Source organism: Callospermophilus lateralis, chromosome 3 (assembly GCF_048772815.1).
Source record: "Callospermophilus lateralis isolate mCalLat2 chromosome 3, mCalLat2.hap1, whole genome shotgun sequence".
Classification (NCBI taxonomy): domain Eukaryota; kingdom Metazoa; phylum Chordata; class Mammalia; order Rodentia; family Sciuridae; genus Callospermophilus; species Callospermophilus lateralis.
The window spans coordinates 66,165,650-66,280,799 of NC_135307.1; the positions used below are offsets into that span (position 1 = coordinate 66,165,650).

Genomic DNA, 115,150 nt, shown 5'->3' on the forward strand with positions numbered 1-115,150 from the left:
AAAAGTCAAAGTAAAACCAGTCGCGCCAAGGAGAGACAGCGTTATTTAGGGAGCCGGCTTCTCCCCAAGAGCCTCCACCCAGTCCCCTGGGCCCAGCGCCCAGAACTCAGACGGCGGCCGGCTCCAGGAGCCCAGCTCCCTCCACGTGTCCTGTCTTCCCGGCAGCCTCTCTGCTGCCTCGGGAGGAAAACCTCCTGACAACTCGCGGTCTGCGGACTACGTCTCCCAGCAGGCACCGCGCCATTTCCCTCCGCCCCCTCCTGGACGCGCAGGCGCTCTGGGCTTCGTCAACAAGCCGGGCAGGCGGTGACTGGGTGCGGTCCCTTATGGGACTTGTAGTTTTTCTGGCGCTCACCGGGCCGCCAGTCAGAGGGACGAGGACTACAAGTCTCGGCTGCCCAGGCGCGGCGAGCTCGGTCACGTGGCGGGGGGCAGATCGGGCGTGCGTGCCGCCGTTGATCCGGTGCTGCAGTGAGGAGGTGGTTCTCGCCCGTGTTGTGTGTGTGTGTGTGTGTGTGTGTGAGTGAGAGAGCGAGTGAGTGAGTGAGTGAGAGTGTGTGTGGGGGCATTCGGCTTGTTGTTGTCGGTGACTTCCCCCTCCCCTCCGCCCCTCCCCCTCCCCATCGCCGCTGCAGTGGCCGCTCCCTGGGCCGTAGGAAATGAGCGATAACGATGACATCGAGGTGGAGAGCGACGTGAGTCCCGGGGCTTCTTCCTTCCCGTGCGGGTTGTCAGGCGGGGACAGCGGCCGGGGCTCCCAGCGGGGCGACGGCGGGAGGGGGCCGGGCTGCCGCCGCCTTCTTCCCCTTCCCTGGGGGCTGGGATCGCCTGCGTCGCGCTCCCGGCTCGCTCCCCTCCGGGCTCCCGGCCGGAGCGGCCTCCTGGGACTGGAGGTGGGGAGCAGACACGCGGCCTCCGGGACCCCCACCTCCTTCCGTGGAGAAGGGTTTTGCGGCCTCCCCCACTACCCCACCCCGCTCAGGATCCGGGGACAGGGATGCGGTGTGCCCGGGATCCCATTGTCCGGATCCTGGAGAAGGGGACGGCATTCAGGACCTGCCCCTTGGGTCCGCGACCCCCTCCTACCGTGACCCGCGGATTCTGGGGGTGAGGGCGGACGGTGAAGGGTGGGGAGTGCTCAGATGCCCGAGCTGGGTCCGAGGGAGGAGGCAGTCTTCCGACCCCTCTGGCCCTGGTCGGATCCCTGAAGGAGGGGCTGCGCTCGGGACCCTCCTACCCTGCTACCGGATCCCGCTGGGGGGTTGGGGTGAGGGGGAAGAGAGGGAGGGAGGGGTGTCGGGCTGACTCCCCACCAGCCGCTTCCTCCGCCGCCGGCATTTTCTTTCTTATTATTGAATGCGAAGTGTAAAAATAACTTCTATATTTTCTATTTTTTTTCTCTCTTATTCCAGGAAGAGCAACCGAGGTTTCAATCTGCGGTACGTCTCCTACTCTCCATTTCATTTTCATTTCCGTGCAATTTTAATCCTTTTTGGGGTCAGAGAAAAAAAGGGGTTGTTTTATTACTTTTCATGTTGTAGTAAACTCTCCTGTTAGCTGCTAAGGTGAGGTGGGGCCTTCTGGGGTTGGGGAAAGGGGTTTGCAAATTCCATGATTCTAGATTCTCAGGTGGTAAATTCTAGTGAGTTGGGTGAGTGAGAGGAGCTGCGTGCAAAGAAATGAATTGTTCTGTAGTTTTCAGGTGAGAGATCCAGCTACCACTATATAAGCAAGAAATGAAAAAATAAAGCATTCTGAAGAGAATGGTAGCATTGTTTCACGGCAAAGTGTCCAGAAGATTCATTTAAGAACAAGTAGGTTTTTAAACTCTGTTTGCATAGTTGTGTGAAGCTGAAGCCACATGCAGTAATCTCCTTTAACCAAAAGTCATGTGACTGCTCTAGACCCAAGGAATTTAGCACAGCATGGTATTCTTATGCAAAAATTGTAAATGTAGAGGAGTCTAAGGTCGAATCCTGAAAGGTCCTGTACAGACAGCTTCTTGTGGTCTGACTCTATATTTGAGTTGAAGGAGAAATATAAAGAAAAACAAATGTTGAAATGGGGCATTGCAGAGACACCTTTGCAGAAGTGTGATGGATATAACCATAGAGTGCTAAAATAATTTCTTAGGGTTTTGATATTAATGTTCTCAGTCGATGGGTTTTGTGGATTTGTATAGATACTTATCTCATGTCTTTGGAGTCTGAGACAGTAATGTGGATATAGATAGGAGGAAAAATAGACCCAGTAAAAAGAGAAAAAGGAGAAACAAGTATATCATAGTGTCTAATACTTGGAGTTGGGACCAGTAAGAGTTGGGGGGAGGTCAAGAATTCATCTGCCTGTGTGGACCAGGCAATGAGATTGTCAAGAATTAGATAGGAGGAGTGAGGACTGGGGTACTGGAAAGCATATGTCACTTCTAAAAAGGCAGCCACTACTCAAATCCAATGGGTTGGTAAGTGGGAGTGAGGACTCACTGTTGCCAAGATCTTTCTATTCTATTTTTAAAAGAAAAACTAGAAATCCAGATTTTGTTATTTTTCTGATTTTTATTCCTTTTTTTTTTTTTTTTTTTGCACCATGCTGTGGATTGAACCCAGAGCCCTGTTCAAGCTAGACAAGCACTGTACTGGAATTATATTCTCAGTCCCCATTTTTCTTATGTTTAAAATGGTGTACGAAACAGCAGTTTCTCCAAACTGTTAAAGAGTTTGCAGGATGCCACTTTCATAATATCTGATGGAAAAATTTAATAATCTCAGGGTAAAGGCAAGTTCTCTTAGTTGTACCTATTCTTCTTTAGAGCGACCAAAAGGATTATGTAGGTTGTCAAAGAAGATAGGCATGAAGACAAATTTCATTTGTTCAGAGCTGATATTTCCATAAAAATCTGGTGAAGCAGTTGTTATGAGGATAATAGTTAACTAAAAATAATTTGTTTTATTTTTTGTTGAAATATTGTCACATCCTTAAATTTATAAATATATTTGAGTATATTTTAACATTGAATTGCCTTTTTTTTTTTTTTTTACAGTTACTATTATTTTATCCTTAATAATGTGTACTTGGAGTTTTGTGTTTGGGACTCACTCGTTTAAAAAAAAAATTTTTTTTTTGTCTTCAGTTGTAAAATCTGCCCCAGGGTTTGATCAGGGTTGGAGGGTAGGATTGGTAAGGCTTCCTTTGCAGAATCATTCATTGAATTGGGATTATATTGGCTTTCAAATGAGAAAAAAGTTTTCTTTGTGAAATTTTGGCTCACAGTTCTTGAAAGCTTTCTGCTTTTCAAAATATTCTTCCACATGAGTATTGATATAAATTCGTTTACTGAATAATTAAAAAGTTTCCACTCTTCTAGAATTCTAATCTCCTTGTTTTGTATAGATGTTTTTAGTTTGCTGTGATGTGCCTAGGATTTTTTTTTCCTTTGACTTTGAGAGATAGACAAGAGAAGTAGGTTTGACCCTTTGCTTTGTTTTGTTTTTTGGTGATAGGAATTGAGCCCAGTGGCTCAAGACCCTTTGTTTTTAATTTGACACACCTGCTTGTTGACTTAAGTATTGTCTGGCACAAGGTAATCAAAATAGGATGGGAAAAAAAGCAGATGAGTTTTAGACAGTTTCACAGTATATCAAAGTGTTGTGAATGGGTAGATTAAAAAAGGATTCCATTTTCCCCCTGATTAGATCTGTTTACTGTTTTGAAATTTAGTATAGATCATAAACATATGTTTTTTTAATTTTGGAGAAAACTTAAGTTTTGCCTTGGGAAAAAAACGTTCAGAAAAAGATGTAGACTATGAACAATCACTTAGGACAATAGTTGATCTTTTTAAAAGTTACTTGGAAAATGTTTTATTGGCCTGATAGAAAAAGAGACATTCATATTTTAAAATGTCACTACAATTTGTAGGCCTTACTATGGGAAATATGCAGGATACTCAGCACGAACAGAATTAGGAAATGAGGCTAACTGTAACAGAAAGTGAAACTGATTTGACGAATGTTTTTGTTGCCTTAGTATAAACGCAAAATAGCTTCTCCAGTTACCAGTAAGCTTTTGTTAAAGGAAGTTACCCAGGACAATATTACTAAATTCAGTACATCACAGAATCCCACTGATGTTATGTTATTTTTATTATTTTTTTGAAGGGAAACTTTTACACTTAAAGATAAATTTTTGGAACAGTATATTATACAAGAGGTTCCCTTTGCTTTATTTGGGAAATTTCTGTGGGAAAAGGTGGAAGCATATAAGAAATGTAGCATTAGTCTGTTGATCAGGAAACGAAGGCCTTTTCCAATGTATTGTAACTGAACATGTTGCATTTACAGTGTATCTGTTAGGGGTTTAAAAACAGATCTCTGCAATTCTACTTCTGGACCTTTCTGGTGTGAAGTATTTTTAATAGCTCAGTGCTCTTTGTTTCTTGAGGAATTGTAGTATATTCAGAAGGGAATGAGTTTGGTCATTCCTCTGAGATCTCAGGAAGGTATTGTCTTCTCATAAGAAAGATGTTCTTATGTTTGAGTCTTTTTTCTTCTTCCTTGAGATGCCAATAGTGGTATAAGAGTTGACCAGTGAATCCAATTTGGTTTTCAATTAAAATTGTCTCACCAATTGTCTCCTTTTAAGTGGCTCTAATATAATGTTATCTTTGGATAATAGTGTTCCCCAGTTCTTTGAGGCACATTTGTTTTCACCAAACCTTGAAAACAAATATATTCATTAGATGACCGAAATATATAACTAGGTAGTCAACTTCAAGCAGGAGAGGTGTTGGGAAATTGCAATTAATGTCTTCATGTTAGGGACCTTAGTGAGTTCATATCATCCCAGTTGCCCATTATTTCATGTTGCAATTTTCATGTTGATTCAAATATATATTTTAAGTTGCTTTGAAATTCAGTTTTATTTATTCTGTTTCTTATCAGAAATAAAGAATAGATTTTTTTCCAGATGAGAATTTGGGACCTTTTCCTTTTTCAGTGTCCTAATTATTAAATAAGAATAGCTTGATAATAGTCATAAGCAGTGCTATCTTCCCTCTAAAATGAACTGAGATTCATATATATGTGTCTATGTATGCATATAAACACACATGTATGTATACATACTGAGCCTGAACCCAAGGGTTTTACCAGTCTTTTTAATTTTTATTTTAAGTTGTTGAGGGTCTCACTAAGTTGCTGAGGCTGGCCTTGAACTTATGATCCCCCTGCCTCAGTCTTCCAAGAGTCACTGGGATTACAGGTGTGCACCACAACTCTGGCTATATTCTTAAATTCCTTAAATGCAGTTAATGCTTACTGGGCAACACAGGTTCCCTATATTGCTGAGAATTTTCTATATTGGAATCTATATTTTCCATATTGGAATCCTTGTAAAAAGGACTAGGTGTAAGGTAACTTGCAAGAAATGGCAGTATTCTTAGAACCTTGTTCATACTTGAATAATGAAGCATTTATGTCCCCATGCTGTTTGCCTAGAATTGCGGACTGATGTCATGCCTCTAAAGAAGATGCATTCTCTGTGCAATAAGTTGAAAATTATTATTTCAATTTTGAAAGATTTCCCTCAATTCTGAACAGAACTCCTTGGCTTTGATAAACCTCCTGCCAGTTTTAACAATTCATTGGCCAATAAAATAATGTCTTTATTTAACACTTAAAATACATCTGCTTGTTAGTATCAGGGATGGACACATTGTAGGTGAAGATTTTTATTCTGGCTACCAGTACAGAAGTTTAGTTTAGTGGAAATAAAAACTGAGAGACTAAGTAAAATTTTGGCAGAGATGCCAAAGCTGGAAGCAATTTGGTGCTGTAGTTCCTGTTGAGCATCTGCAGGCCACTCTTTGGTATTGCTTAGCCCCTTAGTATTTGTTAGGCTGCCCTGAAGGAAAGGCTTTCTGGCAGAAACTAGCAGTCCATTGTGCTTGAAGAGCCAGCAGCATCCAGCCATTGCTCCTGGAGAATGTATTGGGGTGATATTTGGGGGCCTGCTGAATAACCCAAGAAGTCTTCTGTTACCTAACTCAAGTCGTACCTAATTAATTGGCAAGGGTACTTTCAGTACCACAGTTTTCAATGTCATGACATCTTTCTTAGGACAGCAGGCGAGAAAGCTTGCTCATCTGAGCTGAGTCTAACTTGTTCAAGACACAATTGTTTGGTCTTTAAAAAAAAAGAAAAATGCTTTTGAGTTTGTGGGAGGATCTCTGATGCCATACACTGAGAGTCTTCACCCATTTTCCTTCTCAACTCTGAAATCTTGTCCCTTTGGGAAGGGATTGCCAGTGAGGAAGGTGGTTAACAAGCCAGTGATAAACTCAGGTTTGGGCCCTCTGGATGTGGGGGTGGAATGGGGTAATCAGGCTGGATGGATTTGTAGTTTGGAAATATTTCCCGAAGAGAATTTTCAACCTCATGTTAGGTTTTCAGTTTTACATGTGCTCTTTTAAGCCACTGGTGATATAATTCAGAGTTGCCTGGAATTAGGCATGTTAGTTTTGCATGTTTTTTAACTTGCTTGTGCAAATGAGGCTTGAAGAAGAGAAAAAAATATATACTTGCCATTGTGTCAAGAGCTTTAAAATTGATTTTGGTTAGGCCTAGCTGCTCAGGGATGGACATGGCAGCAGGGATTGGTCTAAGGTTCCACTCATCTGCTAGTTAAATTGGGCTTGGAACCACCACAGAAATTCCATCCCCTACTTTGAGAACAACAGTCCCCAGCCCAGGCTCTCTACCAGGCAGTGGACTGCTGCCTTTTCCTTGTTGAGCCAACTTCTCAAACTTGGCTGGCGCCCCAGATGAGAAGCCAAGATTTCTGCTGATGGTCCACAGCCAAGTTCACTTACAGTCCTCTAACCAAAAGACTTGTCCATTTGAGTCCTTTCAGGGCTCAGTGAATGGGAGGAGAGTAGTGCATTGTGGGGATGATTCAATGTTAGGTTTTACCTCTCTCCATGCCTCTAGTGCAGGCTCAGTAAAACCAAGTCCAACTTGATTCTAGCTGTTTGTGATTTACAGTGCTCTCCCAGAAAGAAAACAGATGATTAGAATTTTATTTGTATCAACAGGAGGGATTGTGGGTAATTCTGCTGTCACTGCTTCTGTGCACAGCTCTTAAGCTGGGAGGAGGGCCAGGACTCAGGGTGATTTAGTAGACTGAGTATCTTGGGCTGCTGCTAGAGACCAAAGCTGGGCGATTAATTTGCATGTAAATAGACCCTCTTGGAGAGTACACAGCAAACACTGAAGAGGCAGATACTTGCCAAATGTCAGCCCTTCTAAGCACCTCAGGTATAGGCCCAGCCCAGTTTACCTTTGTATAGATGACTAGAGGGAACAAAAAATTGGACAAAGACTGAGTACTTAAATATGTTTAATTCCTTCAAGGTATTTCATACTGCTGTTAGAAAATATCTATAATTTTCTCGCTTTAATGTTGTGTCATGATGCAGAGTACCTATCTCTGGACTGGGGATGTGGTTCAGTGGTAGAGCACTTGCCTAGCATGTGTAAGGCCTTGGATTCGATACCCAGCACCAAAATTAAAAAAAAAAAAAAAATTACCAGAGCACCTCTGATTGAAGTCCTCTAGCAACAGGTCATCTGGTGTTCTGAGTTTGATAATCCTCTTAGATTCCCCATACTATTCTATACATCTCTGTGGTCCAGGAGGTACTCTCACTTTATAGTGAATTCTGACTTAAGATGGGACAGCTTTAGAAGTGCTTCTAGCTTCTGTCCTCGAAGAGTGGCATGCTCTGAAGGACCATGACCATGAAGGGAGCCACATGTCCATTCAGTAGAGCTATTGGTGAGGTGTATGCTTAAGAGACCAGGAAGTAATTAAAATGACCACAACTGCTCCTGGCCTCTCCTCTGGTTCGACTCAGATCTTTAGGATTAGATAATATGAGAATTGCAAATTCTTTCATCCTCGCAGCTCTAGTCTTTATAGTAGATTTTTGTCTATACATCTTGTCTAGTACAAAAATTCATTGGAGGCATTATTATTGTGCTAAGCCAAGTTATTTACTCTTGTTTTTTTTTTTTTTTTTTTTTTTAATTCCTTGCCCTCTCTGAGTGGATTAAAGCCACCTCATTTTCCCATATGTAGACTTGCTGTGTAGGCTAGCTCCTTGCAACCTGGCATATTCAAGGTAAATCTCAGAGCCTATTCTCCATAATTACCAGAGTGTAAGTGTGGTACAATTCTTGCTTTGGATTAAGTTCAGCACTTGTGTTCCATTTGGAGGGGATGTCCTTTTAACAGTGACCTCACAGTACTCAAGTTGAAGCTCCCTCATAGTGCTCACCAGCACTGTCTTTACTGGAATCTGTTGCTGTTCCTGATTCATTGGCTGTCTTTGCTGTCTTCTTTGTGATTTTAAGGAGGAGCAGGACAGGTTAAAGACTTTGGTTTGAGTATTTCAAAAATGCCTAATTAGCCTGACCTGCCACAGGTGTCTGAAGGAATTTATTCAGAGCTTGTGGGTGTCAGAAGGCCTGTCTTGTGAGAACTACATTTCTGGCTCAGCCGTGTGAATGGAAGCCCTTGGAGGGATAGCACCTTGGATGTGCTTTAGGAAACGGGACTCCATATGTGGTTGGCATCTCTATCAGCTCTGTTATTATGACCTTAGATTTTATGCAACTGGGTTTTTCTGGAGGTTTTAGTTTCTCTTGTATGATTTGATGAGAGGGTTAAACTAGTGCCTTTTAGCAACTGGAGAGGCGGGCAGATCCTCCAGTGGTGGGTTTCACGTGGAGAGGAGCACTGCACCAGTGACTCCACTTCTCCCTGGGGCACCCCCTCCGCCGGAATCTCTTACAATGGGGGTAATCACATCTTTTGAAGGGACCCACTGGAGATTTCCCTAGTCTCCTCCCAGCCACCATCTGGTAGCTGTTGTGTCACATAAGTAAGTTGGGACTCTGGTGTTGCAGGAGAGTCACACTTTGTCCCCATGAATAACTTTGATTTTACTTATGCATGAGCTGGATGCATCGAGCTACTTTGGATGTTCCTGTCGCAAGCCTTGCTCACCCCTTTCTCCCCCTTTAGCAGAGCCTAATTCTGGAGACTCCTAACTGCCCACTTGGACCAATCTTCCCAGTCCACTCACCAGAGACAGCGCTGACAGCATATACTTCCAGGCTGTACCCCACTCACCTTGTACCAAGCCAAAGGAGTGGTGTCCTAATGTTCTTTCTCCCATTCTTCTAGGCTGACAAACGGGCTCATCATAATGCACTGGAACGAAAACGCAGGGACCACATCAAAGACAGCTTTCACAGTTTGCGGGACTCAGTCCCGTCACTCCAAGGAGAGAAGGTGAGTTTATTGAGAAAGCCAGTTGGCCACCCCTAGCTTACAACTTGTGGAAATTAGGAGGACACTCCTGTCTGTAAAGAAATACAGTAAGAGATATTCAGATGGCATGGTTTCTTTTCTTTTTTGACTCTTTGGTATATCCTCACACACCTTACTTACTCTAGTTTATCCTTAACAACAACAAAATATATATATATATATATATATATATATATATCTCAGATAGAATGGAGCTGTTGTAGGAGTGGTTTTTCAAACTCAGTATTACATGTAATAAATTAATTCAGGAAATTATTATAACTATACATTCTAGCAAAGAGCTTAACCTATAGTTAGTTTGGGAACACTCTGAAGTTCCAAGGTATTGAGTCCCCAGACCTCTGAGAATTCTTTTGTAAGTTTCTACATCAATATCTAGTGTAAGAGAACATTTCCAGGCATGTCTGTGAATCCATCTGGGCATGGGTGACTTAGCAGCCCAGATAGCTTTTGTTTCCAAAGTGTGTAAAGAATGATTTAAGCTTTGGAACAAAAAACTTGAGTAAGGTATTCATAAGAAATAGAAGGAAAAAAATAGCCATTCTCTTTCCCCCAGCCCCACTGATGGCCTCCAGAAACTAGTATTTTTCCTAAAGGGGTAGGAACCAGCTGTTTCTGCATTCAAAAAACAGAAGCTTTGAGCAAAAGTCTTAGGGTTTAGGTCACTCCTTGGAATTTGGAGGAAACGTCTGTTTGCATAGTTAATTCCATCCTTAATGCTGGTGTAGCTGCCTGGTCTCTGCAGCCTTTCAGTGGAGTAAGTGGCAAATTGGGAAGAAGACCTATGGTTGTGCCTGCAGGGGGTAGGGGGTGTCAGTGATACAGTGTTTAAAGAAACAGCTATTTTGGGCTGGAAATGGAGCTCAGTTGTGCACCTGCTTAGCAAGTGTAAGGTCCTGGGTTTGATCCCTAGCACCACAAAAGAAAAAGAAACATCTTTTGTTATGAACAGTCTTTGCTTTTGGGTGTACTTTGAGTAGCTCTCCTGATTAGCTCTGTGTTGGGGGTCCTGGGTTTGTTTGGTTAACTAATATTAAATTGGGAACCATTGAATCATTTTATACTATGGTAACATGTGTTTTATACTTTATCTAAGGTGTGGCTTTCATGCAGCTGAAGCGTGGGGTGGGTCTGACCTTTATGAAAAACATAAAGCAGGCCATGTGAATACCTAGTATTGCAAAACCAGAATTTGCCATGGGTTAAACCTACTTAGTATGGGCTTGATTTGATGGCCCCAAACAAAGGTACTTAACCTGGAATAACAACATTCCTGGGTATAGCACTAAGTACCACAGGAAGTTTTTATGACTAGAGAGACTCACCCTTTTAGTTGAAGTACACACGTGCAAAAGTTTATCTCTTGTGCATGTCTCAGCTGTTGACAGTGCTTATTCTTTACAGTGTTACCAATTAATGTAGTTTCTGTGACCTACATGGACAAGAGCTGCCTTCTACGTCTTGCTTGAAGTAGTGGTGTGAAATCAGTGCTTCCCAAGGGGTGGGCTGTGGACCACTCACATCAAAATCACTACCAAGTCGGCTTCCTGGAGGTAGACCTGGAAGCCTGCTTTTATAACAAGCAGCCTAGTGATTCTCAGGCATTTTTAAGTTTGAAAAACACTTTGAAAGAAGCCAGAACTATACCTCTTCCTTATCCAACACTATTTTACATATCTAAAACATTCTTTCTTAAGTCCTTATAATCTCATTATCCTAAATCCTGTTTCCTTTCTTCAAGAAAGTTGAAGGTTTAGCTAGGCACAATGCTGTACACCTGTAATCCCAGCAATTTGGGAGGCTGAGGCAAGAGGATTGCACATTTGATGTCAAGCCTGGGTGACTTAGTGAGACCCTGTCTCAAAAAAGGCTGGGGATATAGCTCAGTGGTAGAGCACCCTTGGCTTCAATCCTCACTACTGGGAGCAGGGTGGCAGTTGATATTTGACTTAGGTAGCCTTAAAAACAGACTAGTTTGTCATTTGTTGTGCCCTTTGACTTATTTCTCACTCCATTCATCATATATTTACTGAGAATCAACTATATTCCAGCCACTGTTCTAGATGCTGGGAATACAGCAGTGAACAAAACAGAAGTAAGCCTTATTCGGATAAGGAAATGATAGAAAATGAACGAATAATAATTATTGACAGATCAGAGCTATGAAGGAAAATTAAACCAGGAAGGAAGTGTTGTGATTTTAATTTAGGCAAACAAGGAATGTCTCACTGGCAAGGTGGCATTTGAGTGAAGATTTGAAGGAAGTGAAGGAAAAAACTACATCCATCTAGTGATGAACCTTCCAGGCAGAGAGACGGGGCCAGCCAGTGAAGTAGCAGCCCTGAGGCAGGAACCAGGGAACGTTCCTTGGCCAACTGAGGAAACTTAGAGGCCAGGAAGGCTAAAGGATTGAGTGAAAGGATGGTCACAGGAGATCTTGTTAGCTCACACTTTTTATAAGTAAGAGAGGAGCAGTCTAGAGGAACCAGATTTGTTAATCAGCAGCACCCCAATTTGAGAATTTACTAGATGCCATTCTAACTTCAGAATCCTCTTGTCTTGTGTGCTCTTCACTTTGGCTGAACCCAGCCCATTCCGGTATGGTGAGCATGACCTTCATTGTTCTCTTAGTCTGTCAGCAGTTTCACAGGTACAGTGAGTCTAACGGAACTGGTCTCTCAGACTTGACTTCTCACTGAATGTTGTAATTTTTTTTTTTTAAATGTGGTATTTGAACCAAAGGAAATTGACTAATTTTTTATTGGGATTGCAGCAATTAAGGTTGTGACATTAATGTAAATAGTCATGAAATGATTATTTTACTCTGTGACACAGTTTTGGGGTACTTAGCTCAGTTGTTTTTGTTTTTTTGTACTCAGGTTTAAAGTTAGGTGCTCTACCACTGAGCTACATTCCCAGCCCTTTATATTTTGAGACAGGGTCCCAGTTGTTTTTGTTTGTTTATTTGTCCAGGTTGGCCTTGAGCTTGCCATCCTGCCTCAGCCTCCCAAGTTGCTGGATAACAGGGGTGTGCCACCATGCCCTCCTTAGCTCAGATTCTTGAAATTTGGAAAGCTTTGATTTGGGCTTTTCATTTTCTGGTCTCTCTTGATTTGAGCATCTCCAAATGACTTTTTAGTTACCATTTGGATTATCTATCATATACATTCTAAGCCTTTTTTTTTTTTTTTTAATAGAGAAGTTTGGATTGCATTGGATTCTAACCAAAAATAGAGGATACAAAAAGAAGGCAGATATGGTGGCAGAAACCTGTAATTCCAGCAACTCAGAAGACTGAGGCAGGAAGTTTTGAGACTTGGTGTTGGGGATGTGGCTCAAGTGGTAGCTTGCTCGCCTGGCACGTGTGAGGCACTGGGTTTGATCCTCAGTACCACATAAAAAAAAAGATGTTATGTCCACCTAAAACTAAAAAATAAATATTTTTTTAAAAAGTATTTAAAAATTTTTTTGAGACTAGCGTCAGTAACTTAGCAAATCTCTGCCTCAAAATCTTATAAAAGCACCAAGGATGTAACTTAGGGTAAAGTGTCGCTGGGTTTTTTTTCCAGTACCACACATGCACACAAAAGGAGAAAAATTTTTAAAAAAGAATGAACTTCAAATGTGAGACCCAAACTGCATTTGCTAAAATATCCTATGTTTCTGTTATAAAATGAAGATTATGAAGAACATTCACCTTTTACTTAAGTAAAAAATCAGTGAGGGGCTGGGATTATGGCTCAGAGGAAGAGCTCTCACCTAGCATGTGTGAGGCACTGGGTTTGATCCTCAGCACCTCATAAAAATAAAGGTATTGTGTCTACCTACAACTAAAAATATCAGTGAGACTGGGGATATAGCTCAGTTGGTAGAGCACTCACCTAGGCTTTCTCCCCACGATTGTGGAAAAAAATTATTAACTATCATCTGTATTGCAATGTAAAATTAAATCCACAAACAGTTCTGTGAGGTATTATACCATCACCCAACAATCACTACTCCTGCTTCTCCTGCCAATGTTGCTATCAGAGGTGAGAAAACAGCTGAAGATCCCCATTTCAATCTGTAGTTGGACAAGGACTAGAATTTGGAACTAATTTCATCTTTCTGCCACTTTGTAGGGTTACAATTTAAGGATATATTTTTAAAGATCTTGTTTAAATCTTGTCATTATTTTGGGACTTCTCTCCAGCTAGAGACATTAATTTTGGCAGTATGTCATGCCATGGCTGCTACAGAAATATTACTCTGAGGTGACATTTGTAAGATAACACTGAAATGCAGGCTTGAGAGTCATTGCAAGTTTGAATTATTTCAAAGTCCACATTATTGCACTCAGCACCACCACCCCCACCATAAATCATTACAGTTGGCAATTTATTTGGATTTTGCCATCAATTCCAGGGTTAACAAGTGGACCCTTGAGCTCTTGTTTTGAGTCATTGGGTCTCTTAAATTTTTTCAGTTGGACATGGAGCTCACCAGGAAAGATGGGATGGAATTACAGTTAGGCTGTGAGGGTTGATCTTAGACTGTGGCACCATCTTTAGAGAGATGGTACTTTTCTTGAATGGAAATTATTCTTTGTTTTAGAGTCCTTAGTTGGGTATTAGGGAATGTTATGTAGTGGTTTACTGACACTGAGCTCACCATGTTTGTGCGGAGGCAAGATCTTGGTGGACAGCCTGTCAGGTTGCCTTTACATGGGAGTATAATTCTGTCCATGAGTTAGCTCCAGAACCTGAGCCAAAATGATTCAATCATGACTCCATTGCTATTTGTAGCTCTATAGCAGTTTATAGTAGTTTCTCATTTATAAGTCTCTTACTAAATGCCTGTGTGTTGCTGTCTCAGGCAGTTGTGCTTGCATTTCTCCCTCCTGGTGAGAGCTATGAAGAAAAGAGATAACATAACCTCAAATGAAAATAAAAACATTTCTTCTAGTCAGCATTCAGTTTGGAATTTCTGGAGTTTGGTGAAACTGAGGCACCACCCATTAGCTCCCATCACAGGTTGTGGCACATAGTAAGTTCTCAGTCTATAGTTATAGAGAGAGCCGGAGAAAACAGCAGCTTGCTCAGTCCTTTAAAGAAAATAACACTAACACTGTGTCCTCAGCTGTGTGACTGAGACCCTGTGAGTGCTATAGAGGCTTAAAGGCCTAATAGAGGGTGTCTACTTTTGAGGGTCTTGCTCTCTTGCTGGGAAAGAGAATTTTACCTAACAATTACCAATGATAAACATCACTAGGAAGTTTAAAAGACTGAGTGATTCTGTTTCCTTCCTTTTAAAATCTGATTTTCTTCACAGATAGATGTTAAAACCAAATAGTCCTTGTGACAAGAATGTGATGATTCTTTTTTGGGAGGAAGGCAGGGGTGCTGAGTATTGAACCCAAGATTTTGTGCATGCTAGGAAAACACTCTACCACTTAGCTACAGATCTAGCCCTTTTTATTTTTATTGTTTGAGAATAGGATCTTGCTAAATGCCCAGGTGGCCTTGAACTTTGTGATCCTCCTGCCTTAGTCTACTGATTAGCTGGGATTACAGACAGATTCCTCCATGCCTGGTTTAAATTCTTGAGGCCAAAGACTTTCTCCCACTTAACCCAGTGTGGGATTATTTATTTGTTTGCTGTTTTATAATCCTGGTGATTGAACCTAGGGCCTCTCATGTACCAAGCAAGCATTTCACCTCTGAGCTATCTCCAGTTTTATATTTTGTTTTTTTGTATTTTGAGATAGGGTCTTGCCAAGTTGCTGGGGCTGATCTTAAGCTTGAGATCCTGCCTTAGCTTCCCAAGTAGCTGGGATTAAAAGCATGTGCTACCATGTCCAGCCTGGTGTAATTTATGTAGATTTGTGTGATTATTTGATGACTGTCTACTCACACTGCATCATAGGAAGTACGTTAAGGCAGGGAATATATCTCTTTTTGGTCATTTTCTTACTTAATGACTGGCAAAGAACAGGGAGCACAATGAGTTCTTTAAACTGGGGGGAGGAAGCTCCCTATCTATTCTGGCCACACGATTTTGGGAGATGACTCCTTCCAGTGGATGCCTTTAAGGCAGGCAGTTCATTCTGCAACACTTGTGTGTATATCATATCTAGGCTGCTAGAATGGATGTCTTTTAAATAACATGTAAACCATAATCCTACCCGTTTCACGTATTATTCATGAAGGTTGTTATCTGACCAGACTCCAAGTTAGCATCTCCTTAAATTTTCTGCTGCATAAATTGTGTCCATAGTTGCTCATAGCTTCATAAGCTCCAGGTTCAACCATTGTAACTGTATTCATTTAATCCTTTTTTCTTTTTTTGTGGTGCTGGGGATTGAACCTGGGGCCTTGTGCATATGAGGCAAGCACTCTACCAACTGAGCTATATCCCCAGCCCATTCATTTAATTCTTTTTTTTTTTTTTTTTTTTTTTAGTGAATTTTTTTTTTTTAATATTTTTTAGTTTTCGGCGGACACAACATCTTTGTATGTGGTGCTGAGGATCGAACCCGGGCCACACGCATGCCAGGCGAGCACGCTACCGCTTGAGCCACATCCCCAGCCCTTCATTTAATTCTTTAAAAATTGAATTAGTGGGGCTGGAGTTGTAGCTCAGTGGTAACATGCTTGCCTAGCATGTGTGAGGCACTGGGTTCGATTCTCAGTCCCACATACAAATAAATAAAATAAAGGTCCATCAACAACTTAAAAAAAAAAAAAAATTAAAAAAAATTGAATTTGTGTCTTGCTGCAGATCTCCAAGAGCTCTTCATTACCTGTTCAAGAGAGGACAGCATTGTCTTCTCTGAGGCACTAATTTGCCTGCCTGCTTCTCCTCCTTCCTTCCATTATTTCTCCAGTTATTGTGGACAGTATCCACCTCCTTTGTTTGCGCAGGAATGTCATTCTCTGCTTCTCTGAGGTCTTTCCTCCAAGTCCAACTCCATCTAGCCTTGTGGCCCATATGATGTCTGGGTCTCATGTTGAAGAGACTTACTCAGAGGCCTCCCTGTCCAGGCACTTTATCCTGCCAGCCTCTCCCTCCCTACTCTTAGAACTAAGGCCCTTTAACTTCAGTGGCCCTTTATGGGCCTCTTGTGTTTTCTTATTTCTGTGGTTATCTTATCACCTGACTAAATGTGATGCTCTGGAGAGCAGAAACCTCTTTAATCACTCCAGGAATCTCTGCAGAGCAAAGTGCACAGAGGTCTGACTCCCCTGAGGAGGACTAGAGAGCAAGGAGATACTACCCGCCATTTTTTGCATTTGATATTTGGAAGGATGGGGATGGATTACTAGGCCTTCTTTTTAGCATTTCTTTTCTTTTTTTCCCCGTGATGAAATTGAAAACCTTCAGAAAAATGGGAAGAAGAAAAAAAACTTTCTTCATCTACCACAAGTGCAACCTTTCCTTTGACCTAAGGAATATGACAATATGATGCTTGGTAGAAATTTCTTTCTTTCTTTCTTTCTTTCTTTCTTTTTTTTAATGGTGTTGGGGATCAAACCCAGGGCCTTGTGCATGCAAGACGAGCACTCTACCAACTGAGCTATATCCCCAGCCCCAGCTAGAAATTTACTGAGTAACAAATACTTTTTAAGTAATTTAAATGCAGTTAAACTTTCTAAAAGACATGCTAGAAAAGTGTAAGTGAAAACTTATTTTAATATATTTTATTTGACCCTAATATTTAAAAATAAGTACAACTTTAGCACGTACAATCATTAGAGATAATTTATACTATTTTATTGCACTAAGTTTTTTGTTTTGTTTTTGCTGTACTGACAATTGAATCCAGAATCTGATGCATGTTAGGCAAGTGCTCTACCACTGAGCTACATTCCCAACCCCTTATAAATTTTATTTTGAGACAGGGTCAGGTCTTGCTAAAGTTGCCTAGACTGGCCTCAAGCCTCGAACTTGTGATGTTCCTGCCTCAGTCTCCCAAGGAACTGGGGTGACAAGTGTATACCACCCCCACACCTGTCTTAAAAAATCTTGTGCATTGTGTATTTCTGGCACATCTCAATTTAGAATAGTCACATTTCAGATGTTTCTTAGCCAGGTAGCTAGTATGTATCTTTGGGTAGTGCAATTTTAAGATACATTCTTTCCAACTTCAATATAAAATTGGACACTGCCTTAAAGTGGATATCAAAGAAACATGCTTCTCCCCCCACCCCCCCAAAAAAAGACTAATTAATATTAAGTCCATGAAATTATTAATGGCAAATAAGAAGCATGGAAATGGAAATACACTATTAATTCCTGTACTCCTTTCTGGTCTCTTTATAGGCACACTTTAAAAAAAATTTTTTTTTTCCTTTAGTTGTCAGTGGACCTTTATTTATTTATATGCAGTGCTGAGAATCAAACCCAGAGCCTTACACATACTAGGCAAGCATTCTGCCACTGAGCCACCACCCCAGCCCTAATATGCCTATTTTCCATGGATTAAATTGTTAGAAAACTTTTGCTTTTAAATAATAGCATGCTTTTTCCCCCAGATGATGCAGCATTCATATTTAGTCCTTAGGCATGTGCCTAATGTTGGTTAATTTGGGATTGTGTCCAGTTTTAAAATTTTATAAATACTGTGGTGATGAGAACATTCTGGTGAATGGCCATTTTCACAGACTAGAGTCCCAGCATGGGTATGAGCATCTGGTTTTTGCTGTGTGTTGGCAAGATGGTTTCAGGAGGGTTGTTTTCATGTCTTCGTTTCTTCTTTCGTTTCTTATTTTTTCAAACAAATTCTAAAGACAGTAGTATTCTGAGACTCCCAATATCACCATCATTGAAATTTTTTTTAAGAGGATGACTAATATAGTAGTAATATAGTAATAATATAGTAGAAATATAATATTTTGTTTATTACCTGTGAGAGTAAATGCTCTTTATTTACTTTCTGTTTCCTTTTTGGGGAACTATGCTTCACAGCCAAAGTTTGATGGGAAAGTGCCACACCTTGGTTTCAAGCCATCAAAAGCATGAGAAAAAAGAATGTTTTGTGTTAACTTTTAAACAAATATCTGACTCCTGGCTTTAATTAAGCCCCATGCAGGGCATGATAGCACTGCCTTTTCCTGATGATCAACAAATAGTCCTGCAGCTGGTCCAGCAGAGGGCCTAGAAGCAGGGTGCCTTCAAGAGACCTCTCATCCAGATTGGAGTTCAAAGCCAGCCTCAGCAACTCAGTGAGACTGTCTCTAAATAACATAACAAAAAAAAGAAAAACAACAACAACGATGTCACAGCCGTTCAGCCTTCCTTGTTGGCATTGGCCAATTTTTAATTAACTAGTTTATTGGACACCCAAATATTATGCAGGTTTGTTAATTTTTATTTTCAAAAGATCAAAAAAATAAAAAGATTTTTATCTCAAAAGGTGGAAATAATATACCAGCTATCCCTAGCCCTTAATGCATGTAAAAGCTTGTATAGTTTTCACAGAATAAATGACTTTATTTTCCTTAAAATACCTAGTTCAAAATAAAGCAAGTAAGTTGGGGCATCAGACCAACTTACAGTAGTTCTTTTTATTCCTTCTGATATGGCAGTTTGCTTCTTGGGAGAAGAAGATAGCTGAAGCATCCACCCAGCGTGATATGTTTTGTTGTTGTTGTTTGTTTATTGTTTTTTAATTTTTTAACTACACGACAGCAGTGGAAAGCATTACAATTCTTATTACACATATAGGGTACAATTTTTTATATCTTTGTTATAAAGTATGTTCACGCCAATTTATGCCATGTGATCTGTTTTTGATATGAATGGGGAAAGGACCATTGTTTCTCAGGTCAGCGCTGGGACCTCGGGAGGGCAGTCCTGTTCCTAATGTTAATGATCTAGTACTACTGCTCTCTGCCTACCTGCTTTCTAGAACAACTTGGCTTTTCCCACAATCCAAGTTACTGTAATAAGATTCACAGCACCAGAAATGTGTGAAACCACTGAGAACCACTGCTTTAAAAAGGACCTTGGACCTGATCCTAAGCATCAGTGACAATGGCTTCTAGAATCAGGGTCTTATAAGGTTCTGATTAGAGCCATGGTTGTGGCTCAGTGGTAGAGCGCTTGTCTGGCATGCATAACGCACTGGGTTTGATCTCTGGTGCCACATAAAAAAAAATAAAAGTATTGTATACATCTACAACCAAAGAATTTTTTTTTTTTTAAAGAAAAGGTTCTAATTGGAATCAAACTCTTTTGGGGTCCCATCCTTTTGTGAAATATGTAAGTTAATTCTTGCCATGATTTGAGGAGTGCGTGGTATCTGTTGGAAGCAGAATTCTGTGAAAGTGGTACCTCTGGAGGGTAGGCTGACCTTCCTCTTTGTGCACATGCCGCCCAGCAGACAACTGCAGCGTGAACAGTAGAAGGGACAGAGATCTGCAGGGCCTTACTGACCCACCCAGGGTCTTCTCCTTCATCCATTTTGTTTTTACCTTCTGGGCTGCCAAGGGACAAGGAAGCCAGCAGCACTGCGGGGAGCTGACACTTCCTCCTACTGGGCCAGGTTCACTCAGTCCTCTCAGGCTATCTTGCATCTTGGGCTTTTCCTGTTTGTTTCTTTTCTCTGGGAGCCTGTTTGGTTCTTACCATCTTAAAAAGGAAAAAAAAAACAGTCTTCCTTTAGTGTTGCTATTTTTATAAGCTGCTATTTTTCACTTCTTTTTTTTTTTTTTCCCCAACCAAAATCTAAAGACAAGCTTCACTTTCAGCTCACTCCTGCACCTGGGTGGACAGTTTACAGTTGGTCTTCAACTCTCACTCCTGCTAGGAAACCACCTTCACTAGGGTTTTCATTGACATCCCTGTAGGCAAATGAGTGACTCGTTTTGAGGTCCTTTTCCTTCTCATTCTCCTGTGACAACACTGTTCCTGCAATTCTGTTGATCTTTTTTAAAGTGGATTTACAACTGCCTCTGTTTTCAAAATGTGGGTGTCCTGGAGGCCTGTGTTCAAATTCTGATTCTATTTCCTATTAGTTACACATATGAAACATTGGTTAAGTTACAACTCTGTGCCTCAGTTTCCCTTTTTATAAAGTGCTAGAAATAATATACAAAGGTTGTGTGAGGATGCCTGACACTTAATAAGTGCTTGGTAAGAGTTATCTGCTGCCATTATTATTGTCTTCATCATTACTTCTGTTGCTGAATGCAGGCGTAGATTTGGAACAAGATCTGAGTTGCCTGGCATCCTTTGTGTGGCTTCCAGTAAGAGAGAGGCCTGACTCACATTACTGTATAGGAGGCCCAGCTACCTATTGTCTAAATGGTAGACATGGCTGTGTCTACACTATTCAGGAGAGCCATTTCTGCTTAGAAAGGTAGAATCAGAAATTAGTTCCCTCTCATTGCAAAAACTAGAAGGGAAAAAAGATCATGCTGTCCTCACTAACTACCCAAAGGCATCATGTTGACTTGCCAGGTCCTGTCTGGTCAGCATACTCACGTGAATGTTGTCAGTTGACTAAAGTGACTGAGAGGCTTCTCAGGAAACAGAAACTAAAAACCCAGGGCTGTTCCATAGTCCATGCCATAAATCCCTGGGTTTCTTGGAGACTTCATGTTTACTATGTACATATTATAAACTCATAAAGGCAAGGAAGAGCCTGCTCACATCTTGGTGCTATGGCTTGTCACATGATTTTGTGTGGTTTGGAAAAGTGTGAGCGGAGGGGATTTTAGGTGAATCTAGCATTTTCTAACTTCAGCCCCCCAGATTAGATGCAAGATGGGGGACATTTTGTATTTTGTGCTTTTTATGAGACTAACATGCTGCCTGCTGCACTAAGAAGGTGCTGGCTGTTTTGTGCTTCTAAATTTTTTTGTTGGATTTCAGTTCTTTCTGAGTATCCTAGGAAAGATAAAATAAGATTAATTCTGAATTATTCTTTTAAGGGGTTAAGGGCACCCTGAATGAGACCCAGAGCACTTCTGTTTTAAGAAGTGGGTGGAAGAAGGGCTGAGTTTAAACCCAGACACTTCCAAGACACTGTGTTTTGACCACTTAGGAATTTTAATCTTCTTCACAAAACTATCCTGAGGTGGAAACTGCCATCATCATGGAGATTTTTCCTTATTCTGGCTTATTAAGCTGGGCTCACCATTCACTTTTTACTTCTTGGTACTAATTTCCTGGTTTCATGTATAAATATCTGAGGGTGCAACTGGGAATATAGAGTGCTACTCAGTAGAAGTCATCACTTATATTTGCCAGTGCGCTTTCATTTTAAAAATTATGTTTTTTTCCCCCCTGGTCCCAGATGCACATGGGTGTTAAAGAGATAATGTGGTCTTCTGGGAACTGTTAGTTGAGAAAATAGCTTTGAAATAGGCAAATTTAACCAGGCATGATGGTGCAATCCTGTCCCAGCTACTTGGAAGGTTGAAGCAAGAGAATCACAAATTTGAGTCTAGCTATAGCAATTTAGCAAGACCCTGTCTTAAAATAAAAAGAAGAAAAAGAAAAGGGCTGGAAATGTGGCTCAGTGATAGAGTGCCTGGGTTTGTTTAATTCCTCATCCTGAAAAAAAAAATTTTTTTTTTTTAATTTTTCATTTTAAGTGTCTCGCTAAGTTGCTTAGGGTCTCAGCTTCCCAAGCCTCTAGGATTATAGGCATGTACCGCCATCCCCTTCCCCCCAAGAAATTTTTGTTTTTAAGAGAGATTGGGGTATAGATATGCATAGCAATATCATTAGTGATGGAGAGGGTAGAATTTGCAGGGCCAGGTGGGATCTTGTAGGAATTCTGTTTGGATCAGGAATAGCCATAGAGAAGAATGTTTCTACAGGTACAGAGCTCAGTAGTGACAATATAGAGCTTGCCTCTGTCTCTTGAATCCTCAAACTGCCATCACTCATATACCCTCTTACTCAAGTTTTAGTTCCATCTTTAGTATCCAAAAGGCAGAGTATTTTAATTAGTGCCTCCTAATTATTGCCCTTTTCCCCCTCTATTTTTTCACCTAATAACTAGGCCCTAGTATGGCCCCTTTGCAGAAGTGTGGGATACAGTATCTGAAGTGTCTGTTGTTATGTCCTCTCATTCTTTCTATATAAGCTAACCATTCAGCTAAGGAGACAGATCTGGCTTCTCCCTTACCCCCTGCCCTTGACTGTGCTACTCTCCCTGCTTAGCACCACCTTTTCCCACAAATCCCATGTTGGTCTAACAAAGTGTAAAGTGTTCACTATTTCACCTGGGAATGTGTGTGTGAAAGAGAAATGCAGCACTGAGACAAGACCCTGGCACACAGTAGGGAATCATCCCCACCAGAAGCCACCTTTCCCCCTTTCCTATGGCCTTTGTAATCTGTACTAGTCAGGTTACACTTGTCAGCACTGCATGTGATTTGTCTGTGTGTAGATAATACCTCCTCAGCTAGATAGTAAGTAAGCTTCTGGGCAAAGAAGCCATGACTAATACATTTTGTTTCCCCGTAGTGTCTGCTTAGTACCTTGCACATAATTCACATCAGATAAAAATGATTGATTGAATCCAAATGATTTCCTCGTGAGGAAATTGCCTTAAGGACATTATAAGAGGAAAGCCTAGAAATTCTGGTACTTTCAAGGGCTGGCAAATAAATTGAGGCTTTGCATACCACTCTCGTTACCCACTTCATTGTGACGTCTATAATTTGAGATTATTAGGATTCAAAACAAGTAAATTTAGTTTGTTAGCCTGAGAGTGGAGGTTTTCTTTTCTTTTCCCCGCGGCTGTATTCTGGTTGTTTGGGACCACTGGTTTGTAATACAGACTTGTGGAGAACTGCCTTCCTGTAATAAGAAGCTTTCCTGCTGCTCAGAAGCCTCTATGGCATGAATGATATATCTCAGCTACTAGTCTACCCTGCCTTGGGCTTCTCTTGGCTTTGTTCCATTCTACCAATTTGACTGCTGGTTGCGTGGTCATAAGTAACTCTGGCCGTGTTTGCAGCTCAGAGAAAATCCCCCAGACACAGTGGACCTGACATCTATTTTATTGATTATTAGCATGTTCCTCTGATAGGGCAGTGCCATCCGTGACTCTTGTAGAGATGTGGTTGCTTCCTGAAGTGGCTCAATCTCGTGCCCTTCCTGTGTTGACATCAGGCACTAACAGTTTTCATGCAAGTCTCTTTAGCCAGGAAGGCTCAGTGACCCAACAGCGGTGTTCACTTAGAACTAGTTAACAATGGTTTGAGGATTTGACTGAGGTCTAAGACCTTGGTGCAAACCACTGTATCTACTCTTACCCCTAGCCAGCTCCAGCCAAGATCTTGCTCTTTTCATTCTGGACCACTGACCAGACCTTAGCAGAGTATGAGTGACTCAAGCTCTCATTTAAGTAGGATTTTGATGTTTTCAGACAAAGCTAAGCTGAAGACTTTAATGCAACCGTAAGAACCAGAGGGGATGGGAGGAGTGAGGGTTCAGGAGTTAGACAGCCCCAGCTCTGAGCTCAGATTCCATTGCTGTCTAACTGGTGGTTTGATAAGCCAGTGTACTCCTCTGAGCCTTGGGTTCCTAGCAGAGCTCCTTCTGAGACTGTGCTTGTGAGGTAAGCTCTGAAGCACTGGAAACTTTGGCACAAAGAAGGCCTTAAGTATCCTTCACTCTTTCCTTGGCCTTTTCCCACCTTGCCCTCCTGTTTTCAGTTTCCCATGCAGGGCCGTGGAAGGTCATGGGTCCCTCACTACCCAGACTCGGTCTTTATTTTGTCCCCTGTGCTTTTTCTCATATTGCAACAGGCATCCCGGGCCCAAATCCTAGACAAAGCCACAGAGTATATCCAGTATATGCGAAGGAAAAACCACACGCACCAGCAAGATATCGATGACCTCAAGCGGCAGAATGCTCTTCTGGAGCAGCAAGGTGAGCGGCTGAGCTTGTGGGGCATCTGGCCCTGCTATGCTCCAGCCAGGTCGGGGCTTTCACACCTGGGCCTGCAGAGTCAGCCAGTCCCAGAGCGTGCCTCAGAAGCAGTCTCGGCTTTGTAGTTGAGTGTTAGAGGAAGGACCTGAGCCGGCAGTGAGGATACAGTGGAGCTAGGGAGTTGGACATTGGAGGCTGTATCTTTTCTGGCCTGATCTCTCCCTTTCTCGGGACTCAGGTGCTCGTCTGCAATAGGGACCACACCTGGCATTAGGTGTCTGATAAGAGCTTTGAGGTCCTTGGAATGGAATGTGCTTTGTAAGTACCAGAGACTCCAGGTGTTCAGGGACAGTGAGCCCTCCCCATTGTCAATGGTAGTCCAATCAGGGCAGCCTACGGGCCAGGCCCCTGCTATTCTCAAATGCTCACACCCGCCTTTTCCTACAACCACAGGGGAAAGCCAGAGCTGATCAAGTTCTTTGTTCCTGGGGAATTCACTTCTCTTCCTCCCTCATGGAAGATGCAAGTAAAAGGAAATGCAAGTAACCACCTGGGTTAGAACACCGCAAATAAAATAAATAAAACGAATGGGTTTTATTCAAGCTGAGCTGAACCAAGGGATGGGCAGCGGGTGGCATCAGTGGGTTGGTTAAGGGGCCGAGCAACCTGCATGTAGGGGCTATCTGTCAAAAGGCCCAGGTATTTTGTGTGTATCGGTGACTTGCTTCCAAGTGTCCAGCTTGTCATTCCAAGTGGATCTTGTACATGAGAGCTAAACCAAAACTTTTCTTTGGCCAATACATCTTACATCATCTTTTCCTGCTATTGTGTGGCCTTCACACCCTTGTGGAGCCTGGCATTGCTGGGCTGGCTTCTTCTTTGTCATTGCACCGCTGAATCCCACGGGGAGCTCATGCTCTGGTCTCTAGGCTGGGCTTCCATGGCAGAACGGTGACATCACAAGCCTTCTCTTCAGGGTTGGGTGGGGTGGCAGAGTAACTGGCTATATCTGCCAGGAACCCAGGTCCAGCTGGGAAAAGAGGGAAGGGAAATGAAGTGTGTGTGTGGAACAGCCACTCGAAGGGAGTTCTTCTGTCTGAGCCACCCTGAGCCTGGGCTGGCCAGCACACAAGCCCTTAGGAAGAACAGGCTGGACCCTGAGTCTGAGACTTGGTTGCTCCCTGAGTCTGCAGAAGTTGGTAATGTGCTCCCTCGGTTGCCTTTTAGTCCGTGCACTGGAGAAGGCGAGGTCGAGTGCCCAACTGCAGACCAACTACCCCTCCTCAGACAACAGCCTCTACACCAACGCCAAGGGCAGCACCATCTCTGCCTTCGATGGGGGCTCTGACTCCAGCTCAGAGTCAGAGCCTGAAGAGCCCCAAAGCAGGAAGAAACTCCGGATGGAGGCCAGCTAAGCCACACAGGGCAGGCCAGCAATAAAAACTGTCTCCTCCGTCGTCTCATCCTCCTCTCAGTTCATCATTAGAACCCTCAGAACCATTTAAAAGACTCTTTATTTTTCTTTTTTTTAATTTTTATTTTTACGTAGAAGCTCTTGGACAACAGCTCTCGTTCTCCTTCCCTATTTCCACTATTTTTTTTTTTTTTAAATGTATTCCCTTCAGGGATTCCCTGTCCCCACCAGACGTTTTTAAACCAAAACACCCCAACTTGGCAGCTTTTTCTGTGGAGGACAGACGGCCGGCCGGACCTCTGAGCACATGGTGTCCTGCCCACCCCACCAGCTCCTCCAGCCCCTCGGGGCATATGCCTGGAGGACGCCTGCCCTGCCGGGCCTCTCCTCCCGGTCCCCCTCGCCTTTGTTTGATAGACTTTGTGAATCTGTGAACTGCTCTACTTTGAGAAGATGACCAGTTTGGAGTAATCAGAATTACCCCCTCTCCTTCGTAAGGATTTTTTTTCCTAAAAAGCTATTTATCACTCGTTGAAAGACCAGACCTTGAAGAAGTTTGTGGTATAAAAGGAAAGTGGGGACAGATTTGCAGAGTTCTTGGCACGTTTCACTCCCGCTTCTCTCAGCCAGCTGTTTAAGCCTGCAGTGCCAGCCTTAAGGAGGGCCGAGTGACACTTGTGGTATGTATGGGAGATGGCAGCAGTGAAGCGGCAGCCACCAGAGAGTGGTAGGGGGTGGTTATTTGGGGGTGGGACAGGGAGGGATCATTGGGTGGGGTAGAGGTTTTGTATTGAGGGCCAGTGATGATGTTTTGATATTTATTTCCTGCTACTGAAATTTGAATCTGAGTGAATTGTCCCTATTTCTGATGATGTCGGTTATTGCAAAGCGACAGATTCATAAAGTAATGATCAACTCTTCCTTTCTTTTCGTGTGTATTTCTAAGAAATAGAGCCAACTGATTTTGTAATATAAATTCCAAGAGCAATTTACCTGGTACTAAACCCGCACCCCAGTGCGGCCCCTTCCCCACCCTCACCCCACTTCCTCCTGTTCCGGAACTTGTCTCCATTGTGTGATCCAGCCCTGGTTCTGGCTGTGGTCAACAGATCCCAGTGAAGGGTTTTGTGTGTTTAGGCCTCATTTCTTTGTCTTTTTCCCACTCTGTTCCTGGCATTTGCTGATCTCTGGTGTATACTCTGTAGTCTCAGTCTGTGTTTGATTCCATTCCATGGAAATAAAAAGTATGTTGTACATACTGCCGATGAATTGTCTTGCAAGTTAAGGCTTCCCCCTTTACTATAAGACTATAAATAAAAACTTATTTTATCCTTTTTGGTGGTGTTGTCTTCTTGCTGCTGCAAAGGCCAAAACGGTTGCAGGAAGAATGTACTAGAAGATGTTGGGCCTGTGTGGAAGACTGAACAAGGGCCGAGGTCTCTCACTGGGACTTGCAGAACTAGGAGTGCCATAGTTAGAGCTGGTCCTCCTTTGTGCGGAGGGTTCATTGAACCTGTGAGAGTGAATAAATGGGCATTGGTAACTCTTCATCAGAAAGAGATTTAGGGTTCCCACAGAGGCAGTTATCTGTGGCAACTTTTCTAGATCCATTTCTGACTGATCTTTTTGTTAATGACCTTGGGAGATTTGGTGGCCTGGAGCTGTGGTTTGGGTTCTCTTTGATAGTGCCCAGAGGTCGCTGGTTTTCATCAGAACCGTTTAGTTTCTAGAGAATTCCAGTTATGAAGAGGAGGCAGCAGGACTGTCAAGAAGTGGAAGTTAAGGAGACTGTAATAGCATCAAGGTACCTCAGGCTGTGGACCCCATGTCAGCCTGGATTAGTTTAGTCTTAGAAGGAAACGGATTTGTGGCTAGAATACAGCTTTGGTTTTTCTGTCTGGCTGACAGGAAACTGCTATTTCTAGATTGAGAGAGAAAGTGAAGTTCAGTAAAAAGGTCTTGGATTTATAATGGTAGAATGCCGAAGCTTCAATCCATTGGATCTTAGATCCATAGTATTTCTTTTTGGTCAGTGGGAGTTGATGGATGGGTCATGTTTCTACAGGAGGCTGAATTAAAACTCACCGCCTTACCCTGATTATATTAAGCAGAGATGCTGGGTCAAATCTATCAGACATTCCTTTCCAAGACACAGCAGAGACTGGAATGAGAAAAAATGGGACTGAGAAGTTAGGTGATTTTACAGGCCTTTCATAACAGCACACTTGCTTCCTCCTTGCATGCTTGCTTGCTCAATATATCTGGCTTATTCATGGGTTGGTCAGGATGGGCATTAGAACCGCTGATGAAGCTGTGCTGGTCAGGAGGTGGCAGGCATGGGAAGCCAGGAACCCAGGAGGCAGGGAGCAAACCAGAAGGTGGTTGAGCTGGCAGAGGAATGGCGTGTCTCTAGAGCAATTCCTGGTTCCAGGGTTGGTGGGACAAGAGGTTGAGTTTAGGCTTCCCTAGAATTCCATAAACCAGTTGGAAGAAAAGGGGCACAGTTGCTAGCTGGTTTTCCTGGGAAGATCTGAGCCACCTGATTGACATGCTGAAAGGACTCTGGCAAGTGATGAAGGGAGGGCTGTACCTCTGGGAGCCATTGCCTGGACTGTGAGAGAACTCAGTCTGGAGACTGCTCAGCTGAAGGGGACACATCAAAGTCACAGCCAAGTCCCTTCTGGCATGTGTGTTCAGGAAGTGTATATAAGTATGCCCCCAGGACACCGAAGTCTGACCCTGGCTTGCTCCCTTATGGTGATGTTTATCTCTGCAGTTTGTTTTGTGATCACTCTCTGGACAGTCTCCTGCACAGACCCAGGTTACCTGTTGATTATCTTGGTCACTGCAACAGGTAGCTTCACTGAAAAAGCCACCACTTTCTCTTTTTCAGTGGTGAGCTTGGTATGTTCCTGCCTTTGCAGTTGCCCCAAGTGCAAGGATATTTTCAATGACCCCGATTTTAAAGTTGTTGATACACTAATCCCATTGTAGAAAGCTCAAACAACTTCAGTGAAGAATTAAGTTAGGCTCACAGCCGTCATCTTAGCTGGGGCAGATTTTTAAAACAAGACTGAATAGGTAATAGAAGATACAGCCCCTGAACTAGGACTAAAGAAAACAAAATGCCATTTCTACTTATTTATTTATTTTGGTCTGGGGATTGAACCCAGAGGTCCTTTGTTGCTGAGCTACATTCCCAGACCTTTTTATTTTTTGAGTCAGGGTATGGCTGAATTACTAGGACCTGGTAAGTTGCCCATGCTGACCTTGAACTTGCAGTCTTCCTACAAATTGGGATTACATATGTGTGCCTCACGTTGGATTCCATGTGTGTGTTTTATGCCTGCCTGGGTTCAAAATCCTCTTTCCCTCAGTAGCCTTGTCACTTCTCTCAGCCTCATCTATAAAATGAGGGTGATGATAGTACTAGCTTCATTAGGTGGATTAAGTGAGATAATGCTGATAAACATGGTTGACCTTAGGACTAAGTGAACACTGAAGTGCCAGCTGTTATTATCTACACAAAACACCTGACCAAGGCCCGCTGCAAGATGGAGAACTCCAGCTCCTAGATGCCTGCCCCAGAGTGAGGGTTGACTTCTTGGGTCTCCCAGGTGCTTCCAGCTCCTATCCTGTCCTTAACAAGGATAGCAAGGTGACCCAGGCCCAAACTGAGAGACTTCAAAACTGAGGAGGCCCCAGTGGGTGTGTGTCAGATTCTCTCCCCCCACCAGGCAGTGGCATCTCTGACCTTTGGACATATTAGAGGCTTGGAGAGATTGCTCAGAAACCCCAGAGTGGTGTTGCTCAAAGTGCGTGTTTTATTAAAAAGACTCATGGGCTCCAGCCCCTCTGACCTGAAGCATTTCGGCCCAACAGCTGAAGTCAGTCTAAGTTCTCCTAAGTGGTCCTCATATTACTCAGGTTTGACAACAAGAAACTAAAGAAGCCCTTGGGACAGGTGAGATACAGGTGAGCGGAACTGCTAGCATAGGTCTGAGGAAGGCTGTGCTTGGTAGAAGATGGGGGAAGTAACTCCCTGTCTGTATCACCCTCCTTCAGTGAGGTTCTAATGCTCTGCAGGAGCCAGCTTTAAATCCCCAGGCAGCACACTTGTTACCATATCAGGCTCCAGCTGGCCTCTAGTCCCAGGTAAACCAGAGCAAGGCTACCTCTCAGGCTTCTTGGACTCAGTTCTCAATAGCTTCTGGGAATGTAAAACTAGAGCCTTCTCTTTGCTCAAAACAGATTCCTAAGGTTGAGGAGGAGTCTCAGGGAGGAAGCTTGCCAGCCTTACCCTGGTACATTGTGAGTGTCAAAAGAATTTCCTTTGGTGTCTGAGATTTCCCAAGGCAAAGGCTAATAAATAACATCCCTAGATTTCCCTAAAGAAAAAGTATTTTTTAGCTAATCCCCAAAGGTAGAAAATCAAATGGATAAGCCAGGTCCAACTGCAGGTTCGACTGGAGTGAACATTGTAGACAGTGAATTGTGCTTAGGTTCTGGAGGCCCTCCTGGCCACCATCTCAATCTGCTGGGGCACACCAGTGAGGAAAGGGCCTGAGGAACTTCAGAGTTAGTGCAGGAGTGGCTGTGCCCAGAGGCCGTGAGCCTGTCTGTCTGGATTGGCCTGTTGATTACCTCTGGGGTGACATTGCCCTGGTTTCCTGAGCCATAACTTGAGGACAATTGTAGCACCAAGTGCCCTTGAGAGACTTAAAGGCATAAGTATGAAAAGCCCTTAACTCTGCCTGGAACTTAGTAAGTACTCAGTGTTGGCAATTCTTAGTCCTGTTTGCCATCATGAATCCTGGGCTGTGCAGGTTTTATTGAAATACAGAGTGAATAAATGCCATCCTGCTCTGAAGTGATAAGGTCTCAGTATGTTAAAATCTTTAAAAGAAAGGGGAGACAGATATATGTTGGGTGCCAAAGGGCAATGACAAATGTGCTGTGCTTGCTTTCTGAAGGAACTTGAGCAAAACCACAAATCTGTTACCTTTTGAAACAAATGGACTTGAGAAATGATATATACCCTGGCTGGCTGGGTCAGAGCCATTAACCATTAACACTGTGCCTTCCTGCCATCCTCAGGCTGGCTTCAGTTTTGCTTTGTGGTGCCTAGTAGTGTGGGTGCTATACCTGTCGGAGGCTGAGTTATGTAAATCACTTCAGTTCACCAGGTAGCCAAGGGTGGGGACAGTGGTAAGTCCCTGGACTTAAATCTACCTCCCTGAGAAGGTTTAGGGGATATTTATGGTAAGAAGAAGAAAATAAAAAAGGTGATCTGAGGTGTGGGGCAAGGTAATTGAAGTAAGGAAATGTGAAGTAATCCGTGTCTGCACGTACCTAAGCAAACTTGATGACGCTGCATAGATACATGTTCAGAAAATGGCGGTGTTAGCAGGACTTTAGGGTGGAGTTTCTAGCCCTCTGACCACAAAAGTTGGCCTGTAGGATAATTTTGCAGGTTCAGGTGAGAGGCTTGGTGGCTTCAACCAGTTTCAGCCAGATCAGGCTTTCTCCTAATCCCTAAAAAAGAGCAGCTTAAAACAATTGTTACCAAGGTGACCACACCTCAGAAGTGTTGTCAAGAGTAAAGCTGGTTGTGGGTTCCCCTCCGGTCTCCTCTGGGTGAGTTTCAAAAGAAAGGATGTACTCTTTTTTGGTTGAGATGGCTCAAGCCTCTTACAGAGAGGGGAAGCAAATGTTAATTTCCTTATAGGGACTTGTAATGGGGTGAGGTGGGAACAGACAAGTCTGCTGACTGGATTCAGGAGCATGTCTTCCCACTGCATCCACACACCCAGCATGACGGGTGTGTCTAACAGAACACCAAGCAGGTGGCCCTGGACAGTCCACAACCAGCCTAGCAGGTCCCCTTCTGTGCCCTGTACTAGGTAGGTGCCAGCTGCCCCAGCAGGCCTGCTGTGACTGCCAGGCCCCAATCAGGATTGTTTTCCTCTGATAGTCATCACAGGGGTGGGGCCCTTGTCCACCTACAGCCTTCTCTGGGCAAAAATATCTAGCACAGTCTCTACTATTATTTTTTTCCAGTGAATTAAAGACCAGAGAAAGAAGAAAAAAAAATCAAGAAAGCTGTGCCAGAATCTTCCATTTCATGCTGAAAGTGGGGAGAGGATAGCCTTTGCCCACATGCTGGCTCCTCGGAACCTAGGAACATGGAATGAGCCACGCAAAGTCTGGTTCAATAAATAGCCAAGTGATTGCAGCGCCTCCGTCCACACCCCTGGTCACTCCTCCGTAGCTCATGACACACTCTAGAGTCATTGTCTCTACTTACTGGTGTTATCGACAGCTTGGGGGTCATGGGGGCAGAACTAGGGCTAAAGGACAGTAGCAAGCACTCCTGGGCCAAAAGGCCACAGCAAGGCGGCCAGTTGAGAAAGGAATGTCACCTCTAGTGAACACCTGCCACAAGACTAAAGGGAGACTTTTGGGGAAGAGGGTCTCTGGTTCCAACAACTTGACTATGTTTCCCATCCAAGAAATGAGTCCAGGGTCTAGTGGTGAGCAGGCCTGTCCAGCCGGCAGCTCCCATAAGGGCCGGAGCTAGTCCGCACTTGCTGTGGTCCCCTAACCCAGGGCCTGGTCTATAGCAGTACTCCACAAATACTCTGACGTGGACTGTGTCCCAAAGGGCATGTTCATTTTTGTGCCCTTGGTGGGTCAGTTCTGCGATTGTCTCTGGGTGAGTTCAACCCAGAGATGACCCCAAACACCAAGGAGATTTAGGCAACTTATAAAGCCTGGACCCTGCCTTCAAATGCACTTTTCCAGATTCTGGGCTCTAGAGGAGTTTAGAAGGGGACCTCTGAGGTTGGGCACTGTGGCAGGGCCAGGGAAGGGCTAGCTCAGCGCTTCTTGGGCTCTTGGACTCTCTCCTTCCTCTTCCTCATGAGAGCCCAGCTTTGGGTGGGAGGCAGGATGCAGCCATCCAGAGTCTGCTGGCAGCTGTTAGTGAAGGGAAGATGGCTCACATCCTGTTCCACCATATTCATGGGCCCCCTTAGGATCAGGCATATGACAGCTTCTTCTCTAGAGAGGGAAGGGAGCACAGTGCTCTGGGCATCACCCTCATGGGGTAATGCTTGTAGGGCCCTCGCCTCCACCTTGTGTGACAGGCAGCATGCTCTGGGAGCAGTGCCCCTGCAGCCTTCCCACTCCAGAGAGCTGATCTTTGCGCTCTACTCTGGGTCTTGTAGTCTCCAGCCCACCCTTTGTCACATCAGCTCAGATCATCACAGATACAGAGGTAGCAACAAAGTATCACCAACATTCAGTATAGTGCACTTATTATTATGGAAATAATTTTTAATGTGATCAAAGGTTGAGGGACTAGCATACTGAACCCAAACGTATGTATTATTGAGTGTCAATTATCCAAGGCAGTATTTCTTGAGAGAAAAAGTAAAAATGAATTTATAATTATTATTAAAAGTTAAGAAAGTGTGTGTCAAAGGCATAGAGGAGCAAATTGAAAGGGCTCCCAATGACCAAAGCAGGAATAATTGAGCGGCAAAGTTAATGATGTAGTATTGGGATAAAAGTAAAGCTACTCAATTTGTAGTTGGTTGAATTCACATGTGCAAAATCTACAGATACAGGGGGCCAACTGAATAACTTGAAGAGCGGGGCTGGGGTTGTGGCTCGGGTAGAGCGCTCCCCTCTCATGTGCGACGTTTATTCCTTAGCACCACATAAAAATAAATAAGTGAAATAAAGGTATTGTGTCCAACTACAACTGAAAAAATAAATGTTTTTTTTTTTAAAAGAAAAAGGGAATAAACAAATCTCCGTAGAGAATTCCAAATAATTATCGACTCTGCCGTCAGGATGCAGCGCCTAACTTCCCACTCCTTAAATGTGAGCTATATGTAGTAACTTCCTTCCAGAGGTACTCTATGGAAAGGAGTGGAGTAAACTTTGGAGACACCTGACAGATGTTCAAGGTCAGCAACATTGATGATAAGCCATGTTGATCTCATATATTCTTGACTTGATGTGGTGAGAATGGCACCTTCCCTCTGGTCTACCTCTAAAACACCAAACCCCATCATGAGAAGACATCACAAATCCCAGGGTAGAGACATTCTGAAAAGTTCCTGATCCATACTCTTCAAAACTGTCAAGGCCATCAAACACAAGGAAGTCACAGCCAAGAAGAGCTTAAGGAGACAAGATCACATTTACAACATATCCTAAATGGGATCCTGGGACAGGATAATGACCTTAGGTAAAAACTAAGGGGATTTAAATGAAGTGTGGAATTCAGTTAATGTGTCTATGCTGGCTCATTTGTTGTGCAAATGCCCAGGTAAAATGAAGATGTTTACCAAGGAGAAACTGGCGGATGGGTATATGGGAACTTCTTATGCTATTTTTATGTCAGTCTAAAACTAAACTAAAAAGTTATTTGGGGGCTTGGGGGTGTAGCTCAGTGGTAGAGCTCTTGCCTAGCATGTGCGTGATCTGGCTTTGATCCCCAGTACTGCACAAAGGAAAAAAAATAGTTTATTTTTTTATGATTGCACTTTTTTTGTATATGTGGCGCTGGGGATTGAACCTAGGGCCTCATGTATGCCAGGTAAGCACGCTACCACTGAGCTATAACCCAGGAGTACTCTACCATTGAGCTCTACCTATAGGCCTTTTTTATATTTCATTTTGAGACAGGGTCTTGCTAGGTTCAAGACTGGCCTTGAACTTGTAATCCTCCTGCCTCAGCTTCCTGAGCCTCTGAGATTATAGGCATATGCCACTACACCCGGCTCCATTTTTAAAAATGCATCATTCTTATTATTTTGTAAGAGCTGTGATTCTTCAGGGGGAAGGCAAGAGCAAGGGAAAGTTTCTATTAAGCTGGGCTAGTGACTGTCCTTGCCCTGCCAGGCCATGTTCTTGGGTGTGCCAGAGAAGCAGGAGGGAGGAACATCAGGCCACCTGGCCCCACTTTTTCTGAACCTCCTGCTCTGCTGGTGAAAAGCTGCAGCAAAGCTGGTTATTGCAGGGCAGTGAAGAGGATGTCCAGGAGACAGTTCAACATGCCGGGGCCAGGTTGGAGAAGGCTGGCTGTCAAGGGGTCAGCCCCCAGGAGAGACTGACTCACTACAGCCTCACTGTGAGTCACACATCATAATCTGCATTGGGGTGCCATGCACTTGGTACAGAGAATGTCACTGTATGCCACCGACTAGACAGTATGGAACCTGTTAGAAGGGATGAAATCGGTCTACCCCTGCTCTTTGCCATCACCATTCCCATCCTGGTGAAAGATGGAGGCCAGCGCTCAGAGCCTGAGTTACCCAGCCCTGGAGGGAACCAAGCATGTTGACTCCTGCCCCAGTGCCCAACAACCCTCTTTACCCCTTTAGATGCTGGGTGGTGCAGAGCATGACTTTGGGAAAGCAGATCCGGGTACAGACACCACTTGATGGCATGGGGACCCCAGTGATTCACGGAGTTCTCCAACCTGTTTCTCCAGTTGTAAAATGTGGGTCAAACACCTGCCTCACCCACCTTCTGAGCATGAGTCAAGGATCAAATGAGTGGCAGCAGGCCAAGTGGCATTCTTAGGTGTTATTTTTGGGGAGGTGTGTTCAGGGTGCTCCACGTTTTTCAGGTAACAGGTAATGACCTTCATGGCCTTGGGGCTAATGTGAGGTGAAGATTGTATATATGAGGTGCTTTCAGTTGCAAGTACAGGTGTGCCTCAACTTATGGTAGGGTTACATCCCCATAAACCCATCGTAAGTTGAAAAATAGTAAGTGGAAGATACATTTACTACACCTGAACTTTCACATATTGCTTTTGTGTATATTGTGAAGTTGGAAAATTGTAAGTTGAGAACCAACTTTAATAGTAAATCCAACTCAAATTGTCTCACGGAACTGAACATCCAGAGGCAGGTGGGGTTGTGGGATCAGTCTCATGGACATCTGAATGGCTTCTTTTAGGTAGGAAAATGGTTTAGGAATCTCAGGCCACACATTCTAACATCCCTTCTGGAAGAGGACAGCTTTTCCCCTGTCATCAGATGTCGAGGACCTCTCTTTCTTTGAACTATTTTAGGTCACGACCTTGGCTGTGAACCAGTCACTGAGGCTAGGACAAACCGTACTGGCTGGCTCACCCCCGAGTTACTACCAAACCTGAACAAATTACTAAAGCAAAGGAACAGATGAAAATGATTGGCTTAGGGGAGGATGCCAACAATGTCAGGTTTCTGTCACAGTAATAATCCACTGTGGTAGAGAGCGATGGAGATTTGCTTCTCCAGCATCCATTTCCCCTTCAGTTACATCCCTATTGCATCTGAGGCTTCATTGCTTTCCCTTTCTTCAAACTGTGTGCTTCTAATGATGCCCCATTCCCCCTGGTGGAGAAGCTCGTGACCAAGGTGTAGGCCCATTAGTGCATTATATTCTGGTCACTGGATTGCTTCTCAGAAAGGCCCTTGGTTTCCTCTAAGCCAGGGAAACTCAGTTGTCCCCACTGGGAAGGAAGGCTGGGGATGGTCTGCTGAACTGGATGCCAGGAGGCTGTAAGGTCTAGAGCCATTGCTGCTGCTCTCTTAAACACCACAAGGAGAGAGCCCAAGGCTGGAGCTTATGTGGAGACCTCCAGGGAAGGGTGGAAACTTCCTAAGTCTCCCCGACTGCCAGCCTCACTCAAGGACCTTCAATTTCGGAGTCAACACATTTCCTCTGCTGTAAACCGGTTGGGCCTGGTTTTCTGTCAGTTCCAATGGTGACTTAAATCACATTATTCTCCTTCCTCATCCAAGGCAAGAAATGCCACTGAACAGTGCTTATGGGTGACCAGAATGTTTGGCCCAGGCTTTACCTACCAAGTACATTTGTCATTTGGCTCTAATTTTATACAGAAAGAATCCCAGTCATGCTGAGTGACTGTGGCTGAGATTTAGTCTTACAGTCCGTGGGCTCAACCTAGCCACCACCTGTTTTCATAAATGCAGTCTGACTGGAACATAGTCACACTTGTATGGCTTTGTTCAGTGGCACAGTGGCAGAGTAGAGAAGATCTAACAGATTATCATCAGAGGGGGTCTGAGGTGGTCCCAGAGAAGGGGACCTCAACTCAGGACAATGAGGTCATTGACAAACATCATAAAAAAGACTTAAGATATGTCAAAAGAACAAATAAAGATTTATTCAGGGAAGCAAGGAACATAGACTTGAAGGGAGAGAGTGTGGGCTACCTCAAGACTGAGATGCATTTGGGGGGTTTTGGGTTCTTTTAAAGGAAACTTGATGCACACCTATAATCCCAGCAACTCAGGAGACTGAGGCAAAAGATTCCCAAGTTCAAGAACAGCCTGAGCAACTTAGCAAGACCCTGACTCAGAGTAAAATTAGAAAGGGCTGGGGATGTGGCTCAGTGGTAGGGCACCCCTGGGTTTGATCCCCAGTACCACAATAAAGGAAAGAGAATCTGGTTTAAGAAGAAAAAAGGTATGAGAAACTTCAGCACAAGGCCTTCAGGCTCAAATTACAGTCTCCTTTTTCTTCCCTTTTCCCTTTACTACTTGTCTTGCTTTCATCTCAAGACCCAAAAAGCCTAAAATTGCAGTATCACCTGGCTCTTTACCAAAAATAGTTTGTCACCCCAGGGGGAGATGGTAGAAGAATAAATTATTGGCAAAGTACTCCCCCGGCCCCATCACAAATCCCTGGGTCCCCACATGGCAGCTGCACAGGCAGACAGCCTCCATCATAGGCCTGTGTGTCCCACTAACAGTAGGCCTTGCTGTCAGCTTTGGGGAAGCAAATAGTCACACAACCAAACCTACCCCAGAATGGGCTAAATGAGAGGTGGCCTTATGGGATGCGGAGAATGTGGTGCCTGTTTTTTCCTAGGCCTGTAGACATAAGCACGTCCATTTCCCACCTGGAGCCTTTACCCCTTACCTTTATATATATATATATATATATATATATATATATTTATTTATTTATTTTTTAGTTTTAGGTGGACACAATATCTTTATTTTATTTTTATGTGGTGCTGAGAATGAACCCAGTGCCTCACGCATGCTAGGCAAGCGCGCTACTACTTGAGCCACATCCCCAGCCCCTACCCCTTACTCTTTACTGGATGCTGAAGTTTCTAGTGAGCTCCTACTACCTCTCCCACAACCTAAGAAGGCGGGGCCAACATAAACATGGTAGGAGTAAAAAACAAGTCCTTCAGTTTTCATAATGGAATATCACATCATTATCTATGTCTGACATCCAAGACCAATGGATTCCAGCTCTAGCCATGACCTCATTCATTGCAGTGATGCAGATTGAACCCAGGACCTTATGCACGCTAGACAGGGCTCTATCACACTTTCACCCCAGCCACGTCCATTTTTCATTCCTGGCTATCAAGCTAATGCCATAATTGTATTACATATGGTTAATATCAGTGAAATAGCCTAAGAAGCATGTAATCACCCTCTGAAGATTTTCAAAACTTCATGGTTTTTGCTAAGTTAAATCACCATGGAAAAGCCCAGCAAGATCTAAGGCTAGCCCTTCCTGGAAGGCCTGTTGTGGCACTGTTCATTAACTGTGTGTTATGGCCTCTGCTTTTGTATGTCTTCCTAAGAAGGGGCTTCATAGGATTACTGCAAAATTGTCCACAAAACTGCTATGGAAAGGATGATCCTTGGGTTCTCAGTGTGTCCTAATTAAGAGTCTACATGATAAATATTTATGTTTTGGTCAGCTTTTTTCTCTGTTGTGACTAAAAGACCAGAACAATTATAGAGGAGGAAAGTTTATTTGAGGACTCACAGTTTCAGGGGTCTCAGTCCATAGACAGCTGGGCTTGATGAAGAGTGTGTGGAGGGAAGCAGCTTAGGTAGTGACCAGGAAACAGACACCACTTGCTAGATACAAAATATATACCCCAAAGGCTCGCTGCCAATGACCCACCTCCAGCCACACCCTACCCATCTCCAGCCAGCACTCAGTTAATCCCATCATAGGAACGATTCACTGATTGGATTAAGGTTTTGGTGGCCGGGTCGTTTCTCCTCTAACCCCTCCTGCACTGTCGCATACATGAGCTTTTGGGAGACACCTCACATCCAGACCACAACACCCTCATAGGATCTATCACTGGGAAAAAGATGGTCTCTCCCAGCAGATGGTATGTTTGCTTTTGTCGATGGCAACTCTAGTGACCTCCTCCAGTCTTATTGGCCTTAACCCCAAGGAGCTCTGGTTAAATAAAGCTCAGTTCCAAGAGTCATTTTCTCTAATCCTCTGGGTTCCTGGACCAGTGTGGCACCTTCACCTACAGTTTCTGGTCACTAACTCCCTCATGGCATGGCAATTTGGTAACTTGCCATAGGCTTTATGGCACCCCTGGTGGTAGAAGAGTTCAGAAAACAACCTGGTTATTCTGTGCTTCTAAGGACTCAAAGACAAGAATAGGCTCCATCTTAAGAAACCTAAGAGCAGCCGACTAAGGACTACTAGGAAGGAAGGTGGGATTTTGAAGTGAAAGCTACCCCAAAGAAACTTGCTTCTTGGTTAATTCCATGATTGAGGTTGGCACTTTTCTGGCTCAAGGCATCTGTAGTCCTTTCTGGAAGCAGCTTTGGGAGCCTTGCATGGCCACCAGGTTGGTGCTGGGGCTCACATTAGCCCGAAGATATTAAAAAGAAAGGAGACCCCTGACCAGTGACTCGAAACTGGGCCCAAATCTGTGCAGTTTTCCTGGGATTCCTGGGATCTGGGATGAACTAGAAAAGTCATGGGATAAAAAATCCAACTTTCAGTAGACGAGACTCACCCTGGTGATGGAGAAAGGTGGGAAGGCCCTGAGATCCCATGGGTGAAGGCAGGTCAGCTAAGTCTCCTTGTGAAAAGAAGAGCAGGGAATGAAGGATAGAACAAGGGAGAGCTGCAATCTGTCTTTCAGGTTGATTTTGTGTTGTCCCCCTTCACGGAGCTGTTGGCTAGAATCTAACCAGTGGTTGCAACTCAGAAATGTTGTGAAGAAAGAACAGTTTAGGAAAGTTGCTACCATCATTTTAACCCAGGGGAGTTAATGCTGGCTTTCTGTTTCCAAGAGGGTCTATCTAACAGGATTCTCAGCTCCTAGGGCACTCTAGGTGGGAATGAGGGGGAAGTTGGGGCCTTTGGATACAGAGACCTGTGATATTTTTGTATTTATTGATGGAGAAAATATGCATGAGGGGTAGCCCACCTTGAATGCTGTTAGTGTCCTCTACTAGAGATCCACAGGATACTCCTGAGGATTTATCTCTAGGACCTGCCCAGAAGGCCGAGTCAAGAAGCCCTTCAGAAAAGGGACTCTCAAGGAAATGTCAGTGAAGACTCCAAGAGTACTTGGCCCTCTCTTCTCTCCCTGGCTGGACTTTACCTACTCTCTGGGCCAGCTCCTTGGTATAAAGCCTGCTCAGACTGAAGCAGCCTCTTCTGTTTCTTAACAAAACCAATCATTACTATAGTTAATCTCACAATACCCTGAGGGTTCTGAGGTACAGAGTGACATGCTTGTTATAGTAATGCCTAAGGATGCATTTTAATATGTTGTTTTGGAGGCCAAACCTTTGTTAGCAGGGCTAAAGTAACACCAGGAGCAGGAATTACACCCCAGAATGCAGACCTGGGTTATGCAAGGGGCAGGCCACAGAGTATCTGCTTTCTTAAACTTGCTTGGGAGAGAATTTTCTCCAGATGAGGGAAAGGCAGGTGACCACAGGATTCCAGCCTGTTCTTGTGCCAACCCCTTTCTCTGGCCAGGACATTCACCCACCTAGGGAAAGCCAGCATAACTCCCCTGAGTTAAAAATGATGGTAGCAACTTTCCTAAACTGTCCTTTCTACCAATGCAGAATGCCCCCTCTGGGGCTCCGTAGCACAGTCCCTGCTCATAGTCAGATTAGGACAGACACAGGCAGATGTCAAAATGTGTGGAATGATGGGACCAAAGTAAACCGAACTGCCCAGAGAGCTTATAAAGCAGTCGTACTCCTTGTTGGAGCCCCTGCTTCCTCCACCAGAGGAGGTGGCATGTGAGAGCAGAACTCAGTTCCTACTCATTTTTAACTGCCGACACAAATGGTCTGGGATCTTGCTCAGGAAGAATGTGGCACTTACTTGCATGAGCAACCTTCATTACTTCCTATCGGACATTCTGAAGAAATTTTCTTGGCACAGATCACAAGTAAGAGACATCATAGAAAATGTTATTTTTATTATTTCAAGAGGATAATATGTAGCCCGATACACCAAAGCAATAGGGAAGGGAATTAGAGGCAGCAAATGGCAGTTTTTGAGAAGAGCCTCATGTTGCATTTCCACGCTCCTGTCTGCCTGCCGCCCACAATGCCCAGTGAAGGCTGAGGCTGGGACAGTGGTGCGGAGCTTGCTGTGACCATAGCAGTGGACGGATGACCAGACTTAGCGCCCCACTGACCGCAAAGGGCTTGATGCAGAAGGCAGCAGAGCACTGTGGGCCAACACCCAGAGAGCCCTACCCTGCCACTTGCCATTCATACGGCTCCTGCCTAGCAGCGGCCAGCTGTCTAGCACTTGGTTTTATCTCTGTGAGCCTCTAGTGGGCAGGACGGGAATGAATCCTGAGTCATAAATTAAGGTGAAAGACTTAGTAGTGTTAATACTCTGGGTGAGAATAGACAACACTGTCTTGGAAGAGGGTGGGCTGGGAGTCTGGTGGGAGAAAGATGGAAACATATAGAGAGGCCCCGAGCTGTGGGCACTGCCCTGGGGACCGTAGGGGGTTTTCACTGTACATGATGGGGAAGGGGCAGGGGCTGAGTACTAGGGCCTGCTTCCTCTGAGGCAGAGCTGAACTAGAGGTTCATTTTCTACTCATAATTGGTTTTCCGGGTCTAAGTCACCACACCTGGGGCCGAAGCAAGTCTTGCCTGTGCACCAAGCGCAGCCTCGGAGAGATGTATGGCAGCTCAGTTGGCCAGGGTTGAGGGGGACGGACTCTCAATTCAAGGAGACCCTTCTCCCCCTGCTCCTGGCTCCTGTCCCTTGCAAATAACCAGGGTGGGAGATGAGAGGCAGAAGCACCTCCTAGTGCAGCCTTGCCATTGTCTTTTCCAATGAACTCATTTTGGTGGGACCCAAAGCCCCACCTTGGTATGGAACAGACTGAGTCCATCATGGAAGGGTGCCCCATCTGGTGATTTGATGGTGGAGTACAGGTGGGAGGCGCAGTAATGGCTGTGGATGTGGGGACACCCATAGACACCATTCATTTTGATGTGGCCCTCCGGGCTGGCGGGCTGGTAGGGAGGGGCTGCTTCTTCCCAGCACACACTGTTCCCCAACCTCACTGCAACGGCTGCCAAATTTTTGGTTTGACAGGTGTGAAGAGAATTTTAAAAACCATGCCACTAGGTACCTCCAAACCTAGCCATTGTGTACTTCAAACCAGGAGCGGTTGGTTTTGTTTTGACAAGAAAAGACAAAGAGAACCACAGCTCCATGGTGCTCACTGCTGTGTAGCAGGGAATCGGCCATGTATCGAATGTATCAACCTCGCCTGACCAGGAGGTGGATGAGCACAGAGCGTCCGGGATCCAGATCCTCTAATCAGTTGCAGGCTCTGCTGTTGCCTCACCCTCAGGTTCCTCAAAGCCTGGAACTGGCTTCTGCAGAAAGTACGTGGTGGCCTGGATCACCTTGTCTGGTCCAATGTTGTAGACGGGGTGAGTGGGCTGCTGCAAAGAGAACAGATGCCAACTCATCACTCTGGCGGTCCTTGGAAACATACCCATCCTTTGCCCCCTGAAATGGACTACTGAGAATTTAAGGAATCATCAGAGACCACAGAAAGATCTCTCTCTAGGCCCAAAGGTTCAAAAACAGGGTGTTTACTAATAAAAACTCGTTATAGAACATGAAGACATAGGAAAATATTAAGCAGCCTTTTTTTTTTTTTTTTTTTTTTTTGCAGCACTGGGTTTGAACCAGGGCCTTCATGCTAGGTAAGCACTCTACCACTAAGCTACATTCCCAGGCCTTTTAATTTTTTGAGACAGGGTCTAACTAGGTTGCTGAGGCTGATTTCAAACTTATGATCCTCCTGCCTTGGCCTCCTGAGAAGCTGGGATTATAGATGTGTGCCACTGTGCCCAGCATATACAGCCATTGAAATACATCCTTTCAGATATTTAATGATATAGACAAATACTTACACTGGTTGAACATCTCTTATATGAATGTATGGTGCCAGAGTGTTTCATATTTTAGAGTTTTTAGATTTTGGAATAATCACATAGACTTTAGCAGTTCAGCATTGCTAACCAAAGAGCCCAAAATACAAGTTTTTCTGTTGTTGTTGTGGGGTTGGGGTGGAAACAGGACCCAAGGCCTTGCACATGCTAAGCACAGGATCTACCACTGAGCTACATCTTCAGCCCCATGCTGACATGACACTCAAAAAGTTTCAGATTTTGGGGCAGTTTGCATTTTTAGTTGCCGATGAACACAATACCTTTATTTATTTATTTTTATGTGGTGCTGAGGATCGAACCCAGGGCACATGCTAGGCAAGCGCTCTACCACTGAGCCACAGCTCCATCCCCACATTTTACATTTTGAATGTTCAGATGATTAGGGGTGCTTAATTTTAAAGATGTTTAAGTGAGAAAACCAATAGGTACACACTATCTAAAACTTCCTTTTTAAAATTTGTTTACAGATACATATGAATAGACAAAAACTGAAAATACACCAAAACGGTTTTTGCAGTACTGGGGATTGAATCCAAGGTCTTTCACATGCTAGGCAAGCACTCAACCACTAAGCTACATCCCCAGCCTTTTTGTTTTGAGACAGGGACTAAACTGCCCAGGCTGGCCTCAAACTCGCCATCTTCCTACTTCAGCCTCCCGAGTCGCTGGGATTATAGGCATGTGCCACCACTAGCTGATTGTTTTTAATTGTTTTATTTATACTTATATATTTATTCCAATAATTAAAACAATGAACATTTATAATCACTTGATTACATTTACATTTATAATCAAGGAAAAGGACCACAAATGTATTATGTAGTAAGGGGGTCAGATCATATTTAAATTGATTTACATTGTTCCACTCTATCAACAGAAATCCAAAGGAACTTCAATTTTGAGACAGAATTCTGGGCCAATATTCAGGAATGTCCCACACTGGAAGAATGAAGAAGGGGACATAAGGGCAGCAAAAATTTAAAACTTTTTAAGTTGAAAATGGACCCAATACCTTTATTTATTTATTTTTATGTTGTGCTGAGGATTGAACCCAGTACCTCACACATGCTAGGCAAGTATCTGACTACTGAGCTACAACCCCAGCCCTAAAACTTTTAAATATAATACTATGAGCAATTTCATACCAAAACATAAAAATTCAGATAAACTGATCAATTTTTTTAAATTTTTTTTTTTTTATATGACTAGGACCTTGCTAAATTTCAGAGGCTGTCCTTGAACTTGTGATTCTCCTGTCTCAGTCTCCCACTCTGCTGGGATTACAGGTGTGCACTAAATTGCTGAGGCTGGCGTTGAACTCACAATCCTCCTGCCTCAGCCTCCTGAGTTGCTGGGATTCCAGGTGTACACCTAGACCAGCAGGGCTGATTTGTTTTGAGGGAAGCAGACAAACTTTTGAATTGAACAAATAACACGGCAAACTGTGGTCAGTGCCACAAGGGAACGAAGGGGGCGCTACAGCAGCACATCTTGGGCAATGTCGTTCTTTGAATCAGAGTTGGCATCTAAGCTGAGACCTCTGAGAGAGGCAGCCACACACTGGGGGCCATGCCCTGCTGATACTACAGGTCAGTTTAGATTCACAGGCTGCATTGGTACCAAGTAACTGTGCCTTCCTAGAGAGGGCACTGATGGTAGATGGTGATCTGGATCCTCAACTCTGGAATAAAGGCACAAAAGCTGTCACAGATCAGACTACCACTGGAACCAGGGTGTACCTAGAGGTGCAATTCCTCCAAGGTCACAACCTCACTGGTGGACTACAATGTAAGGAGGGAGGAGGGGACTGCAAGCTCCCAAGCCTGTCCTCACGGGGAACAGACCCAATTCTGCAGGACATGAGGAGTTGCTCTGAAGTCCCCTGTCCTGGGGACTCTGTGGAGAAGAGTGTTAAGCATCCCATCCTGACTTACCAGCACATTTTCAGGCACACCCAGGACCACATCGTGCAACATGGCTCCGCTACCAAAGTGCTGGGCAATGGATAAGCCACTCAAGCAGTAGCAGGTATGGTAGAAGTCACGGGACCTGCAAGGACAGGCAGCACTAGTGGTCACTCCTCTGTGGAAGGTAACAACGTGAGTCCAGAGGCCCAGGACTCCATCACAAATCCCACATGTCGTGCACATGGCTGAAGAAGTGTGGCTTTTCCTCGGTGGTAAATTTAAAAGCCTCATTCCAGCCCTACCAACCATAAGACTGTAATTTTATATTATTTTGTTGCTTTGCTTTCTTTCTTTCTTTCTTTTTTTTTTTTCTTTTCTTTTTTTTTTTTTTGGTGATGCTAGGGATTGAACCTAGGGCCTCAGGCAGGCTAGGCAAGTGTTCAATCACTGAGCTGTACACCAAGCCAAGGGGGCTGTAACTTTAGGGTTGTCCTTTCTAATTGCCTCTAGAAAGGGTTCTCCAGGAGTAGTGCTAGAGGTAAGTTAATATATTTCTCTAGAAAAAATGTCTAGAAATGAGTTACATTATTCCAGATAAATTTCTGGGCCTGGATTTTTCCGGGATGCCAATAGTAGCAGGGTATGTGTGTGTGTGTCTGTGTGTGCACGCACATGCATGTGTACCCACATTTAGCTAGAATATAATGGAACATCTTAGATTTGAATTTAATCTACTCTGTAAGATTGTCTCTATAATGCTCAAGGGTTTTAAAATTCTGGGTCCCCCCCCACCGCCCGACCCCTGTGCTGAGGATTGAACGCAGGGCTTTCTGCTTACTAGGCAAGTGCTCTGCCACTAAGCTATGCCCTACCCCTACCTGTATCCTTTGTATTTAAGCCAATTTGGTTCAACCAAAAAAAAAGTGAAAGGAAAGCTACTCACCCAGCATTCACCTCTCTGGGGGAGGAGGGAGACACATGTGAGGGCAGTGGGAAGAACGGGATCAATAGCACTTATGCTCCCAACTGGGGTGCTTTTACCACTCAATGCTAGCAATAAGCAGTCAGATGGAGAGGGACACCCTGGCTCTCAAAGGCTTGAGGTGTACAATCCCCTCCCACCTTGTCCTCCCTCCCTCCCTCCCTCCCAGAGAGAAGGCACTCACTTGCCAGGTTTATCCAGAAGCCCCCCAGCAGGACACTGGCAGCACATGAGAATGTACTCCTGCAGGGCCTGCTGATGGAACATCCAGTGGCTCATGCTGAGGGCAGGATCACCTGTGGAAGGGCAAAGGGTCAGTGAGGGCCTGGCAGGGTTGGCCAAGTATCAGTGAATACTTGTAATTTTTTTCTTTCGATGTAAGCAGCAAAGAGGCATTTATTGAAAACTAGCTCGGTTCTCTGAGCGCACACAGCAACTGGTGATGCTGAGAGGCCCCGAGCCCAGGGTTTATAGCAGTTTTATACACTCTTTGGGGAAGGCAGGGACTTCACATACATCATAGCATCTCTTAACAAATCATCACACACCACGGGAAATCAAATAACAACTCTAAAACATGATTAGCGTATCAAGTGGCAGGAAAGAATCTGGAAAGGATTATTGGTTAGTTCAGAGGGTTGACACACTTAAAAATGATTGGTTTAAATCATGAGGGTGTTGCAAGGGGGGTACATACCAAGCTGCAGGGCTTCTAGTTTAGATATTGGTCACCACACGTAGGTGGGGGTCATCTGGAATTTCAGATATTTCGATATCTTGGCCTATCTTAGGCAATCACCATCTGCGGCTTTTCTGAGAACTGTTTCCACAGAGCTTTTCTGTGGTATTTTCCTGACTTTAGGACTGCAGTAGGTCAGAGGTTAAGTTTCAGAGCAAAATGAGGTCCCAAGTAGAATGAGGTTGCTTAGGTCTTTCATTCCCCCATTTCTTTTTGGGTACCTTGGAAGTCAATCATGGGTTACTCTGAGTGAGCTCATAGGATTCAGTTTTATTATCTCTGTCTAGGGGCTGATAGGGCCTGTAACACCATTAACTGGACTGTATTGATTCGTCCCTTTACAAAGGCTGCAAACTTATTTATAATACAGGGTCCTACTATTAGGGCTGAATACCTGTAATTTTTTAAAAAAATATTTATTATTAAGTTTTAAGTGGACACAATATTTTATTTTACATTTATGTGGTGCTGAGGATCGAACCCAATGCCTCATGCATGCTAGGCAAGCACTCTACCACTGAACCCCAGCCCCAGCCCTATTTGTATTTTTTTACCCAGTGGGAACAGTTAGGGTTTCCCTCCTCTTCCACCCATTCTTAGTACTCAGGCTATCTTCATGTCATGCCTCAAAGAACAGCTGTTTGAAGGGCATTTCACTTGCCTTGAAGTATTCGCCGTAAACTCAGAGGACGATCCTAAGCCACATCTCCAGCAGGAAGTGCACCAGTTGCTCAGCTTACCTTTCCAGGATGACCTATTGTTGCTCCCAAACTGTCATCACGGTTTTCTCTGGGCTCCTGAAGACATCTACTCTAACTTATCTCTGAAACTTGTTAAAAAGATTCTAAGTAGCTAGGGGAACTCTCCACAGGGTTAACAAATTCTGTTTCTTCTACTTTTCTAAGCCTGACCTTAATCTATCTTAAGGGGAAATTCTCCAACTTTTCTTCCCTTTTCTGAGACATGATCTTGCTATACTGCCGGCTGCCCTAAAATTCCTGGGTTCAAGTGATCCTCCCTCCTCAGCATAGCATGACACAGGTGCATGACACCTGTTGCCTGACATTGGAGTTGTGACAAAAGCTATTCTCCTTTAACACCCGACACAAACATTAGGCCCAATGAGACACTCACATCATGAAAGGCACACAGGGTGTCCCATGGAGGGCTCACCCTGACCTATGCTCACTGGTGCGCTCATTACTTCAATTCCCTTCCTCTTTTTCCCCAGTCATGAGCACAGCTGAGTCTTCACATACATATATGGTGGGACTTCCTGTCTTCCTTTACTCACTTCCAAGGTTGCTTCCCAGTTCTTTGTAAGTATAAGAAATGCCACACTACATATCTTTGTGAATATTCTCAATGTGTAGGATTATTTTCTTCAAATACATTGCCCTGAGCAGAACTATTAAAAGGGATAAACATTTTTAAAGCTCTTAATAAATCCCAATAAATTCCTTTAAGAACTTATATAGCTGCCAGAAAAATCTAAAATTTTACTGCACTGCCTCCATCACTGCTCACTTTAAAAAAAAAAAAAAGTTCTGGGCTAGGATTGTGGCTCAGCAGTGGAGCACTTGCCTTGCACGTGCGAGACCCTGGGTTCTATCCTCAGCACCACATAAAAACGAACGGGTAAAATGAAGGTATTGTGTCCAGCTACAACTAAAAAGTAAATATTAAAAAAAAAAAAAAAGTTCTTAGCAATTAAAATGGTAAAAAGGAATAGTATCTGATCATTTATTTGATTAGCATGCCTTGATTACTAATCAGTGTGTAATTTTCCCATAACTTTACTAGTTTCATTTCCTTTTGAGAGGGTCTATTTGTACTTTGTCTTCTAAAATCCAATATTCCATCTTATTAATCTAGCTTTTTATCAAACTTGCCCTTTGTCTATAACATATACTGTACCTCTTTCTCCCTTTTTGCTCTTTTGTTTTGGTTATGCAAGTTTAAAACACATAGTACATTGTTATACTGTTATTTTTTCTTTGTGATTTCTTCTATAAAGAAGCAAATTTAATGGGTATGGGTTTTTTGGGGGGGATGTGGAAAGTGTTCTAAAACTGCGATGATTCTACAAACATTAATAACCATTGAATTATAACCTGCCAATGGGTAAACCATACGGGATGTTTATTTCCACAAAAAACTGTTACTTTTTTGTGGGGGAGATTTTGTACTGGGGATGGAACTCAGGGGTTCTCAACCACTGGGCCACGTCCCCAGCCCTATTTTGTATTTTATTTAAAGACAGGCTCTCACTGAGTTGCTTAGGGCCTCACTAAGTTGTTGAGGCTGACTTTGAACTTTCAATCCTCCTGCCTCAGCCTCTCAAACCACTGGGACTGCAGGCATGAGCCACACACCCGGCAAAGCTTTACTTTAAAAAGCATACTCATTTTAAATATTATACTAACTTCAATAAACATTCTGTACAAAATATATCCTTATTTCATATCCTGCAACAAATTAAAAGACTATTATTATAAGGCAAGTGATAATTTATGGTTAAAATTGGAATCTAAAAAGAAAATGCTATGTTTATTATTTGTTTCAATGATTTCTACATTATTAAGTTTAAAAGCTTAAAGTTCATAGCTCCACAAGGAGCTTCCAGAGATACTGAATCTCACATAATCATGGCAAGAAGAAGGGAGATAATGATTACAAGGTGATAACTCTGCATGGAATCAGCCTTTTACATCCTTTATACCTTGTCCTTAAATTATAGATTTCCGCTATAATATCATTTTGCATTTCAGCTTCCTTTTATCTAAGAAATTGAGACTTTCCAAACCAAGACTGACAGATGCAGTCACATGTAGCTCAGTTTTGCAGGTGGACAAGAAATATCCTAGGGTACATCCCAAAGAACATACCAAGTTAGCAACCATCAATCCAGTAGAAGCTTGCAGGCTGCTGATTTCTTACTGTTCCACAAAAACAGCTCTGCATTGGTCATCATTGGATATTTTTAAGCTATTAATAATAATTCTTCTCAAATATTATTTTTGACAGATGGAAAGAAGTGATCAGTGTGGGATATTGATGGTTACTTTCTTTTTTTTTTTTAGAGAGAGAGAGAGAATTTTTTTTTTTTAATATTTATTTTTTTTAGTTCTTGGTGGACACAACATCTTTGTTTGTATGTGGTGCTGAGGATCAAACCCGGGGCCGCACGCATGCCAGGTGAGCGCTCTACCGCTTGAGCCACATCCCCAGCCCTGATGTCACTTTCTGGGTTAGGGAATGGCATAGACTTGTGCTGCACTTTAAGCCCTTTTTTTTTTTTATCATAGTATAATCATACCTAGTTTTTTGTTTGTTTTTGCAGTGCTGGGGATTGCCTAGCTTCATGCATGCTATGCTAGGTAACTATAAGGCCCTGAGTTCAATCCACAGCACTGCCTAAAAAGAAAAAAAGTATTTGTGGCTGGGGTTGTAGCTCAGTGGAAACAAGCATACACACTAAGTTTGGTCACCAGCACAAAAAATACAAGTAGCAATGCATATGGCAAAAAAAAAAAAAAAAACATCAAAATTTATATAAGTATAGTATAGAAGCATACAGAATTTACAAAGTAATCCACCTCCCACTGTTAGAATTTTGTATACGCTCCCAGGCAGAGCTGAGTATGCACCAGCCAGGTTCTTTATACTTTATGTTGCATTCTGCTGAGCTCTCCATCTCAGCCCAATGTACGGACCACTACATGTAGCTGCTATCTGGAGCAATCACAACTGTTAACCTTTTTATGGGCATTTCCAATTTGCTAGCAAAACTCTACTTCGATATATATATATATCCTTGCTAACACCTCTGCAGGTGAATTCCTGACAGACCACTTGCTGGGATCAAAGGGATAAAATGCCCCTGTAATTTAAACAAATGTCTCCAAACTTCCTCCAAAAATTAATGCAATTATTTACATCCCCACTTAAGAGCACAAATATGCCTGTCTCCCCACACTGTCCCCAACATTAAATCTCTGCCAATATGATCTGCATTTCTTTAACTGTAAATGATCTAAACAGCTTTTGGTTGAATTCATGGCCATCTGCAATGTTACAAGCCAACTGGTCTGGAATCACACAACCACGGATGATGAACCATTGTAGGTGGCAGTCAGGTTATTTTAAGCAAGTAACTTAACCTCATGTACTTTATTTTCACATCTGCAAAATGGGAATGTCAAAAGTATCTATTTCATAGGGCTGTTCTGAGGATCAAATGAGAACACATAGTGAAACAGTAAGGCTCTGGCATATGATAAGTGCTTCAGAAATCTCAGCTGCTACTAATAGAGCAGCTGTAATAGAAAAAGGGGTAATAACAGTGCCTCCTTTCCTGGGGCCTATGTGTTCTAATCCTTTAACTGATTTTCAATTGGGTTGCTCATTGATTTGTATGACATTTTTCAAATTAGCACTTGATCATTTGTCACAATTATTTTTCTCATCCTACTACTTATTTGTTTTGGGGTTTTTGTTTGTTTGGTACCAGGAGTGAACCCCGGGGCACTTAACCACTGAGCAACACCTCTAACCCTTTTTAAAATTTTACTTAAAGACAGGGTCTTGCTGAGTTGCTTAGTTCCTCTATAAGTTACTGAGGCTGACTTTGAACTCTGCAATCCTCCTGGTTCAACCTCCCAAGCTGCTGGGATTATAGGCGTGTGTCACCATGCCCGACTCCTACTTGTTTTGTTTATAGAATTTTCCTTCTTTTCTAGAATAATGTTTGTTGTTTTCATCTGTTTTTTGTTATTGTTATTGTTGCTGCAGTACCGAGGAATGAACCCAGGGCCTCATGCTATCTCCCTAGCCCTATTTTTAAAAAATCTCTATTTGAGGCAGGGTCTTGCTAAATTGCCCAAGCTGTCCTTGAACTTGCCATACTCCGGCCTCAGCCTCCTGAGGAGCTGGGATTACAGGTGTGTGCTAACCACACCTAGCAGTTTTTGTTGTTTTGCTGTGCACAAGAAATACCTATCAACTATAGAAAAAATAGGAAATGCAACCAAAAAATAAAGAAAATAAACATCATTGTAATTTCACATCCCAGAGTCTACTAATTTTTTATGAGCCAGCTCTTCACTAAGAATATGTACATAAGAATATGTACATACTGCTTGAAACCTACTATAATCACCATAGAAAAGAGTGAATGTTTCTACAAGGCATCTCCTTTTGACTCCAAAGTGTGTAATTTTGCCTACTACTCAAAACATATCACTTTATCCCAGACTTCAGTCGGTTTCAAGTCCCAGAAACTCAGTTTCTGAGGAAGAGAAGAATCATAGGCCCACCTTGAGCCTTCTCCCAGGCTATGGAACAACCTGGAAGCATTAAGATTCCCAGACAGCCTTTTCCACAGGCAAATCTTTAATGTGACTAAATCCTCCAGAACTTGAGCTTCAATGAACATAGTGCCAGCCAGAGCCCCAAGGAGGCTTCTGCAGGAGTGCCTGTTACAGCTCTGTAGATTTCCCTGGCATTACAGATTTATGACATCTTATCACTGCCAAGGATAGGTCTGTAGAAGACTGATAACTTCCCCAGGTGCTTGGACTCACCAGTTCCAAATAAAGAGATAACCAAACCCCAAGTTATTTCTATTTTGGAAACCTGGACTCGGAGGGAATTCCTGACATCCCTTCTAGTGATCAAGCCAGAGATTGTGCAAGCTCTACAGTCAAAAGGAATTATTTGCCTTAATACCCTGAGATTTAAAGCCAATGGCCCCAGGCTGGGAAGACAGGACTGGGACTTTGTTGACTTAAATTAAGTCTCAAAAGTGACCACAACTCCAATGAAATAAGAACTAAAGAATGGAGTTCAAAAAAGACAAACAAAAAGGAAAAAAAGAGAAAAAAAGCACAGGAAGGGTAAAAGAAAAGAATCTCATCTTTTACACTTGAGCAATTAATTACCCAACTGAGTCCAAAGAAAAGCTTCCCTCTGGGTGCAGGGATCTCCCTGCAGGAACAGATTAGCACCCAGTGAGGTGACCATGACTTCCCCTCTCCCTCTGGCATACTCAAGAGACACCCTGTTCTCTCAGAAAGTAAATGAGCCAGAGGAGACAGGAGGCAGCAGACTGCTTGAAGTTTCAAGAGAAAAGGACGGAATGTTCCTAGAGTTTCTGCTTTCTATCTACATTGGTTTCACATCATTTCCATTTGAGACCCTACAGAAAGGAATGCAGATTTCGCCACTCCAATGGTGTGCGTGGAACAAGCTCACATTTAGGATGGCTCAATGGATTCTAAATAAAACATTTCCCAAGGCGACAACTGAGCAGTTAGCCACACATGGCAGGTCTTTCCCCCACGGGTTCTGGATCTTACCCCTTCATCCAGCTGTCCTTCCTGTCACTGCTGTGGCCACATGCACAGTGTGAGTCTGTATGCTTTGACAGGACCAAATGCAGCTGTGTTGGAAGCTGCAGTTTCACACTCAGCTGAGGTGGCAGTCACCCTGGGGCAGGAGTGGGCTGTTTCCTGCTGATAACAGCATAGCACTGGTCCCTCACAGCAGCTCAAAGAGAGCCCATCCTGCCTCTGCCAGATGAATGATATCAAACCACTGGAATTAAATCCTATTCAGCACCCCCATGCCCCAGGGCAGGAGGTTCCCCACCAAGCACTCAAAATCCAGGAAAGTTCATTCCAACCCTCCAAATAAGCGCTCTGGCTTCCTGACTTGGTTAGTGCAAAGGAAAATACCCAGCCCCACCTATCAGCACCTGGGCTCACCTTGCGCATGCAGGGCGCGGTGGAGCAGGGGTAGGAGCCCGGCCTGCCAGAAGGAGTAGCAGCCATCCACCAGCTTGTTGCAGCGGCCCTGAAATCCACCTTCAAATCGCATCTGCCGGCTTGTCACCCATTGCTGAGAATGAGATGGATGAGAGGGGCAGCGATAAGTCAAAAGAGACACAAAATCCACCAAGACAGGATCTCCAGGGGCCAATGTGTGAGAAGAAGGGCTTCCCAGCATGTGGTTTCTTGACTCTCAAGTTTGGGGGCTCTGGCTTTCTTCCCTTCCTCCTCTCACTGCCACCACCATTTAAACCTTTCCAGGCAATCAGCACTGACCTCTGCTTAGTGCCAATAGACAACCATCTTCTCTGGATTCCAAAATGGCACTGATGCTGGGAGAATAAAGGGGCCACATTGGTTTCCAAGGAGATAGGAAATCTAAGGCAAGACCAGGAGGCCTGCTCTCATCACTTCTCTGCTTAGGGAAGTTCATTCAAAGTGGGCAATTGGAATTCTGTGTTACATATCATTAGAGGATCTCAAACTGTCCCTGCCTTTTCTTGGACCTAAGGACATTCACCCAAGTCTTTTAGCAAGTTACCATCCAGACTGGAAGCAAAAGACATCTGTCTTCATTATCAAATGATGACTGCCCAGTCTAACCTCCCGTCCTCCAACCTGGTTGGCTGATGTAAGAAAAACTTAATACTCCAATGCTGCAGATTGACACTGGATGTCACTTAATGGTAACACATGATACGGCTATCTCTCTTATCTCCAAGTTTTCTAAACACACTTGACCACTAAGATCAGGACAGCAATGGGTGTGGCTCATAGAGAATGAGAAAATCAACTGGCCGAGCAGACAGGACATTTCCTTTCCTCCCTAGCACTCAAGGTAGGTCCAGCCACCAGCTATGGGCCACGGGGTGCCTTAGTGAACTGGAAAGTCCAGAGTGGGGTTCATCCCTTTTATCTGAAGTCTTCCTAGATTTGAGTTCCTGAAAGCAGATAGGAGGGGCTCTGGAGAAGGCATAGAGCTCTTCCTCAGTACTTAGAGTTTAGATTATATCCTTGTTCATAGTAACACTTGCCTACAGAGAGCTACCATCTCAAATTTTTAAAGACAAAAAGCTGCGCTGCGGGTTCAGGTAGGGACATCCCCAGGCCATCTTAAATGATGCTTTAGGGACAATGCCATTTAATGAGAGTAGGCTAAGTGCTACTCAAGAGGAGAGAAAGCAGGCACCACGCAAGGAGTCCATTCTCCATTTTTTTTGGTACCGGGGATTGAACTCAGGGGCACTCAACCACTGAGCCACATCCCCATCCCTATTATGTATTTCATCTAGAGACAGGCTCTTACTGAGTTGCTTAGTGCCTTGTTTTTGCTAAGGCTGGCTTTGAAATTGCCATCCTACCTCAACCTCCCTAGCTGCTGGGATTACAGGCATGGGCCACCATGCCCGGCCCATTCTCCATTTTTACATACCCCACAGCTTAATTGTTTACAAACCAGACTGATTTTTTTCCAGCCCATAGGTTGACTGTATTCTACTTGGCTACATGGATTCATAAAATCTTTCAGATACCAGTCCTAGTTCTTCCAAAGCAAATAGAGGAAAGGAAGTAAGATGGATACTATCATTTATGGGGCACCTACTATGTGCCAACTGTTTACATTTGTTCTCTCCTTTAATCTTCAAAGAATAAGGATTATTATTTCTCCCTTTCAGAAGGGGAGAAAAAAAAAAGAAGCTAAATAGATTAGACAATTTGTCCAAGGTCACTTACTCAGGAAATAGTAGAGGCAGGGTTTAAATCTAGAATATTGTCATTTCAACCTGGTCATTCACTAATCATACTCCTTACTCTGCCTGGGATATGAATCTTTTATGTTTCATCCCTTATTGGTGATCAGATTTTAAAATGTGTCATAAATTCCAAGTCCTGTGCACGATGCTGGCTTTTTTAGAAAATCTTCAAGATGTCTAGAACTTTCTTTTATTTTCTTTTTTTAAAAATACCTTTATTTCATTTATTTATTTTTATGTGGTGCTGAGGATCGAACCCAGGGCCTCAATCATGCTAGGCGAGTGCTCTACCACTGAGCCACAACCCCAGCCCCATCTAGAACTTTCTAAAGAAGAGTATGTTGTGGGAGATGGGAATTCCTGAAAATGAGGGCAAAACATTGTTGATTATTTCACTACAGAATTTAACACTGATTGTATAGGAAGGTCATGATAGGTCCCACAAAGGGAGATGTCAGTTGCAGCTGGTCTGCTTTAAGGTCATGTTCAGGGGAGTGCATGTACCCAAAAAGACAAGAGGGAAAAAAAGCTCCTTGGCAGTTGTGAGTGCATGGGTATGTTAGTGCACTAGGTTTCCACTGAACACTTCACACAACCTAGAGACTCCCTGAAGCTGACTGTTTTCCAGTCTTTCTGCATATTAGTCAGGAGCCTGGAATCCAGATATATGTTCTTGGGCCTTATACTCAAGGAAATTGTCCAGCTCTGCCTAAAGAACTCATTTAAATGCAGGTATTAAATGTTTACATAGGTAATAAAAGCTTAGCTCCAAAATGTTTCAAAGCTCTTTTTGTCTTTTTTTCTCTTAGGACATTTTTTTTCTAAGGCACATGGTAATCTCTAATAAGAGGCAAAAGCTATACTTTTCTTGCAGGTTTGAGGAAGGTACTCTGGCTTATTCCACATGTCTGCAGTGCTCAGACAACCCAGAGTTGGCCTAGCACCATATATAGGAAACTGAAAGCAGAGAGAAAGGTGGGAAAAAGGGAGCCCAGACTAAGAGCAGTTACTCCCTGTCAGCTGTCTCAGATGTGCTGAGAGAGCTCCACTGAAAGCTTCACCGCAGGACCTGAAGTTGTGAGCTCAAGGCTAGAACCCTTAGTCCCTCCCATAGGCCTAGGAGCAGTCACATTGCCAGGACCTGAAGCCTGAGGAGAAGATGGCTTAACACTTACTAATAAGCTCTTCAAGTTCAAGGTGCGTTCTTTCTTGAGGATTACCAGCGCAGCCAGGCCACAGAAAGTATAGCCACCGTGGGCTTCCATCCCTGGCACCCCGCCAATGCCACCTTCCCAGTTCTGACACCTAAGGAGAGGTTGGAAAAGCAGACTGAGTGGTTAGTGGGTGGATGTGCATAAGTGTCCCCCCACCCTCCACATTCCAGATGGCAGAGAATGACACTGCTCAAACCAAGACATAAACCATAAGCTGCCACCACCATGAATGGAAAAATGCTGACTTACTAATTTTTGGAGATGCCTTTTCCAAAAACAATACCACCAACAACAAAACAACCAAGAAACCCCCCAAAACACCTGATAATTTAGAAATAGGCTGTTGTATAAGAAAAATAGTATCTCGGATTATTTCTCTTTGGGAAAAAAGGTATAAAATCCTATATGTAGCATGATAACCATAAAGTTAAAATGAAATTGAAAAATAAATGCTGATTCTGGTTATCTTAGTACAAAGGTGATAATTTTTTAAAATTTTTTCTATTTTCAAAAAATTTCTATAATTAACATACATACTTCAAAATTAAATTTTATTTATAAAAATTATAATTTCCTATATATTCATATTATCCATTTGTTATTACAGTTATTATTTGGCATTAGACTATATATTATGGGTATATTTTCTAGACATAAAAACATACATAATCTTTGGCCCAGCCATACAGGGCCATTTCTAGGATTTAATCCAACAAAATAAGTAAGAAAGTATCCAAAGACCGGACTGAAAGGTCAGTCATATTCTCATTTATAAAAAGCAATATGATGGGCACAACTTAAAAGTCCAAAAGTCATGGACTAGTTATATAAATTATGATGCATCTATAGAGCAGAAATTTAAAATGACACTACAGAATATTTTTAAATGTTCCATTTATTATATGAAAGATATTATAAAATGACAATGAAGAATAGAATTTCATTTTTAGAATTCTGGAAGAATATACACCCAAAAAAAGTAGTTATCTCTTGGTGGTGGATAACAAGTAATTCAAAGTTTCTTTTTTTTGATCTAGGGATGTGGCTTAGGGGTAGGGCACTTGCCAAGCATGCAAAAAGCCCTGGATTTGATCCCAGCACACATACACATACACCAAAAAAACTTCTTTTTGCTCACCTATAATAAACGTGTTTTATCTGTGAAGTGAAAACATTTTAAGTACATTTTCATATGACACTTTATTTATTTATTTATTTATTTATTTATTTTTAGAGAGAATTTTAATATTTATTTTTTAGTTTTTTTGGCGGACACAACATCTTTGTTTATATGTGGTGCTGAGGATCGAAGGGGGGGGGCGCACGCATGCCAGGAGAGCGCGCTACCGCTTGAGCCACATCCCCAGCCCTTCATATGACACTTTAGAACTTTATTTTCAAGAATCTCTAGGTAGAACTGGGGCTGTAGTTCAGTGGTAGAGTGATTACCTTGCATATGTAAGGCACTGGGTTCAATCCTCAGCACCACATGAAAATAAATAAAGATACTGTGTGTTCATCTACAACTAAATAAACATTTATTTAAAAAAAAAAAGAATCTCTAGGTATTTACCAAGAGTCACCCTTCCTATCGATATCACCTCACAGACTGCTGTAGCCTGGCTGCATAAGAAAGTGGGCCTTAATCCAAGAGCTGACAGAACTTCCAGGCAGGAGAAAAAGGAAGCAGTAATGCTTTCCTGTCTTCCAGGTTCCTCTCCCTAGAGGCCTGACATCTTGGAACCCACAGGCTTTCTATAGAGAGGACCCAGGCGGAGGGAGTCAGAGTAGAGTCTAAAATCCAACTCCATGCCCTGGATGGATCCCTCAGCTTCCTCTGTCCCCCGTCCTCTATTGCCATCCCAACATCCACCCCGTAAGTTTTCTTTCCATTACAGCTGGCTACTTGGAGTAGAAAAAGAGCTCAAGGTTGAAAGAATATGCAAGGGATCTCAAAATTTTTCTTTTACTTAACTAGGCTTTAACTGAAAAGGTAATACTTATTTAAAAAGCTCAAACTTTTAAAAGTATGAGAGAATAAATAATGAAAAGGTCTCCTGCCCAGTCTGGCCTCCTACTCCCTGAACCTGAGCCTTTATTTCTCCACAGAGAGACAGACAGATGGACACATACATACACACTACAAATACATGCTCCACTTTTCCTCCCTTTGTGTTTATACAGATGGAATTATAGAATATGTGCTGCTCTGCACCTTGCTTTTCTCCTTGGTACAATTCTATGGGCGTGTCTTCAAGCTAAACATATGGGTTGAATATAAGAGCTCAGTAAAATCAAAGTAAAGGAATTTAAACAGGGACAAAACACAAGGGTAAAGAGAATAGGAGGGGATATGAACGCAGGCAGGCAATAACAAAAATCTTGAAAGCTTGAACAGGAATAAGAGTAACTAACTTAGCCAAATAGAGGAAACTTCCCTAGTCAGAGTGAGGGTAGGGGTGGTGATGGGGAAGATAGAGGTAATTTTGATCACCTCTAAGAGTAAGATGTGTTTGAGCCAAGTTGGTTGGTTGCAAATTTATATTAAGAATCACTTAGATCAGGCTGGAGTTGTGGCTCAGCGGTAAAGCGCTCGACTAGCATGTGCAAGGTCCTGGATTCGATCCTCAGCACCACATAAAAATAAATAAATAAAGATATTGTATCCAACTAAAAAATAAATATTAAAAAAAAAGAATTTTAAAAAGAGAATCACTTAGATCTTGAGGTTCCTTCAAACCTAGAAGATGGGAGGTTTTAGAGTTTGTTCCAGGGGACCTGAATTCTAGGATTTCCAACAGAGATGAGAGCTGGAGGGAGGCACCATACTAACAGGGGATTAGGCGAGGGCCTAGCTCTGAGCCCCACCACTCACTTCCTTTCCCTCCAAGTAATCCACAAAGTTGACGGCCACTTTCATGTCACAAGTAGAAATCTGGAAGGTCCCTCTCTAGGGAAACTGCTAAGCTTAAGAAAAAAATACTATAGATATGTTTATATGAGAATTCCCTCAACAAATGGCTGGGGAATTAGTCTATGCTTATACATGTAGCCCCCCAGTAGTTTGTGGATACTGGATTCTTAAATACAGAGAGCTGCTGAGTACCAAACATCTATTTAGTCTCTGATATGAAAAAGAGAGAAGCCAGATGCACAGGCCTGTAATTCCGACAACTTGAGAAGCTTAGGCAGGAGGATCTAGAGTTCAAGGCCAGCCTCAGCAACTTAGCAAAGCTCTCAGTAACTTAGCAAGACCCTGTCTCAAAATAAAAAGGGCTAGGGCACTAGCTCAGCAGTAGAGCACCCCAGGGTTCAATTCCCAGTACTGGAAAAAAAAAAAAAAGTATGATATGAAGAATACTGCAAACGATAAAAAAATCCCTAAACAGAACAGGAGAACTGAGCTTTGGAAAATTAAAAAATAAGATTACAAAAATAAATAGTAAACAGAATAATGAAAGAGGAATACTAAGGGACTCTTTCAGAAAGTTCCAGAAAACAGATTAAGGAATGAAAAACAGGCAAAAAAACTTTTTTTTAAATTAGGTCAATCCTATTGATTAGATGTTATAAAAAAGGAACAAACAGAGAAAATGGAGAACAAATTATCAAAGAAATACTATAATGAAGCTTCTTGTACTGAAGTATGAATGCTTCCTAATTTACAAGGCCTGCTGAGTTCCCAGTACAATGAGTGAAAACAGATTCCCATCAAGTTTCATCACTATGAAGTCTCTAAAGAGCTAGAATAAAGACTCCCCAAAGTCTCTAGGAGGGCAGGTGGGATGGGGAAGGAGAAAAAGAGAAGAAAAATAAAAGCCCACAGCGGGCATCACAATGGCTCTGGCAGTAGCATGGCCCAGAGGTGACCACCAAGGATAAATCCACTTGATTATTTTGTATTCCAGCTTTATATAAAATTCAATATCCCACCATCTGACATATAAAGACACTATAACATGAAGAAGTTAACTAACCTGTCTAAGGCAGACAGTCAGTAATAACTGACAAAACTAGGATTCAGCCCAGTTAATCAGATTTCCACATCAAAAGAAGAGCCTGACAATCCACCCTCCTGAAGACAGCAGGACACGCCCTGCACAAAACACAAAGCACAGCTTTCCAAGGGCCCAGGTGACTGAACAGGTGTGCAGAGTTTGGTGGGGATTTGAAAGTTGGAGCAGACAATAGCAGAGCCAAGCCCTCTCTCCCACCACGATCTTTATCCTCTGGTTTGCCCTAAGGATGGCTGTAACAGTCCAGAGGTAGCAGCAGCAGGTCAGGCCACAGCTCAGGGGTGCAGCTAAAACTCTTATAGAAAGCCAACCATCTTGCTGGGTGTGGTGGCACATGCCTATAATCCCAGCAGCTTGGGAACATGAGGCAGGAGGATCAAGAGTTCAAAGCCAGCCTCAGCAATGGCAAGGTGCTAAGCAACTCAGTGAGACCCTGTCTCTAAATAAAATTCAAAATAGGGCTGGGGATGCAGCTCAGTGGTCAAGTGCCCCTGAGTCTAATCCCTAGTATCCAAAAAAAAAAAAAAAAAAAAATAGAAAAGAAAAGAAAAAAGAAAAAAAAAGCCAACCATCTTTCTGGCAGGAAGAGACAGGCTGCCAGAAAGTAAGGAAAGTTCTAGAAAGAGGAATGGAAAGCCCAGATTTCACCTTTTAACAGTTCAAGTTTCTATCCAACCCCTGAATCATACTGCATTGGACAGACTGAAAGCAGCTTTGGACAGATCTGAGCCATTAACCACCACAGGATCCTGGTTTGCAGTTTGAGTTTGACCAATTTGACTGTCTGCTAGAACAAAAACACCAATATCCTTCAGAGTGATTAACAATCAAACAGAATCCACCTACAATATAATTACCATGTTCAGGATATAATCCCAAATCTATTTAACCTAGGAAGAGTTGGGAAAATGTAATGAGCTAACTTCAAGGTATCCACGTGTTGAAATGACCAGACAAGGATTTTAACACAGTTATAATTATATATTTGCCACAGTAAAGAAAAAAATACATGAAAAAAATAATGAAAAAAAAATGGGTAATCCCCATTGATAAACAGAAAATATAAAACCCCAGAAGTGCCTATTCTCATTCTCTGAACTACAGCCAGCTTACTATAGAGTACTACAAAATCCTCAAGAAATGTTGGTTATTAAAGTTATCTGTCTTATTAATGACAGATAATTAATTAATGACAACATTGGAAGCCAGAAGATAATGGAGCAATGCTTACAAATTCAGAAGGAATACAGTTTATACCAATGCCAACTTAGATCTCTCTAACCAAATAAACTTTATCAAGGAGGTCTGAGAGTAAAATAAAGACATATGCAAGTTCTAAAAATATATCTTCCAAGTACCCATGTTTGGCATATGTGCTTCATTCAAATTGGTTAAGTAAACCAAAAAAAAAAAAAAAAAAAAAAACCCAAAAAACAAAAAAAGCCTCTGAAAGATAAGGGCTTCAACAAAGCAGAGATGTGAAGAGGATTTCATGCTGAAAGGAAGCTTCTGGATGCTCACTGTGCAGCAAGCTGAGAGCAATCTGTCCAGCCTGAAGCAGGAAGGCAGAGGGCTACAGGAGGGATGACCCAGAACACACACACACAAACACATACATGTACACACACACACAAAATAGGTTACCTGAGGTGTATGATTGTATGGAGAATAACTTTATAGCTCTGGCAGAAATTTGGAGATGAATTCATGATATACACATTCATGAGATATATATTAACTTCAGGAAAATGGAAGTTATACAAAAAAATAAATATGATCATAGTATATCATCTGATTTTACTGTAAGTTATATTTACATTATAATAACTACTATTTTGATAAACATTTAATTAAGAAAATAAGCTTAGCTATCATTCTATAACAGTACATATGTATCCATCATGCCTTTTTTAAAAATTATGAAGTATCTGAAGAATACAGAAAAGTACAGAGAATGCATAGGTATGTAATACCTAACTTAGATCTAGCCATGGACACTTTAGGCATTTATTATTTATTTATTTATTTATTTAAAAATGAACCACAGCCAATACCATTGATACTGGTGTAGATGTCCCTCTTTTCCTTTGCTAGCCTGGCAGTCACCATCCCCACCATCCTGAATCTGGTGTTTATCTTTCCCATGTGTTGGGGTTTTTTTACTTGTTGATGGATCTTTATTTTGTTTGTTTGTTTGTTTATTCATTCATTCATCCATTCATTCATTCATTCATTAGCAGTGCTTAGAATCAAACCCAGTGCCTCAGGCAAGTGCTCTACCACTGAGCTACTGCTCCAGCCTCCATGCACACTTTTGTTTTTTTTTAATATTTATTTTTTAGAAGTAGTTGGACACAATACCTTTGTTTTATTTATTTATTTTTATGCGGTGCTAAGGATCAAACCCAGGGCCTTGCACATGCTAGGTGAGCGCTTTACCATTGAGCCACAACCCCGCCCTCCACACATGTTTTTATATTATTACTACAAATGACTCTTCCCATAAATAATAGAGATTAGTTTTGCATGTTTTCAAATTTTAGGAACATATGCTGATCTGCAGGAGTTTTGTGATTTTTGTGCAGTGCTGGGGATAAAACCCAGGGCCTTGCACTTGCTAAGCAAGTGCTTTACCACTGAGCTACATCCCTACCCTTGTAGCTTTTCTTTAACATCCATTTTTTAAAAACTCAACACTGTTTTTGAGATTTATCCACACTGACACGTTACTCTGGGGTTCACTCATTTTGGTTACTATGTTATATTCCAATGTGGCTAATCCGTAACTTATTCAACTTGTGCTTAAGAACATCAAACCTGGTTCTAGCCTTTTGTTCTTATAAAACAAGACCTTATCTCTACTCTGTTTCACTCACGTGCCTGAGAGTTTCGGTGGAAGTTGAACTACTGGGTCATACGCAGGGGCATTTTGAGATATTGCTCTTCAAACTGCTTAAATCAATTTAGATTCCCACCAATACTACTTAGAAAAGGTTTTTCCTTTAGCCAATCTAAAACTATAATACATTAGTGAATGTCTGGAAAAAAGAAACAGTGTTAAGTATTTTTGAAATGCACAATCATACAAACCAATCCCTCTCTTGTAATTTTATATTCACTTCCAGGCCTTTTTTATGTTCTTCATTTTTCTGAAGTAAAGTCTTGACCTGCCCTCTAAGAGGCCAGGGAATATCCTGGCTGCTCTCACCTTGCTATCCATTCAGCAGTGCCCTCAAAGAGGTCTGGAGTGATGATGTTGGTCAGAGAGGCCACTGAGGCGGCACAGTACGCACTTCTGGAAAGACAGAAGCAGAGGGGAACATTACGTGTTAAGGAAGAGCCTAAATAAGACTAAGTGAACTTCTTGGGTGGACTGCTTGCTTCGCCTAGTAAGCTGTAATCACCTCCTGTCCTCATTCCTGGCCCACGGTCAGTCTTCCTGGGTCTCCAACTGAGAGGTGTGACATTCTATTTGGATAGAGTTGCTCACGGCATGGCTTCAGTGAAAGAACATGACATTCTATTCTCCCTACCTCCACATGGCCAAATCTACATCAGAGGAAATAACAGCCACATCAATTCATGTCCAAAGTGGACTTAGCATTTCTTTCAGAGACCTACAATGGTTCCACCCTACAATGGTATCTTTCAGTTGCTTCTGATTTGCTGCTCATTCATTCAGATGTCAGCACCATTTCAGATCTGGGATTCCTACCTGGATGTGGCACTGGTGCATGAAAGGTTAACTACACATTTTCTGTAATAGACACTCCAGAGCACGCCATCGACCTCTTAATGGCTGCTTAGACCAAACAAGAGAGACAGGAATAGGTGAGCCCCTTCAGACACATTATTTAAACTTGTAGGGGGAAGAAAAAAGGTTTGATTTCCAGCATCTCACCAGTACATACAGATACACACCCTTTGACAAGAAAGAAGGAATATGACTATTATTATTATTTTGGTGCTGGGGGTGGAGCCCAGGGCTTCATGCATGCTAGGCACATGCTCTACCACTAAGCTACACCCCAGTCCATGCATCCATATTTTTTAACATTATCCTACTTGATCTGGTATAATTCTTGCCATTCTATCCTTTTGCCTTAATTCTTCTCGGGACACATTCTATTTCAGCTTGTCCCTCTTTCATGGAACAAGGCCAAGGATTGCTTTTTCTTCCTCTCCATGGTCTTTTCAAATATCCAACATGTAAAGACAAAAACTATGTGTTCTAATTCTGCTCACAAGTCTTTTTAGGGCCCCTCAGGAACACAGAAGAGAAGAAAAAGAAGGGCTTCATTTCTGTCTCATTCAGTACAGACATGACACGAAGTCGATCATATTGCAGTATTCTGAGAAAATCATTGCAGAAGCTGCAAGCATTACTGTACTACCAGCCCAACCTGGCTCCTACTGGCTACAGCTACAGCAAAAGCTCAGCTAGAAGAGCAGACATCAGGAGCCTTCAAGAGTCATGGTGCTAATACCAAATGTTGTCATTTACCATAAGCTAACTCTGATCTAATTTCCTTCAGGCCTTGAGCTTAAAGAAGCTTGAAGTATTTACTCTTGAATCCTAATGTAACCTCAGAGCAGGACGGCCAGCCTCAGATGAAGTTTGACTCTCATCAATGGATGAGCCAAGAAATGCTGTCAAAGCCACTAGTCCTAGATCTCACATTGAGATGGGGAGGGGACAAGGTACAACTTTTCCAGATAGTTTCTTCCTCTCTCCTGGTTCAACCATCACAGCTGTCAAATGTATTTGTTCCTTTCTACCCTCATTGGTATCACCCAAATCCAAGTCATTAGCTTCTACCTGGATTGATCTCCTGTCCAGTCTGTTTCCTTCCAGCCCTGAAAGGATCGTACTTTTACTAAAACACTATAATCCATTCACTGCAACTAGAGAACTTCTAACAAAATACAAATCAGATCACATCACTCCCAACCTAAATCCTGTCAGAATAAACTACAGACTCTGTGAGAAGCGTCCAGGGCCTCCTCAGTCTGTTCCAGCCAGTCCCTCCAGCTCCGTGTCTCCCTCTGCTCTAGGGTCCTCATACTTCAGCAACACTTACCTTCTCTTCCCTTGAGCACATCCATGTTCTGTCACTTAAAACCTACAAATGCTGGGTCCCTGTCTTCTGTCTACCTCATGGAATGTTCCAGATTATATAATCTAAGGAGGTCAAGAATATATAGCATCTTCTTTCTTAACTACAATATGATATTTAACAGTATCCAGGAGCTGAAACACTTAAAAAAGCTCACCTCAGAAACTTAGGACCGGAAAGATCAAGAGACCACCTCTGTCTAATCTAGCATGGGAGCAAGCTGGTCTCTCGAAGCCAAACTGTCCCCAGTCACAGCTACTTCTCTCCAGGTCAAATTCACTCAACAAACACTCCTGACTGCTGGCTGATGCTTCCAGGCAAAGATCCATTAATAACACACCAAGTAAGAAACTGTGGAAGTGGGTCCTAGAAACCAGGCAAGGCAAGGAAACCCAATGAGGCCTACGAGGCTTTATCCACCATGCATATCTTTCGTCCGCTGTGCAAGCGAAAAGCAGGGCCTCAGATGATGGAGTGTGTCCAAAGGAGAGAGGAAGAGGAGGAACATGGCTCTGGTGCCCTTCAGTGGAACAAATCTATTTTATTAGAGAAGTTGCCCAGCATTTGTCTAGCAGATATAAAAACACAGAAAGACTGGTGCTGGAACAAATGAGTTGGAGAATAATCAAATCTGATAAAGATAGGTGATTAAAACACACAGCTTTTGCTATGGTGTGTTTGCTGTTGCCTAATCTCAATAAGTTTTTGGTTTTTTTTTTTTTTTTGTAGTTGTAGATGGACAGAATGCCTTTATTTTATTTGTTTAATTTTTTTACGTGGTGCTGAGGATCGAACCCAGTGCTTCAAGCATGCTAGGCAAGTGCTCTGCCACTGAGCTACAGCTCCAGCCCTCAATATGTTTTTGAAAGCTAAGTTTCAGGGCTGTGCATATTTAGATGTTAAATCTATAGGTCAGGGATGAAAAAACAGTGACCGTGAGGGCAGCAAAAATCTTTAAATCTTTTCCTTCAGAATTAACACAGTACTCTTTTACCTCAACAGTTACATTGACTTCACTGGCACATACAGATAACACTCATCTCATTTTTTGGTTTGAACAAACCAAAAAATCTTTTACTAATAAGAAAATCTTTTACTAAAGGCCTTTGCAGTGTGGTTACCTACTTTTATCTGCAATGTGTTTTATGCTCAACAATGGTCTTTTTTTTTTTTTAATCCCTATGCTTTCAAACAAATGGTTAAGTAAGATACTTAAGTCAGAATTGTATGTGGGTATCTTACTAAGGTATTAAATCCAGGGGTTTAATCTCAATGAGGCCAACAGCCTCAATAAATTGCTGAGGCTGGCTTTAAACTCACAATCCTCCTGTCTCAGCCTCCCAAATTGCTAGGATTACAGGCATGTACCACCATGCCTGGCTCAAGTAAGAATATTTATTAACATGTGTAGAAGCAAATCCAAGCAATAATAAGCAATAAGATGGCTTTGATATAGAAACCTCACACACACAAAATTGCATTTCTCATACTAAATAAGAAGAAAATGGTATAAAATCTCAATAAGCTCTTATGAGCCACTCACTTTAAGAAATGACTCACTCACCAAATTTTCTATACGCCTCATAAGTAATCTGCCAAGTAAGGAAACACTTGCTAGGTATAGCAGACATACTTTTTGAGTAAAATAGTAAGTATGCGCCAACAGGTACCAGTCAGTTGATATGATATCTCTGCACTGCACTCTATGGGCTTGTAAGACTCTCTGCACCTCCTGAAGTAACTCACATACCATAGGAGGATCTCAGATATTCAGCATTCTCAGCATCTGATCAAATTCAATCAGAAAGTGTTCACTGAGTCTCTACCAGGCTTATCTTTTTCTGTTTTTGGTACTGAGTATTGAACTCAGGGTCTTGTGCATGTTAGGCAAATGCTCTACCACTGAGCTACATCTCCAGTCTCTTACTGAGCTTTCTTCCAAGAGAAACGAATGATTATATTATATTGTACAGTTTTACATTATGGTGCATCATTATATATCAAGCAAATGTATTTTCAATTTTTAAAACAAAAGCATTGGTTTTGTTTCTAGCTTATGTTTTGACATTTACATAAAAGAAACAAGAGAGAACGACACCTGAGGACATCTGTATCATTTGCAATGATTGTGACACTGTGTCACTCAAATGTCATTCTGTGCATCACTTCGTGGCATGAAGCAGCAGCTTTGCCAGGCTGTTCCTTGAACATGGCATCTCTAATGACAGATAAGCTCTACAAGCTCTTGATACAGCCGCCCACTCACCTCACGTCCACCTCACCTCCAACGTGCATGAGAAAGGAGCCATCAGGTTGTTTCAGTGAGTACAAATACTGAAGAAGCTTCTCTCTGAGAAATGGCGGGGAAAGAGGCAGAAGAGGCAATCAATGATCAGTGCGGTGTAGCAGGTGGGGAGCCCTTCTGGGTCTCCGCCACTACTGGCTGTTGTACCTGTTAATAACGTCATAGGCCTCCTCAGTGCCAATGATGCACAGGGCATTGACGGCTGCATACGTGGGTGCAAGGTGTGGGTACTGACCAGGACCCCCTCCAAAGCCACCTTCTGGACTTTGACATAGCTCCAGGAACTGACACACACTAGGTACATGGACAAAGGGAAAAACAGAGTCAGAGAGCATTAATTTCAAAATGCCAAATTCCCACCAGACCCAGTGCCTTTTCAATCATTCCTCCTCCCTTAAAATGAAAAAACCCTACCACCCACCTGCTGAGTATAACTTCTGAAAGGGCTTAATTTTCTATCATCTGTTTTGTATTCCCTCTTGAGTTTTGCATTTAAGCATCGGCCTAGTCATGAGGCAAAGAAAATAAGGGCTAAGAAGAAACAACCTTTCATAGGCTTGAGGGTAAGAGTCTCATGTGTTCCCTGACCACACCTTTCCCAGCAACTTGCCATCCTGCATCTGTGGTTCCAGCCTCCTCCTGCCTTTGGGACCTCACAGCCTTGGAAGTTTGCCTAAAACACGAAGCTCAAATGCTCCTCTCCATGCTGGCTGTCCTGGTTCAGACCCATGTCCTAGGCCAACCATGAACACCTGGAAAGATTTTTCCACTCCCACTGCCACCTCCGCCCTGGTGGGCTCCTGCCTTCTGTTCCCACCAGCCGGAAAAAAACCCAAGATCCTGGTGGAGTCTGTCTTCCTGGGGTGGGAGGTCCACATGCTCACCAGCCACGGCAAACTCAAAAGGAGCACGGTTGAGTCACATCACAAGAAAGCATCACAGTCTGCGGGCTCTGGAAGAAATTGTCACACTAATCCAAAGAGGCCCCTGGCCCCCTCACTGAGGAAAACCATTTATGGAAGGTTTACCTCTGATTATGAAACCAGGCTCCCTGAAGTTCCATTCTTGCTTTAGGTGAAATCAAGAGAGCCCCTATGTGTCCAAGGTTCCTCTAAGGATCACCGGGAAGGAGTGCTCTAGAAAGGCCCTGATCATCCAGCTGCTGCCTGACTCAGCAGGCCTGCCTATCATGAAAAACCTCCATGGATGAGAACAAACAGCAAACCTGTCTCACACACACACAGCCTTCTCTTCTGGTCTTTCATTTCATGATTTCTTATCCACTGATGCAAGAGAGACCACATAGGCTGATCTCCACAAAAACAGTGTATTACTGCATTCAAACATACATCATGGGGCTGGGGATATAGCTCAGCTGTTAGAGTGCTCGCCTCTCAAGCACAAGGCCCTGGTTCGTTCCTCAGCACCACAAAAACAAAAACAAAACAACATACATCATGTTTGATTACTTTTGATTTTCGACCTTCCACTATCCTGACAAGAGCAGTAACAGAAAGTGCTGCTGACTTAAAAGATACCAATTCACTTCTATTTATACCTAAAATTTTATTGTAGGAAACACAAGGGCTGAAACTGAAGGAAGAGAGAGAAGGAAAACACTGTACATTATTTATAATAGAAATTAATTTTCATATCCAGGTGTGTATCACAGATGCTGGTAATCCCAGCATCTCGAGAGGCTGAGGCAAGTGGATTGCAAATTAGAGGCCATCCTAGACAATTTAGCAAGACCCTGTCTCAAAAATAAAACAAAATAAAAGGTCTGGGGATACAGTTTAGAAGAAGAGCATGGATTCAATTTCTGTGCCACACACACACAAAAAAAGTTTTCATTAGTTAATTGCTTGTAACATATTTTCCAAATCATCTTTAATTTTTATGCCATTTTCCAGAAACAAATAGCTAATAAGCTCAAGTCCTAACAAAGGCTGGCTGCAATAGCCTACCAAAAGCTTTCTATACCACAAAAGTAAAAGGTTTTTAGCTAATATAAAATTTAGGCTAAACCAGGCATGGAGGTGCAAAAATGTATCCTAGCAACTCAGAAAGCATTCAGAGGCAGGAGCATTGCAAGTCTGAGACCAACTTTTCAACTTAGCAAGATGCTGTCTCAAAAACAAAGGATGGGAATATAGCTCAGTGGTAGAGTGGACATGGATTTAATCCCCTGTATAGGGGGAGGCGGGTTAGGCTGAGGCTGGGAATGTAGCTCTGCAGTAGAATGCCAGGCATGTGTGAGGCCCTGGGTTTAATCCCAGAACCACAAACAACATCCCAAAGTAACAAGCAAAACTTACCAACACATTTTTAAAAATAAGAAAGAAAATGATTCACTAAGTTGTACATTTCCTTCCCCAGCTCCTAAGATAAAATCATGCCAAATACAACACTCCTGACCTGGTAGCCTAAAGTCTGGAATGAGCTAGGATCTGAATGTACCAGACACCTTGATATCCTCCCTCCATGCCAATGGCCCTCAGCTGACACTCTGCATCTGACTGTCTGGGGTTGTGCTACAGAACTGAAGGTGGGGCTTCTCTTGAGTCTCACTTCCGTATTACAGAACATTCTGATCTCAAGACTTTCCAACTTGCACCTTAAGAACTGGCAAACTGACCATGAAGATACCAGCTGTCGTTAGCAGACTTCTTAGCAATTTTGAAAACTAAGATGTTAATGATACTTCAATCTATCAAAAGGGAAAAAAAAGTTTATCTTAGAGAACAAATATTCAACAATCAATAAAATATTTCAGGCAGGAAACACTGCACAAATACCAGGCATGGCACAGTTTGTGAAAAACAAGTATTTGCAAAAGCATTTATTTAGATACACTACAGATAATGTGTGTGTATCTTAGATGGAGATCAATTTTCTTTAATGACAGCAAGACTTTTCATTCTAGCTTACGAGATAACTACCAACAGAGTAGGCAACTATCTTCTAGATGAGGGATTTTTTTTTTTTCCAGTTGTAGATGGACCTTTATTTTATTTGTTTATTTTTATGTGGTTCCGGGGATTGAACCCAGTGCTTCATGTATGCTAGGCAAGCACTCTACCATCGAGCCACAACCGGGGCCCTAGATGAGGGATTTTCAAACCCAAAATAAATATAAAAGAATCATTGAGAGCTAATAAAGAATATAAAGGCCCAAGCTAAGCACAGTGGCTCACACCTGTAATCCCAGCAACTCAGGAAGCTGAGGCAAGAGGATCACAAGTTTGAGGCCAGCTTGGGGAACTTAGTGAAACCCTGTCTCAAAGTTTAAAAAAAAAAAAGTCCTGGGAATGTAATCAACGGGAAAGAGACCCTGGGTTCAATCCTTAACACAAGGAGGGGGGGATATAATAATAATAATTGTTGTTGTTGTTGTTATTACAGAGGTTTAGACTTGCTGAGGCAGAGAAGAGCCTGGCCCTCTGCCTTGTTTCCATATTTCTAGGTGATTCAAATTACCCACCAGGTTTTAAGCACCACAAGTTTTTGCTGTGCAATTAGAGTCACTTGGGGGATATTTTTAAAATATCCAGCTCCCAGACCACACCTAATAACAATTAAAGCAGAATCATGGAAGATGGATCCAGGTGGCCATATATATATATATATATATATATATATTTTTTTTTTTTTTTTTTTTTTTTTTTTAAACTCCCTATGTGACTCCAATGTTCACCCCAAGTACTAGTGCTTCTCCAACTTGAGTGTGCACAGAAATTACCTGGGAATCTGGTTACACTGTAGCACTAGTTCAAAACTATCTGAGCTTCTGTATTTCTAACAAGCTCCCAGGTGATGGCAATGCTGCTGGTGTGGGAACCACATTTTGGATGGCACTGAGATAGATCTGCACTGTCTTGCAGGTAGCTCCTAGTCCCTTACAGGTAGCTCCTCGTCACTTAAGCTATTTAATTTATTTTTATTTTTATTTTTTGAGAATCCAGCTGTCTTTTATTAGATCAGTCATTTAAAAGATTTTCAAAATGCAAAACAATGCCATTCTTCTAATTTTTCTTTTTTTTAGAAAATAGTAATTTCCATAAATTATTTTTATTGGTTCTTTTTAGTTACACATAACAGTAGAATCTACTTTGACATAATTATACAACATGGAATGTATCTTATTCTAATTCAGACCCCAGTACCTTTTATTCTACTTCCCATTCCCTGAGGCTATTTAAATTTTTACTTGAATTAATTAAAATTTTAAAATTAGCTCACACAAGTCACATTTCAAGTGCTCAATAGCCACATTTGACTAATGGTTGCCACAGTGGAGCACACAAGAAATTTACAGGACATTCTCATGGAAAAGTCTCTGGGACACCACTGCTCTATCCTTCACCATTAAAAGAATATATAAAACCTACAAGAGGATCAAGTTCAAAGCAAGAGGATCTGCCTGATAAGGAGTTTATGGGACTTCAGGTAATGGTTAAGGTCTAATAGAAAGTGGTTGACTCTGGACTAGTCTGTCACCTATGGGGACGAAGGATTTAAAAAGTATGTACAATAAATAAGCAAATGATACAAAATGAGCAGGGAAACAAATAAGAAGCCAATAAGAATAAAAACAAATGAAACACATACAAGTAGCAAGTGATATAATCGGGAAAGGCAAGATGAGGGGTGTGCAAAGTATATAAATGCAAGCATATAAATGCAAGGATCACAGCAAGAAGCAGACCAGAGATCAGGGTCCCATGAGCTGTAAACAATAATGACAAGCAATGCTTCTTGGGGGTGGAGGTGAGGCCCTGGGTTCCGTCTCCAGTGCTCCCCCCAGATACCCTATAAACTGAAGAGTTCTAAAATATTTAAAGTCTTAGCTCTTATCAAAGTTAAAAACCTAATTTTAACAGTACAATCAATGGTCTTCCTGTGATCTTGATTTTGTTTCATTACAGAAGCTTTTAATAACAAAGCACAGGATTCTCATTAAAGGATGCTTTCTTCAGTGCTAAATCATTAAGCAAAGCAAATGTTTGATCTCAAAATATCAATTTATTTTTGCACACATACATATAAACATGCATATAAATATACATATTACCTCTTACCTCACCTATGAATAGATTATTTCTGAAACCAGCAGTAATAAAAGCCTGGCCTTGCTGGCTTTGGTCAGTAGTCACAGCAACTGACAAAAGTGATTTTGTCCACTAGAGGGAACTCAGCTTGTCATATTATTCCCTAAACAAACAAAAATACAAGAGAACAAAATAGGAAAGCGAGAGAAAGCTTTGTGTGTGTGTGTAGGGAGTGTGTGTCCAGTGCCAGCTGGGGCAGGGAAGAGGGCAGGCAACTAATAAACTCCAGAGCCCAACTCTCCATTTCTGGGTCAGCTTAATATCTGAACGAGGGGAAACAGACACTGTTTCAAAGCATTCTTTTTCCTGTGCAAAATAAATAAAAATAAATAAACAGACAATGTCTTGGGGCTGGGGTTGTAGCTCAGTGGTAGAGCACTTGCCTAGCACATGTGAGGCACTGGGTTCGATCCTCAGCATCACATACAAATAAATACATAAAAGAAAGGTATCATGTCCATCTACAACTTAAAAAAAAAAAAAAGACAATGTCTTATTGTAGGTAGTCTTAAAAACATTTTATAGAAGTCATTAAGATTAGTCTGAATCTTACTAAAAATAGTTTATTTCTTTATATGTTGGAGTTAGAATTAATTGCCTGCTAAGAACAAAACAAAATGCAATACAATTACTGGAAAGCCTATCATTCTTTAAAAGTTCAATAGCTCTAGGCTCAGAAGAACCACAATAGAGCTTTTAAGGCAGCTAAGAAGCAGGAACTCTAGGCCACTAACTACTGAGTGTTCTTGAAATTAGGATAAATCAGCTCGTTATTTTTAAAACATTCTTTTAATGACAAAACAAAGTTTCACTGTAGAAATTTTACAAAATGAAAATAAGCTTAGAAAAGAACATTTAAAAACCATCCTTAACCTTGCTATTCAGAATTAACTACTGTCACATGTGCATGCATCCTTCTGGTTTTTCTATGCATATAATCAATCATCTATGTTTTTAATCTATAAAAGTTGAATGTCTTTATCTGTTTTCACATCGAATCTCTTTATAAACATTTTATATGCAAATAAACATTTACATATATAAAACTTTGAATGGCTGTTTAATATTTCATTGTATGTATTGTACTATAATTTACTTAAGCTATGCCCTCCTCCACCCTTGTGTACATTCAGAGAATCCTCCCATTTCAGCAGAGGGCTGGGATTGAACTCAGGGCCCCCACACATGCCAGGTGAGCCTCCACCATTGAGATAAGTCCCAGACCCTTCCATTTATTTTTGCTCCTCTCATGTGCAACTTTCCCATTCTCCTAGTGTACATCCTGACTGTGTAGGTGTGGGGAAAAAGCTTTCCAAACAACCTCCAACCCCCAACTGGTATTTCAAAAACACATGGGCCTTTGACAATTAAATTCCTGTTACTGCAGAAACTGCATCCAACTCTACTTCCAGTGCTGAAAGCAAGTAGGCTTGCTGCAGCATCCTGATGATAATAACAGGACACATTTTCCCTCAGCCTCAGAAAGCACTGTACGAATCACAAGGGTTAATGGCCTAATGCTTTATTATCTTCCCCATCCACATTCATCACAAGACACCCTGCCCAGGAAAGCAAGAATGAGAGGTTATTGTTAAGAGAGAATGAATAAGACAATGTGAGTTCTGTTCTTCTGACCTGACAATGTGACTGAGGCAGGGGTACTGTGACCAGGGAGGGCTCTGGTGAGCCTCCATGAGCCCTGGCACAGATGCCACCTTGGGCACAGAAAAACAAACCTGGCGCAGGAGACTCCAATCCCAGGTTCCTCGCCCCTGAGAGCTCTGGAGGAAGCAGAGGGACACAAACCAAGAACACATGCTTGCTCTCGGTGGACCTCCAAGGTCCACTCCTGACCGCCCTTTCCTGCCCAAGTATCCCTAAGACTGGAGTAAAGATCAGGGTTTTTCTTCTTTAAGATATAAATTGTCGGGCTGGGGTTGTAGCTCAGTGGTAGAGTGCTCACCTCACATGTGGAGGGCACTGGGTTCAATCCTCAGAACCACATAAAAAAATAAAAAATAAAATAAAGGCATTGTGTCCATCTACAACTAAAAAAAAAAGAAAGAAAAAAAGATATAAATTGTCATAAGCTTCTGAGAATGAGGTGCCATTCCATGAATGCCATCTGCACAAGCAGCTTGGAGAGAATCTCAGTTGCTTAGATCTCTAGTCATCAATCAGAGGTTTGAGAAAACGGAGTTATGGCATGAGTATCCCAAGCAGTAACCATCCAGTCCCATCAAGAGCTAACCTAGGGGCTGGGACTGAAGCTCAGTGGCTGAGCACTCGCCTCACATTCGTGAGGCACTGGGTTCTTCGATCCTCAGCACCACATACAAAAATAAATAATTAAAAGAAAGATATTGTGTCCATCTACAACTTAAAATAAGAGCCTATTTAAAAAAAAAAAAAAAAAAAAAGAGCTAACCTGCCCCTCCAGGCACAGGGAAGAGGCACTTCCATGGAGGTGTTATGGAAGGCGAGGGGATTTTGCTCACAGAACTGGCACATGCTTCCAACAGCAGCTAGGCAAACAACAACTACTTTCTGATGAAATAATTTCTCCCAGAGCTAATGATGAAGACTTTTTCTCAAAGACTAGAGCCAAGAGTCAAAAGAAAAGGGCACAGAAGAAACCAGAATCCTTCTCTTGGGAGTTCAAAGTCTTGTTCTACCCACCAGCTTCTGAAGTGGAGGAGTTTCAGGAAGTTGCTGGAGGTCAAAAGAAGGGCAAGGGTTTCTTTGTAGCCTTTTTTTTCATTCACAACAAATAAAACAGAAACAGAATCAAAACAAAAAAGAACCCCCAAATTCAAGATGCAATTCCAGAGAACACCCCAGGTTCCCCAGAGCCAGACTCACTCGGTAGCCACTATCTGGGGGATGGGTTCATCTAGGAGTTCCAAGCTGTGCAGGATCCAGTAGCAGAGCCATGGGCGGCTGGCATCCAGACACTGAGAGGGACAGAGAAAAAAACACACCCCTATTCAGAATGATTCCAAGACACTGCTGACAAGGCTACATCTGTCTTACTCCCCACAGCCTGGTGACCGCGAGGAGGGCCTTGCTTGAACAATGAATGAAGATGCTCTGCTTTGTGGCCTTAGCCAGGAGCTGAAATGACCATCTGTGAGAAGAGGACAGTGGAATAAAAAAAGCTGGACTTAAACCCAGTGGGTCCCTTCCTGGCAGGCATTAAGGATGATGGGCATTCATGCTGACACATCCTTGCCATAAATAATCAAGGCAGGCATTAAGGAAGACTGAGCAGGACTTCCACATACCAGCAGGTTAAGGGCTGCTCTTTCCCCAGTATAGACCCACAGAGGTTTTCTGAATTAACCGACCCATGAATTTAACAAGTATGTGATTAAGTATGCACTCGTGCCAAGCACTGCATAGACACTGGGGGCATGATAATGAATGGAATTTGGTTTTAATTCTTGAGATGGTTGGGATAAAAATGTATGTGGTTATCTGCCAAGGAAGCGCGCATGAGACAATCACATAAGCACAGTTTACCTCATGTCTTTCTGGAACAAGATGGAATATGTGGACATACCCCCTGACAAACGCTATAATGGGCAGAACGGCCTTGAGGAAAACACTTGGCACATGAACGGCACATGGAGGAAACTACTTCTGCCTGGGAGCTGGCCAAGGTTTCCAAAAGCGACATGGAGACAGATCTTGATCCTAATGCAAGTCATACATGGCTACTGAGATTCAAGGCTTGGCAGGACAGGTAGTAACAGTGTCCCTGTTTTAGATTAACAGTATATAAGGAGGTCCAGAGAGACTACTTTTTCCCAGAGTATAAAAACAGTAAATGTCGCAGCTTAAACAAGAACCTAGGTTTTTAGGCTCTCAATTTGGTGGCCTTTCCATTGGACCAAGCTGCCCTCTTAAAATATGTGCTGATGGTCTGAGCTGTGGCTGGCCGGCCATGTGGTGGGCAGTTTGGTGGGCCACTGTAGTCACTCCTAAGGATATGGCCTATGTTTGAATCCTAGCTCTTTGTCTTATAGCTATTAACAATTTATTTTATCTTTCTATGCCTGTTTGCTTATCTGTAAAATATAAAGACCGACCTACTTCATGCTTCTCATTTAACTTCATGGTTACAAGGAATAACCACTGAGGCTTTGAGTTGAGGAATAAAAATTGAAAGCCCACAGTCCAAATCTACCCTGTGGATGTACTTTATAGGATTGTTTAACTGGAATTGGTTGTGACGTTTAACTGATGGGAAAAATCACATAATAATTTGAATTTCTGGCTTTATTTTGAGGGGGAAAAAAAAAAAAACACGATCTGGCAACCTTGGGTCTTCATTTCCCAATGGCATCAACTAGAGGAACCGGGTAGATAGAGGGGGCCTCCAGTTCATGCCTGCTTCCACTCAGGCCAAGTCTCTTACTCATGCTGCCTGCTTGGACCTGATGGGCATTCACGTTGACACATCCTTGCCATAAATAATCAAATGTATGGCTGGGATTGTGGCCCAGTGGTAGAGCACTTGCCCAGCACACATGAGGCCCTGGGTTTGACCCTCAGCACTGCATAAAAATAAATAAACAAAATAAAGGCATCATGTCCATCTACAGCTAACAATAAATAAAATAAAAAAATAATCAGGGGCTGGGGTTGTGGCTTATGGTAGAGCACTTGCCTAGCATGTGTGAGGCACTGAGTTTGATTCTCAGAACCACATACAAATAAATAAAGGTCCATCAACAACTAATAAAATATTTTAAAAATAATAATAATCAAATGTAGAACCCCCTTAAAAAAGTAGATCTGCTGGGTGTAAAGTGAGGCAGGGAGACTGGAGCCCTCCTGTTCATATTCAACTGTTGCCTGTCATTCAGCCCCACTCCCAGCCACAGCCTGAGTCTCCTCCATGAACCCAAGGCCTCTGCGAATATGCTCTAAGAGCCACTCAAAGTTTGGGCCTATGGTGTACTGGTCCTCTGGTCGATTCAGGAACTAGATCAGCTTACAGAGTAAAGGTTAGGGGTGACTAGGTAACTAACTGACTTTTAGTAGTTGCCCAGGGGATCAGGAGAAAGCATGTGAACTGCTCAGCTGTACTGAATGGTGGACAAAAGCCACATCCCGTCTAGGGTGATCTACTAGCTCTGAGAGCTGACAAGATGTTAGGAGATCTGGTTCTACCCTTTGGAAATGGGGTCTCAGCTCTATGACAGTGCCCAGGTTCCTGTCAGAACCATGTGATACTGAGTAAATCTCCAACAGGTCAAACCAGACGGCCTTTTGCATTCAAATAGTAAAAAAGGAGGGAAACTTGGTGAAGAACTTGGTACAAAGAGTTTGCAGACAATGTGTTTACCTCGTAGGCATCAGTCAGTTGTCGAAGGCCTCTTTTCAGATAATGGAAGTGCTTCTCTCTCTGCAAAATAAGCCTGGAAAGACAAAGAGCACATAAGCCTAGCTAGGAGACTAAGCTTCCAGCACACACACGCACATGCAGCTTCAGGACACGCCCCACAGTCATTCAGAAGGTGCCCAGCACTGCTGCAGCTCCAAAGGGTGACTATCCCAGAAACAGAGGCCTGCATCTCAGTGTCTCTGAAGTCCCTGAAAACCAGGCTGGCAGATGTTCTTGAGCAAGATCATCTGAAAGAAGTGACCCTGGGCTAACTGAAAAGCTGCACTGAGCCCCCACAGCCAGATAGTGACGATCCACTCAGAAGGCTCCTCAGGATCTAACTAAAAACAAGTTAACTTGTGATCCTCCATGTTTAATTCTCCCACCACCACCACCCCCCCCCCCGCCCCGGTAGTGGGGATTGAACCCAGGGGTGCTCTACCACTGATGTACATCCCCAGCCTTTTTTATTTTGGACAGGGCCTCACTAAATTGCTGAGACTGGCCTCAAACTTGTGATCCTCCTGCCTCAGTCTCCCAAGTCGCTGAAATTACAGGTTTTCTCCACTGGGCTCAGCTCTATTCAGTCATTTAAACCTGAGTCTTGCTGCTTCCCTGACTTGCTCAGCTGCTGTCATTTCTTCTGGAATCACTTCTCCAAGATGTATACTTTGTACCCGGCCTGCTCCTCGGTTATCCATCCATTATTCCCTCCCCGAAATTCCACCTCCCACATGCTGACCCACAGCCCTGGCTAGAGGAGGTGTTTGTATTCTGTAGTCAGTCACATCCTTGGCACTGACGTCAGCATTACTGGCTTTGAGAAGGAATGTGCCGCCCATGGCCACCTGCACAGGCAAAGACAGAGGCAGCACTTCTAGTTTGGTGTTGCAAAAGGGGCCTATGTGATTATGGAAGGAAGAAAAAGGAAAAGAATGTTGAGACAGTCACTGTGCTTGCTGACTGCAGAAACAAAAGGAAGGAGAGCCACAGCCCCTCTTCTAGGTAGGCAACCTATGCTATGGTTTGGACATGGTCTGTATCCTCCAAAATTCAGGTTGAAATATGATTCTTAATGGTGTTGCAGGGGGCAGACTCTATAAGCAATGATTGTCATTAAAAGGGATTAGAACCTTTTGCAGGGGAGAGGGTCTGTTCTCAAGAGCTGCTGTAAATGAGGCTGATAGTCATGTTTTGTCTCTTCCCCACGTGCCCTGCTTGCCTTTGGGCTTTCCACCCTGAGATGAAGCAGTACGAGGTCCTTCTCAGAAGCCAACTAGTTGCAGCTGCTTCATGTTCTTGTGTTTCCTGGCCTCCATAACCATTTGCCAAAATAAGCCTCGTTTCATTCTAAATTTCCCAGTCTCAGGCATTCTGTTATAGCAACAGAAAAATGGACTAAGGCAACAAGTGAGACTCAGAAGAGGGATCATGATTACATAAACAGAATGAGAATGCTTATCTGCAATCTGTGACAGGTGAAGTCATAGAAGGTGGGAGAAGAGAAAGAAAAAGACAACAGACAACAGTATGGCCGGTGGCCTTTAAGGGCATTCAGGGGAGTGGTGACAGCAAACTGCAAAGGAAGAGGCCAGACTGTTTCTCTTTTGGAAGGTCCAGTGGCCAGGCCTCAGTGAGCACCCACTCACTTCAGGCAGAGGCAGAGTGTCTGGTGCTGGGGTCCAGGCCGACTGCTCTGTAAAGCTATGGTCCAGGTGCGCACAGGCGTGTGAATGACACATCCAGAGAACAGGGATCAGGGGAGTATGGTGGGCTATGACAGCTCACAGGAAGGGAGGGAGGGTCAGAAAGACTTTCCCAAAGGGAAGAGTATTGAGGCTAAGGCTGGAAGGCCAGGAGTTAGCTAGATAAGAGGACACCACATGTGTCTGTTAGTTTAGATCCAAAGCTGGAGCAAAAGTACAATGCGGAGAGCAGACAAATCAGACTGGAGAGGAACAGAGGTGTCAAATCATGTGGACTTATAAGTACATTAAGGAATCTGATCTCAAACCTAAGAGCAGATGGCAGTCACTGTGCTTCATCATGGGTGACCTTGAAAACAAGCCAAGGAAAGACAATTGTCAAAAATACCACAGGATTCACTACGTGAAATGTCCAGAATGGGAAACCCCTAGACAGAAAGTATACCAAGGGGTTGCCCAGGGCTGAGGGAGACGGAGGAGCTGGCAGTGATACAGGATTTCTTGGGGGGTTGAGGGGGGCAGTAATGAAAATGATCTAAAATTAACTGTGGTTGATGGTTGTACATTCTGATTATATTACAAAGCCACTGAATTCTACATTTGAAACAGATGTAATTCATATGTGATATATGAATTACATCTCATTAAAGTTGTTACTAAAAAACAAAGGCAGTTAATGTCTTTTTAAAGGGAGTTACTGAAGTATTTGGGGCAGCAGGAGATGCGAGTCTGGCAATATGGAAGGATTTTACATCCTTGCAGACAAGGCGTTCAGAGTATGGAGGCAGGCAAACCTAGGTCTTTGAAGTGGGGAAGAGGAGACTCAAGAAACTCATGTGAGATAGCCTCTATTTTCTCAGGATCATGGGAGAGTTGTGGAGTGGCCGCAGTGGTGAACGTGTTAGGGAATCTACATAAGACAAATGAAAGAGTCCAAGACAGTTAGTGAAGGCATAATGGAAACTAAGTAGTATAAAATTTGGTGAAGAAGGTCAGCACTGCCAGTGATTTTTTTTTTTCTTGATAATCTTGCTGGGACTATTTAGCAAAAGGAGCTAGTGGGATGCTACAGGAAGGACTAGCAAGATTGGAAGAGCATGAAAGCTGAGGAGGGAGACACAGAAAGAGGTAAATGAACTGCTGAAACAGTTCACCGTCTGAGCTGGCTCAGGGTGAGCAGGTAAGAAACCAAGGCCAGGACAGGTCTGATGGACAAGAGGAACCAGGAAGGCCTGAGAGACATTAGCAAGGAGAGGCTAAGAAACCCAAGGCAGGTGAGGGCAAGCGCAGAATTCAGAGCTGGAGCATTCTCAGCAGATTCATAGCAGGGTTTTCTATATGTCAGTTCCTTCCTTTCTGAAAAATAGTCAAAAGAATTCAAATATTCCAGGGCTGGAGTTGTGGCTCAGTGGCAGAGTGCTCGCCTAGCACATACAAGGCCCTGGGTTCGATCCTCAGCACCACATAAAAATAAAGAAATAAAATAAAGGTATAGTCAGTGGGGAAAAATGGATGAATTGGTACTCAGGACCTTCCCATCCTATCTTGGCAACAACCTATGAATTTATAATTGTTTCAGTATAACAAAACTTAAATCTTTCATTATCCATCAACATGGTAATAAATTAACTAACTTTTGAAAATTGACTTAAAATGAAGAGATATACAAAGTACATGTATGAAGACTTGAATTGGATGTCAGCATACTTATATGAAAAATTGTGGTATATATGTGAATTAAGAATCATAATGCAAAAAAAAGTAAATGTATAAAGGCATAAATTGACGTGAACATACTTTATATACAGAGATATGAAAAATTGTGATCTATATGTATAATAAGGATCATAATACATTTCACTGTTGTCGTGTATTTAAAAAATAATAAAAATCAATAAAAAAAATAAATAAATAAATAAATAAATAAAGGTATAGTGTCCAACTATAACTAAAAAATAAATATTAAAAAAAAAGAATTCAAATATTCCAAATACCTTGAGATGCAGAGACCCAAGAAAGAGACAATAGAACACTCTATACCATAAGAGAACATCAGTGACCTCATCTAGAAATGTCAGGCAAGAGAACACTGACTTTCTTATAACAAAAAAGTCTGAGATACTAAGCATAATGCTGGGGAGAGGGATGGGGTGGGGGGTTGTATTTTACTGGAATTATACTGTAACTTCATAAGTGAAGAGAGACCATGTCTGTCTTCAGCATCTACAGCAGGCCTCAGCACCCAAGTGCAGCAGGTTCTCAGCACCCGTGTGTCATTTGAACAGGAGAAATAAAGGAATACAGTAAGGTCAGTTTCTCACTAGACACAAAAGACTGTTCTCCCTGCATCTATGTCTTTTCAATTAAAAACAAAAACAAAAACAAAAAACAAAAGACAGACCGCAAAGGAGAAGTTGGAATTCAAGCACACAAGGAGAAGGGTGGTCAGACGGAGAATACAATGTCTACTCTGGCTCAGGGCTCTGCCCTATCGCTTCTTTCAGTGTTCACATGCACCTTGAGGCAGAGGACCCCTCAGCCCAAGGTTGCCTTCCCTATTGGACTACATGGGGGTTTTTTGGCCTTTTTGTTTTGTTTTGTTTGGGTGTGTGTGTGTTGCTGTGGATCAAACCCAGGGCCTCGTGCATGCCAGACAGACACTCCACCACTGAGTCACATCTCCAGCCCTGGACTGGGTGTTTTTAGGTAGCTGAATCAAACAATTAAATGAATGCATATATTTAAAAAGAGCAGCCAGGCACGGTGGCACATGCCTGTAATTCCACTGATTCAGGAGGCTGAGGCAAGTGAATTGCAAGTTCGAGGCTAGCTCAGCAACTCAAGGAGATCTTGTCTTAATATAAAAAATAAAAAAGGCTGTTGATATAGCTCAGTGGTAGAGCCCTTGACTAGCATGAGCAAGGTCATGGATTCAACCCCCAGCATTGTCAAAAACAAGGAAGAAAATTTTAAAAACTATCAAAACAAGAAAAAAAGAAGTTAAAAGCCAGGCACACACCTATAGTATCAGCTACTCAGGAGACTGAGGCAGGAGGATCACTTGAGCCCAGGAGTTCAAGACCAGCCTGAGCAGCACAGCAAGATCTCATCTCAAAAGGAAAACAAACAGAGCTGGAGTTGTGGCTCAGTAATAGAGTGCTCATCTAGCATGAACGAGGTACTGGGTTCGATCCTCAGCATCACATAAATATAAAATAAAGATATGTGGGGCTGGCGCTGTGGCTCAGTGGTAGAGCACTTGCCTATGTGTGGGGCATTGGGTTCGATTCTCAGCACCACATAAAAAATAAATAAAGGCATTGTGTCCATCTAAAACTAATAGAAAAATTTTTTAAAAAAAGATATTGTGTCCACCTAAAACTAAAAAATAAATGTTAAAAAAAAAGGAAAACAAACAAAAAGCAAAAACTTACCAAAAAAAAAAAAAAAAAGATATTAAATGGACTCTAGGTGAAGGAATCCTCCATCATCTTTTATTTTGCCCTGGGTTGGTCCCTAGGGACAAGATGTGAGCCTGTGTAAAGATGAGCCTTCATTGAAGGTTTTCTGTGGTAAGGTTTTCTGTGGTAAGGTTCACCCTCACCTTGAACCTTACCCCAGAAAACCAGGCCCCAGGAGTCCTGCTGGGGAGGGACTGCTGAGCTCCTCCAGCTGATTTCATCCAAAGACAAACTCCAGCTACAACCAGTGGAAGAAAAATGCCTTTTAGTAACCACTTCCACAATGGAAATTCTCTTTCATTCTCTTCCATTTCATCATAAACGTAACACACACACACACACATCAATATGTTCAGGTTTATGATTCTTTTAAATTGAAGGGACATATATCCATCCAGTTTCTTTTGGTCACTCAGAAACTATACTCATAAGCTGAATTATGTTCCCCCAAAATTCATGTGGAAGCCCTAAATCCCATCTGTTTGGAAACAGCACCATTTTAGAGATGTTTAAGATTAAATGAGGTCATACAGGTGGGGCCCTAATCCAATAAGATGGGTGTCCTTATAAGAAGAGAAAAAGACACCATGGAGGTGAGGTACAGAGAAAAGGCTATCTGCAAGCCCCAAGACAGACCCCAGGAGAAACCCATCCTGCTGGCATCTAGATGTTGGACTCCTCACCTCCAGAACTCTAAGAAGATAAGTTTCTGGGTTTCAGAATACCCAATGTTGGTGTTCAGTTGTGGCAGCCCAAGCAACTAATACCCTGATCACTCCTTTATTCTCAGTTCACTCAATCCAAAATTGGAAGTTAAGGAAAAGCTGAATAATGCAGGTCCAAAGCCAATGAAAGCCAATGAGATGGAGCAGAACAAAACAGGCTCTGCAAGCATTCGTGCAGGGAGGATTCAGAGTACATCCTTGGGGAAGAGTGCAGGATGAGGACACTGGGGAGGAACCATCAAATAGGTAAATATATTGAAATGGTGGAACGAACTCATAAGACACATCCTGGGAGGTGATGTAAACGATATTTCTTACTGGGGGGAGCCCACTGAGCTTCAAGACACTGCCTCTTTTGAGCTCTGTTCTCTGCAGTCTCAGAATAGTTACAGATGCTGTTACCTGTGTGGAACAACCCTATTCAACCTACAGGTCTCAGCTTAAATATCACTTTCTCAGGGGGGCTATGCCTGACTTTCAACCTAAGTTAGATCCTGGCTGTAACTCTCAGAGCATGGTGCTGGTAATATGCATTTGTGTTCATCTGCTAATGTCCACCTCCGCCATCAGACTGAGCACCCAGCAGAGGCAGGATCAGGGCCAGCCTTGCTCATGCCTGCTTCCTAAGCCCAGCAGAGTATCTGTCCTTTGGAGACCCTCCAGATGCTATTGCAGAATGAATGAAAAAAAAAAAAGAAAGACTTCAAGTGAACCCAGCAGAACAGAATTAGAACAAAAACATTTCCTAAATCTGGATCACTCCTGGGCATTATGTAGTTAGCTGTGACAGAAGAGAGGACAAGGGATTCAGTTCATTTTTGGAGTCTGGGAACTTTGTAAACCCACTAAAAGCAGGGGCCTCTGGTTAAAAAGTAATCATTGAACACATAATAAACAACTCCAGGGAAAGTGAGCTTATTTATAAGGTCCTTGCAAGAAACAAGGACTACATCTACTAACGCCTGGGATTTGGGAAGTTCTAAAATAGCACATGCAGGAGTGGGACAAGATGTGAAGGTCAGGCAGGCACCTGTGTGAGAAGGGCTTGGAGAGCTTTCACTCAGAGCCACTGGCTTCAAAGCCACTGCAACACTTAACTTTCCAGGCCCTGTCTGCACAGGGACATTGTTGGTTTTTCTCACTTCTGAGGAGCACCAGGCCACTTGTGTCCAAGAAAAAGTAATTTTTAAAATCATATGTGTGTGTGTGTGTGTGTATCCCCAGTTTATGTATTTCAGATTTCTTATGAAAGTTAATTAAATAAATGGAAAAGGGTAAGTTCACTAGTGTACAGAAGGAAAATACAGGGAAAACAAGAGAGAGCAGGATGCTGACAAACAAAATTATTAGAAATATGATCAAAAGGTCCTTGGGACTGGGATACGGCTCAGTGGTACAGCACTCAGCTAGCAGATACAGGGTCACTGGTTCTATCCCCAGCACCATAAAATAAATAAATAAAATCCTTGAGACTGATTATCTTACTCCAGGATAGAATGCACATCTCCCAACCATACAGAGAGAGGAAAACCATTTTGGGATTGATTGTTGAATGCACCAACATTCCACTCCAACCTTGAATATCAGTCAAATCTGCTATTCAGCTTGCTTCCGGAAGGCTGGATACGCAAATGCCTGCTTCAACACCATTGTGTGCATCCTGTACCTGCATGTGACCAGTGGTCCTGGCAGTGTGTGTGATTCTGTCACATCTGATCAGCAGCATGACCTCAGAAACACAAACAAGCCACATTATCTGGATTTACTGCTAAAATGTAAACATGCAGTTTACCTAACAGTGAAGGTTTATTCCCACATTATATTGTCAGGCTTTTAAATCTTGATGACCAACATGTCAAATATTAAAATTGTGAAAATGTAAGGCTCTGATACATTTCAGATTTTTTTTTCCTCTTTCTTTTTTTGCAGTGCTGGGGATCAAACTCAGGACTTCCCACATGGTAGGCAAGAGCTCTACTAGTGAACTACACCTCCAGCCCTAGATTTATTCTTACATCTTTTTTTTTTTAAAGAGAGAGAGAGAGAATTTTAATATTTATTTTTTTTTAGTTTTCGGCAGACACAACATCTTTGTTTGTTTGTGGTGCTGAGGATCGAACACGGGCCGCACGCATGCCAGGCGAGCGCGCTACCGCTTGAGCCACATCCCCAGCCCTATTCTTACATCTTTTTAATGTAAAAAGAGCGGTGCTGGGGATTGAGCCCTAGACCTCAAGCACTCCACACAAGTACTCTACAACCAAGCTGCATTATATCTTTTTATTTTTTTTGAAATTGGTTTAATTTTTTTTGTTTTAATTAGTTATATATGTATTCTTATATCTTAAAAGTTCACTCAATGATTGTTGATATTTGGATTCAGCCTTATATTGATATGCTGATATTCAGCCAATATATGTATCTCGAATGTTAATTAGCATGCTAATTAGCATCCTATAAAACACTCATATTCATAGGCAACTATGATATATTGATAAATTGTCATATTTCCAAAACAAACTCAGAGCTCTGATATCTTCTACTTCCACAAGAATTCAAGCCCCAAAAGGAACATTTTTGTTTTCTAGCTACACTTAACCCAAAATCTATGAATCAGGGGATTTTTCTCCTTTACTGTCCTCCATCACTCCCAAAATAATAAATAATATCACTCCCAAAATAACACCTCCTTCCTCCCAGACCACTGCCGTTCAACCTCCCTGATTCCTTAGTAAGATGACAGAGTCCAAGGCCTTCTTCTGTGGGTGAGCAGAAAAAGGAATGTCAGATAGTCAAAGTTCCCTCGTGGAAAACACAGAGGCCCTGACAGGAGACAATGACTCAGAGGCCAATCAGGTGAGTCATCTGGGAGCACAACTGCTGACCACAAAGGTCCCTAGAGCAAAATTGTGCCCCTCACCATCACCAAGTCCCACCACTGCTGGGAGGCTAAGCCAGCACAGGGTTGTGCACAGGGGCAGATAAGTACTGAGGAGCCAGCATATCCCACAGCTTACTCTCTCAAGCTGCTAAAATAAATGGTGTCATTTGCTAACCTCCAGCTATGGCTCATGACAAGAGGAATAATTCATTTTACTGAGTTTTGGGTTAATGCAGAGATCTGGTCTAGCTGTCTGGGGAAAGACTCCTCTAGTTATCTAATGTTTTCCTCTGCCTTCCCCCAGGGAAGGAAGATAAAGTGAACCTTCCCACCTGTTTTTTCCCAATAAGCACCTGTCTTTTCCAGCTGTTTACTCTAGTGGCTAATAAGGAAAAAAATTAAAGAAATAGTGGCAAAAAAGACACAATGGTAACAAGGCTGGAGTCATGATTAATGTTTCAGTAAGAAGTACCCAGAGATGCAGTCAGTTAGAAGGTGTCAAGAAGTCAGGAGACATGATAATGGAGGTGAGGCTGGACTTCAGACCCTGCAGCTCCACCACCACAGTGAACCAGCCAGCACCTCGCCCCAGTGTCTGGAGAATGTCAAAGTGTTCTATCACTAAGAGAAAATGATGACCACACACAGTTTCAGACTCCTGATCACTTCTGCTGGATGGAAATATAATCCAGGAAACAATTTGTGACTGAAAGAGAAATAGTAATAAAGGGATGAAATAACTTCATGAAATTCTAGTGTGAGACATTATAAAATACTGGGAAAAAAAGAGAAAATAAAGGTTCAAATTTTTAAAATTCTTCTAATTCCCTTTTGGAATTTCTGACTCCACAAGGCATAGAAGACTTCAACTGCTAAGCTCCAAGAAAAACAAAAAGCATTGTATTTCTAGTTTGAACTTCATCCTTGGCATCTGCTGCACTGGGGCCAGAAGCTCAAACTTCTCAAAATAATAAGAAGTTAGAATAGAGCTGGGGATATAGCTCAGTGGTAGAGCATTTGCCTGGCATGTGTAAGGCCCTGGGTTCAATCCCCAGCACTGCAAAATAGTACAAAAATAATAATTTACATCAGGAGCTGGGGTCATGGCTCAGTGGTAGAGTGCTCGCCTGACATGCATGAGACACTGGATTCAATTCTCAGCACCACATAAAAATAAAATAAAGATATTGTGTCCACCTAAGACTAAAAAATAAATATTTAAGAAATAATAATAATTTACACCAAAGGAATCTATTCTGTGCCACCCACAAATTCTGTATCTGCTTCAAAGTACAATAGGAAAAGGAGAAACTTGACAGTCCTCATCTAAGCAAAGCTACAGGCCACAACTATCAAAAACCTAAACTCCACTGCCCATCTTCAGAACTCAGAGGTCATGCTTTGGGGGCATCCCTACCTAACACCTGGTGGCTCAGTCCAAGTGGAGCATCTCCTTAGCATCCTAGAAAGAGGCAGGAGTTGGGTCACAAGCACACCCAGGTAGCCATGAGGTCAAGAAATACTAGCCTAGCAGCAGATGAGGAGGAAAGACAAAGGGCACCCACATGGTGGTGCTCTCCCAGACCCTCAAACTCCTACCCACAGCTTACCTTGGTACAAGGTGGTTGAACTTGTAAGAACTGAAGACCTCTTGGATCTTTTCTTCTACTTTGGCCTGGAAAGGATGTAGGACATAAGAGAGAGAGAAAAAAAAAAAAAAAAAAAAATACAGGTGAGACTGTTACTGGAGTCCTCAGCCAAAGCCTTGACCCAGGGGTCTTAACAGACTAGCCCTGGTCACCCAATGCCTAGAGTTTAATTGACAGAGAAAGAAAGATATTGGTGAAGCAAGTAAGGAATTTATTCTCAGTTTGGCCAGAGTATTCTAGAAAACTCTCTTCCCCATTCAGACAACAGCTCTATGATTATATAGGGAAAGGGCAAAAGCAGGGAGCCAAGAGGTGTGCCTATGACTGCAGCTCTGGCCAGGCTGTGGGGTGCCAGGAACCGAGAAGCACGATGTACACACGCTGCAGTTCTGGTTCCGCAGGTCCAACTTGCACCAGAGCTTGGGGGGCAGTTTCTGCTCCCAGCATGAGATGAAGCTGGGGAGGAAAAAGCAACTGAAAGAGAGCAGGTTAGACTGGGTCTTTCCTGAAATCTCCCAATTTTAAAGACACCGCTATTATAAGACAACTATGAACTTGAGCTGTCCGCAAATGGCCGCAAATCCTATCAGCTGGAGTTGTTCATTGGTGGTTTTTGTTTTTGCCCCCCGTTGGGGTTTTGGATGGCACAGTGTTTGTAACTGGATTCAGAGGTTCTTCAGGATTGACAGGCTTAGGACAAGCAGAAAGAGAGACAGCCAATCCCCTGGGACATGCTGGCACCACATCAATTCCTCCAGTAATCTAATCCATTTTAGCCAAACTAATGGCAGTTTTGGTGTTGGCTTCCTGGCACCATTCACTCAGGAGCAGATGAAGAGAGGCACCTACCTTTTGCTTCTGCAGGAGACCAGAATATGCTACCCCAAAATATGCCTCAATGACACAAGGACTGTTTCAAACTGATTATTTTGAGGAATTGCAGATATAGAAGAACCTCTGAAAACAGTGTAGAGAATACCAATTTATATGGGAAATAAATGTCCACAAAAGAGGCCACCATTTGTAAAGGTGAGGTTTCTCCTGGGGTGCCAGAAGAGAAAAAAGAATAAAATACAAGAAACTAATCAATGCAGAAGGCAGCCTACTAAAATCTGCATGACAAATCTTCCTCTTGCTTACTTTTCCTAGCTCCCCCACACTCTTCTTTTATTTTAGTGGAAAAAGCTCTATAAACGTGGAGACCCCTTCTCTGAGTTACTCATTTATCCATGGTTTTCTACCATATATATATGACATATATGTTAGTAAACCTGTTTGTTTTCCTTTTGTTAATCCTCCCTCTGTTATAGGGAGTTCCAGCCAAGAACTCAGAAGGGTAGAGGACACGACTGTTTTCTTCCCCTACACTTCAAAAGTATGTTCTTGGTGTGCATGTGTATGTGGTACTGGGGATGAAACCCAGGGCCTTACACTCAGCTACATCCCCAACCCTCCCTGAGAAACTTAAAAATAAGTGTCATTTATTTCTGAAACATCCAGTTGAGTCAGAGCTTCCAGTCCCTTTGACAAGTGCACAAAAACTATTTGTGATGATGAGGGAAGCCGTGATGTGAATCTTCTAGAATGGCAGCCAATTTAAAATGCACTTATGTTTGGTTTTATGATATGCTTTTGGTATTTACACTTGAAGATGAATTTGAGGGATGATCTGGTTATGAATTCATAATCTCAAGAAACAGACTGAAGCCACCCTGAGAACCTGACTGGACAGGAATAGAAAGTTGTCCAAGATTATAAAGAATCTTTTTCCATTTCAGACACTCTCAGTGGACTAATATATAGCACCAGACTAAATGGAACACAGACGGTATTTGCAGGAAACTGAATGGGTCAGGAAAATATACCAGAAGCATGTCTGTAAGAACCTTATATGAAGATCTGCCTAGGATATATTGTCAAATCCAAGTGAGTTGATGAATTCTGAATGAAACAAAACCAACTGGGAGAAAATCTCACTTCCTTCACCCACACAAACCTATTCAAATCTGTATGACTTAATACTATTCAAGGGCTAATGGGCAAACCTACCTTCTCCTTAGCATTCTGACACATCCCTTGGGAAAAACCTTCCAAATCAGAATTCCTTAAAGAGAAGTCCCTCTTCAGCTTCTGTTTGGGCAACACAAGCAGCCATGCACTAGACAAGGAAAATGGGGGCTTATTTCTAAACTAATATACCTGACAAAAAAATGTGGAAATGTGTTCTACTGCAATCTGGAAAATGCTAAAAATACTCCCAATGTAGTGTCATTTCTCTTTAGACTTCTTAATCACACTTCTTCAGAATGAACAACTTGCATTCCAATGCAGTAACTGACTCATGCTGAAAATTCAAGTTATGAATTTTAATAAACACCTGTGTTGAACAGGTCAAGCTGTACATAAAAATGAACAAATATTGTCTCTTAGCACTGATGTATTTTTGACAACTTTATTGAGATATAATTAATATACCATTCAGTTCATTCATTTAAACTATATGACTCAATGACTTTTAGAAATTTTAGAACTGAGATGATGCTCAAAGAGTTTTGGATTTTGGAGCATTTCTGATTTGGGATTTTCAGATTAGGGATGCTCAACCTGGAAAATCTATGCAAATATTTCAAAACCTGAAAAACTCTAAACTCTGAAATACTTCTAGTCCTAAGCATTTCAGGTAGTGGATATTCAACTATATTATTTTGCAAGTAATATTCTGTTTTATGGATATAGCAGCATATTTTACTTATTAATTTATCAGTTGATGGACATTTGGGCTCTTTCTGTTGCTGGAGTCCTAGGCCAGAGGCCTGACTCTGGGAGTTCAAACAAATCAAGTCCTGCCACTCACCCCAAAAAACAGATGTAAAAAGTAATTATGAAAAGCAGGAAAGGAACTTTATAATCAATAGGTCATATTGGGAAGAAGAGTCAAATCAAACATCTCAACTTTGTCACTGAAGGTTCTAACATGAGCTTCAGGGTTGCACACAGGAAGTAACTGGGGCAGGAGCAAGAGGTATGCATAATTAAGTAGTCTTGGTCAAGCTAGGGTCTGAGTTATTATCTCAGTTCCAGTCCTGGGAAGTGGCTCCAGAGAAGTCTTATTGCTTGAGGGGGCAATCCTGTTCCCATTCTGAGATGATTGTTCCCACTTGGGGGACAGCCTCAGTTCCTGTCATGGGGTAATTGCTCTCACTTAAGGGTATGAGCTCATCATGCAGTGATCTGCCTGAGAGGTCCTGCTGTTCCTGGAATCCAAGATAACTGCAAGTTTAGATCAATGACTAGAGACTTCAGAGCACTGAACCAGGGGGTCTGGAACAGGATATTATAAAAGCTGGAGTTGTCTCAACAAGTCTTGAAAATACCTTAACTACTCTTATCTTGGTATCCTCATCTTGAAGGAGAATAAGGTAGATAAGGTAAACTTAGGGCAAATAAACCTTGTATTGTCATTTTTTTGTTTTGTTTTGTTGTTTTTTTGACAGATAACTCCATAAGTGATTAACTTATCTACACACAGAGGAGAGCAGGAATCTGGCCCAAAGCTTAAGGTAATAAAGGAGAAAGATACAATATAAAGGCAGATGTGTTGTGGGGGAGCATGGGAAGAATGGAGGAAATTTGGATTGGGCAAAAGGGAGGAAGGGGAGAGGAGAGGGCATGGGGGGTAGGAAAGATGGTGGTATGAGATGGTCATCATTACCCTAGGTACATGTACTACTGCATAAATGGCGCAAATCTACATCATATACAACTAGAGAAATGAAAAGTCGTGCTCCATTTGTGTACAATGAATTGAAAGGCATTCTGTTATTATAGAACTAATTAGAACAAATAAAAAAATAAGATAAATAAAGGCAGAGATGTCAATTTTTCCCGCATTTAACTATTCATTGGGCCCAACTGAAGAGTCAAGAGTCAGTGCTTGTTAGCAAAAGCAGTCCTAATTCCCTCTTACATTTCCATATTTTAGCTAATATGAAATATGCGTTATGAACTGTTGTGGCTCAGAACATGACATCCCAAAGTATGGCAATTTGGCAAGCAGAGTACTTTAAACTTTAGAACATTAGAAAGGCCTCAGAAGCAAGTTCTGTTCCACCTTCTACTGCCTTCCTATTTTGTCCTCCCTCCTTCCCCTGAAACAAGTCACAGAAACCAGAATTCCCAAAGATTGTCATAAAAATTAAAGTTCCTTTCCCCCAAAGCAAGCCATAAGAAGGTCATACTCTTTCCCTTTTCTTATCCCTTGAAGACCCTCATTTTGGAGAGATCCTAGCCCATACCTAGGAGGAAGGAATATTACAGACAGGACAAGAAGAATGTGGACGGGCTTTGCAGTCTGTCACCATCAGATTATATCCAATCACATTTCTATATGACTGCCCATTTTTTAACAATCTTAAGTATTCAGATACAGTTTTCCTGGGTCTTTGTCTGAAGGCTCCTATGTCACACAAAACTTTGATTAAAGAAATTTGTCATGCCTTTCTCTTGCTAACCTGTCTTCTGGGCCAGGAACGTGAGCTGTGGGCCTTCTGATGAGAAAGTAAAGGAATTTTATGGTTGCTACCCCTACAGAACTTTCTGGTACAAGTTTTTGGGGGACATATTTTTCATTTTTCTTGGGCATATATCTAGGAGCAGAATTGCTGGATCTTGTGGTAATTCTTCATTTAACTCCTGAGGAACTGCCAGGGTGCTTTCCAAAGTACCTACACCTTTTTTATATTCCCACCAGCAGTATATAAAGCTTCCAGTTTCTTTGCAGCCTAACCCATAGTTTTTATTATCTGTGTTTTGATTTTGGTTTTGATTTGCAGTGCCCTGATGGCTAATTATGTTAAGGATCTTTACATGGGCTTATTGAACATTTGTATATATATGCTTTAGAGAAATGTCTATTTAGATACTTTGCTCATTTTTAAAAATGGGTGCCTTGTTACTGAATTATAATAGTCTTTATATATTCTAGATACAGATCTCCTATTAGATATATAATTAGAAAAAATTTTATGCCCATTTTTTGGATTGTTTTTAGGAACTAAAATATATGATATACAATATTATGTTATACATGTGATATATATAAAATGTTGTTGCAATGCCCCTGGGGCCTCACAGATGCTAGGCTAGCATCTATCACTAAGCCACATCCCAAGACCTTAAAACTGGTATATTTTTTGATAGAAAAAGATCACCTCAGAGCACATGGTATGTTTTGAGAACACAACCTTAAAAATAATATTTAGCAGAGCTGGGGGTAGCTTAGTGGTAGAGCATATGCTTAGCAGGCATGAGGCCTTGGGTTTTTAAAAATGTACTTATCAGAGGATAAGAAAAATCAAAGCAATTCCCAAAATATGGAAATCGTTTTTGCCTCTCCTCCCCCTCATATAGCCTGCAGGTATTATATAAAATCTGAGTAAATTTGTTAGTAGTAAGATCAGGCATTTTTTGAATGTTCTAATTCTCATAGCAGAAGGAAAAGGGAAAAGGTAATTGTGTATAAAAAGAAAGAGAGTTAATGGGAAAGACCTGAGACTTCTATATTTAGAAAGTCCTGCTTGAAGGATGGACCCCAGGCTGATGTCCCGGAACCTACATTTTGAGAGGGTTCCTGCCATTCCTAGAACTGATAAGAAAGGGTTACAGTGCCTAAACCTATAAACATCACATTTATGCTAAAGAGAACTTTCCTTCTGGGAGTCTGAATGATGACTAGGCAAAGGGTGCCTATGTGACCAGCCCCCAATAAAAAGTGTAGATACTAAATCTCTAATTAGTTTCCCAAGTAGACAACATTTTGCAAGTGTTATCGCAATCAATGCTACAGGACTGAGAATACAGCTCGGAGGCAGAGTATATAAGACCCTGGATTCAATCCCCAGTACTGCAAAACAAATAAACAAACCTAGAAAATTTACACTGTCAGTTCTGGAGGAATTAAGAGCATCCTGTGTGAGTTCCAAAAGGTGCCAGATATGTTATCCCAAAATATTCCTCTTTGGTACCCAGATTATTTTGAGCTATTGGCCATTGAGAACCAGATGTAGGAAAAGCCTGATAAACAAGGCACGCGTTTCCTTTTGTAAAATTTTTACACTTATTTTACAGAAAATATCTCCTTTTTTCTTAGAGGAACAGGTAGACTCTTAACTCATCATTGGAGAAGCACTAACACAAATCTGTTTGCCAAACCTTACAAAATAACTCATTTCCATATTTTTTTCTGGCTCTTTTTATAACTTTCCTCTCCCACAGAGAAGCCCAAACTACTTTTCCTTTGTTTATTGAAAGTATTTTGTATTTAGAGGTAGGTTCTCCCTGAGTTGCTTAGGGCCTTGCTAAGTTGCTGAAGCTGGCTTTGACCTTGCAATCCTCCTGTCTCAGCCTCCCAAGCCACTGGGGTTACAGACAGGTGTGCACAACTGTGTCTAGAATGTACCCCTTGATGTTCTGCCTTACCTAAGGCCCAAAACAATAGAGCCAAATGACCAAAATTGGCTCTGAACTGTGAGCCAAAATTCATCTTTCCTTCTTTAAGTTGTTTCCTTTGGGTATTTTGTCACAGAAATAAAAAGCTGACTAATACACCTAAGTTCTACCCACCCCTTTGGTTACTGTGTGTATCTGTGTAACGTACATGTTAATAAACTTCTGATTGTTTTTATCTCATTAATTTTTCACTACTTTAATTTATAGAGCCCTAGCCAGATGGCCCAAGACGGTAGAGGATAAGAACTTTTTCCTGCCCCTTCACTTCACTGGGAGAGGACCCTTGGAAGTTTGTGCCTGTTTCCTTTAGACTTCACCTAAGAGTCTTTTCCCTTCGTTGATTTTACTTTGTATCCTGTTGCTATAATACATCATAATGATAAGTGAAACTATATATCTCTAAGTTCTTGCAGTAAATCAGTGAACCTAGAAATGGCACTGGGGACCTCCAACACACTAGCAGAATGAGAAATTTAGCCTTTGGGACAGAATTAAGGGAAGAATTCATAACTGAATAACATCTATACACAAAATATATAATTCAATTCCTTTTAAATTTTTATTTTATTAAAATCCTCACTTTAAAATAGGGGCTGGGCTTAGTGGTGAACACCTATAATCCCAGCAGCTCAGGAGGCTGAGACAGGTACATCATGAGGTCAAAACCAGCCTCAGCAAAATCGAGGCACTAAGCAACTCAGTGAGACCCTGTCTCTACATAAAAATACAAAACAGGGCTGGGGATGTGGATCATGTCAACTGCCCCTGAATTCAATCCCCAGTAACACCTTCCCCAAAATACAGTGGAACTTGGCTGGAAATGTACATCAGTGGTAGACAGCTTATCTGGAATGCATGAGGCCTTCAGTTCAACCTCAGCACTGCAAAAGGAAAAAAAAAAAAAAAAAAGGAAGAAAACAGAAAATATCAGGAAACTGAGGCTACCTATTTTTTAAAAAGTTACCTAAGTCATGAAGAACTGTGAACATGTCACAACTCTCAAATCTTACTTCAGAAAAAAAAGAGTAATAATTAATCAACTTCAATACAGGGAGGCTAAAATAATACCCACTTTCCCGGGCCTCTCCTTTTATCTTGAAGCTTCATGCTCCCTTTCCATCCCATAGGAACTGAGAGAATAGTCAGTTTAATCTCTTCCTTCTGCATTAAAAACGCCCATAGGCAAGGCAGTTACCAGCCTCTACAATGCAAAGGTTGTTTAACAGCCCCATAGCAACACATAATTTTCTTTTGCATAAACAGCAAAAGGCCTACAGGCTCATTTCCCTTGGGCACAGGGCACACAGTTCATAACCATGTTCATGAAAGTGATATGGTTCTCCTGAGAGAAGCCTAAAGCATCCGATATGCTTTAGAAACTCTGCTACATGAAAACATTCCAAGAAGGGCCAACAGGATCAGTCACTGAAGACTTAGTCACAGAGATTAGCTCTCTGATATTCAAAAATAGCCTGAAATAAAGGAACTTTGATTGGATCTAGTTCAAAACAATATAAGCTATTTAAAAATCTTGGGACAATTAGGAAAATTTCTAAATGAACTGAATATTAGGTGATATTATAAAATTATTTTTATTTTCTGAGGTGTAATGTTAATATCCATATATAGAAGAATGATGTGTTTAGAGAATGCTTTCACTTTCAAATATTCAGGGGAAAAAATATATATACACACACACATTTATATATGTATACATGTATGTATACACACATATAAACACCTGGATCAAAGGAAAAATTGTGTCTTGGCTAGAACATCCACGGGTTACGAACACCTTTGTCCTTGACAAGACTATTTCACAACTCTATAGATGAAGAAGTTAACTTGTAGAAAACTTAGTAATGCAAATAGCTTCCATGTATAGATATACAAATTTCAGCAGGTGAAATACACTTAATCATTGCCTTATAGATACTGCCTAGTTTTGCTCCATTTGCATTTTATCATTCCTTATCTGATTCTAAGTGGATGGTATTTTATAACAGTGTTATAACTGTTAATGACTGTTTTTGGTAAAAAGCACTGACTCTTCATTTGAGCCTGTAGATGTTCAAAAGGTAACTTAAAGCAGGACAAAAAGTTTGGCATCTCTGCCTTCATTTTGTATCCCTTTTATCATGTTAAACTTTGGGTCAGATTCTTGCTCAACTCTCAAGTAGTCATGTTCATCATTCAAGTGACCATCCCTCTTCAAGACTGAAGACACCAAGATAAGTAAGGTTATCAGCTGCCAGCTTTTACCACAGCCTGGTCTAAACCCACCAGAGCGGTACCTAGAGGACTGCAGGAATTGCCCTAAACCTTCTAGAAACAGCAGAGCATTTCAGGCAGATCACCCCATGGCGAGACTATCCTCCACAATGAGAGTTAATTACAGGAACTGAGGCTGCCCCCCTAAGCAGGAGCCATCATCTCAGGATGGGAACAGGATTGCCCCCTCAAGCAATAAGACTTCTTAGAGCCACCTTCCAAGACCAGAACTGAGATAATTATCAACCAGATCACAGTTTGACCAAGACTACCTACTTATGCATACCTCTTGCCCTGTCCCAATTCTTCCTCTGTTTAACCCTGAAGCTCATGTTAGTACCCGCCAAGACAGAGCAGCTGGTCCCCTTGTCTTTTCAGTATATCTACACAGACTAAAGTTCCTTTCCCACCTTTCACCATTACTTTTTTATTTTATTTCTTTGGGATGAGTGGCCATATCTGATTCATTGGAATTCCCAGAGCCAGCACCTTCATTTGAAAACTCTAGTACTACTCTGAGTTCTCCAAATAGTTATAATACCTTACTGATTCCTTTATTAATTAATGAGTTAAATAAAAATCTTTAACATAGTTCATTTTACATCTGTATGAGTCATAATTTTATCCTCTTTAAAATCCAATTTTTTAGTTTGTATGGGGGATTAGGTGGAGAATAAACAGGTAATGTCAATTCTTTTGTAAATCTGAAATATAAAAAAAGTTGGAGGAAGTTACTAAGAATTAAAACAAGGACTGGGATTGTGGCTCAACGGTAGAGCGCTCGCCTAGCACAGGCGGGACCTGGATTTGATCCTCAGCACCACATAAAAATAAAGGCATTGTGTTGTGTTCATCTACACCTAAGAAATAAATATTAAAAAAAAAAGGAATTAAAACAAAACACTTAGTACCCAGATGCCACCATGACTGCCTTATCTAGGTATAAGAAAGATTTTTGAGAAGTATAACAAATCTGAATACACACATACACAATGCATTTATATGTATCATGAACAAATAAATGCTTAATTCTATTATAAAGTGTTTCTGGTAATTAAAGAATAAATACAATGAAACTAGGTGCAGTGGGGCATGCCCGTAATCCCAGTCACTCAGGAGACCGAGGTAGAAAGATCACAAGTTCAAGGCCAGCCTCAGTAATTTAGTGAGACCCTATCTCAAAATAAGAAAAAGAGGATGGGGATGTAGCTCAGTGGTAGAGCATCCCTGGATTCAATCTCTAAGTACAAAAAAAAATCAAATGAATTACCACTCTATATCCATTGGTAGAATAACAGACAACAACACTGGTCAGGATATAGGGCAATCCAAGCTCTCATACACTGCTGGTGAAGTGTAAAATGTACAACCATGATGGTAAAGGATAGTGGTTTCTTATGAAAGTAAAAATACGCCTACCCTGTGATCCAGCAATTCTGCCTCTAGGTTTTTACCCAAGAAAAATAAAAACACATGAAGACTTCTATAAATGTGTTCATAACAGTATTATTCATAATAGCCACATTTTAGAAACAGCTCTTGTCTAGTAATAGAATAGTTTTTGTTTGCTTGTTTGTTTGCAACACCGGAGTCTGAACCCAGAGGTACTCTACCACGGAGCTACATCCCCAACCCTCTTCCTAAAATTTTTAAATTTTGAGACAGTCTAACTAAATTGCCCAAGCTATCCTCAAATTGCAATTGTCTTGCCTCAGCCTTCCAAATTGCTAGGATTGCAGGCATGCGCCACCATGCCCAACAAGGATAGATTTTTGGGGGGTGGGGGAGGGTACTGGGGATTGAACCCAGAGGCGCTTTACCACTGAACCACATCCTCTGCTTTATTTTGAGACAACATCTCACTAAGTTGCTTAACCTAACTAAGTTGCTGAGGCTGGTCTTGAACTTGTGATTCTCATATCTATGCCTCCCAAGTTGCTGTGATTAGAGGCATGTGCCACCATTCCTGGCAAAGATAGATTTTAAAACAAACAAAAAACCCTGTAATACATTTATAAAAATACCATTCAGGGCTGGGATTGTGGCTCAGTGGGAGAGAACTTGCCTAGCATGTATGAGGCACTGGGTTCGATTCTCAGCACCACACACAAATATATGAATAAAATAAAAGTCCACTGATGATTAAAAAAAATAAAAATACCATTCAGCCTTTTAAAAGGGACAATTACTGATGCACAGAACAATGTGAATGAACCTTATAAACATGCTGTATGAAAGATGCCTTACACAAAAGAACACATACTGTATGACCTCATTTACTTAAACTTCTATAAAAGGCAAAACAAACCTATTAAAAAAAATCAGACACTAGATGCCCAGAAGAGGATAGGAGTCGCCAATTGAGAAGAAGCATGAAGAAATGTTCTGGAGTGATGGTGATGTTCCCTATCTTCATAAAGTTATACTTAGGATATTCAGATCTTATTGTTTCTGAACTTTATCTTGAAAGAAAAAGAACTGTAGACAAATATCAAATTTTAATTAAGGACATGCATATTGAAATATTTAGGAAACAATACATTGATATCTACAATTCATTAAGAAAATATGGATCCCAGTAGATTGGGAGGCTGAGGCAGGAAGATCGAGAGTTCAAAGCCAGCCTCAGCAAAAGCGTGGCACTAAGCAACTCAGTGAGACCCTGTCTGTAAATAAAATATAAAATAGGGATGGGGATGTAGCTCAGTGGTCAAGTGCCCCTGAGTTCAATTCCCAGTACCAAAAAAAAAAAAGAAAGGATGGCTAGAGGTTGGAGGTGCAGCTCAGTGCAGGACATGTGTTTACCGTGCTTTAGGACCTCAGCACCAAAGAAAAATATAGGATAGGGAAATAAACAAATGAATCATTGTGTGATTTTTTTAAAAATACAGCAGAATGTTAACAAAAGAATCTAGATGATGAGTAAACTGCTTATTCATTGTAAAATTCTTCCAACTGCTATACTGGAAATTTCACAATAAACTACTAGAAAAAGTGCAAAGAAATATCTTCAACACTTTCTCATCTTTCCTTTATGTTCTAGGTGTCTGGAATATGCTGGGAGCCATCAGCCAAGTAGGTATGACAAATTCCTTGCCAGCTTACTCCCATGCTGTCTAGTGGAAGGACTTCTGAAAGGTGACCTTGCTCAAGGACCAGGGCAGGATCCGTGTTTAGGGTGTTCCCCCTTTAGAATAGGGCAGTTTAGCATAATAGGAGAGTAGGGTGTTTCCCCTTTAGAATAGGGCAGTTTAGCATAATAGGAGAGTAGGGTGTTTCCCCTTTAGAATAGGGCAGTTTAGTATAATAGGAGATTAGGGTGTTCCTCTTTTGGAATAGGGCGTATCCTGCTGCTGAGTTCCTCTTGAGTGCTTAGGGTCAAACAGTATATTTTGGGAGACAGAAGCCCATGCGGTGTGGATTTGGGAGGAGAGGATTTGGGCAGAGAACGGAGTGGATTTGGGCAGAGAACGTGGATTCCCCCAGAGCGTGTTTGTAGACGGCCGGTGTGAGTTCGGGAATAAAGAATTGCTGTTTGAATCTACAAGCTGTGTGGAGACTCGTGATTTGTGCCCAGCCAGAGACTGCGGCAGGAATATATCTCTAACAAAAGAGAAAAAGATTCCTGCCTCTGAGGAGCTTGCTTTGTGCTCACCCACACTAGTTAAACAAAAGCATATTGAAGAGCAGAGAAAGAGAGGACCTCCCCACCTGAGGAGCAGTGCTAGAAAACTAGTAACCCAGAGGCTGGGGAAAAGCTCAGTGGTACAGCACTTGCCTAGCAGGAGCAAGGCTCAGTTTCCATCCCTAGCACCACAAAACAAACAACAAAAAAAATAACATAGCCCAGGAGCAGATTCACTGAGAACTAGCTATACTTATTAGAAATGTAAGTTCTCAGGTAGGCGCAGACTGAAATATCAGAACCTATAGGTATGGGGTCCACTCAACTATTTTTCGTTTGTTTGTTTGGGGTGCTGAGAACTGAACCAAGTAGTGCTTTACCACTGAGTTATACCTCAGTCTTTTTTTACTTTTTATTTTGAGACAGGGTCTCACTAAGTTGTTTAGGGCCTTGCTAAGTTTCTGAGGCTGGCTTCAAATTTGTGATCTTCCTGTTACTGAGATTACAGGCGTGAGCCACAGGGGCTCAGCCACTCAACTGTTTTTAACAAGCTTCCAGAGAATTCTGATGATGCTAATGTTTGATAGATCAAAGGTTTTTAGCAGTAGTAAAATTCACTAAATTTTAGTTCAGAAGTTGATGCATGGGATTTTACTTCAAATGGTACCTTTTTCATTCATAATTACTTCTTCTTATTTTTTTTAAATACTCACCAAACATTTCTTCTCAACTAGCAAAGAATAAACAAAGATAAATAACTTTTTTTTCCCTTTTTTCTTAAAGGGCTCCCCCACCCCCACCCCTGGTGGTTCTGAAGATCAAACCAAAGGTTTCCTGCATACCAAGCAAGCACTGCTTCCACTCAACGAACAGTTTTAATGTTTAAGAAATAAAACATTTACATGATCAAATAACCTAATGTTTGGGAGATGCAGGGGATCAGAATATGGCATCCCAAAATAAGACTGTAGGAGAACAGAATACATCAGTCCAAAATAATCCTCTTTAGTATAGGATTATTTTGAGATGACTATTTTAAGAAAGAGCAGACACAAGCTCTGAAAACAGAACAGAAGTTACCCTTTTGTAAGGGAAATTTACATCTTTAAAAGAGATCTCTATTTCTCCGCCCCACCCCATAAGAAAAGAAGAACTCTGGACTCATCAATGGGAATATTGCACAGTCATGTATAAAAATTTTTGTATTTCAATGGAAAATCATGCATTGTCTTTGAATTCTGAGTTGTGTGTAGGTTACTGATAGATATGCACACTGTCTTGTCCTACCATTTTCACTTGTTTTTCCTCTCCTCGATGGAAAAGCCTGTTTTGCTCCTATTTGAAACTCAATTTCTTTACTCTATATAAATTTGCTTTCTGACTGTTTGAACTGGCCATACTATCTACCTGGTTCCTTCATACATGAGTAAAATAAAAATTTTAACACATGTTCATTCTTATCTGTATGAGTCATAATTTCACCTTTTCTGAAAATTATCTTTAACAGTAGATATACACACTATTGAGATTTAAAAAAATGTTAAATGAAAAAAAAAAAACAAGATGGGAGAGTATGATAATTTACATAAACTTTTCAAAAAAAATACACAAATACACTTGTTTATGCATTCCCCAAAGGATGGAAAGCGAAGAAGTGGAAGAATTAACACATCCAATTCATGATAGAACTATATGCTGTGGGCAGGGAGGCAAACTGAACTGTGGATATGGTTAAAGGAAACTCTGGCTGTTTTGTTTCCTTTAAACAAACACCCAGAAGGAGGAAAAAAAGAAAACTTAACAACAGTTAATGCTAGGTTACAAAAAATGGCTGTTAATTACATCATTATTTATTTTTGTTCATTAAAAATTTCTTAGAAGGGGGCTGGGGTTGTGGCTCAGAGGCAGAGCGCTTGCCTGGCATGCGTGAGGCACTGGATTCAATCCTCAGCACCACATAAAATAAAATAAAGTTACTGTGTCCACCTATAACCAAAAAAATAAATATTAAAAAAAAATTTCTTACAGGTGGGGCTGGGGATATAGCTCAGTTGGTAGAGCCTTGCTTTGCATATACAAGGCCCTGGGTTCAATCCCCAGCACCAAAAAAAAAAAAAAAAAAAAAATCTTAGAGGAACAAAAGGATTCCCAAGTACTTAGTTCTGTGATGCTTCCTGACCCACACCCCACACACAAAAAAGCTGTGCCCTGGGGCTGGGATTGTGGCTCAGCCTTAGAGCACTAGCCTAGCTAGCTAGCACAGGTGCACTCAGCACCACATAAAAATAAAGGCATTGTATTGTGTCCATCTACATAAAAATAAATAAATAAATAAACATTTAAAAAATGTTGTGTTATCAGTTTGTGCCCCCAAAGTGCAGCGTTGATAAGTCCACTGTTTAGATGTCATTTGTTTTTCCATCAAAACAATGTAATACCTGATAGGTTCTCAGGTCAACCTACACAAACCAATTTAATGAATAACACCACAAATGTTAATACTAATAGTACATCTCTCACCTCCTCCAGCTATGAAGTAACTGATCACTTAGTATATAGCAAAAATGGGATACAAGAATTCAGAATTAAGGTTTATTAATTTGGAAGAAGTTTATACTGCTTGACAGGGCATGGGCTAGGTCATCCTGTGTACAGAGTGTTATTAGGTTTACTTAACTCTGTGTGTGTGTGTGTGTGTGTGTGTGTGTAAATACTATAATTGCATATGTTTAAAGTACATAATGTAAGCTCAAATACATATTTATATATATACACACATATATACAATATATTTGAATGTGTGCACTAGTTTTGAAGCTTGAATTTGACAGGCAGTCAGTATAGATAGGTAAATTGAGTCAGGTGGGATCAAGGAGGCCAATTTTGAGTGAGTTGGGAAAGTAGGAGACAGTCCCCTGAGAGATTGAAATGTTAATTCCTTTAGAGCCCTTCTTCCTCCACCTTTATCAAGAAACTGCCCTGCTCCAACCTGTTGCTAAGGTAATCGGTCCCAGGAATTAGCCCTCCCTACAGGGAGCCATAAAGTTGTTAATTAAAGTGTCCTAGGCTGCTCCATCCTGCCCTTCCCCCTTCAGCCCACCTGTTTCCTACCTTTTGGCTCTCCCACCGAGCATTCCTGGGCCTAGTCAGGTACAGGAAGGAGAAAGATTAGGGAAGAGGTCAGGAGAGCAAAGAAAGCCTACAAGATATAAAAAGAGCAGAACACCTCTCTTGGGGGGGATACCAGGATATGAGCTATGGCCCCCTTCTCCCTCCTGAGAGAAGTCTATGTTGCCCCTTTTTAAATAAATCCTGCTTTATATGCTTGCCTCTGCGTGCTTCTCTAATGTTCAAACTTCAACTTGTGAGGAAGCAGAACTCGGTTGTGTTATCAGTTTGTGCATATTAATAATGGACAGACTGTGCTAGATTCTAGGGGCCAGAGATTAAGTGTCTTAACTGATGTCCCTCAGATTTGGACGTCATGGCAAAAAATAAATGAAAATGTAACCATCTGCCTACATTCTTGACAACTTTGCTTAAAAGATGTCTCATTTTTTCCCCCTAGAAATCCAATCAATAGAAGCATAGAATAATTTCTATTCACCAACAAGCGGTAAAAACCAATAAATGCATTTGGTACTTCCTTTCTCATAGTTTCTGTCTAGAGACAACAGGATGCACCAACTCTCCTATGGTGGACCGTCACTTCCCTTCCCCATACATCTCTACGTCTCTCCCAGGGGAGGACCATTCCAGAAAGCAGATCTGCTGCCTGAAATCCAGACTTTTGCTTAAGCTGTGATAAAAGAATCATTAATATGATAAATACAAAGCAAGATTCTTCCTAAAAAATTTTATCCCTCAGAAAAAACGATTCACTTTATAATCAAATACTTACAAAAGTATTTCTTGCTGTAGGGAGCTCTTTCATTGTCCTTATTTTGAATAAAAAACACCATGTGAGGATGAAGCAGTAGCCTAAAACAACCTCAGACAAGGTCTAGTTTGGGCAGCCTTGGTTAATGGTATTAGTGAAAGAAGGCAAATTATATACCAAATTTGCAATTATTCCAGTAAATTCGCATTTCCATGTGTAAGTTACCAATTTGAACTAGCCTTTCATTATCTTTTTTTAAAATTTATTTTTTAGTTGTAGTTGGACACAATATCCTTATTTATTTTTATGTGGTACTGAGGATAGAACCCAGTGCCTCACACATGCGAGGCAGGCACTCTACCAATGAGATACTCAGCCCTCGTTATCTTTCTGTCTTTCTTTTTTAACTACTGGGAATTGAATCCAGTGGCACTCTACCATTTTGCTCCCCAGCCCTTTTTTTTTATTTTGAGGCAGGGTCTCAGTAAGTCACTGAGATTGGCCTCAAATTTGTGATCTCCTGCCTCAGCCTTCCCAGCTTTCCCAGGATTTACAGGTGTGTGCCACCAAGCCCAGTTATCAAAGATCATTTTAAAAAGTAACAAAATGATTAAGTTGTGATGATCATAATATGCACCAACTGGTCACATTATGAAAAACAATTCCAATGTTATACAAGTGGATACTTGTAACTTGGGATAAATTATTCAATGAAAATTATCCTACACATATTCAAAAAGGACATATCTCAAGGAACTGAATATGTGCTCTAGAAAACCATATTGGCTTACTCAAAAAAGTGGTTCCAGTGATGATTAAAATACTGAGGTCAAAGACACATGTGAAAACTGGGCATAGTGGTGAAAGTCTGTAATCCCAGCTATACAGGAGGCCCAGGCAAGAGGATCACAAGTTTGAGATGAGCCTGGATAACCTAGCAAGAACCTTTTCAAAAAATAAAAAGGAATGGGGTTGTAGCTCAGTGGTAAAGTGTCCCTGGGTTCAATCCCCAGTACTGAAAAATGAAAAGAAATAAAAAGTGGTAGGTGGGCAAGAGATGTTAAAAAAAAAAAAAAAAAAGAGAGACATATAAAAAGTTTGAAGACAAACATTTTATGAATAATAGAAGAGAAACCAATATTTCTAAACTAGTGTTACTTTATAAAGTATGTGATTTTATCTACTTATTTATTTACAGTGCTATGGATCAAGCCCAAGGGCCTCTAACATGGTGGGCAAGTGCTCTATGACTGATCTACATCCCTAGCAAGTACATGATTTTTAAATGGTATAGGTACATTTATTTGGTTAGTGTTACAATGCTAGGGATGAAACCTAGGGTCTCTCACATGCTAAGTAAATGTTCTACAACTAAGCTACATCCCTAGCCCCGAGGTACGTAAATTTAAACATAATTCTATTAGTAGGCTTTTGATTTGTTCATTGACATGCCTAAAAGTCCAAGTATCTTCAACTTGACCAAAACACCTTTTGGGGACTTTTTCATAGGGAAATCTGACATCTAAGACTGCCTTATAGTTGCACAATATGGTATATATTAAATTTTAATAAAAATAAAGTTGAAGTGCTGGGGTAGAGCATTTCAGTGGTAGAGCATTTGCCTAGCATGTCTGAAGCAGCGAGTTTGATCCTCAGTACCACATAAAAATAAGTAAACAAAATAAAGGAATTGTGTTCATCTACAACTAAAAAAAATTTTTTAAATAAAATAAAATTAAATTGATTCACATAGCTAGCCTAATGTGCACTTCACCAAACCAAGCTCTAGTTTCTTCTATCAGAGACATAAAAAAACTGGGAAGTTTAATCATATTGAGTAAATTGTTCCATCTCCATTTACTAATCTTGCAGAGACTACACCATGAGGCAAGTATACAGCAGGAATCCAGGATTCTCTCCTGGAACTTTCTGATCCTTGGCCACGATAGCCTACTGCCCACCACTTGAAACCAACCTGCTCTCAACACCCCTCCAGCATGCCTCATTTCCTACCATATCTGACCTGCACCCTCCATTCTGGGTAGGCCATCATCCTAATTGTGCCCCATCAAGCCTAAGTCTTCCCCGCTACGGGGTCATTCTAATGGAATGGTTCCCCCAACTCCACCCTGTAGTGCCCAACCACAGTTCCGCATTCTCCACAAAGTCATCCCAATCTTCTCAGGCCACAGAGCGCTCTTCCATTTCCCAGACAATGCAGTAATAACCAGCACTCTGAAATTGATTCAGGCATCCTTTTTTTCCTGAGAGAAAAAGAACTTTGAGAATAGGAACCAAGACTAATAATTCTTTTATTGTCCCCTCAGAGTTGATTGTCACTTGACTGAATGCTGTCTAATGACATTGTGTCATTTCAAGTGGAGGAAGGTTTGGCCCCTGTTCAAGGGCAAACTAAAAGAAAAACAGGAGTAGTGTCTATTGTAAACAACCATCTTGGCAAGACTGCAATCACGGAGACTACCAGCATTAACCTACTGGCCTGAATCAGTGTTTGCAATGGAGTGACTCCAAATGCACAATACAGAAGGCAAGCTCTAACAACACAACGCATCTTGTTTCTGGAGTCATGAAAGACCCATGCATCACATGACAAAACACTTGTCAAGGGAGAGACGGTCAAAAACTACCATTCCTCATTACCTCCATGACTGTCACCATGAACTAAGCTGTCATCACCTCACCCAGGATATTGCAATAGCCTCCTAACTGGTTTCCCCGCATCCACCCTCGCCTCCCCACTATCTGCTCTGATCATGGATCATTGAGTCCTGGCAGGAAACAGATGGCACAAAGTAGGTGAATCCAGGAGAGTTTACACAGGAACTATTTAAAAAGGTGTGGGCAGATGTAGAGAACCCACAAAGGCGAATACAGCATCTGGAGCGGGGGAACTCCAGGGCACTTAACCCTTCTAGACCTGAAGGTGTGAAGGAAAGGAGTGGAAAGGGAGACAGGGAGCTCTACGGAAAAGATATCTGAGAGATGTGACCTTCAGTCTAGAGAAACTCTAGCCCACACAACCCTGCAGAAGAGAAGAAATACACTGTATTCTTCTCCCTCTTTCTCACCTCCTAGCAATATTTCCATGTCCCAAAACAACCAGCAGCACTAGGCAAGGGAATCTGATGTACCCCAGGATATGCATGGAAAAGCACCGAGTGAATCTAGGAGATAAATAAACACTATCTAGCCAAGTGGTTTCCCAGTTTTAAAATACTTATAAACAGCCAATCAGGTTCTGTGCGATCCCATCTCCTCTCTTGCTCTCTCCTGCCTCGAGACTTTTGCACTTGCTGCTCTCTCCTCAGAAGGTTCTTCTGCCAGATCCATGCATAATTTATTCCCTCATGTACTTCAGGTCTCAGTTCAAATGTAACATCAGTTTTATCTTTCACCATTCCAAGAACACCTCTTGTTTTCCTCCTTATTGATCTCCACAGCATGTCTAATTATTTATTATTATTTTTTTAAATAAAGTAATTAATTAATTTTGTGGTGGTAAAGTTGGGGATTAGCCCAGGGCCTCGTGCATGCCAGGGAAGCACTCTACCACTAAATTACACCTCCAGCCCTATATTTTTTCTTTAATTGACACCTCCCTGACCTGGAACAAGTTTCCTAAAAACATCAAATCAATCTCCTCTGTTCACTGACTTATGCCAAGTGCCTAGAACAGAGCCTAACACATAAAAGTCCATCAAATATTTGTTAAAAGAATGAATAGAGGGGCTGGAATTGTGGCTCAGTGGTAGAGCACTTGCCTGGCATGTGTGAAGCCCTGGGTTCAATCCTCAGCACCACATATAAATGAATAAATAGAATTAAAAAAAAAACATTTACAACTAAAAAAATATTTTTTAAAAAATGAATGGAACAGAGGACCCCCAGCAAAGGGTTCTTCCAAATAAATAAGTCTCCTGATAATCAGAAATGAGAAGCATTGTTTTTTTTAAACATTTATTTTTTTTTTAGTTGTAGTTGAACACAATTTATTTATTTTTATGTGGTCTGAGGATCGAACCCAGGCCCTTGCATGTGCTAGGCAAGTGCCCTACCACTGAGCCACAACCCCAGCCCAGCATTTGTTTTTTTTACAATGGCACAAAACTGAGCAGTCAGTAAATCCCTATGAATATATGGAGGCTTCGGTCAAAACCAAAAGAATAAGAGCATCCTCTGTAAACAACAGTAGGATACCCTAACAAGGTTGCTGTTTCTGATGAATGTATCATCATTAACTTACCAATCTGGTACTTCTCTAACCTCAGTATTCTCATCTGCAAAACGTATAAGGAATGAAAGAAACAATGTACAGAGAACATTTATTACAGTGCTGGGACCAAATAAATGGTTGCTATCATGATTATTAAAACACTGAGAAAGCCACAGAATGAGATACCACATTTCTTTCTACTAACTGCATCTAATCATCTAAAACCTAAAATGTGAGCTAATTATGACATGGAAAAGAAATATAAGATGCTATACTACCTATCAAATCTTTGGGCCCATGTCTGAAAGATGCTCTATAATAATATATCAGGACCTAGCATCCTTTCTCAGCCTTGGCCTTGGCCTAGTCCTTTGAAGATGAAGGACCTTATATCCATTTTTGCATTGCTCATTGTGTCTGCTGTTTTCCTGCTTATTTTTGTTGGTGTTTTCCACGCAGGACTAAGCAGGTAGGAACTTCAGCAATTTACGAGGGGGGAATGGGGTGTAGCAGTATATAAAACAGAGAAAGAGCAGATCAGAAAAACTCCTTATCATGTCCCTGTTTTTAATTTGCTTCTCAACCCATAGAAGTCTCTATATTGGCCTCATAATTAACAGACCAACTTCTGATTTCCTTTTCTCCCCTAGCTTATCTTCTAGGTCAATTCAGTTAACTACATAAAGAATAACATCAGGGATGAGAAGGCAAAAAGAAAAAGAAAAGATAATCTCATAGTCTAAAGTCAAATCAAAAGAAAACAGAATTGTCCTGAATCAACTCAACAATTCATCACTTAGGAACACTGCAAAGATCCTGTAGGTTTTTCCCTGATGGGAGATGTCTTTGTGCTCCTTTGCAAAAGACTTTTGTAGGATACACTGGTGAACTAACTAACCTGAGGAGCTACGTTTAAAAGGTAAGGGTTTCCTTTACTATTCATTAAACTCATAAAGCATGAAATATTCCCTCCGCTACTAAACATATAACCATGCATTCAAGCCCTTGTTTTGTTATAAATGTATAATTATATATAAAGTCCTAATGGTACAGTAAAATAATTACTGCTACTAATTTTGCCTACATAGAGGCACCCAGATTCAGGTATGAAAAATAAAGCAGTTCCCTTCAAGATTAATAAGCGTGGGGACTGATCTTACTAAGATATCTTATTTTAGTAAGCAGCAGGATGTTTATTTGTTAGTGCTAAAAAGAATCATCCTGACCACTCCTCCTAGTAACAGATGGTTAAACAGCTCTACAACAACAAATTTGGGAACAATTCCAGTTTGGGAATGAGAAAAAAAATGAAACTGTAGTTCACTACAGTTTCCTACTTTTCAAAATGATAAGTTTCGATTCTATCTCTAGGCCTTAGTGAATGAAAAACAGTTCAAAATTCGTATTTTATTTTAGCACCTTCCAAACTGTTGTTTTCCTGCCTGTCTTCCCAACCAGGTTCCTGGTCAAAAACTGTTTTATTTCTCTGTACTTCCAGCGTTTAATATTGTGTCCAACGTGTACATAACTGGTGCTCAAAGAGCCACCAAAATGCCCATCACGAGGCAGGCCCCAACCTGGCACGGCCGTCAGAAATTAACAGATTATGGGATGGCCTAAACGCAGTCTGGCCGTTCGGTCCTCTCGGCGTCCCGAAATTGCAAGCAGGTGGAGGAAAGTGCACTGTCCCTGAACCTCCCGACGTCCCAGCAGAATGAAGTGGACTGACTGATCCGCCCGAGCTGTTGAGGGCTCCAGGCACAGAACAGGTTCTCTCCGCTCTCTGAGGTAGAGAAGACCCGGGTCCATCCTCTCTCCCAACCTCAACTCTGACAACGACCCCTACCCAATACCGCCCCACAAACGCTGCACTCGGAAGCCCCAGCCTGGGCGCCCAGAGCATGCCAGAGAGGGCGCCGCGGTGCACTGTGGGAGGAGTAGTTCCGCGCTGAGTTCCGCACCCCGGCAGCCCGGCGGATGGGACTGCCGCTCCCAGAAGGCCCCGCGCGGGCGCCTCGCCCAGTCCTGCCACCTCACCTGTTCTATGGACGTGACTGTTTCCACCGAGTCGTCCTGCAACCGCTCCCGCGCGTGCTCGGGCCTCAGACTGTACAGCGGTTCTGACCAGACAGGGGAGGAAGATGGAGGGCAGTAGTAGGTGAAGGAACTCGGAGAAGCCATGATCAGGAGAGCAGCGGGCGGTGTATAGGACTCCGCTTCGTCCAGCAACAACGCGCATTGAAACTCGAGCGGGCTAAGGCGCTACGGAGTGTGGGTAGAGTCAAAAAGATTTTGAACGCGAATCTCTCCTCCCACCTACACATCTTCAGGGAGTGAGTTACTAAGATGCTGCCGCCCCCCATTGGGCAGATAGGTTGCTGCAAGAACTCAGCTTCCTGGAGCGAAGGCTGTGTACATCTGAATTACAGATGGTGTAAGATGCCTTGGTTCGTTATGCAAATTTTTAAAAAACTTCAGCATTCTGCTTATTCTGTAATTCACTAGTGTACAGTTTGGGGTGCCCAAGAATCCAATGAATGTAACTTTAAAACCTTTTCTGACAGCTCTCTTGATTGCCTCAGTCACGCTATTACTAGTAGAATAATTGTGCACCTTTGGGTCTTTGACAGTTTCCCAAGAGAAGCCAGTAGCTTCTTAGCAAATGAGCAGAATTTGCTATCCTCAGTACCCAGCGATGGAAGGAAGGGGCATTGTAATTTTCTCCTCCCCCCTTGGGAGTAACAGTGCAATTGTAAGAACTAAAATGTGATAGAACAAGCATAAGTGAAATAATCAAAGAAATACTCATTCAGTCAACAAATGTTTATGGAGTATCCACTACATGTAAAGGATTGTTCAAGGAGCTGAGAAATACAAAAGTGAACAAAATGAACAAGGTTCCTGCCCTTGGGAACCTTACATTTTAGAGAAATAGAACTAAATGAGTGAACGCAAATATATGACCTATAAAAATGGTATGAAGAAAAATAACAGAATCTATAAGAGACTAAGGGTGTAGGAGCCCAATTAATTAGATTGGCGGCTGGGACTATAGCTCAGTGGCAGAGCGCTTGCCTAGCATGCATGAGGCACTGGATTCTATGCTCAGTACCACATAAAAATAAAAACAAAATAAAGGCATACTATTCATCTACAACTACAAAAAAAAATTTTTTTTAATAAATAAATAAGATTGGGTAGTCAGGCCAAGCCTCTGTGAGTACAGCATTTAAGCTGAGACCTGAAGAGATGATGAGGAGCCATTCAAAAGAACAAAATGAGAAAAGCCTGAAGAAGGAAGCACAAGTTTGAGGGTTCATCCCAGAAATATACCTGTATAGTATCCTTGTATTAATTCTGATAGTTAATCTGAAAATACCAAAACAAAAGAAGTTCTTATTGAGTGGGCTTAATCATCATATATGCTCCCATTAAAAACAATGATAAAGTAGTGATCTTAGGAAATCAATGTTGCCTTTGAACAGCAAAAGAATCTTTTTCAGGGCCTATAAGAAAAGGATTACAACATCCCAACTATTCTACAGGATCACAAGTTAAAGACCAGCCTGGCCAACTTAGTGAGACCCTGTCCCAAAATAAGAAATAACAAGGGCTGCAGGTATAAATTAGTAGTCTGCTGCTCCTCAGTTCAAGTCCCAGTTCTGCAAAAGCAAAAAACAAATATGCCAAAATATAACACCTAAGAGATCAAATTATTTGGAATAGGGGTTGTGGGAGAAGATTAGAAGTTTCAAGGGCTGGGAGTGTTGCTCAGTGGTAGAATATGTGCTTAGTTTGTGCAAGGCCCTAGGTTTACTCCTCATGCTATGTATGTATTCGTATATATATTTATGTATTTGTGTATACATATGCACATATATATAAATGTATGTATATATATTCAGAAACAGATGGTCCAGATAGACAAAAATTATTTCCTGCTCAGAGCACTTTACTGTCTTCCCACTTGACTCCAAGTCATATGTCTAGAATCCAGAGAATATAGGCCAATATAATATTTCACAACTGGTTGTCTCTGGTGATAAGTAAAAGTACTTAGAAGGATTCCAAAGATGAGGCTGGATGACATAAAGACTTCATATGGGCAAACACTATCACAAACCCATCACAAGCCCATATCTTCTGGTGGTACTTTTGCTGAGTTGAGACCTATGGCACCAAAATGTTACCATGTCTGAGAATAAGTGGGACTGTGGGTTAGGATCACGGATCTGGCTATGCAGTGTGAAAAGGTCTTATTATACTTCCCTTTGTATTGGCATCTTATTTTATCTTCCTTGGTTCTGCTTTGAAAAACAATTCCAGTAAATTCTTCTTTGTAAAGATTTGCTTTGTTTAAGAGCTAGAAACTTGCCAGGGGGAATGGCAAGTGCCTCTAATCCCAGCTATTCAGGAGGCTGAGGCAGGAGAATGAGAAGTTCAAGGCCAGCCTGGGCAGTTTAGTGAGAATCTATCTCAAAATAAAATTTAAAGGGGCTGGGGATATAGCTCAGCTGGTAGAGTGCTTGCCTAACATGCACAAAGCTCTGGGTTCAATCCCCAGTCCCACAAAAAAGAAAAAAAATAATAATAATAAAAGGTGTCTATTTAAAAAATAAATAAATAAAATTTAAAAAGAGCCAGGGATATAGCTCAGTGATGGAGTGCTTGCCTGGCATACAAGAGACCTTACACTCAATTCTCAGTATTGGGGGCAGGGGTAAGGAGGCCAAAAACTTAACATTTTGATCCTATAGATTGTACTATTGAAAGAATAGTTGGAATGATTTTTTTAAACAAATTATTGCATCTGTCTCAGGTGCACCTAAAGCAATTTCCAATTATATTTTATAAATAGAATCCATTTCTGAAATGCAATTTCCTCTGTAGTGGAATCCAAAAGATGTCAACAGGAGCCTGGTAAGAGTCTCCTGCAGGATCGTGTTTATTCATTCAATAAATGCCTATTGAGTATTGGTCGTATGCTGAGCACTGAGCTAAGTGCTTAAGGAAACAGTGGCAAATAAACAAGACATAGTCTCTGACCTTATGAGTCTCGTGATTTTACCAAAACAGACATTAAACAATAATTGCAGAATTGCTTGTTTCATTACAGTTGGGGAAAATGGCATGAGGCAGAAAGGAGCACGTGGTGTTGAAAGATTGCATAGCAGGGGAGATCTAAGGCAGTCCAGAAGAGCTGGAGAGACTCTGATGAGGATGAGGGAACAATCCAGGCAGAGGAAACTCACTAACAATAAAAAATCAAGTGAAACCAATAAAGAAAAATATGAGGAGTTTGTACTCTGTGTAAGAATCAAGATCATTCAGCCTTGGATCAGCAATGGACTACCGGTTGTCCTTTCTTTGGATTTAATAAAATCACTTATCCAAGAATCACAATATACATCAGTCTTGGAGGTGCTGCACGCAGCGATGTACTTAGAGGGGAAATTCTTAGAATGATAATTAATACCAACTCCAGATTGAACTGCAGATGGTTTGAGTTTATTTTACTCAAATGCCTGACATTATTCTTCTAAATTTAACTGTGAATTGTAGGTATTTCCTTAAGAGTAATATAATGTGGACATTGTTATTTTGTACTTCCAAGATCAAGAAAACAAGAAAAAAAAATAGTGGTCCAAATGAACCACTAGGGGTCGCTTCTGACACTAGTGCAGGAACAGAGAGTAGGCTTCAAAACTGCTCTGCCTACATTACAGAATCCTGTGTCAAAATGAATTGTTTCTTTTAATATCTTGTGAAATTGTGTAATAATACATATCAGAACACTTGGAGAATGCAAAGAACTCACCTATTATCCTGCTAGGTAATTAACTTCCTCTCCCACATTTGCTTTCCTGTCGCCATTGTGGCC

General features: G+C 41.9%; 2 protein-coding genes across 7 annotated transcripts; one reads left to right on the forward strand and one right to left on the reverse strand.

The window, feature by feature from the left end:
- The first annotated feature begins 435 nt into the window (after positions 1 to 435).
- Positions 436 to 27,019, forward strand: Max (MYC associated factor X). 6 transcript variants are annotated; one of them, XR_013090757.2, is made up of 6 exons: positions 436 to 695; positions 1,413 to 1,439; positions 9,247 to 9,354; positions 24,144 to 24,267; positions 24,721 to 24,809; positions 25,495 to 25,581. XR_013090757.2 is itself a non-coding variant. In XM_076850349.2 (5 exons), exons 1-5 carry the CDS (start codon positions 660 to 662, stop codon positions 25,680 to 25,682), a joined length of 483 nt encoding a protein of 160 aa, XP_076706464.1. In that variant the 5' UTR covers positions 436 to 659; the 3' UTR covers positions 25,683 to 27,019. The 6 variants fall into 6 exon arrangements, 3 of the variants coding, with proteins under 3 accessions (XP_076706464.1, XP_076706466.1, XP_076706465.1); XR_013090756.2 differs by having other exon boundaries at positions 24,721 to 24,805; XR_013090755.2 differs by having other exon boundaries at positions 24,721 to 24,821; positions 25,495 to 25,580.
- A 13,910-nt stretch (positions 27,020 to 40,929) lies between these two features.
- Positions 40,930 to 111,547, reverse strand: Fntb (farnesyltransferase, CAAX box, subunit beta). Its single transcript, XM_076850348.2, has 12 exons — positions 111,307 to 111,547; positions 88,714 to 88,778; positions 78,292 to 78,364; positions 75,801 to 75,892; positions 67,975 to 68,121; positions 67,789 to 67,872; positions 63,614 to 63,700; positions 56,351 to 56,480; positions 53,359 to 53,491; positions 46,037 to 46,148; positions 44,898 to 45,012; positions 40,930 to 42,447 (listed from the first exon to the last, which is right to left on the reverse strand). The coding sequence occupies exons 1-12, from the start codon at positions 111,448 to 111,450 to the stop codon at positions 42,316 to 42,318; spliced, it is 1,314 nt and encodes a 437-aa protein (XP_076706463.1). The 5' UTR covers positions 111,451 to 111,547; the 3' UTR covers positions 40,930 to 42,315.
- Positions 111,548 to 115,150: the final 3,603 nt, after the last annotated feature.

Excerpts from the sequence above, each read along its gene's own strand:
- Max (XM_076850349.2), top strand. The coding sequence starts at position 660 with ATGAGCGATAACGATGACATCGAGGTGGAGAGCGAC. Across the intron at positions 696-1,412 it reads ACATCGAGGTGGAGAGCGAC|GAAGAGCAACCGAGGTTTCA; the intron begins GTGAGTCCCGGG and ends CTCTTATTCCAG. Across the intron at positions 24,268-25,494 it reads TGCTCTTCTGGAGCAGCAAG|TCCGTGCACTGGAGAAGGCG; the intron begins GTGAGCGGCTGA and ends GTTGCCTTTTAG.
- Fntb (XM_076850348.2), bottom strand. The coding sequence starts at position 111,450 with ATGGCTTCTCCGAGTTCCTTCACCTACTACTGCCCTCCATCTTCCTCC. Across the intron at positions 56,481-63,613 it reads ACTGCTGAATGGATAGCAAG|GTGTCAGAACTGGGAAGGTG; the intron begins GTGAGAGCAGCC and ends ACCTCTCCTTAG. Across the intron at positions 42,448-44,897 it reads GTGTGCCTGAAAATGTGCTG|CAGCCCACTCACCCCGTCTA; the intron begins GTAAGTCAGGAT and ends TTCTCTTTGCAG.